The 114,461-nt window shown below is 29.2% G+C and overlaps 14 protein-coding genes and 1 long non-coding RNA gene across 34 annotated transcripts; 6 read left to right on the forward strand and 9 right to left on the reverse strand.

The window, feature by feature from the left end:
* Positions 1-2,248: 2,248 nt before the first annotated feature.
* On the forward strand, positions 2,249-6,500 carry LOC145200989 (nuclear transcription factor Y subunit gamma-like). The gene is made up of 9 exons (XM_080074620.2): positions 2,249-2,405; positions 3,049-3,135; positions 3,231-3,326; positions 3,604-3,702; positions 3,918-4,013; positions 4,097-4,315; positions 4,407-4,526; positions 4,610-4,804; positions 6,007-6,500. Exons 1-9 carry the CDS (start codon positions 2,403-2,405, stop codon positions 6,100-6,102), a joined length of 1,011 nt encoding a protein of 336 aa, XP_079930746.2. The 5' UTR covers positions 2,249-2,402; the 3' UTR covers positions 6,103-6,500.
* A 3,695-nt stretch (positions 6,501-10,195) lies between these two features.
* On the reverse strand, positions 10,196-11,757 carry LOC145201042 (uncharacterized). Its single transcript, XM_090081178.1, has 6 exons — positions 11,575-11,757; positions 11,248-11,362; positions 11,096-11,113; positions 10,782-10,871; positions 10,600-10,689; positions 10,196-10,394 (listed from the first exon to the last, which is right to left on the reverse strand). The coding sequence occupies exons 1-6, from the start codon at positions 11,596-11,598 to the stop codon at positions 10,300-10,302; spliced, it is 432 nt and encodes a 143-aa protein (XP_089937304.1). The 5' UTR covers positions 11,599-11,757; the 3' UTR covers positions 10,196-10,299.
* An 8,001-nt stretch (positions 11,758-19,758) lies between these two features.
* Positions 19,759-22,462, reverse strand: LOC145200906 (inositol hexakisphosphate kinase 3-like). 6 transcript variants are annotated; one of them, XM_080074587.2, is made up of 6 exons: positions 22,015-22,462; positions 21,754-21,877; positions 21,373-21,407; positions 20,757-20,828; positions 20,440-20,615; positions 19,759-20,363 (listed from the first exon to the last, which is right to left on the reverse strand). In XM_080074587.2, exons 1-6 carry the CDS (start codon positions 22,244-22,246, stop codon positions 19,965-19,967), a joined length of 1,038 nt encoding a protein of 345 aa, XP_079930713.2. In that variant the 5' UTR covers positions 22,247-22,462; the 3' UTR covers positions 19,759-19,964. The 6 variants fall into 6 exon arrangements, with proteins under 6 accessions (XP_079930713.2, XP_089937297.1, XP_089937294.1 ...); XM_090081171.1 differs by lacking the exon at positions 22,015-22,462 and adding an exon at positions 21,594-21,663 and having other exon boundaries at positions 21,754-21,776; XM_090081168.1 differs by lacking the exon at positions 21,373-21,407 and having other exon boundaries at positions 22,015-22,256.
* A 351-nt stretch (positions 22,463-22,813) lies between these two features.
* LOC145201645 (diphosphoinositol polyphosphate phosphohydrolase 1-like) lies at positions 22,814-26,148 on the reverse strand. Its single transcript, XM_080074746.2, has 6 exons — positions 26,044-26,148; positions 25,404-25,582; positions 25,082-25,192; positions 24,945-24,989; positions 23,519-23,588; positions 22,814-23,436 (listed from the first exon to the last, which is right to left on the reverse strand). The coding sequence occupies exons 2-6, from the start codon at positions 25,491-25,493 to the stop codon at positions 23,291-23,293; spliced, it is 462 nt and encodes a 153-aa protein (XP_079930872.2). The 5' UTR covers positions 25,494-25,582; positions 26,044-26,148; the 3' UTR covers positions 22,814-23,290.
* Positions 26,149-28,471: 2,323 nt separating this feature from the next.
* Positions 28,472-31,920, forward strand: LOC145201054 (uncharacterized). 5 transcript variants are annotated; one of them, XR_016450546.1, is made up of 4 exons: positions 28,472-28,600; positions 29,271-29,385; positions 29,497-29,652; positions 31,634-31,920. XR_016450546.1 is itself a non-coding variant. In XM_090081182.1 (4 exons), the coding sequence occupies exons 1-3, from the start codon at positions 28,580-28,582 to the stop codon at positions 29,641-29,643; spliced, it is 267 nt and encodes an 88-aa protein (XP_089937308.1). In that variant the 5' UTR covers positions 28,472-28,579; the 3' UTR covers positions 29,644-29,652; positions 31,634-31,920. The 5 variants fall into 5 exon arrangements, 4 of the variants coding, with proteins under 4 accessions (XP_089937308.1, XP_089937310.1, XP_089937311.1 ...); XM_090081182.1 differs by having other exon boundaries at positions 29,513-29,652; XM_090081185.1 differs by lacking the exon at positions 28,472-28,600 and adding an exon at positions 28,636-28,681.
* Positions 31,921-36,756: 4,836 nt separating this feature from the next.
* LOC145201069 (mitochondrial pyruvate carrier 1-like) lies at positions 36,757-41,303 on the forward strand. Of its 2 annotated transcripts, XM_090081180.1 has the most exons (6): positions 36,757-36,952; positions 37,223-37,226; positions 37,720-37,735; positions 37,965-38,045; positions 40,067-40,199; positions 40,837-41,303. In XM_090081180.1, exons 1-6 carry the CDS (start codon positions 36,882-36,884, stop codon positions 40,868-40,870), a joined length of 339 nt encoding a protein of 112 aa, XP_089937306.1. In that variant the 5' UTR covers positions 36,757-36,881; the 3' UTR covers positions 40,871-41,303. The 2 variants fall into 2 exon arrangements, with proteins under 2 accessions (XP_089937306.1, XP_089937305.1); XM_090081179.1 differs by lacking the exons at positions 36,757-36,952; positions 37,223-37,226 and having other exon boundaries at positions 37,618-37,735.
* A 391-nt stretch (positions 41,304-41,694) lies between these two features.
* Positions 41,695-57,508, forward strand: LOC145200721 (PAN2-PAN3 deadenylation complex catalytic subunit PAN2-like). 5 transcript variants are annotated; one of them, XR_016450539.1, is made up of 31 exons: positions 41,695-42,078; positions 42,293-42,459; positions 43,557-43,692; positions 46,842-46,913; positions 47,264-47,382; positions 48,143-48,218; positions 48,376-48,444; positions 48,528-48,666; positions 48,749-48,831; positions 49,033-49,106; positions 49,653-49,703; positions 49,830-49,926; positions 50,399-50,465; positions 50,555-50,712; positions 50,850-50,978; positions 51,084-51,233; positions 51,358-51,506; positions 52,373-52,512; positions 52,653-52,756; positions 52,835-52,933; positions 53,071-53,210; positions 53,482-53,617; positions 53,719-53,847; positions 54,774-54,866; positions 55,466-55,556; positions 55,652-55,809; positions 56,202-56,287; positions 56,383-56,440; positions 56,547-56,726; positions 56,879-56,972; positions 57,160-57,508. XR_016450539.1 is itself a non-coding variant. In XM_080074552.2 (31 exons), exons 1-31 carry the CDS (start codon positions 41,923-41,925, stop codon positions 57,327-57,329), a joined length of 3,537 nt encoding a protein of 1,178 aa, XP_079930678.2. In that variant the 5' UTR covers positions 41,753-41,922; the 3' UTR covers positions 57,330-57,508. The 5 variants fall into 5 exon arrangements, 2 of the variants coding, with proteins under 2 accessions (XP_079930678.2, XP_079930682.2); XR_016450542.1 differs by having other exon boundaries at positions 41,746-42,078; positions 51,358-51,483; positions 54,807-54,866; XM_080074552.2 differs by having other exon boundaries at positions 41,753-42,078; positions 54,807-54,866.
* Positions 57,509-57,638: 130 nt separating this feature from the next.
* On the forward strand, positions 57,639-63,384 carry LOC145200834 (uncharacterized). Its single transcript, XM_090081174.1, has 6 exons — positions 57,639-57,863; positions 58,754-58,989; positions 59,094-59,510; positions 59,736-60,014; positions 62,410-62,789; positions 62,968-63,384. Exons 2-5 carry the CDS (start codon positions 58,832-58,834, stop codon positions 62,591-62,593), a joined length of 1,038 nt encoding a protein of 345 aa, XP_089937300.1. The 5' UTR covers positions 57,639-57,863; positions 58,754-58,831; the 3' UTR covers positions 62,594-62,789; positions 62,968-63,384.
* A 7,476-nt stretch (positions 63,385-70,860) lies between these two features.
* Positions 70,861-73,929, forward strand: LOC145200951 (zinc metalloproteinase nas-13-like). 2 transcript variants are annotated; one of them, XM_090081177.1, is made up of 7 exons: positions 70,861-70,988; positions 71,165-71,293; positions 71,653-71,770; positions 72,698-72,804; positions 72,941-73,012; positions 73,516-73,661; positions 73,806-73,929. In XM_090081177.1, the coding sequence occupies exons 1-7, from the start codon at positions 70,913-70,915 to the stop codon at positions 73,869-73,871; spliced, it is 714 nt and encodes a 237-aa protein (XP_089937303.1). In that variant the 5' UTR covers positions 70,861-70,912; the 3' UTR covers positions 73,872-73,929. The 2 variants fall into 2 exon arrangements, with proteins under 2 accessions (XP_089937303.1, XP_089937302.1); XM_090081176.1 differs by lacking the exon at positions 73,806-73,929 and having other exon boundaries at positions 73,516-73,761.
* Positions 73,930-75,665: 1,736 nt separating this feature from the next.
* LOC145200788 (THO complex subunit 1-like) lies at positions 75,666-79,136 on the reverse strand. Its single transcript, XM_090081158.1, has 4 exons — positions 78,909-79,136; positions 77,499-78,526; positions 76,289-76,844; positions 75,666-76,108 (listed from the first exon to the last, which is right to left on the reverse strand). The coding sequence occupies exons 2-4, from the start codon at positions 78,315-78,317 to the stop codon at positions 75,771-75,773; spliced, it is 1,713 nt and encodes a 570-aa protein (XP_089937284.1). The 5' UTR covers positions 78,318-78,526; positions 78,909-79,136; the 3' UTR covers positions 75,666-75,770.
* A 9,352-nt stretch (positions 79,137-88,488) lies between these two features.
* On the reverse strand, positions 88,489-90,540 carry LOC145200803 (kelch-like protein diablo). The gene is made up of 2 exons (XM_080074573.2): positions 89,192-90,540; positions 88,489-89,051 (listed from the first exon to the last, which is right to left on the reverse strand). The coding sequence occupies exons 1-2, from the start codon at positions 90,382-90,384 to the stop codon at positions 88,793-88,795; spliced, it is 1,452 nt and encodes a 483-aa protein (XP_079930699.2). The 5' UTR covers positions 90,385-90,540; the 3' UTR covers positions 88,489-88,792.
* A 251-nt stretch (positions 90,541-90,791) lies between these two features.
* Positions 90,792-97,073, reverse strand: LOC149890730 (uncharacterized). 4 transcript variants are annotated; one of them, XM_090081166.1, is made up of 6 exons: positions 96,307-97,060; positions 95,668-95,934; positions 95,372-95,511; positions 93,478-93,616; positions 91,760-91,898; positions 90,792-90,994 (listed from the first exon to the last, which is right to left on the reverse strand). In XM_090081166.1, the coding sequence occupies exons 1-6, from the start codon at positions 96,628-96,630 to the stop codon at positions 90,897-90,899; spliced, it is 1,107 nt and encodes a 368-aa protein (XP_089937292.1). In that variant the 5' UTR covers positions 96,631-97,060; the 3' UTR covers positions 90,792-90,896. The 4 variants fall into 4 exon arrangements, 2 of the variants coding, with proteins under 2 accessions (XP_089937292.1, XP_089937293.1); XR_016450543.1 differs by having other exon boundaries at positions 90,975-90,994; positions 91,760-91,901; positions 96,307-97,066; XR_016450544.1 differs by having other exon boundaries at positions 90,976-90,994; positions 91,760-91,901; positions 93,478-93,512; positions 96,307-97,073.
* A 458-nt stretch (positions 97,074-97,531) lies between these two features.
* LOC149890731 (uncharacterized) lies at positions 97,532-98,533 on the reverse strand. Its single transcript, XR_016450548.1, has 3 exons — positions 98,434-98,533; positions 97,900-98,057; positions 97,532-97,660 (listed from the first exon to the last, which is right to left on the reverse strand). It is a non-coding gene; the product is annotated as an uncharacterized LOC149890731 (long non-coding RNA).
* Positions 98,534-98,868: 335 nt separating this feature from the next.
* LOC149890732 (uncharacterized) lies at positions 98,869-108,418 on the reverse strand. 2 transcript variants are annotated; one of them, XM_090081157.1, is made up of 8 exons: positions 106,992-108,418; positions 106,555-106,677; positions 104,228-104,318; positions 103,979-104,080; positions 103,707-103,865; positions 103,306-103,568; positions 100,450-103,150; positions 98,869-100,275 (listed from the first exon to the last, which is right to left on the reverse strand). In XM_090081157.1, the coding sequence occupies exons 2-8, from the start codon at positions 106,666-106,668 to the stop codon at positions 99,923-99,925; spliced, it is 3,783 nt and encodes a 1,260-aa protein (XP_089937283.1). In that variant the 5' UTR covers positions 106,669-106,677; positions 106,992-108,418; the 3' UTR covers positions 98,869-99,922. The 2 variants fall into 2 exon arrangements, with proteins under 2 accessions (XP_089937283.1, XP_089937282.1); XM_090081156.1 differs by having other exon boundaries at positions 106,828-108,418.
* Positions 108,419-108,529: 111 nt separating this feature from the next.
* Positions 108,530-110,705, reverse strand: LOC145200780 (beta-secretase 2-like). Its single transcript, XM_080074569.2, has one exon. It carries the CDS (start codon positions 110,348-110,350, stop codon positions 108,587-108,589), a length of 1,764 nt encoding a protein of 587 aa, XP_079930695.2. The 5' UTR covers positions 110,351-110,705; the 3' UTR covers positions 108,530-108,586.
* Positions 110,706-114,461: the final 3,756 nt, after the last annotated feature.

The raw sequence follows: 114,461 nt of genomic DNA on the forward strand, positions 1-114,461 counted from the left end.
TGATCGTTACTATGGAAACTGAAGTGGGACTAATATGTCCCGTCAGGCCATAAAAGCTTTTTTTTTTTAATTTTTTTAGTTAAATAAAGAAAAAACAAAATGTTTGTAATTAAACACATTTCAATTAAATTTATTTAAATGTTATGATATTTCGAAAAACAATTTGTTTTTTCATTTATGCACAAAGTAACCTTACAAGTAGTGCATTTAAAATGTGGTCTTGACTCAATCTTTTCTTTTGAGCATACTACACATCTTCCACGGTTAGTTTCATAAAAAGGCCAATGAATACCTTAGTTTTATCCTCTAATTGACAAAGGTACTGAATAATTAGACTTTCGGCGTTTTTTTGTTAATAAAGAAGGTGATAACATTGGGCGTCCTATTTTGGGTAGTCTGCCTAGTATTATTAACGATTGTGCAACTGATCTTTTAAACTGCATTAATGTAATTTTTTCACCACTTAAATTTTTATAGACCACATAAGCATTACATAAAGTACGCTCAAGAACCCCAAAAAATATTCGGTGCCACCATTTCTTTGATTTTCGGTCTACGCCATAAATTGAGCAATACATGTCTGCCTTGTCCACTCCCCCCATTCAACTTCACTGGAATCACCAGAAGGAAGGTCTTGTAAAATTATTTCAGCAGCTTCTATAACACTGTATCGAATCTTACGACTCATATTTGATTATAATTTTAGTTTTTTACACTTTACTACTCTCAACAAAAAATATGTTTGGCTTTAAAAATATTAGGCTGTAACGCCTGACGGGACTTATTAGTCCCACTTAAATTTTTATAAAAAAGTAGTGTATAAAAAACTTTAAAACACTTAAACTAAACTTCAAATATTTAGTTACACATTAAAGAAGCTCTAAAAAAATTCCCAACACAAATAAAAGTATGTAAAGTTAAATATACGTTTGCTTTTACAAAATAAATACGCTTGATTTCCTTAAAAACCATCATTAGAGATCACATCTAAATCAAAAAATAATTGATGACAAACAATTAAATGTTATTTTAAAACATCACTAAAAACCAATTGAAAACTTACAAAATGTTTTTACAGCAAAAAAAGAACCGGTTTAAGAGAAAGACAGGAGTTAATGCAGTGGGACAAATAAGTCCCGTCAGTCCACAAAGGGTTAAATACCAAATGAAATGAAAGTTTTAAAATAAAAGCTTAGAATAGTGCCGTAATTGCTGGGGCATAAATAGCTAAGATTTTGCAAGTTTGTTCACTTATTATCTTTAACGTCTTCACTTCTTAATTCTATTCACTTACTAAATAAAGAAAATGTGGATAAACTGTAAAATTTATGTTTTCCTTTTAGAATTTATATCAAGTTCAGCTCCTTCTGGTGATACTATTTTTAACAACCATTACAAAATGATTTTGAGATCTGTATAAAAACTATGATACTGACAAAAAAAAAGTAAAATCTTATGTTAATTTTAAAAGTAACTATCAAGGGACTTTATTATTGGATGAAATTGGCACCGTTAATTTTATTTATAATTTCTTAGTTGTATAGGAAGGTTGTGATAATAGAATAGTTGTAGTTTTAAAAAATTCCGCTTTTCCTTTCTGTAAGAGAATATTGAATATTTTCTATCCCTTTTAACTTTTTGTTATTTACCAACTTTTTGACAGTAATAACGATTGATAACAGGTTTTAAGCATAAAATATTAAGATAATCTACTCAATAACATATTTCTTTTTCTGATTTTTAAACAAATGTGGTTGGCTGATATAGCATCAACTAGCCCCCGCTTATTGCCATTCACATTCGTTTGAAGCTCAAAAAACCTTAACGATTTTTACGGAAACGAGTAAGTAGATAGCATAATAATCTTTCAAGGGAGCAAATCTGCAAGCTTTAAAAAGACTTTGTGGATGTATCAATTAGCCCTGCTGTCTTCTATCTATGACAACACACTAATGCTATTAAGAAAACTCCCTGAAAAAAGTAGACACATTAACGGCCAATTCAGAATTTTAATAGTGCAATTATAAGTTCTAAAATTATTTACAATATTTACTCATACTACTTTTTTCAGAATTAAAAGTTATCAAGTTTAAAGTTTTATCAAAGCCATTTTTAAATTTGGTAGAGGGGTTTTATTCCAATAAAAATAGAAACTCGAGGAAACGCTTTCAGTTAAAAATGGTTTTATTTGTCTGTTCATCTTCACTTCCTAATATTTTATAACTTGTTGATGTATTAAATATTAGAGCCGTTAGGCCATATTCTTTATTACGATTTAAAATGCTAACTTGACCAACCAGAGATTTCAAAAGGTAAAAGGACCAACCAGAGAAGTAACTCAGCGCGACACAAGAACCAACCAGAAAGCTAATTTGTGTCAGTTCTTAGAATTCGTCATAATAATGGTAATATTTACATTTTATCCTAGTTGACTTCTTGCTCTTTCACTTATCCATCACTCGCTTAAATTTCTTACTTTTCACATAAAACAACAAATGTTAAAGCAACCCTTCTATTTACAATTAGTAGTTTCCTTATCAACAATAGGAAACAATTTGTCTGTATTTTTCCTAAATAAGTATTTTTGAATTCTTCCCAATTTTTAAATAGTAACTTTAATCATATAATCTATTTCCTATGCATCTAAATTTTTGTTATGCATCTGAGAGTTTGTGTGTTTTATATGCTTCCAAAAAAAAAAAAAAGGTTTTTGAGTGTCATACAGTAATATTCAAATCACATTTTTATGATAAAACACAGAGTAAGAATAAAATATTTAAAAACTTATTAAATCTTAAATTAAACTTTGTGCTTTCAGCAGGAATAAATGACATTCTGAGAAATAGCTTTAAGAAAATTTTTATACATAGTAGATGAAGTAACTAAGATTCATAATGTGAATACTGTAATCATAAAATAAATAAGAGTAAGTGGTATATGTTACACTTTAGAAAATTGTACTTAAGGATTTCTTTGAATGTATATTTCAAAATGTTAACTTACCTTTTTTCATAGTTAATTTTTTTTTTTTTTTTTAAAAAAAAAAAGACTTCAGATGCTGCACAACTCCTAGCCACATTTTGGCCAAGAATCATGAATGATATCAGGACTAAACCTTTGCAGATGCCTAAATCTGTAAGTTTTTTTAAAAGTGTCTTATTAAACAGGGTATGGATTGTTACATATTAGCCTTATAAGTGGAGATTTTATTGTTTCTTTCATTTATTTAGGGAAGCAAGAAAGATGAACCCATCCAGGAGTTGCCACTTGCCAGAATTAAGAAAATAATGAAGCAAGATGGTGAAGTAAAAATGATCAGTGCTGAGGTTCATTGTAAACATTTAGTAGTTTTTTTGTAATCCTTAGGATTTTATTATAGCTAATTAGTGAAAAATTTAATGAGAATCTTTTATTTTTAGATAATTGTATTTATCTTTTTGAATTATATACTTAACAAGAAATATTCATAATTCACATAAGTGTAAATAAATTATGTAAAAATGTAAAAATTACTTCTACTAATCAGAATATATGTCTTAGAAGTTTTAAAGTTTTAAAAAAATTATTGGTGCCTATAAATTAAATAAGATCTTTAATTTCTAGGCACCAATACTGTTTTCCAAAGCTGCTGAGATATTTATCAGTGAGTTAACATTAAGAGCTTGGATACATACAGAAGATAACAAGAGAAGAACATTACAAGTATTTATTTATTTGATGAGTAGCTTTTTATTTTATTTGATTTATTGTTGCAATTAGAAGCTTTTTTTAACATAAGTTCTTTTACATCATAAGTTTTTAACATAAAATCTTTTCTTCGTTACTTAAAGGCTGAAGCTTTTTTTAAAATATATTCTTATGATAAAATCTTAGCTTATTGAGTCAAAAGTTTAAAAATTTGGTTATACTTTTTTTAGAGAAATGACATAGCCATGGCTATTACTAAATATGATCAGTTTGATTTTCTAATTGATATTGTCCCAAGAGAGGAGTTAAAACCTGTGAAACGCCAGGTAAAAATATCCTAAGCAAAATTTAAAAAAGATATTTTTATTTTTTTGTAAAGGGGTTTATTCTATTTACTTTATAAATTTAGGAGGATACTCTTCGTCACCAGGGTAATGTTATGCCACCAGAACAAGTGCAATATTATTTCCAGCTTTCACAGCTCCAGCAAAATGCTGCTTCTGGTAGCACATCACAAGCGCAAATAGCACATTTGCCACCAGGAGCTCATATCATACAACAAAATGGGCAAGTTATAATTGCAGCTCAACCTCATCAAATTGCTGCTCTAGCTGGTGCAGCAACAAATGTATGTTTTTATATTTAATATACTTCTATTTATGGAGAGTTTTTTTTTATGACTATTTTGTTTTTTACTGAATCAAATTGGTATTTTCCAGATCCATCAAGAAGGGCAACAAGATCAACAGCAACATCTAAATGAATCTGAATCATCTCATCAGCAGCAACACCAATCTGTAGAGCAGCAAATAATCCAACCAGCACAAGGGACCTCTCAGGTTCCTAAATAAACCTTTTTATCTTGATGGTGGCTTTTCAGTTTACCAACTAAATTATTTTTCTATTCATTTGTTTTTGACAGATACACTACATTCGAATTCCTCAAAGTGCTCTTCATCAAGGGGGTCCAACTAACTTAACTCAGATATTACAGTTGCAACAATTGCAACAGCAGCAACAACAACAGCAACAACATTCTTGTGATTCCCAGTCATCTCCTGAAGGTCAAAACAGCTCTGGAAGTAATACTCGCCAACAGGAAGCAGTTTATTCACAAGTAAGTTAAAAAAGATTATTTAAAGTGTGTAAAAAAATTTAATGTGAAATAATTAATACGCTTTTTTCTTTAGTGGTTGTATAAATGAATTTCTAATTATGTTTGTATTTTACAACATACAAACACAACATACAAACAAAATTTGAAATTGTGTTTCTATGTTGTAAACACAATTATTTGTGTTTTCAAAATAATGTTTTAGTTTTCCCATTAATCTAAAGGTCGTTTTAAAAAGAAGAAGATGTAAGAGAAAAAATTATGCAAATAATATGGAAAATCCTAATAGAAGCTACAACTCAATAGCAAAAGAGTTGCAAATATATCCCAGTCATGTTATTCAATGTTTTTCTCAAACAAAATCAATCAAACAAAAATCAGGTCTCTCACTTAGGGAAAGAGCATATATAAAACATGATAAGTTTGATAGGAAAAACCCCTTGATTTTATAAGCTGTTAGCAGTTGTGGCAAAAAATCAACACCTTTTATGCGTGAGTCCACATTAACTGGTGAAATGTTGAAATTTATGTTAAAAAGTGCTTGCAAAAACGACTTTTACTTCTCATTAAATCATATGATAATAGACCTGTGTTCTAGCCTGGCTTGGCTTTATGTAGATCTTGCTTTGGTATGGTATAAACACAATGATGTGAATGTTGTGCCTAAAACAGCTAATCTTCCAAATTCCCCAGAGTTGAGAGCTATTAAAAAGTACTATGCAGTTGTTAAAAGAAAAATTAAAAAAATAAAAACACTTTGCAGAGATATTAAATATTAAAAAATTCTTGGAAAAAATGTATCAAGCAGTTATGATTGTGATGCTGTGTGCAAGCTTATGGAGACCACCAAACGAAAAGCTCAAAATTTTATTAGATGTTTGCAGGAATAAATTAAGTTTTATTAGATGTTTGCAGGAATAAATTAAATTTTATTAGATGTTTGCAGGAATAAATTAAATTTTATTAGATGTTTGTAGGAATAAATTAAATTTTATTAGATGTTTGTAGGAATAAATTAATTTCTTTGAAATATTTTATGATGCAGTAGAATAATTATTTAGTTTTAAATAAAATTTGATGAGTATCTTTTTTAGCAATTCTTTCTACTTTCACATTTATTTTGTTTACACTCTTTAAAAAAAAGAAGGTTTTTAAATGGTTTTGTTCTATTTTGGTGTATTGAGTTTTTTTTTTTTGTATTATAGATATATCAGTCTTTACAAGGTCTTCCTCCTGGAGCTGTATATGTGATGGCGCAGCCAACTAATTCACAAGTTGTAACTGGATTAAATCAGTCATGATTTTTGAATCTAATGTCCATCTTTTTATACTGCTGCACAGTACTGGTTGTAAGGGTATTGGATTGTAATATACTCTAAATTGTCTACAAATGTTTTCAAAGACAATATGACTTTTCAGTTCCCAACTCTGTAATGGCTTTTATTGCTCTAAAAGCAGAACATTGTTACTACTGATTGGAAAATAATCACAAACAGGAAGTTGGATTTTTTTCTATAGAAAGATATTGTTTTATGCTTATACCAAACTCATTTTGTAAAGTACATAAAGAAATGTAAATAACTTTAAGTAGTTTGCATAACTATTTTACTTAAAAATTTACTTAAACTTTACTTAAAATCTGTTTTTAAAGGCTGTAAATTGATGTTCAGATAAAAAATACATTGGCATAATTTATTAATATTGATGTTTAATTTATTCTATTTTTCTTTAGTTTTTTTAAAATTATTTATGTTTTTTTTTTTTTTATTAATAATAATAATGTCATTAAAATATTCCTTGATGTTAATTAAAATTCATAGATTGATCTTTGGTATCTTTGCTATCTATATATTTTATATAATTTTGGTATATGGTCTTAGGTAGATTTTTCCTTGATTCAAACATCAAAGTTAGGAAATTTTAAATCTATTTTAGCCCTGTGAATTGTTATTGGAAATGTTGAACAATTTGTCGAGAAATCCAGGTTTCATTTGCAAAAATTAAATTAATGAATTATTGTTGGATTATTTGTTTTGGGTAGTCACTTACGTAAATGGCTGACATTTTGATAAAGTTACATTTAGATTAATGTAAAATCAACATTTCTCGATTTAAAAAAAAAATCGATCTCTGTAAGATGAGTCTCAAATGAATTTTATATGGAGTTAAAGGTATGATGTTGAAATAAAAATGATGATGAAATAAATTAAATGAAATAAATTAAATGAAGGATGTTTCTTGTAGTGAAGCAGTTTAAAAGGTATATAGGTAAATGAGACAAGGAATCATAAGATGAAATTTTTTTTTGATATTCATTTTGAAACAATCAGTCAGTTATTTTTTTAATTCCATCAATTTCAAAAACAAAGTTCTTAAGTTTAAAAAAATAAACTATAAACTTTTTGAAAACAATTCAGTAGAGAAAAGTAGGCGCTTTTTTTTTCTTTTTTTAAGCTTTTCCAAATTGCCATAAAGTAAAAAATGAAGAAGATATTGACGTATTTTATTTCATTTTTACGTACAGTTACATTTTAAATGTTATCGAACATAATGAAATAATCAATTAAAAAACTGGGATTAATCAAAATTGGTGCAACAACAATAAAAAACAAAAACAGTATTTAACCCTTCCATGCTCCAATTATTTTCCCATAACTAAAAAAAATCCAAACTTTGTTTTTTTGAACCTCATTTATGCCAATATGACATAAAAAAAAAAAAAAAATTAGGAAAAAATTATGTGAAGATGTCATTTGAGTTTGTTGTTATAGAACAACACTTCCCGCCCCCTGGGTATTTTTAATAAACAAACATTTTTGAGTTTTAGCAATATTAGTTCTACACTACATTTGTTAAAACAGTAATAAAATTAAAATAACAAAACAGTCAAAGAGGGATGTTAATAACAGTCAAAGAGGGATGCTGACAAACAACCAAAAATAACTGGTAGTGGATTTTAAACATTAGCATTAAAAACTATTGGTTGACTCCATAAAACTCATTAAAAAAATTTCTTTATTTTAAAAAACACAGGCTTATCTACCATTTTATATATTGAATAAAAGTAAAACCATTTCCACACTGCCTACAGCGACTTTGTTTGTGTAATGTACATGATTACGAAATTTATTTACTGAAGTCATTTTATTATTGATACTTTCATCATCAGAACTTTCATCTACACTAAACTCTGATTTGAGCAAGTAAAATCACTGTACATGCACAAATCCTTTTCTATATTTGTATTCTTGAGATCACTATTATTATTATCACTATCAACATCACTATCGTCAAAATCTATGACAAAAGCTTCTTCAGAAATTAACTTTGTTATAACTTTTTCTGTGTGTTTTGAAGAATAAAAATTTTTTAAAAGTGCCATTATTTATTTTACTTTAAGTTCTGAAAATAAATAAGGTGCATCAAATTACACACACACACACACACACACACACACACACACACACACACACACACACACACACACACACACACACACACACACACACACACACACACACACACACACACACACACACACACACACACACACACACACACACACACACACACACACACACACACACACACACACACACACACACACACACACACACATAATATATATTTATGTGTGTATATAAACATGTGCTAAGCACACCCAGTAAATAATATAGCATTGTACTCAATATAACCATAAGTAACATATAATCACATTCACAGTAATATTATATTTACTAAAAAATAAAAATAAGAACAATGATATAATAAATGATAATGATGATAACAATATTTTAATCTTTAAACTTATTTTAACAATTAAATGATAAAAAAAATATTTTAATTAAAACATCTTATCGCATAAAATAATAATAATAATGAACGGGATTTTATACCGTTGAAGCGCAGTGTTGTTCTACAACAACAAATTAACTTTGTTTATTAGATCAAAAAGGTAGAAATAAACAAAAATGTAAATGAGTAGTAAGAGCAGTACTATGTTAAACTAACATTTTTTTTCACAACAAGATCAGATTTATAAATCCTTTAAAATAGTAGTATTCGTTGTCTGCTCCTAGTACCGAATTCACCCATAAAAAATCATCTACAAAATTTCAGCGGTTCTCTGAAATGTTAAAGTAGACTTTTTCTACAGCCCTTTTCAGCTTTCCTTTATAAAATAATATTGTTTTCAATCGGTTAGGATGCACTATTTGCATTGGGGAAGCTTAGTTTAATTTGTTGTTATACAACAACCCAGCGCATGAAAGGGTTAAAATATCTCCCTCGTGCAACCAATGCATCTCCTTTGTAATGCAAACTTTGCATGCATCTCTTATGTATTGATTTAATAAGGTTGTTGCAAAATTCGGTTGTCTTCTCCAAATGGTATCCAGTTATCATTTTAGGCTAATTATCATAATTAGGCTAATTACCATAATTAGGCCAATTATAGAACTTATTCGAACCTTTACAAAGTCTTTGTATAACCAAGTCCGAATAGTTTAATTGGATTAAAATCTGGCAGTTGAGCTGGGCTTTAAATTTACTTTAGTTTCTTCTATCCAAGAATTGACTGTGAGGGCTGTGTAGGTAGGAACCATCTCTTGTTGAAACTACCAACATTTGTAACTCAATATTGGATTGGCTCTCACTTGACGAAATGTCCTCGAGCTCCGGATCGTAGATAACGTTGAATGCTACAAGCAGTTTTAATTATTCTCATACTATATCAGGCGCTATTCTTTTAAGTGTATAATCTACTTTTTATTTATTTGTTGCTGATCCTTGAGCCACCCATCATACCTAATATCTGCCACTTTGTAGCTTCGCTCACTGCTTTTCGACCCATTTCTATCTTAATTTTCATTTCTTTCATTTCAAAACCTTCAAAAAATGTGACTCAACTCGTCATTTTTAGCAATTTTATACAATCTTTTAAAGAAAATGATTAAACTATCATTAATTAATAAAACAGTTATAAGTAACAGTTTGATAAAAAAGATTTTTTTTTATCAAATAGAAGGTTACAATTGTTTGATGTTTTGAAAAAAGGAATTCACATCTTAATGCGCCTATTTTGAAACCACTCTGTAAGCAAATATTACGTCATAATAATAAATATGAGTTAATTCTTTTTTTTTCATAGCCGGTTGTCGAATTTTTTATTACCTAAGAAAGTTAACTAACAAAAATCTTTTTTTTTAATTTAGAATAAGGTTTAAATAATCCGTAGTGAAGAATTATTGATGTGTTAAAAAAAAAAACTGTTGGTTATGAGGATCCTCTTTGCAATCCTTCCAGACAAATAAATCATTCACTGTGTATACATGAGTATAAGTATGTATACATGGGTGTAAGTATATATATAAATATGCTAGAGAAGATAAAAAGTAACACCAAATGCTCAAATTTATTTGTAATCAAAAAAGTTACATAAATAATGGCATCGTTTTGTGAGTATCGACAATTTTCACATCCATTTTTTGTTAAGGTTTTCAAGGCTTGCTATTACATTTACAAAGTTTGCAACCGTTCTCATCGACAACGTTTCCGTATTCACAGAATATTTGACATAAGTATGGTTTGCACTCTGGAAATAAAAAAAAAAACTATAATAATAATGTGTAATTTTAATATAAAAAAATGTTCCGTAACGAATTTACAGAAAGCATGTGGTCAGTGGGTAAAATCTTTAGATTTGACTCTAGATCTTTAATAAGGGATTAATTATAAACAACAATACATAAATGGGTTTTAACTAGCTTTAAAATCAATTTTATACTCAGATAACTTACTATTGCACTCGCATTTTTGACAACCATTTTTATCTCTAACGAATCCATTTTCGCATGCCATTTTACACTGCTTTAGGTCATTGCATTCCTCTATCAAAGTTATATAAATTTTAATCTAATGGATTAATCTACAACTGTATTATTAACTATTTCCAAAAAAGTTGGCAATTTTAGTTTCTTACGTTTGCAACGGCATTTCTTGCAACCATTTGCATCCTCTTCAAAACCGTTGGGGCAGAGCATTTTGCATTGTTTCAGGTCATCGCAACCTTCTATCAAAGTTAAATAAAATTTAATCTAGTGGATTAATCTACGATTGTATAACTAACTATTTCCGAAATGTTTGACAATTTTAGCTTCTTATTTTTGTAACTGCATTTCTTACAATCATTAGAAATTGTTTGTATTTCAAAGCAAAAACGTTACGTTTATTTTAGATATATAGAAAAGCTTAAATTTAAGATGAAAAAGAAAAAAAACTTTTTCGAAGACTTACTTTTTTCTGATGGTGAAGCTAAAGTAAAATAAAGATAAAAGAAAAAAATAGATGAAAAACGAACAATTAACGCACACAGATACAGAATTGAAGTCAAATAAATTACTTCAGTAATGATATTTTACCCAGTATTAATAACAAATTTTACTTACCGCATTGGCAGATGGTGCAGCCATTTTCGTCTTTCTTAAATCCAAATCGGCAGAACATGCGACATTCTTTTTTATCGCATTCAGCGTTTGCAAATGATAAAACTGCAGCTAATGCCTAAAACAGCGAAAGCAAGTGTTGACATGTTTGTAGCAGTGATTTTTAGCAACAAATAGACAAGATCTTATGTTGTTGAAAAATTCAATTAAATGTTTTCAATCAAAAAATTGACTTAGGCTCCTCAATTTCAGACCTAAACCAACCCTTAAACTAGTATTCCGAAAAATCATGAATAAAAGAATAAAAAAAAACGAAAACAAACATTTTACCAAAGTAACAACGAAAAAGTTCATTTTTGGATTTTCTTCTTGCAAGTTGAAAGATTGCTTCTTGGAGATTGCTTCTTGCTGGTTGCTTAACTGAAAAAAAATTTGTGTCACACTTTTATACTCGTTTTGTGAACGAAATGCAAAAACAACATCTGCAATATTTATTTAATGATGTGCTTAGGTGAACAAACATGATTTTATTAATTATTTCTATTTTTGACTAGATAAAACAATAACGGTAGAGGAAACTGAACTTAGAAATTTAAGACGAAGTCAACTAATCAATGTTTCAAAGCATCAGGTTTTTTTAGCAAACTAAAATGAATACCTTATTTAAAAAAATATTTTGGATATACCTATATGCAAGTATATATATATATATATAGTAATATATATGTATTAATATATAATAATAAATTTATTAGTTATGTTAAAAAATGCCAATATTTGAACAGCTTTTTTCTGTGACGTTCGTTTTATCAGGTGTGTGAGCTTTTCACGTCATTTTGCGTTTGATAAAATTTCAAACAAATATCAAAATTTGCAATCAAAAGAACTTTTTTCATCCATTGTCATATATATGTATTTAGTATAGATACGCCATAATCATGTATTTTAGCAGAGATCTGATACTTTACAATAAACCGTCCGTTTACAGGTAAAAATTTTAGTAAGTGGCATTTTTCGACTCAGAGAAATGTGAGTTCGAGTACTCTTTTGAAAACTAAAAATATAGCAAGTTCCTCCATTCAGATAAAAAAAGCAGCTTGAAAAACCTAAACCTTGTTTAGGAAAATGATTTTTAATATATATATATATTTCGGTCAAAAATACAAAGAATGAATTTTAAATTATAAACCGCTGAAATGATCAACTTTTTTCAATCTAATCAAGCTTTTTCACGATTTGTTTCAAGTAGGAAGAAAATTGCGAATCAATGTAAAGTTTTAGAACTTAAAAAGATTAAAAGAGTTAATGTTTTTTAAAATCAGACAAAATTGACTTCTTTGTTTTTAAAATGATTCCATTTATTTTTCTAAAAACTCTTCCTCCTTTCTTGTTTGTGGAGTTTGTTTTTTTTTTTAACGATTCAAAAAAAAAACAAAACAGCCAGAGCTATCCTAACGTTCATTACGCAGATTTTGTAATCAGATCTTTGAATAAATTCAGTTTTCATTTGAAAAAATTTTACGTTGTTGTTAAAACTTAGTTCAAATAAAATGTTAAGTTGCAACTTGAACTTGAGGTGTGGCTTAAAACTTTTCACAACAGAAAACTGTGCCAATAGACCAAATAAACTCAGATTGGAAATTTATGCTTATTGCAGAAAGTAATCAAAAAAGAAATGTATCCGCTCTAATTCCTTTCATATACAACTTGTTTCTATTCCAACATCTATTTTATTTAATACTAAATGAAATCATTTGATAAGCAAAACTTCGATAATGATTTGTTTATGAGATTAAGCATTATACATAATTTAAAAAATCAATCTCTTTAAACTGATAGTAGGGTCTACCTAGTATTTTATCATATTACTGAATTAAGGTTGTTACGTTGGTTATTTACTTACTTAGTAGGAACAGTTTGACTCGATAATCAAAAGTTGGTGGTTATGTAAAAAGAACAACATTTCAATGTGATATTTGTTCAGCTTTTTATATTAAAAATTAATTTAAAGTGCGAGTTTTTTTCACCCCTTATATAGCTTGATTGTAGGTGAGTACGTAGTGTGTTAAGAAAAACGCTCCCACAACATTCTTATAGTGATGAAATTTTATTTCTACTTTGTTCTTTTTTATAAAACAGCAATTTAGAAATCAAGTTTGATCATTTTTATGTGGGGTATGATGATTTTGTAATTTTAGAAGTCAAGAATCCCTAATAAAGAAAAATATTAAGAAAAGTTGAATCGTTGTTTCTAATTAACAAATGAGAATATTTTTCGATTGACCTTTAAAACTAAAATTGACGATGCAACTCGTCTAGTATCATATAACTTAGATTATGCAAGCTTTCTTTAATTTAAGAAAGAAAAATTATTTTCATAAACGAAGTATAACAAGAAAACTTTTGAATATAAATCTCAACATTGCGCAATAAAAAACAGATCTGTAAAATACAATATTTATCAAAAAACCTACTTTTATAAAATCATTTTAAAGAAATATTTTTAACGTTATAATCTCTGATAACCGAAGAAATATTTTTATCATTTTTATTCAGAAGTGATTTTTTGTTTTTGTGATGCTTTTTGATAGGAAAAAAATCATTTTCTCAAAAAATGCATAAAAAATCTCTACTAAAAGTAGAGAGATGAACAATGGGTGTTTTCTAATGGTGAGATAGTCGACAAAACTATTTCCTAATCTATAGTTTTGTGTAGCACAAACGTTTATGCTTTATATCGCGAATAAAAAGCTCTTCATAGCTCTTAGTTAAAATACGGCTTAACATTAATATTTGGTTAACTAAGCTTACTACTCTAGTGGAGCCATCCATAAATAGCCTTCTGGTTGGTTTAAAATTGCTCTTAACAAAAATTAACATTGAAAAATCAAGAAAAATAGCAATTACACTCCTCAATGCAATAATATTTTTTTATCATATATATATATATATATATATATATATATATATATATATATATATATATATATACACACACACAATTTTTTTCTTTTTTCCTTTTACTTCTCATTACCCATAGGCAGCTGTGGAAGGTGGGATGTTCGACGCTTGCTTACTTTAATGTCTTGGCGACAGATAATCTATCACCCTGACGGATCTGCCTTGAGAAATTCTGGGTTATCTAAAATACCAAGCTTAAACAAAAGCCAAAAAAGATAATAAAAACAAATTAAAACAAGTAAAAACCCAGATCCTCTACCCAGCTTTAGCAGCTAAATAATCGAGTTAGTTCCATCGGCTCACTACATTGGATGCGCTTTAAAAAACTACACTTAATCTTAGCCATTAGGCCGAGAAGCGATACATAATTTTATAAATTTTGCGTACAAAACAAGCAATACAAATATACATAAATTTTGGCTAATAGTTGTAAATTATAATGCACATAGTACATTTCATCAAGAATGCACGTTTTTTATAATAGTATGCGTGTGGTTTCTGTTAACAGAAAAAACAGCAAGACATCTTGTGTTGCCTACGATTGACTGGATAAGATGATCAAACTGTTTTTGTGGACAATATCCACACTCCTCTTCATTATTCCCCAGTCCTCAATTAATTTTGAGCTTTTTAAGCGAAAATGCTGGCAAAAATTGAGCAGCAATGCACCTATAAGCATCAAAGACATTTTTAATCAAACTAAAATCCAGTGAGTAGGTTGGCCAGCTCATTCATTTAATACCTTTTTTCTTCTTTCAAATCATTGTTGTAGCATGCTTTCACGATGTAGACGACCATTTTCTTTCATAAAAGCAAATTTGAGGCCAATTGTAGCAGCATATCTACAAATAATAAGTTACAATTTCTCATCGCACAACCTTCAGGCTGTTAAGGAATTGTGTCTATAAAAAATGGGTGGATGGCCACTAATAATTATTCCAACCCATATTAAGATCCTTTACGAACAATGTCTGAATTGTTTCTTGTGGCACTTTCACATCTATTATCTGGTTGTATACTGAATCTGGATTCGTCGCTAAAAAGCATAGGCAATGAGGATTCGTCACTATAAATATTTTAAACAAAGTGTAAAAAAAACACAATTTAGAAATTAACTTGCATTAGGAACAAAAGTTCTAGTATTGACACAGACCAAATAAATTTTAAGTATTTAAACAATATCATGAAGTATAACTTTTGTATCAATAAAAAATATTATTTTATGCATACGATATTTATCAAATTTATAAATATCCAATAAAAAAAAAAACATTTTCTTTAACTCCTTTGAGCAGTGAATATTGGTAGTAGATCGATCAAGGTTTTAAGCGGTTTTTATTTTTAATGCAAGGAGGTTTTCAATCTGTTTTATAAGCTCAAAATAACTCAAAAGATACCACAAATGCTTTAAAGAATTTTATTGATTAACTTTAAAGAACATCAAAATATACTAGTTTTCATTGTTTCTATAGTTTGTTAATATGAGGTCGTAATATCATTGAAGTATTTTTAGAGGGGCGTTTTAAAACCTTTTTTAAATAATATCCTAACATGTCAAAATCAGCCAAATCACACAAAGAGTGCGTGAGTGACCAAAAATTGTCCGTATCTTATAAAGAGAACATTTCTCATTTGTTAATCTTTAAAGATGGAAGAGTTCCGCTTGCATGCTGTCTACCTGTCATTTTTAAAATTGACAAGCTGGATGAAAGTAAAATAAACCACGAGACAACTTTGAGACGATGGTTCTACAAATCTCTTTCAAATGTGCAAATTCAAAAACGTTTATTGAAATTAGGAAACAATCCACTGAGTTCTTTTAGAGGAGAAGGTAGGTGGAGAAAGAATATCAAAAAACTTTTGAAATGATGTTTATTTGGTATTGTTTGAGTTTCTTGAACACACGCTTGTTTTAAAGCCATCCCACCCATGCAGCTCTTTTTACTACTTGGATATGTAAATCGTTTTTTAAAAACTTCACTGATATTTTATTCAACCTTAGGAAAATAGAGAGAAAATTTATTCTTAAAAAAGGTTTATAGACATTAGTTGAGGGTTTCAAAGTTATTTGTAATGCATACCTATCAGAAATTAATTTTACACCTAAAAAGGATTTTTTGAAGGATGTTTGATTGATATTAGGGCTCTAAACTTACAAACTGTGCATCAATTTGGTTAAAAATATTTTATTAGTTTAAGTTGTATAGACCAGCTTCCTCGTGTGAAATGTAAACAAGATACACGCGTTGTTGCTGCAAAGCAATATTAATGTTTTTATGAAACATATTGTACAAATAATTGTCCACTAGGGATGGCTCTTCAACTTACTTTTTTATAAATGCGCTTTTATCGAGAATGTAATATTTAAGTGTAAAAATGTAAATGTAAGTGTTTATTGAAGTTTATCAACTTTTTCTTAAATTTATAATAGGCAGTTGCATCTAATAACAAATTTTCAAAGTTATGTAAAATAAATCTACATTAAAATGCATTTGTAATAAAATATAGTTTACTTTTTTTTTAAATCAAAGAAAGTAAAAAATCTACTTATAAAACCTCAGGTAAAAAATCCCATTAAATCACATTCAAATGAGATCACCTAAACTAAGAATTAAAAATGGCTGCTTCCTGTCAGTAATTATCAGCAAATTAGTCTATTGAGATTTACAATTTTCAGAAGGGACTTAACGGACGTAATTAACTATCAAAAAGCAATAAAACCCTACAAAATGCTTGTAAAATAGTCTTTTTACTGGTTATTTTTATCACTGCATTTCATAGGATTCCAAGTTTATTTTAGTTTAAGCTGAGTTCACACACTAAGTATTTTTAAACACTATGGGAAAGTTTCTCCTCTAAAAATCTCAATAATTTTTTTTACTTAAGTTCTTTCAAGTTGACAACAAGGGAAAAAGGCAACATGTGCATTGTTTAGGCTCTTTTGAATCTTAAAAAAACATGTCTTAAGTTATTTTGTCGGCTGCCCTTTCTTTCTTTGCTTAAAAGCTAAACAGCTTCAAATTATTGTAAACGTTCCTGTTTTAATTTGGAATCACGGTGATAATCCAAGTCTAACCAATAGTTACAAAACAACGCATAAAGTTGTTTTTTCTTGTTAGAATGAGCCAAAATATTGCTGAAAAATTGCTTTCGATTTATTTATTAATGAATTTTCTATGTATACTTTAAAAACAACTTTTTTATATGCCTTCTACAATTTCTTCATTTAAAATGTGTCGAACTTTGTCGTCTAAAATATAAAATTTTTTAGCAATTTCACGCTTAGTTAAGTGTCTATCTATAGACAGTTTGAAACGAATGAATCAAATTTCTCTATTACTTTTACCATCTTTGAATGAGCATTCGCCGCCGATAAATCTTTAAAAACTCGATTACCCCACAATACTCGCTTTTTCTAAGTTGAAGATTTTGTTGAAACAAAAGTTTTAGCAGTTTAACAATAAAAAATGAATTAACAATTAAAATAAAATTTTGAGCATGTCTTGATTAAAGACGAAAAATTAGAACAACATTGGAATATAGTTTCTTCTACTGCTTCAAAAGTGTAGCTTTTAAAACATTTCAGGTAACTTGTATTAAGAGTCCAATTACAATTAGACTTTTCTCTCTTACGATATTACGTCATTTTATCAACAGATTTTTCATAGATAAAATGTAATATAATTTTACTACATCTTAAGAGTAGTTTTGCAGATGCAAAATAGACATGTTAAGAGTAATTATGCAGATGCAAAATAGTATAAATTGCATTGTTGACTAATTTAAAGTAAGTAAAAATTTAAATTAAACTATCTTTCAGCACACTTCCCAATATATTAATTCTGTTTCTTATTTCTTATATCACTGTACTTGCTAATTTTAATCACTTTAAAAGCTAAAAGAACTCCAAATCTTTCCCGCCAAATAAATATTATGATGCGGAGAAAAAAGTTTAAAAACCAAAAACAACTTAAGTTTTGGAAATCTAAGTTTGTTGAGGATAACTGAGGTTGGAGGAGGGGGGAGGGATGGGGGAGGGATGGGATTTCTAGTTGTGCTTCTGATGAAGTGAAAACGAATCTCAAACTAGTTTGAAAATCTATTGCATTTAGATTGTGAGTTCGGACATTGAGCGTTATCAAACCTTTTAAAAAGAGCTGATTTGGGCTGGTAATACTGATAAGGTTGAATGTCGTCTAGGGCAAAATAAGAATAATTAGAAAACCTTCTTTAATCTATAAACCAAGGTCTTTTGCGATCTTATTTTGAACTTAAAGTATTAACGTTTTGTTTAAGTTATTTATTTCATGTTGCCTTTTTCTCTTTGTTTCCCCTTTTAAAGTCTTTATGAGTTTAAAATTAAATTAGATTTTATAAAAAACTTTCCGTAAGTTTCAGACATTAAACAAATTTCATACGTAAATAAGTTGTATAAATCTCTTAAACTGCATGCAGCGTATTAATTTTTTTTTATTTCTCATACATAAGAGCAGATTTTATAGCTTAACGGATGTTTTAAAGCCAAGTATATATATATATTTTTCTTTCTGAGGAAGATAATATTGAGTAATCATTGATATTAAAAATCAAAATAAACATCACTTAGAGTTTGGACCTAAAATATCTTCTTCCCTCTTCCTCGTTATGGAAATTCTGGTGTGCATGTCAGCACGATCAGAATCAAAGAAAACTGTCGGCTTTTTGTATTAAATGCCAACCTAATTTAATATTAACTGAAAACTAAAACACCTTGTTTCCTGATCACCGTTAAGATGGTTTTCAATTTGTGTACGGCGATAAAAGAAAATAAATTATGTAAATCCCATAGAAGAAAGAAAAAAATAGTTTATAAATATATAATGATAATAAAAATTAGAAATTCAACGTGGAAATCTATATTTAAATTATCAATGTTTTATGCTTATAACACAATAACAAAAATGGAAATTATAAAGCTCACATTCCTTGTATTTTTTATTTTAAAGATGGCTGATTAAATAACAGACGGTGAATAAAAAAGACTCCAGAGGAGGATGTACAATGGTGTACTAGTTTAGCTACACTAAAGAAACATAATTACGTTAAGATAATATGTATTCTCTCACTATTTTTCGTTAACACTCTTAAGTTATAGTTTTACAAAATAACCGCTCGAGTGCGTAGTTTTTATAATTTTTTTTAAGAGTTATTCAGTGATGACTCATTTTAAATTAAAAAACCTAATTTTTAATAACTATTCATGGTTCACCTCACTGATGGTTTGTTACTCTCAATTCCCAGAAACTTATAACTTTTTAAAAAGCCATTTTTTTGCTACAAACGAATATAGACTTGATGTACACGCACTGCTAATAACACACAAATGTACATATATTTTACAGATATTTTGCACGTAGCAGTTTCTCACAACTTTAAATATCTGTATGAAAGTAAGAAGAAAAAAAACTATCATCAATGAAGGATTTTATTGATGATTGCTTTTTTCCTTCTTACTTTCATACTGAAGATATTTAAGATACAATTTTAGGAAAAACAAAAACAAAAAAACGAGCGTTAGGAGCAAAATACTCAGTTTTTCGATATTTACATTTTTCTATTGAATGTTATAAATATAATCACGTTATATTAAAATATATTACACACTTTCTAAAAAGGATTCCTTACTTCTGCTTAATAAAACATAACCACTGACACATGCGTAGAAACATAATTTAGGACAAGAGTATTCTAAGTTATATGAAGTGAGATCAAATAAAACATTAAATTGAAGCTTTTATTTCATCCGAAATTTTAATTAATGTTTTTATGCCTAATATATACCCACGATCAGGTCCTACATGATGATTAGTTGGTTCCTCTTTTACTCGAGTCTGAGCGAAGTCAATCATTTTAACATCAATACGAGGAACGATGCCCTCTACTTCGTGTCCATCATACAATAGCAGCAATGAGCTGCAATAAAATCTGTAACATTCTATTTTCTCAACTTGTTCAAGTAAGACTGCAAGCTGCGTAATCAGAGGGGTTAACAATTCTGCCCGGTACTTTGTTCCGTTGAAAAAAAAGCTTTTAATGGCATAAAAAAATTCATCATTGTTAAAGCGACGCCCTTGATACTTATCTGTAAAAGAATAGGCACCTTTATCAGACTGATAAACCTAAATGTAAGAAAAGAAAGCATTAATTTTTAATATGCAGCAACAGTAGAGGTGATAAAAATGAAAAATATTTTACCATCATTCCACATAACCTGACGCCTAGAGTCGCCGAAGTAGATTCCAATGCACGTTTTTTTTTGCGCTCGTATTTAGCCTTAGTACTACCATCACCAAAGCAACGAGTACCCATTTTTAAATCAAGTACACATGGGTGTTTGAAAGAGAACGTGACATCTTCAAGAAGTATAAATTCTTTTAACACTGTTAAGAAAAATTAAACTAGGCTGCATTTAATACAAACTACATTTGTAAATCCAGCATGGTATTTATAGTATACTTCTAACACCAGGAAAATTCTTGTGTCAGAGAACAGTTTTGTTAAAGAAAGGATACTTTCTGTTTTTTTTAATTTAGCACTTTCCCATTGACGCGTAATCCCGTTTTCTGATATAGACGCAGTCCTTTCTTAAAAAGTAAAAACAATTTTACTACAATGATAAAAACATTTTTTAAAAGAGCGCTATAAAACTTATCATTAAAAATGAGGTCTTTAAAAAAGTAAGTATATCTATGGTTTGGTGCTAAAAGACCCAATGTCCAAAATCTCGATTTGCAGATAGACAGCAGTAAAACGATCTATTAAAGCGATTATTGGGTGATAGAAGTTCTTTTAGTACTAACCCATAGATATATAAATAGTATATACCAGTGTATGAGTCAAGACTTTTAGCTATTTAGAAGGGAAAATATTTCTTAAGAAGATAAAAAGAGTCAATCTGTTGAAGATACACCTCATTTTTAATAAAATATTTAACTACTCTTTCCAGTTACACCAGTATATACTATGCGTGCGTGCGTGTGCGTGGGTGCGTGCGGTGTAGTAAAGAATTTAAAAGCAACCCTTTTATACTTTTACTAAACAAATTTAAATCTTCTAAAACTTATTAACAAAACTTTATTATGTTTATATTTTATCTAATATTTTATAAGAGTTGCAAAATTAAATTACCATCACTATCAGGCATCATACTGATAAATTTGAGCCTGAAGAAAATAAAAAATAATTTCAAGGTAAACTGATACAACAGGAATGCTTGCACATTAAAATACACAACTTATTGTTACCTACTTTTTGACATAGGTTTTAGTTGTTCACCAGCATGAAGTCCACTAAACTCTGAAAGAAGACATCAAAATTTGGCACAACTTAATATCAATACCTTAGATTACCTTTTAATCTTCAGATGTCACGTGCAGCTTCATGCTATTACATTGCTATTTTTGTTATTTCCTTTTGCTCCTGAAACATTAAACCTTAATTTGATTTGTGTATTGTATGCTTATACACCCCATCTGCATTTTTTGATGCGAATGAGAGTCCTATACCTACTTGTTTTTGAGTACGCTTTTCCTTGCCATACAATAACTTTTTGATTCTGTACACGGACAACCTTCAGGTAACGCATAAGCCAGTATATTCCCATTGAACTTTTCGAAATGAACATTTATTATTCCTATAAAAAAAAATTTGTTAAAATTTATGTGTACAAAGATATTTTTATTGACAAGTATCACAATAGTTTAATTTTATTTCTAAAGCAAAATACAAAACCATAGAAAAATATAAGTTTTGTCTTCTTTTAATTTATACCTCTACACCTTGGTATAAAGCTTTTTAGTTCGTTTGGAAAATGTGCATATACATGATGCTCTTGATCAATTAATGGCTTGCATATTGTTTCTTTGTCATACACTAAAATACAATTGTGACCACCAACTTGATATGGGTAAGGTCTCATTTCAATCAATTCACACTGATGAGAATTCAATACTTCTGGTTCATCCTCACTTTTCTCTGTGTTGTCCATTAAATTTTTAACCATTACTGTAATAAATAGGTGTTTAATTATTTTTTGTCAACATTGAAGTGTATTGCAAAAGATTTGAATAAGCAAGAACTTTGTCACCAGCTTCTTGTTTTTATAGTTATTTATATTCACACTAATTTAAAACTTCATTAGAAAAAGAAACTAGATTTGAAAGACACATTTATTCAGCCTAACAAAGCAAAAACTCTAATGCAACTATAAAACTGTTACTAAAACATTTAGAAACAAGTAGTTTTCATTACAATTTAAAAAGGAACAGGAAAATGTCATGCTGAGAATTGTTGCTTTTTACCTTTTCCTAACAAACTTAATGAAAATCAGAGTTAAATCGTTATACATAATGAAATACAAAACAAATACTTGAACCAAGAATAAATATCCTTCATTACATAACATAAGCAAAAAAAAAAAGCAAAAAAAAAAAAAAGGACTACTTAGCAGTTAATGAGCACAGTGTACAAAGTTAATAAACAATTTCCTTATTTTGTGAAATACTTGTAAACTCTGCTTGTGATTAAGTATATGACAAACTTCTCTAAAATTAACGCAACAACTAAAAAATAGGTAAATTCTTACTGCCTTCCAAATAGTTAAAATACAATAGAACTCAACACTTTGATTTAAACCTCAAAAGTGTACTGCTTAAAAAACCACAGATCAAAACACTTTTAAAAAATAAAATAATTCTGTAAATCTTTTTACAAACAAAAATCCCCTTTTACCAATTTCTTATTGCCCAAGCACCGTCAGACTTGTTTTTTCCTAAGCAAAAATAGCTTTTTCATTAAAATAAGATAAAAACGTTTTCAGTGTTGATTCATAGCAGGTATGCATCTTATTGTATTAGATTTAAATTTAAGATATGATCAAGTACTTGGTTATAAAATGGAAAAGCATATGACAACCATAAGAAATAAAGTTATTTAAGTTATCACATAGTATCCAGAACTGGTATCGTTTTTGTTAACATTCTATTGATCCAAATATTAATGATTTGAAGAACAAACAGAACATTAGTAGTGAATCTATACATGAAAACTATCTACTTTGCTTGGAAACTGGCACAGTGACACTGCTTTCTTCTTTAAGTCGCGTTAAATCCTTTGTGATGTAGGAATTTTGTATTGGGTGCATTAGTTTTGAAGAGACATCTTTTACATTAAACCAAGCTCGTCTTCGTTTTTCTATATTCAATAGATTTAAATGTTAACTATTGAAGGTACTAATTACTATGACTTTAAAAGAAACTCAAAAGAAAATTTTTACCTTTCATATGAGTGAAGCTTTGCAACACCATTGTATAAATGTATGTTCTAGTCTTTACTACTTTATCATGCTAAAATGAAATTATTATTATTTTTTTTTTTTTTGTTAAAACAAATAGCAGTTTGCTGAACATCAAACATTTTTTAATTTTTAAAAATCTTTTTATAATTGTTTAAACATTTAAAAAACTATGATTTGAACTTTTTCATACTTTTAGATGCGTTATTTTTAAATGTGTTTATTGTAAATTGATGAGAAATCTTAGAAATCTCATAGCATAATCATAATAGAATACACAAATTGCTTACAAACATAATTTCCAGAAATTATGTTTTCAGACAAGCTTAAACCTAAAATTTGTTACATAAAAATTCAAAAAACCTTAACAAATTTTATAACTGTTTGTTTTTAGTACAATTTATATTAATTGCCACTTGAAAGATGGTTGTACATACATTCAAAATAAGAATTCATGAGGGCTGGTTGTATGTACACCTAAAATGAGAACTCATGAGAATTGGTGGCACATACACACAAAATTTAGAGCAAATAATAAGATTAGTTCTTTAAATAACTAAAATAGAAAGACCTTCAGCATAACAATTCTTTAATTACTAATAGTAATCAAAAACAATCACACAAACAACTTTGTTTTTTTCCTAACATTAAATTACTTTATATAACTGTAATTGTCAGTTGCTAAAGTCACTGCATGATAAGAGCAATAATATAATTTATGAAGTAGGTTTTTTTTTATCAATAGCAATATAATTATTAATAATTTATGAAGTACTCTTTAGGAACATTTTTCTGAATGAAAACAAAAAACAAAAAATTAACATTCATGATAATTTTTTGAAAATAATGTCCTTTTAGAATTTTTTTTTTTAAATCAAACTCTTACAAATTAATCAGTTATGATCTACGTGGAGCAACCAAATAATTAGTAAAAATTAGCATACAACATAAAAAAGATTGAGTTTTTTGAGGTAAAAAAAAGTGTAATAAAATATCTAACAACTATATAATTTGTTTAAAATATGAAAACTTTTGTTGAGATTCAATGACTAAAAAAAGCTTTTACAAAGGTTTAAGAATACATTAAGATATTTAATTCAAAACAATTTATTTGCTTTAATTGGTAATTGAGAAAAGTTTATTCAAAGAATAAACATATAACCCACAGCAAAAGAAAATTTAAAACATAATCTTAAAGATTATATGATGTTTCAAGGCATGATATTAGGACAAGTATATTAAAACTTGATTAGAATTTTACTTAACTAAAAAATAAGTTTATCAGTCTGAAAAATTTGATTTAGCAGAAATATATTATTCTAATATGAAAATACTATATAATAACAAACAGAAAAGTAAAAAATAAAACTGCTTAATACAAATTTAAATGAAAAATAAAAAAATTTACCTGAAAAACCCCTACACAATCACCAACCACTCCTATTACTCCTGCCTAAAATGATATTAAATGCAATATAGTGATTATGCAGTTATCTATTTATGTAATGTACTAAACTAACTTAAAGCAAAATCATTATTTATTACCTCTTCATAGGCTTCTCTAACAGCAGCTTGAATTGGATTCTCTCCTGGATCAATTCCACCAGCTGGAACAACCCAAAGTGAATCATTACTTGAGCTGGTAACCAGTAAAATCTAAATGTCATCGCGAGGAAAAAATTAACATTAAAATCTAAAATTTTAACTAAAACAAAATGTTGTGATAAATAATAGCTGTCTGACAATGAGATTGATTTTTTTAGTTATATTTAAACACTGTATATAATTAAACAACTTAAATAAAGCAAGTCATGCAATTTTTTTATTCTTTCTTCTCATAACAATCATGTTAATTGCTGTAACTCACTTCTTTTTTTGATGCATCCTTATAGCATAAACATCCTGCTCGAAGCTTATAGCCCTCTTTATCATAGGTTCTCTGGACTTGCGCTTTCATTTTCAAAGATTAGACTGTTGATTTGTGACTCAACCACAGAATTAATGCCATATTTTAAGCATATGAAACATTTTGGCTGAAGTACAAATCTACAATAATGACAAATGGGCCTTATACCAAAATAAAAATAAAGCAAAACTTGTTCGGCGAATGTAGCTAGTTATTTCCCCAATTTAAAAAAAAATAAAAAGAAACACGTAGCTATATTTGTGAAAAAAATCAGAATGTAGGAGTAGGTGACTACAGAAAGGCAAGATGTATTATACAAAACTATAGTAAAAGAACATCAATACTGATAAATGTTTACTTTCAAAACTTAATTTCATAACGATGAAACATTTTAAAATTAATGTGAAATACGCAACCTATTAACAGTTAGAACCTAGCCTAAATTCTAACAGACTTGCTCGACTTCATGACTTACTTGCATATAGCTCAGAAAACAGTCATAAAAGTAGCTTTGAAAATATGAAATTGTTATTAATATAATTGGATATAAACAAGAAATAAGCAGTTAAAAACACAAATATGCAAAAAATAAAATTAATACCACTATCGATATACCAGAACACGTTTTCGGTTAATCCTTTTGTTACCTCAACTAACTAAGCACGATTTAATCAAGTTGAGATTTTTCAACTTGCTCGGAACATCTCTAGGGAAATGTTATTACAAAGAGAGTTTTAAGATAATTTGTTTTTACAATTAAATAAAAATACATTATTAAAAAATATAAGTTTTCTTTATATGTAATTTATTTTTAAAAGTGTTTTAGGAAGTGAAAAAAAAATTAAATACAAAATAATTGTAACATACATTGTACTTTTACCCCCTAAAGTATATAAAAGCTCTAATATATCACACATTTAAGAAAACTTTAGCCCAGACTTTTTTTTTAAACATAAATAGAAATCATTAAACATTAACAGTTTTGATTGACCGTTTGAATTAAAAACATTTAAATTTTATTAAACGCGATATTATAATTTAATGGAAAGCAATAGCCAATCAACTTAAATATAAAGTAAAAAGTAAAGCTAAAATTAACATTAAGTATTTAAGCTACTACGCAAGTTCAAAATTAGCAAAATGATAAATTTAAACTTGAACAATTTATTTCCTTTTAAAAAAATAAGGACAGGATGCAACATAAATTTCTTCCCTTTTCTAATTTTTTAAAATTCTTAACATTTTTATTTTGAAAAATCTTTTTGTAAAGATAACTTAATCATCTTTTAGATGATTTGTTAAAAGCGTCAAAATTCATGACCAGTTGATGTTTTTTAAAAAGTAGAAATGGCATCAGCAACTGCTGTTTAAAATTACGATTCAATCATAATGAAGATGTCCCTTTCTTTCATTTTACTATGCATGCGTGTGCTCATGTGCATGCGTGTGTTCGTGAATAGTTTTATAAAAATTTTAGTTTTTCAATTCCTTCCCCCGCCCCCCCCCTCCTTCCCAAATCTTGTCAATAGAGTAGTAAGTTATTGAACTGTGAATTATGTATGTTTAGCCAATTACCCATATAGCCAGCAAGTGTAGGTAACTTGAGTATGAGAAACCAATGTTAAAGAGTAAACAGAATTAACTTTAAGACTTAACTTTGGTTAAAAACACATTATGACATTAGAATGAGATGCTTCATTTAGCATAACATGATCACTTAAAATAATAACACTAAAAGAAAGTTAATTTTTTGCTCGACTTTAACGTACTGTGTGCTCATTTTTGTACTTCCTTTTCGGAGTTTCTGATAAAGTGACACTGATTGTTGGTGTGGGAACAATTTCTCAAAGGATATTTCTCTACGTGTTTGTTGATGTTATTACTTGGCGCAGTGACCACAGTTTTCGAATCAAGGGCTGATCAATAAGAATCACGCGCAGATTTCAATTTTCACCCACCTCCTTCATTACATACACGTGTGTGTATCTGTTCATTATACACGTGTATCTGTTTTCATGATTTTTATGAATTTTAGAGTTCAGTCCGTTTAACAATCAATTAATTGCTACACATAAGAAACTGTTTATAAAGTATTCTATATAAAAAATTTCACCATCTTTTTACTAAGAGAAAAAAAAATCACTTTCACCCTTTTTTTAAATCGCAATTTTAGTCATAAGTTTAAGACAAGAAATAAAATATCAGAAAAGCGCAGTCTGAAAATACTTTTCATTATTCTTTATTATTATGCCGTACACAACATGCACTGCATACAGTATGCACTGCATACAGCATAAATCTAATTTGATAAAGAAACTCATGGAAAGTTTTACAACAACACTTTGTGTGTATATATATATATATATTGAAAAAAATTAAAGTCCTAAATGAATTTATTTGTTCTTTAATTGAAGATCTAACGATTCAAAGTTTAAGTTTGAATTGAAGATCCAACGATTCAAAGTTAAGTTACAGAAGAAAGAGTAAGACATTTCAATCTTCACGTATAAACACAACTGCATAGTTACAAAAAATTCCTTTCAATTTTTTTTTGCCATTAAAGAAATGTGTTAAAAAAAAGTGATGAAAAAGAAATACCTCAAAAAAGTGATGAAAAAAGAATTTGTCGAAAAAAAGTGATGAAAAAGAAAAAAGTAGAATTAAAAAATACAAATCAATAAAAATTAAGTAAAATTAAATAAGAGTTTTTCGAGAGATTTATTTACTATTAAACCAACCTTCAAAATATTTGCTTTGCGTATTTTTTTAAAATGATAAGCCTGTTTTTGTATTAACTACCAAAGAGAAAAACAATTGTTGTATACTCTTTGATCTTTTGTTCTATTTTTTTAAGATTTTTAGGTCCGTGTAAGTTAATTGGAATATTTCATATGTTGCTCATTTTTATAAGCTTTTTTAGGTCCTTGCAAGTTAATTTGAACATTTCATATTGTTTATTTTACATAAATACTCATATATGTTTGACATAAAAATTCTCTTTCTTTATGCACTTTTTGTTTGTTCTTTCTTTTTTTCTTTTATTTGAAGATGAAAAACTTGTGGCTTATTGTAAAATCCATACAAACCATTTACTTTGGTTGAAGGTTTTGAGCAAAAGGCGGCTGTTATGTACGATAATGGGCATTATTTTGTGTTTGGTGAGTAGTTTTTTATTTTCTTGTGTAAACCAATGCTTACTCTTTTTTTTTTCAGCGTAAAAGAGAAGTGGCTGCTAACAGGTAACTAGAGAATTAAATATCCAAAATATCGAACATTTCGTAAAAATTGAAGAAACATTTTTTTTTTTTTAATAAGAAAGCAAGCAGATGGTCTTGTAGTAGAGAGTTTCTTATCTTAAGGGTACATTTTTACAACTCTGGTACTAAATGTTTCTTAAGTTTCAAATTAACAAAAGAGAGAAAAAGTAAGTAAAATGCATTTTGAAAACATGTTAACAAGTAAGATAAAATGTTTTACAGTCAAAACTAAAATTATTTAAATTCCATCAATACCATTCAATGTAATATAAACCTTTGATTCGTCCCTGAACAGAAGACATATTAGGAAACATTGCTCGAACTCTTAACAAAATAAGTTACTTAGTACTAATAGTTTCTTAAAATTTTTAGGCCTTCTAGTACTAGTTTCTTACAAAAACGTTTCTTGTGAAAAAAAAAAAAAAAAAAAAAAAAAATACGTGTAAAATGGTTAAAATGTTCCCATGAAATTAAAAGATTATTTTTAGTGTAAATTTTACTCTTCTTCATAAGAAGTTGATTTTCAACTAATTTTTTAAACACTGCTTTCAAAATTATTTATGTTTTATAGATTTTCGTTGGATATTTGAACGTTATCAATACTGAATGTGAAAAAAATGGATGCCATTTATTTTGCAAATATGGATTTAAGAAAAACGATAGCGACTGTGAATTATGCGAATGTGGTACTTATATACATTCTTAACTTTTTAGTATTTAATATATCTAAAAATTCATGAAAATTATCTTTATATGTATTTATAAATTTATAAATTCATTTATTTTTTTCATGCTAGCTTTTTGCATATCTAGATTGCCCGCCTATTATATGCGATAAAAAGTGCCAGTTTGGTCGTGTCCGTGAGAATGAGTGCGATACCTGCGCATGCAAACAAGATAGTATTTCCCAAAATGAAATTTACTACAATTACTACTGCCATTAATGATAAAAAGTAATTATTAATAATAAAACCATAGTAATTTTGTGAATCCCTGCTGCAAAATATTATGGGGAAAAAAATTATAATAAAAAAATGGGAAAGGGGACAGACAGTTTAGGTCGGTAACGGTTACACCACGTTAATAAACACGCGTTGTAACATCAGTTAAGTTGTAACTCGTTTTACCATAAAAAATCTTTGATGCAATAAGTAACAATTTAATTATCTTCAAAAATAACGTTTTTTAAACAGCTATTGATCTATTTTTTCAACGACAACTTTCAAAGATCAAATCGGGGCTTGTTTGGAGATTTTTTAAATTTTAGATATGTAGTCAAGTATTAGATTTCTATAAGGTACGCATCTGCGGACACCTTTTACTTCTGGAGGCAAAATGTAATATTTAGTCTAAACTTGAAGTAATGCTACTAATTCAGGCTTAATGGCATATTTAAAATTAAAAAGTATATATAAGAAAAGGAGAAATTATATCGGAACCGTTAATCTTGAAACATTTTTTTCATCTTGTATTTTGTACTTTTTCTGTTGTTTTTTTTTTTTTTTTTTTGACAATTAAAGAAGATTTTAATGTTAAAATTTAAAGAAACCATAGCACAAAGACCCATATTAATTTAAAAATGGCAAAAAGTACGAAAAAAAAAGTTTATATCATTTTTAGACTTAAAATGTTAAATTAAACTACCTTCTGATCTAAAATCAACTTTTAAAAAAATCCTGAATTTTATTAATGTGTAATTTTAAAGGGACATGTGTAAAAAGTGAAATTTATCACTATAAAATTATGAAAATTCAAGGTATATTTATCTAGTTAACAACCTTATTTTCCACCTCCTGACGAAAATTTGCTATTACTTTTGTGAAAATACTAAGTGCTTAGATATTAAAAATTAATTTTTTTTTTTTAAAAAATTGAAATTTTAACGCATAATTTTAAAGATATATATACCTGCCAAAAAAAAGTTCCACGCTGTTCCACGTTTAATTTTAGTGAAACAAAACCACTAAACTATAGCCAAATAAACCCTGTAGTATTTGCTATAACCTCCTGTTCCTAAAGGAGATATTTTAAATTGATTCATGCATAGTTTTATCAAATGCATTACATGCCCTTCCCCTTTCAATTTAAAAACAGTTTTCGGACGTTTATGTAATAATACACAATCTAATATTAGTTATTGAGGAAGAGCTTTGCCTCCAGAAGTACTAAACTTCTTAGTAATTTAATTTGTGAAAAAATGTTAGTATTCTATTTTTTTATTTTTGTATTATAAAATGTATTTTTTTGGGCCTTAAAGACCCTTCATACACTTTGTTATCGCGCGAGTTTAACTCGTGCACAAACGTTTTTGTTTTAATAAAATAATGTTAATTTTGAGTCACGAAAGTTCAGTTTTTTACTAAAAATAGTATTTACAAATTTTAAAATTACCTGACGTGCGTTTTAACGCGTACATGTGCGTTATGCGGGTAATTAGTGCTTGTGAAAATAATTTTATGTCCAAAGTTTAATTCCTTGACACCAAAATCCCCTATTCTCGTTTTGCGCCTTTCGCTATATTACTTAATGTTTTACGGGTAAACGCGCAGAAAAGGCAAAAACATGTAACTTAATCCACACGAAAACCTAATTGAAGTGATTACAAATAAATTCACAATTCTACTTTTGAATTATTCATGGTTGATGCTTTAATTCTAAATGTTGCTGTTTATAAAAAGAAAATATAGAAAGGCATGACTTTAATGAGATTGGGTTGTGCGCTATTAACATAGATACATACAGGATAATAAAAAATTCTCGACGCATATAAATCAACAATTTCTCGATAATCTTTTTTAAGTATTTTTGTTCACTATGGAAAAACGTGCAAATTACTATGTAAATAAGACTTAGACTTTATAAAGAAAAACGGCAAAACGAGAAACGCCAAAACGAGAAACGGTTAAACGTGAATAAACGTTTTTATTTCTCTAGATTGCCCAGCCTTAAAATGCAACAACTTTTGCCCTCACGGTCGAATCCAAGAGAATGGGTGTGAAACGTGCAAATTTAAAAAATGCATACTAGATTTTAACACGTTGTAATGAAATACTTGATGCCTGCAAACATTACTTTTATTTATATTTTGTCTTTGTGGTATATCTGTATCTTCGTGATATCTTTGTTATTGGACTTATTTTTCTGATAGTTACTCCCAGTCTCTTCTGTTTGTTTGAATCCTATTCCGTTTGTTTGAATTATAAGTAAAGCGCTATATAATATCAGCTGCCTATATATATATATATATATATATATATATATATATATATATATATATATATATATATATATATATATATATATGTATATATATATATATATATATATATATATTATAATTATTAAAACATCATATACGGTATCATACTATTATTTCTTTTTCTTTTTTACATAAAAAAGAAAAAGAAGTAATAGTATGATACCGTATATGATGTTGTAATAATTATAATACCTTTACACATACTATTAAAGATGTCACTTAAATCTTATATATATATATATATATATATATATATATATATATATATATATATATATATATATATATATATATATATATATATATATATATATATATATATATATATATATATATATATAAAATATGTATTAGAAGAAGTGTGCAAAAGGATTGTTAATGCTTGTGTTATATATTTCAAGTTTTTCTAATTATTTTTATAAATTTTTGTTACTTTCATTCTTTTCTTGCTAGCTTATTTAAGGAAACTTAAAAAATTAAAAGTTTTTTGATTTTCTACTTTTTTTTCCGAAGATTTACATAAACATTTAGCATACATTCAGGCAAGAGTACTTTGAGAATGTGTATAGAGTACTTTGAGTTTTTAAAAAATGTTTGTATTTTACACGTTTTATTAACTTTAAACGACGATTTTTCATATACTTTAAATTTTAACGCTGTAAAAATTTTTTTTGATTAAGATGTATATAAAAAAAATTGGAAATTAAAACTGAAGTCTTAAAATAAAAACTTAAAACTGACCCACCAACATAAGACGTATTTAAGACGTATGTAACTTATCTTTAACTCGTCTAGACGTCTGCAACTAGTTAAAGACGTGTTTTTGACGGCTTTTTCACTAGTCTATAAGACTTCTTCCGAGAAACAGTTTAAGACGTCCTCAAGACATCTTAACAAGACGTCTGTTGGAATAACCAGTTTAAGACGTCTTTAACACATCTTAATAAGACGTCGTTCGGAAAAACCAGTTTAATACCCCATTCACACCAAAAATAAAACTTGTTTTAATCGTGCTTTTTTAAACTAATGACGCCTTTTTCCTTTCACAATGCTTTTTAAAACCATGGGCCAATGCTATAAACAATTCGAAGTTTTTTTCGAGAAAAAAAATATTTCGTAAAAACGCAATTTTTTAAGTGAATTATTTTTACGTAAAAAACTGCGTAAACTCGAAGACTTTGACGCTGTTTGTATTTTTTTCGGCGATTCCATAAAGCATAAAACGTATACGTCACTAAAATTCACATGGTCGTTATATACGAGTGCTTCGAGATGTTATTCAGCTGTGAGATTTATAACTCACACTTTATAGAAAAGAAATCCAACAATCCATTAAGCCAAGACTAGTTTGACCACAAGGATAGCGTCTCGAGAGGCAAGCAGCTAGAAAATGTTTGTGCAATCAGTATTTCATCTGCAAAACATTGAAGAAACACTCAGAAACTAAATGTTCCTTTAATCAAAGCAAGCCATCTAGATAACAATTATATATTCTGGCTTGATCTAGCATTATGTAAAAACTGTAGTGGAGTATTTCAGGCAAAATAACATCAGTTTTGTTGAAAAGGAAGACAACCCTCCCAACATACCTGAATGTAGGCCTGTTGAAGACTTTTGGTCTAAATATACAAGAAGAAATATACAAGAGCAACTGGCAAGTAAAAACTATTGATCAACTTTGCAATAGAATAAAATATCGTTTGAATAAGATTTACTTTACTGCCATTTAGAGTCTTATGGAATCGGTAAAAGGTCGAATCAATAATATTCGTAGAAATGGAGTTATAGAAGATAAATAAGTATGTATTTTTAAAGCTTGATAAATCCTGTACTTACAACTTTTTTAATTTGAAAAAAATTTTTTAAAATATAGGAGATATGCCCATTTAAACGCAGTATCATTCTTTTGTCACCACCAGTTATCTGAAGCTGAATTATTAAATTATACTAAATCAAATTATATTAAATTATATTAAATTATAAACATTGTTTTTTCAAAATTTCGCTTCAATATTCTATAGGTTAAAAGTATAAATTACCTTCTAACATCAACTTCTTTAAATAAATTTCCTAATCAGGATAAGTCAGAGAATTAAAATAAAAAGAAACCTCAGATATAATACCTCAATTTTAAATATACTTGGAAGATTGATTACTTATGACCTAAATAACAAATTCCTGGGGTTAAAAAATAATGATTCCATAATGCCTCTAAAATACAGTAATGTTCCCATATGAGAGCATTTTATTTCCTATTTATAGCATGCATATCAATTGTGAATAATGTACTGTTTTTACAACTGGAAACAATGAATTTTTCCCCGAAAAAATGGTATTCAAATTTTTGGAGTTCAGTTATGAAGACTCACCTTGGTATACACGGTATCAAAACTCCGAGACTTTGTATTTTTTAGAAACTTAAAAAATATGTTGTATGTTTTTTACAAATGTTACTAAGTTTGATATAAATAAGCTATCAACATGCAAATTAAAGACGACAATTCATAATCTTGCAAATATGAAATTTATTTTCAAAATTACGAATGGCTTGTTCATGCATACCTTAGACTTCAGATAATCCCACAGAAAAAGTCTGCAGTTGTTAAATCCGGTGATTGGGTAGACTAATTTAAATCACTATTTGGAGATAAAGCGATCAGTGGTTGATTCCACCATCGTTTTTGAATCCCGTATTCACATATTTTGGAATTAAGAAGTTTTGGAATTAAAAGCGTTCATTCTTGAAAGTACTCTTTTACTAGAATTAAAAATAAATAAAATCAAGCAAAGTGTTAACATTAAGCAGTACTTTTTATTTCGTCTGAATGACTGGAATTTTTACCGTTAAGGTGGTAAAAATTCCAGTCATTCAGACATTGAATCACCTGGTTTACACAGAAGAGAAAATTTGAATGCATAAAAATTCCTGGATTCCATTTTTTTTTTTTTAATTACCTTTTCTTTTGAAGAATATTACTAAATGGAATCCAGAAACTTTTTATATGTTTTTAGTTCGAAAAGTAGAAAACTTTTCAAGAATAAATGCTTTTAATATTTATGTTAAATTTTATATTTTGAATTACCTTTAAATAAAATTATATATTTTTTAAGTGAATAAAAATATGTCGGTGTTTCTAGGTTCCAATTGAGCCTTCATTTGTAAGATTAATTATCAAGGTCAATATGTTTAATGCTCATAGATATACTAAAATATATTGCAATTATTGTATTCTTGAAAAAAATGATTTTTTTTTAAATATAAAATTAGATATAAAGGTTTTACATTCATTGTAAATTCTTTAAATTAGATTTAAAACAAGATTTTTGCGTCTGAAACTGGTGTCCTTCAGGTATTCCCCTGTCTGCGATTTCTGGTGGAGCAAACAAGATTTGCTTCTTATTAAAACATTCTGCTGCAAGGGGAAACATTTGAGAATCTGTGGGGTAAACTCGAGCCACATCTTCACTTTGTTGAGTCTTCTTTCTTGCGCTGTAAATATTATTGCTAAACTTGATAATTGCACAATATAATTAAATCTAAAGTTTTATTTCTTAAAAAGTTCAAGAACTTTGTCATTTATTTCATTGTGTCACAAAGTTTTTAGAGACTTCAATTTAACAAATTGAAATTTGTTCTACTGTTGCTAAACTGTACACAATAAGAACAAGAACAAGAAATGTAAATGAACTTTCAAAAGAATAGACTAATTAAATTTAAAAAAGATATCTCCGTATAAAGAATTGAGAGAAACTAAAAAATGAATAGAAGCCCATGAGTTAAAAAAGAAGTTCGAATCACTGTAACAATGCAAAAGTTGTCCTTTGTGCATTGGTCCAACTTACACAGTAATTTAAATTTTTAAAAGTAACATTACTTTCATTTTGCTAATATTACAGAAAATTTGACCGTAAAGATGAATATTCCTGTAATCCCAAAATATGTAAACACTGGATTCAAAAACGAGGGTGAAATTAAGCCCAGGAAAATCTGTCGCAATGCATCCATTGTTTCTCGAGAAAAATAAGCCGTAGCGCCGTCCTAAATGACACGCTCTAGACATATAATTGAACAATTTATTGTTAAATTATTTGTCCATAGAGTTGCACCATTAACTGTAATTGCGTTACCTCCTGTCATTTTCAAAAAAATAGCGTCTAACGATAATTTGGCCGTAACTCCGCTTCATACATTCATTTTATGCAGATATAAAGGTCTTGAGTGGGTTTGCCATGTATTTGCAACTTCCTTCAAAATTGTTTGAAAAAAGAAAACCATTCTGAAACAAAATCTGAAAATTCACACCCTTTATAACTTATAAGTGGAATAAATTTAGAGGTAGTTTGTATGTTATTAGCACCACGAACTGAATTTTTGGCAATGTGTACGGTACCTTAACGTTTTTTCTTCCTGCAACTTTTAATTTTCAGCTATCTTTAATTTGGTTTGATATTTGACGATTAAAAAACTTGTATTTAATTTTAGTTTGTATCACGCTAAAGAGGTAGTAGATAAAAAGATATGATGACAATTCATTTATATCTTCTCTAGCTGACATTTAGAAACGCTATACGCTACGGCCATCTATTTTCTGAAAAATAATATCCAACATGATTGTATTAATAAACAGTATAATGTATTGCATAAACAATCTGTAAATTGTTGAGTTATTTTTCGTGTTTTAAAAGAAAATCAAAGTGAATTGTATTTTACTACTTGAAATTAAAATATGTTTACTTAAGTTAAGAAAAACAAACTTTGTGGAGTTAAACTCTACACTCACCAAATACTATAAATGATACATACAGGTTCCACTGGTAAAGCAATTATAGTAAAGTTTAATAAAATTTCTAAGAGTCGAACACAAATAAAGATTTTCATTTGTTGACTTTTCAGTAGTATAGTGCATATAGTGTTTCTATATTATGGCTTCTATATTTGGAACTATTGTTAGGCGTGTAAAAAGCAGAGACTTTTGGTGGAATTACATTTGCAGGTAATATTTTTAAATATAATTCCTTTGTGTTCCCCATAAATTTTTTTGAAATCTCACTATATTTAAATAAATTTTGCACTTTCACCTTTCTCTCTCAAGAACTTCTTTATTTGTAACTTAGGGACTTTACAATATTAAAAAAATCTTAATTTTAGAGACATCCTATTTAAGTTTTAAAGTAACAAACTGTAAAAATTTATTAAAAAGTTATCTTTTATAATAGTTTTATAATGTTATACAATTATAATCTCATACTCTTTTTTTTTTTAGTACGGTAAGTGGAAAATTTTGGGAGAAGATTCTACTAGATAATTACTGGTTTTGATTTTGTTATCTGCAATAAGTTTATTTTTTTTTTTTAATTTCTTACTTCATTATTGTAAATTACAATGCTTACTTATCACACAATGAGTTAAATGTAAATTTATCTGGTGTTTATAATATTTAACTTTAGTTATTTCATCATATTTACTAAACATTACATATTTTTATAGATGTATTTATAATTGTAATAATGTTTTAGTGTAAATGTAAAAGTTAAAGTTTGTAATTATAGGTTGTTTTTTTCTTGCAGTCAAATTAATGAGACCTAAAATTTAAAAATTTACTGTAAAATTAGTGTATTTACCCAATCATATTTGATGTTGAGTTTACAGTTCACCATTATAATTTGACTGCAAGATTGCAATATGAGTTCATTAATCAGTCATATATTAAACAATATACTTGTATTAGTTACATTTCTTTTTTTCTTTTATGATTATCAGCACTTCTGGGGACCAGGTAATTGTTTAATTTAAGTTTATATAAATTTTTCAAAGATACAAGTTTAGTGTGAGTTGTGATGAAAAACAGTACTTTTAAAACATTTAAAAATGTTTTATTTAGTTACCCAATAGACTCTCTTTACTTTTGTGCAAACTTTAAATCAAATAAATATCAATAATATTTTTGATTAGTAATTACCATTAATTTATTTTTTACAGTAATATTTTGTTCAAATTGATTTTAGTTGTAAACTGGGGTATTCCTCTTGCTGCTATTGCAGACATGAAGAAAGATCCAGAAATGATTAGTCCTAGAATGACATCTGGTATACACTTGGAATTTTTAAATTTCATAACAGCAAGGATTTTAAAACTTGTTCATTTTTCCCCTTATTCAGTTTAATTGCCTAAATTTCATTAAATGATTAATAAAAATAAAATTGTGTGCCTTGAATTATTATCAAATTTTAATTTCTTTTTTGTAAAGCCAAAAAATTACAGAAATAGTATCTTTTAATTTTATTTTTACATGTTTATATATAATGTAGATACTTAAGCTAACTTATGAACTACAGTATGCAACAAAAGTGTTTACATGTTTTTGAAAAATATTCTTTTTTAAAATAAATGATTGAAATACATGTTTATATATCAATATATATATATACCAAAATAAAGGTAATTCGTTGTAGTTTCATGTTTTGAGCCTGAATTTAAATGAATGAGAAGTGTTTATAGCAAATTATTTATTGAAACAAAATGTCAGATGTAAACAGTTTTGTTGCGATTTATGCTATTATTAATTTTAATGCGAAATTAATACTTTGTGTAGCCTCCACGACTTCTAATGACTGCTGCAATTCTCGCAGGCATGCTACCAATCAACTTCTTGCATTCTTCAACAGTTATCGAACTCCAAACATACTCAACTCGTTCCCATAATTCTTGTCGACTGGCTGCTCTTGTTTCATAATTATAAACTCGATTCTTCACAATAGACCAAAGATTCTCGATTGGGTTAAGATCGGGACTTTGCGCAGGCCACTCTAGAATCTTAAATTTCTTCGAATTTAGGAATTCTAATGTAATTTTTGCCTTGTGCTTTGAATCATTGTCTTGCATAAAAAGTGTGGAACGAATTTGCTTTCGCCATCCTCGTAAACTAGGCAAATAGCCATTGTTTAAAATGTCAATATAATGTTTCGCGTCCATTATTCCATCAATTTTTACGATTTTACCAACACCAGACAAAGAGAAACATCCCCAAAACAACAACTTTCCGCCGCCATATTTTACTGTTGGAATAAAGTCACAATCAGAAATTCCTTCTCCAGCTTTTTTCCATACATATCGAATGCCATCAGAGCCAATCAAGTTAATCTTGCTTTCGTCTGTCCAAATCACCTTACTCCACTCAGCAAAAGTCCAGTTTTCATACTTCTTTGCAAATTCCAATCGTTGTTTACGATGTTTCGGTGTTAGTAGTGGTTTCTTGATCTTCTTTTTTGCCTTGAATCCAATTCTCTTGAGTTCTCTCTGCACTGTTCGAGTACTTACCAATGTACCTTGAGCATTACTTAATTGTTTCTTTACATCGTGTGCTGATTTTGCTTTATTTGTCATGATTAATCTAGAAATTGTTCTCTGATCTCGAGTAGTGAAAATTTTCTTGCGTCCATTTTTGTTGCATTTCTCCTCTATATCGTTTCGCTTCTTAATTTTATAGACTAAACAATAAGATATATTAAGTTCTCGTCCTGTCTCACGAAGAGACAATCCTGATTTAAGCTTCTGAACAGCTAAATTTTCAATTTCTTTCGACACTTTCTTCATTCTTTCAATTATAATTTTTCTGTTGTTTACATTACGAATTTTAAGTTTAAATAAACCGTTTATTACTAATTGAGATATGTTTTATTTAAACAAATTAAAAATATAGCCGCAAAGTATTAATTTCGCATTAAAATTAATAATAGCATAAATCGCGACAAAACTGTTTACATCTGACATTTTGTTTCAATAAATAATTTGCTATAAACACTTCTCATTCATTTAAATTCAGGCTCAAAACATGAAACTACAATGAATTACCTTTATTTTGGTATATATATATTGATATATAAACATGTATTTCAATCATTTATTTTAAAAAAGAATATTTTTCAAAAACATGTAAACACTTTTGTCGCATACTGTATAATGATTTAATAAATATATAAGAATGAGGTAAGTTTTTTTTTATTATAAGTAAAACAAAAAGTTTTTAAATCTTTTATAGTTTTGTTTTGTTTTTATTTTAAAAAAATGTTCTGGTTTTTTCATTAACCCAATTGCTTTGATTTTTTAGCATTGTGTATTTATTCTGCATTATTTATGAGATTTGCATGGAAAGTTCAACCACGGAACTTATTGTTGCTTGCTTGCCATGCAACAAATGAAGGTGCTCAACTTATCCAATTGGGACGTTGCATTAATCACTCGTAAGTTAACTCAAGTTGATTCATGCACTATGCATGCAATTGTATCTTGTGATTATATTTATATTACTATTTTGATATTTTTCATATGTAATTTCAAATAAAATGAATGGAAATTTAAGATTCATGTCTATTGAATTTTTTATCCATGTTAAATTAAACTACTCTTTTCAAAATTTGAAAAAAAAAAAAAATTAAAATGTAACTTTTTTTGACATTTAGTGGTTTTTTGGTTAAACTACAGTTTCCATTCAGTTTTATTTAAAGTTTACAAACTTGTTAAGTTCTTAATGTTATATTTTTAATGTTTACAAGCTTTTTTTTAAATAATGAAAGAAAAGATAAAAATAATAAACAAAAAAAAAATAAATTTTTCTTATTCAATTTCATTGAATTATATGAAACTATTGGTAAAATTTTTATAGAGTAGTTTCTAATTACACAGTAATTTGCTCAATTTGCTTTTGAAATTGGTTTCCTATGCATTTAAGAAAAGTATTTCTCCTAATAGTTTCCAAAATACTCTGGTAACTTTCTTAGAAATGATACTCTAGTAGCTAAGTAATATATGCACACTTGATAAGCTTGGATTCATCAGTTTTGTTTAATTAGTTATATTGTGCCTTTTGTTCCTTTTTAGACTCAAAGATAAAAACAAGCCTGTTTTAAGCTGAGATCTGCCACTACGCATGTTTTCGTCAAATATAAAAAGAAGTCCTTATTTTAAGAAGAGTTTGTTGATTGTTTTAAATTTATACGATGTCAAACATAAGAGTTTTTTCTTTATCTTTTGTTAATGCTGCTTAGTTTTAAGTAGTAAGAGAACTTTTCCATCGAGAAACTAATCAAACAATAAAATGGATGGTTCTTTTTTTTTTAAGTTCTCTTGACAATTTTTTGTCTATTTAAACATATTTTTTAATTCAAGCATTTGATAGGTTTTCTTAAAACTTTACTAGGAATAATTTTTATTGTTTGTTAACTAACATAGTTTTAAAGATTTTCAGAGAATTAACATAATTTTGCAATATGATTTTGTACTTTGTATGAGCACAGGTCTTGAATGAATAAATGTATATAATAGTAGAAAAGAGACAGTTGAATAAATGCAATCTAGCTTTTACACTATAATCTGGCTGATAAATGCTATCGAAATCTAGTCTATATATGATACTAGAATCTAGTTTATATATGATGCAAAAATCTTTGCTATTATATATAATCAGAGCATAAATTAAAGACTGTTTTTAGCAATGCAGTCCAGCTCTTAGGAATGCTGTGTTTTGTAACAAATAATATTATTTAAACAAAACTTTATATCAAATTATTACTAAATCTAAATTGACATATTGGTAAATGATTTCCATCAAAATTGATTCAAGTTGATGAAAGAAGCACTAATAATGAGCATACAAAAATAAGAATAGATTAAATTTGATTAAATCTAAAAAAGAAATATTTAACGAAACTCAATATTTTAATGCCTTTATTTTTACTAAAAGGTAGTTAAATTGATCAGTAGTCTAAAAAAATAATAACTATTTTGAAAGTGTGTTTTAGTTTATGATGCTTATTATTTCCCTATCAACTTAAAACAATAAAGTTATGGTATCGTTTGATTGAGCTTCTAGTTCTTCTTAGAATTTCAATCCATCAAAGATCTTTATTGATTTAGTTAAATTCTATCTTGCTACAATTCTTTCAAAACTTTCTTAGTACAAATATTATGGAAATACCACTTACAAATGAGAGCGAGCATAACCTTGTTGTTGGAGGGTATCAAGAACTGCGTGTTATACACAATGATCCTTTACTTCAATTATATACAACAGCAGTTAAGTTTGATTCCCATGAGCAATTGTTTTGGGCTGGGAGTCAATCGGTAATTAAAGATTAATTTTTAAAATAGTTTTGTTGTTATTTCTGATTTTATTCCTTTTTGTTTTTGTGCATAATTAAAATAAATTTCATAAAATGATGTTACTATTTGAGATAGCAATTAAGGAATTAATCAAGACGATTAAGTAACAATGTTACTAATAATGGTATTGTAAATACATTAAATTTTGTATTTTTAACCTATTTCAAATATCCAGGGACATATGACTTCCTATTATGGATCACAAATGCTTAAGTATACTTCTTTTAAAGCTCACCATACTGAGATTTGTGATATATTGACAGATGCACATGGCGTGTTATCATTAGCACCTAGTGAGGTGCGCTACACAACCAAACAAGGATTGAAAATATTCACAACCAGGTATTTTTCTTTTAAAAGAAAAGTCTTTTTACTCACATTTAAATTTCAGAAACCTTTGAGTTTTATCTCAACTCAAAGTTCCCTAAATTTAGTCAAATGTGCTTTTTCTCCTACTTTTTAAGATAAGTTTAGTGAAATGTGCTATCTTTTTCTCCTACTTTTTAAGATAAATTTAGTAAAATGTACTTTCCTCCTACTTTCTAAGATAAATTGTGAGTGGTTAAGAACTTGTCTGGATTGTCTGGATTAGAAAATCAAAATAATGTCTATCCATATATTGCAAAAGATTAAAAAGTTAAAAAGAAGCATAAAATGTTTTTTTAATTTATTTTTTTTTGCCTTTTTCCTTTGTCATATTTTTAACTTCATTCTGGATTGTAATTTGGAACTTTAAATTTTAAAAAGTAAATTTTTTGAAGTAGGACATTTTTGAAGTTATACTTCTGTTCACATTTATTATTTTAGCATTTGAATGTTTTAGCAAATGTGCTGTATGCAAAGTTTTAAATAGTTATTGAAAGAAAGTACGAAAAATCAACATTTTTGATTGATTAAAGAAAAATATTCAAGATAGGAAAGACTAATTTTCTTATGTTGGGAGCTTATTATTGTGATGTGTTGGTGGTAGAAGTTGGGGAGCTTTAGAGGCACTCACTGTTTTATATTCAATCATCTAACACTTTAAAACCAATTCCAATGACTAATTTATGACAAGATAAGCTCTTGGAATAGAAATCTCTCAAATCATTTTTTAAATCTTAATTTATTACTTAATGAAATGATTACTGATTACTTAATAATCTTAATAACTTGGTAGATTACTTAATTAACAAAGTGTTGCTTTCAACCATTTTGTTATTAATTAAAACTGTGTTTTAAAGCATTTAAGAAAAATATGATTTTTTCTGCATACTTAATTTTAAAAAGCTGTATGAAAATATATTTTTATTTATCATTAACTAATAGTAACTTCTACACTAAGTTTTTTGTTTTTATTGCATTTCCACAACGTTCTACATAAAATAATAAGCTCTTAAAGTTTTACTTTTAGCTAAAAGCTAAAGCTGCAGCATTCTAATATTTATTCTTTTCTCTAGAAATGAAAACATGCACTCAATGCATGCACTTTTACGTGGAACAGGCCCTGCCGATACCTATGTACTTATGGCTGGTGAAAATGAATATTTCTTCGAACTTGATATGACTTCTGGATATGTGTATGAAAAGAGCAAGGTTAAAATTAGATGATGTTCACACCCTAATGTGTCTGTCAAATCATTTAACTCTGAGTTAAATTAAATAACTTTCTGAACAATTAGGTTTCACCTTATGATTTGGAAAATTAATATTTTTATTAAAATTAATAGTACTTGGAAAGTTATTTAACAAAAATGTGACCCATCTGACCAAAACCAGTCACATGTATAAAATTTTAAGTTTTAAGTGTGATACATATTTGAAAAGGTATAATATTCTGCTTTAAAATGATGCAAAAATTATTGCTCTAGCTTGACCCTAGCCAAAGTTATGAGCAAAAATGTAACATCTATATTAAAATTTTAAAATGGAAAAAACCGCGTTTAAAGGTTTGATGTCATATAAAATAGAAAACTCCTTAGCAACCATGCATGGATTTTGTTCTAATTTGTCACACATCTACTGTGATTATTACTGTAGCTTGATTATTTTTAAAATTATAACATTTTTAGTACATTGAGAAAATTAAATTATTATCAATTTTTTAATTTTTAAATCTGTTGACAATATTTAAAGCAAAAAAAATACCTAAATCTTGTTTATAAAAAATTTCATGTGCTGGTTTAAAAGCAAGCATAACAGAGTAAAAAGTGAAGAGTTAAAACAAACATTAAAAGTTTAAAACAAAAATAAAAAAAACAGTTAAAAGTCTAAACCACACCCTCGTGCACCTTGACCCCGACCTCGATCTCTAGGTCGCGTCTTATTGACAGTTTTTTGTTTTTTACCAGATTCACTGTCTTATTTTGATTGTTTTCTTGAATGTCCTCTTGTACTTTGTACCTCTATCAAAACTTTGTAGTCATCGGTATCGTTGTCATGGTCCAGAGGTACAGAAGTCATCAACTGAAAATTGTCATCATGAGGAATTATTGGAGCACCAGAATTTGGTAACGGACAAACAACATTTTGCAATGAATCCTTGACATATTCACGAATTTGATTGTACAAATACCATTGCCGCTGTAATGGAAGTCCTGGTGGTACAAAAGGTTGTGCACCCTGTCTTGGCAAATATGCCACTGGTTTCCGCAAAAGATCAAATTCAACTACTTCAGTGTCTGTTGAAATTTTGGCAAACAATTTGCCAGGGTGCTCAGCATCAATATTTTTCCAAGTAGAACAAGCATTTGATCTCTTGGTGACATGTCATCCATATCCATCCTTCGACGAACCATTTCTTCTGGTGAAAAGATGACATAACATGGTTCACCCTTAAAATGCTTGCAAGAACATCTACAATAAAAGAAAATAAATTATTTTATATTTTTGATACCAAAATTTTCAAAATTGAAAATCATTTACAATTTGCTTCTTCCAAATTTTCTCCATAGTTGATGTTTTATTGAAAATACTCATTTCCAACCTATAGCAGAATAAAGATGAGAAAGGCATCTGGCCACAAAATATTTCTCATTTCAATCAAAAACTTAATCCTATAATCACAAAATATGTAACTCACCATTTTCCTCATTTTCCGACAAACTAGACAACCTCAGTGCTCATGTGGGTACAGTAAATACAGCTGACTACTAAATATCCCTTCCCTACTTTACAAGTTTAAGAACACAACTGGTCACAAACTGAATAATTACTATGTGCTACGTATAGAATCAGACATTTTTTAATAATTTTTAAACACCTGCAACAAAATGCCATTATTTTTTGTGCAATTTTAATATTAAAATTTGTTTACCTGAAAGCTTCAGCTTGACCGAGTTCTTCATTCTTGTCCATAACGATCTCTGGAGTAACTTGAGCATGTTCTATTGCCAGTTCAAAATCATTTTCATATAAACTTCATCCTTCTCATCATCAGAGTCAGAAATTTCGGATTCATGGTCTGCCATGACAACTTCATCAACAGAGCTGTTGAGTTCGTCATCTATTCGATCTGTCCAGAGATATTCTTCCCAAATTGAATTCAGCTTGTCTGTGTCAGACTTTGACGAATTTTGCATCTTAGCTATTGCTATACTATTGTTGGCCATTAAAATAATTAAAATAAAACTGAAAGAATATTATTATTTATTTACTACTGGCTGTACTGCTACACGATCAACAATAACGAAACACGGTTGTTGCGCATGCGCTGAGCTATTTAATATCACTACTGAGCATGCGTGATGGCCAGATTATTAGTTGTTGTCCAATAGAATTGATCAAAACATATGGAAACCACGTGATAGCAACACTTGCCAAGTTTGTTTACACGTGGTGGCAATTTTAAGACAAAAGCCTCACAAAAATCACCAAATTAACCATCAAAAAATTATTTTTTATTAAAAGTTAAGTTTGAATAGCAAAGAAAAGTTAATTATGTAAACAATTATGCAAAAAAATAAATAATGATAAAAATTGAATTTTTGAGATGTTTTGATGGTTTTCTCAATATAACATAACGCAACATCCGTTTTGGGTCAGATGCGTCACAAATATCATATCAAAAAGACTTCAGATAAACAATTATAGTTTGTATAAACAAGTATAAACAAAAATGAGTTCTGCTTTGTATAAAAATTATGCTATAAAAAAGTGAATCAACCACTTTCAAAAGCATTATTTTACATTAATAATGACTTTGATAATGAACATTGCTATTGAAAATAATGTTTTAAGGATATTTGAATATTAGCTCAAAAATCGTTAATAGCTAAAGTTAATTAAAATTTTACATTTAACTTGAACATTCTTTTAATTGTTTAAAATATAGAAACTTAACAATATTTAAAATTATTTGATCAAACATAAAGATTCTTTCAAAAAGGAAAAAATTACTATTTTTTTATTAGAATGCACACTATTCTAGAGTTAATACATAAAGAACAGTTAGAAAACATTCTAGACTATTGGCCAAATGTATACTGAATTGCATAATAGGCTTTTTAATATGATTGGTATGGAAGTTGTAGTAAACTAGATCTTTATTTCTTTGAAATTGATTAAATACTTGATATTTTCTGATTAAGAAGAGACAAAGAAAATTTTTTTTCTTCTTAAAAACATATTAGCATGCTAAAAGTTTGAGTTGCCATAGTTTTATTCCCCTCTCTCATATTGTATTTGAAATTATTCCATAGCTATCCTTATACAATGATAAAAATTGTTTAACTTTTGTTCTACAGATAAACAATGCTAGCACAGTTGTTATGAAACAGTCTTCACATTATATTTGTTGCGGACAGAAAAATGGAAAAGTATGCCAAATTTTCTCTTCTATGTTTTTATGCATTTATGCTTGGTTATATCTTTGTTTTAAATTTTTTGTTTTGTTATACCCTCTACCTATTTTTTTTACCTGTGCTTTATTGTATTTCAAAATGACATTTAACAAGGTATATTAGCAGTTTTAACTATTAAAATATTTTGAAAAAGGAAAAAAATGGACAGAGGTTAGAAAAACTGCTATTGATCAGGGTTAATTATCATTTAGAATGTTAAAACTAAAAATTGTAAGGTTTATAGCTTTGAAAGGTTTATAGGTTTGAAAGAAATTTTCTAAGCAGTCTGATGTACTTTGATGTACTTACTTTCAAATATTTCTTAGGTTGTTCTGTATGATCCAGACAGAATGGAAATTTGCCATACCCTTGATGCTCATTCAGGATCATTGTTGGATTTTGATTTGAGTGGAAATACTTTAGTAACATGTGGCTTCTCATCAAGGTAGTCATAGCTACCTTTAATTAAACTAAGCCACACAATTTTTTGTGTTAAAATGTTAGTTGATTCATTCTCATTTTTGTTGTTCTTGCTTTTGTAATCTAAAATGTTATTTTTTGATAGGTCAAATGTTTTTTAAATATAACTAAAAAAAATCTGAAGTTTATTCATAAAATTACATTTATCTCATGCCTGTGGCAAGGGTGACGACAAAAACATGATGATAAAAAGCAGTTACAATGCAATATTTTAATTTAGTTATTCATAACAGATATCTTTTTGTTTCAAATCATTTCAATTTGTTTTTGATATTTTGGTGTTTATGATACACATATAAAGCAGTTTTACTCTCTGGATTTCTATAAGTGTTTATGCTGTGTAGCAAAGTAAAACTTAATGAAAACTTATTTTATACATTTTTTAGATATTACAAAAATAACTATTACTAAAGGAACTGAAAGCTTCTGTAAAAATTTGTGTTCTAAAAAAGTAGTGTTTCAAAACAACGTATAAAACTCAAAGTGAATTCTTTTTTGGGAATATTTTTATGCTAGTCAATGAAGTAATGTCTTAGAGAACTTAGGTGACTTTTTTATCTATACATAAATATCAGTTAATCTGAAGTAAAATAACTTCAAATGAATTTGCAAAGTGTCTAATAGGGTTTATCAGGGGTCCTCATGTCTTAATTTTAAAACTAAAACTAGTGCTTGATTCTGCACCCATAAGTATCAACAAGTGGTAATATTTTAATGCTTTTTAGGTATGGTCATTTGTCAGCAGACCAATATTTGATGGTTTATGATCTACGAACCTTGCGGTCATTTCCTCCAGTCCATGTAAGTTTTAGCACATACAACATGGGACTTTACTTGATTTTAGTTGTTTTTAGTTAGTAGAAGTAGAGTCCTTTTCAAGAACAAATGCTTTTCATGTTTATGTTAAATTTTATATTTTGAATTTTTCAAGTAAATAAAAATACGCAATTGTTTCTAGGTTCCAATAGAGCCTTCATTTGTGAGGTTTATGCCTACTTATACTCTCAGATGCTTATTAGTTTCACAGGTGAATACAATCAGCAAATTTTATCAATTTAAACAGCGGGAAAAAAAAACTTCTTATTGATTCTAAGAATATTCTTCTTTTAGATTGGTCAGTTCATGTTTTGTCAACCAGATAGTCTGACTTTAGATCAATACTTGTACAATTTGAACAATGATCATGTGCCAGTTATGTCCTGTTGTGTATCAGATACTTATCAAGGGATTGGTTTTGGTGATGCGGCAGGTTGCTTACTGTTATTTTTTTATATGCTCTATGACAAAAAGTATAATATTGTTTGTGTAACAGTGTTTGTGCAATACTTTAGGATATGTTCATTTATGGGCTGACAGAGCTGAAGAGAATGTTATATTCAATCACAGTGAACAGCTATCTGTCTTTCCAGATGAAGTAAATTTAAAATAAATTTTAAGCAAATTTTATTTTGTGCTCGATGGTTTTTGTTACTTAAAATTCATTGTTTTTGTTTATCTAATTTTAAAACATGAGAATATTTGTATTATAACAGCAGGTTAAATAGAATGTTAAATATAATTTTTTTCTGATTGTCTGATTTTTTTTCCACTGTTTTAAAAAGCTCTACTCTCTTAGATTGAACCACTTGATGCTTTTGATATTGATGATTGGTCTGTTCCATTAAGTTCAATTCAAATGCCTGAATGTTTGTGAGTTGACTTTTTTGAAAGTTCAATATACAAAAGTTTTTTTAACTATTTATTCATAGTTTTTGAACATTCTTTTGTAATTTATTTTTTAAATACATTAACTTATGAATTTTCACCCTTCCTCATTGCTAATGTGCATTCTATTGCATAAATCTGAAAAGTGAATTCTTAAGTTTATTTTTAAAACCTTTTTGGAACCAAAAAAATGTGCAAGAGGTTGTTTTTTTCATAGAATTCTTTTAATAATATTGAATGTTAGGTCTAGAGTTAATTCCACTTTTAGTAAGTTAGGCACTGTTTTTTTGCTTGTTGCTAGATTGCTTTATCAAATAAAATTTGAAGGAGAAAGAAATACTTTTTAATGTTGAGTTCAATAACTTGATGTTTCTTTTTCTTTTAAACTTCTGTAGTTCTTAAGTATGTTATGGTATTAATAAAGTATGCATTTGTGAAAAAAATTATAAAAGTTTACATTGTATTTTTAATTTCAACTCTTTTTATATTCTCGTAATTGGAAAATTGCCTAATTTTAAGAATTCCATTTAGGGAGCCTTTGCTTTCTGATTGGCCCGAGCATCTGCTCAAAAGAGTTGATAGGTGTGAATTTGAAATTGATTCATTTAAAATTATCTTGCAGTTGTTTTTTTTTTTGTAATAATTTACAGCTTTTTTAAGTATAAGTATTGTTTTGAGTTACTTTGTAAACAAGTGTTTACATTTTAGACCTACTCCCCCGATAGATCCTGAAATTTTAAAAAATGTTACAATTCGTCAATTTGTTGGCTATGCACCAAATCCTAAAACTAAGCTAAGAAACCAGGTAAAGTATAACATGATTATAAAGTATGATATAAATGTAAAGTAGGATAGGGTTATAAAATATTTGGATAATAGTTTACACTACAATTGAAACTGTATATTTTCAGTTTAAAAGGAAATATTTTTGAAAATATTTAAAAACAATTATATTATCATTTCAACAACTGCTACATTAAACAAAAAGGATTTTTTAAGAGAGAAAAATTGAATGAGGAAATATTTTTTTCACTTCTTTGGTTATTTGATATAGTTTTTAAACATTTAAATTATATTGATGGTACTTACACACACACACACACACACACACACACACACACACACACACACACACACACACACACACACACACACACACACACACACACACACACACACACACACACACACACACACACACACACACACACACACACACACACACACACATAAAAGTTCTGGTTAAAGTTATTGATAAATTTAAACATTTTTAACAGGTTCCTTATAATCTTGATTTGGAAAATAAAGGCAGTTCTAAATATCCGGAGTCACCAATGAGTCGAGGTAGTTTTTAAAATAATTTTTTATGTTAAGTTTACATAATGAATTTTTTGGCACTATTTCCGCAATCAATGAACATTTTAATTTTTTAGATATAGGAGCCTGTGTTATTCCAAAAATATATCAAAAAGTTGATATAAAGTATTCAAAGTATGGTGTTGAAGACTTCAATTTTAGGCATTACAATCAAACACCATTTAGTGGTTTGGAGATACACATACCAAATGCTTACTGCAATTCGATGTTGCAAGTTGGTTTTATTTATATTTTTATAGCTTTTCTTCATTTTTAGGCTTAAAATCTCAAAGAACAAAAATATTTTCAAGAGATCTTGAAACATTTTGCCATAACATTTTTTCATAATAAATTTTTAAAAAAATTTTTCAGGTATTTTACTTCCTTGATGTTTTACGGGTCGCCATGCATAATCATCTATGTCAGAGAGAGTTTTGTATTGCTTGTGAGTTAGGCTTCTTGTTTTATATGCTTGATGTTGCTGATGGTCAAACATGCCAGGTAATGTTTGAATTTGTTTTGGTTTGTTTTACTTTTGGAATATAACTCCTTTTACAACAAATTTTTTACACAAAAATAATTATTTGTGATCTATTACTTATAAAGGCTTCCAATTTTCTTCGAACTTTTCGAACTCTTCCAGAAGCATCAGCATTAGGTTTACTCATCAATGATAATATGTCTGTTTCAAGTAATCGAAGTATCTCACAAACAATACAAAATTGGAACCGATTTGTTCTTCGACAACTTCATCAAGTAATTTGAATAAAAGATTAAATCCTTAGTTATACTAATATAAAATTATAATATGAATTTAGGTTGTTAAAAAATTATATTATAGCCTTTTAAAGACTATTGCTAAAATAAATTTGATCTATAGGATACAAAAGTAACAAAGGAAAATACTGAAGAAAGAACTGAAGAGTCATCTAAAGCTGAAATAACTGAATCATACTTCACTGCTGATGTTTCTTCAGAAACAGATCAAGATGAAGCAAAGCAAAAAGTTAGTGGGGAGAAAGTGTCAAAGTATGTTACTAGATGATGATGATGATGATGATGATGATGATGATGATGATGATGATGATGATGATGATGATGATGATGATGATGATGATGATGATGATGATGATGATGATGATGATGATGATGATGATGATGATGATGATGATGATGATGATGATGATGATGATGATGATGATGATGATGATGATGATGATGATGATGATGATGATGATGATGATGATGATGATGATGATGATGATGATGATGATGATGATGATGATGATGATGATGATGATGATGATGATGATGATGATGATGATGATGATGATGATGATGATGATGATGATGATGATGATGATGATGATGATGATGATGATGATGATGATGATGATGATGATGATGATGATGATGATGATGATGATGATGATGATGATGATGATGATGATGATGATGATGATGATGATGATGATGATGATGATGATGATGATGATGATGATGATGATGATGATGATGATGATGATGATGATGATGATGATGATGATGATGATGATGATGATGATGATGATGATGATGATGATGATGATGATGATGATGATGATGATGATGATGATGATGATGATGATGATGATGATGATGATGATGATGATGATGATGATGATGATGATGATGATGATGATGATGATGATGATGATGATGATGATGATGATGATGATGATGATGATGATGATGATGATGATGATGATGATGATGATGATGATGATGATGATGATGATGATGATGATGATGATGATGATGATGATGATGATGATGATGATGATGATGATTGATGATGATGATGATGATGATTGATGATTGATTGATGATTGATTGATGATTAATGATTGGTTTAGGTTTGAATGCTCCTCAGAAATAAAAGATATGTTTGGGATGGATGTAATATCTTATCGAACCTGTAAATGTGGCATGGGTTCTGAACGAAAAGCAACTCTATTCTCTATTGACCTAAATTATCCAGAATTAAAGGACTCAGGTATAATTAATATTGTCTTTATAATATTGTTAATACTCTAATAATTCTGGTTTAATAAAAAGTCAGAAAAATACCATGTTGACAAATTAGAAACTACTTTTGTTGATATCTTGTCATAAGATTTTTAAAAATAAATTTAGAAAAAGACCATGTTTACCCTTTTGTTCAAATCCTAAATGAAAGTATTGTTCGCAAACAAAGCACACAAGCTTGGTGTGAAAATTGCAAAAAGTTCCAAAATTCTGTGAGTGATTTTTTTAAATTTACTCAGTTTTTGTTGTTTCAAGAATTTTTTTTTTTAAATAAAAAGAAAATATTTTAGACTCAGTTTCGTAAAGTCTTCTCCATTCCACATGTATTGAACATTAATTGTCACTTGGATCATGCAAAGGAAATTTCATTTTGGAAGAAACAACAGGAGGTAATATTTTTGATCTATGCTAAAGTTTGCAAAGTAATTTAAAAAAAAAATGTTGAAAAGAGAAAATTAAACTCTTTTATTTTTGAGTAATGGTTGAGAGCAGTATGTTATTCTGATTTTTTACTTTAAAATTTAAGCTAGCATATCCGACTGTAGATGATAAAAAAGTGTCTTCCCATTCTTCTTCTCAACCAAAGTTGTGTCGGTATGGGAAGTTTTGTAACAGACAAGGCTGCCGATTTGTTCATCAGGGTAGAGAAGGAGAGAAGTTATTATCGTAAGTTAAATTTTGTTCTTTATATTCAAGTAAAACTGATGATTTTATTTTTGTATTTAATGTATTTATTTTTCAGATTTTAAAACTCCCAAATTTTTTATGGAACATAAATAAAAGCTAACCTCATAGTTTTTTAATATAAAAAAAGAACAATATTAGACTTTTTAGAATCAATATTGTAACATCTAATTGATCAATTATTAATATAAATTAGAACTTAGGACGTGATGAACAAGTTTCCTTTCTAAGTTTAAAAATATTGTATTTCTAGACCTCCTGGATCAGATGGGGATGAAATGTTAAATGAAAGATTGAAGCACTGGTTACCAACTGTTATTCGAGTTAAACATAACAAAGAGACACAAGAAGTGATTATTTCCAAACATGATGAAGCAGCTAATTTGTCTGTAAGTTTTTATTAAAAGTATAAAGTAATGCATTCTTACTTGAACTTGATAATCAAGCTATTTCCTATAAACTCATTATTATGTTGTAAATTAAATTTCAGGAAAGTAATGAACAAGAGGGCATACTTTATAGACTTATGTCAAATGTTTGCCACATTTATGATTCATCATTTGGTTCGACTCTGGTGGCCCATATTAAAGTTGGTAAAAAATACCATTTAATTAAAGAGGTCAGTTAATTTTATTTTTATTCTCAAAAGTTTTAGTAAAAATCTTTTTGTTTTGTCCTAACTAAACATCTATTATAAAAGTTTTTATAACAAGATTATTCCTGCTTTAGATTTATAAAAAAATTATTTCTGTTTCAGATAAAAGTAGTATGCCATGTGCCACTTAAGAATTGACTTACACTTATGTAAAATTTTTAGTGGTCAATAATACCATAACAATAAATCATTAAGATTTAAAATAGATTTAATTTGAGAACTTGGAATGCATGCTGAATTAAAAACAACATGAAGTTTCTAAAACCATTTCCAGTTTCCACACTCTGTGTGCTTTGTGAGGACACAAAGTAATTTTTTTGAGTTATGTAACTTTGTGCTACAGTTTTTTTTTTTGTTCTAATTCCTCATAGAGAATGTGAATGTTTATAAAGAGTGCTGAAACAAATCTTAAAAAATAGTTTAATCAATCTGGTCAATTTAGAAAAATCTTTGCTGGGTAATGAGTAGCAACTTTTTCTTTTCTCCAGAAAATGAATGAGATCAAAAATGATCAAAAATGCAAGAGCTATCTGCAAAAAGCTTTACACTTAGCTCTGTTTTATTGCATTTGAAATTTGTCTAGTAATAAAGGATCTTACTTTGTAAAACTTTGTTTATTGAAAATTTAAATTATTTTAAAAAATTGCAGGATTTCCAAAATGGATTTTATCTCAAATAACCTTAATGTAAGTAAAATTAAGAGGACTGTTCTTGTGATCACACAAACTTTATTTCAAGATGTCAATTTACTTTTTTACTTGACATTAGTTTTCAAAGGTAGGCTGAAGAATTCTTTACTAATAAATAGACCTATGATGTAATCATTTTACTTAAAAAAACCCACCCTATCTAGTGAATAATTTTGACACTATCATTTAATATTTTTTTAGTTTCTTCATTTATAAGCCTGATTCTTCTCTCAGGGAGAGGAACGAGATCATTGGTATCTGTTCAATGACTTTGCTATTGCACCAATATCTGAGGTATAAAAGTGGCTATCATAGACAAAAACTGTTGCTATATTTGTGACATTTCTTTAAAATGCGTGTAATTATGCATGTAATTTATAGAAAAAAGATCTATGCTATTTTAAAAAACTTTCATGAGAAAATTGTTTGTAATTCATACCATTCTAATATTCATTGTAACTACAGTAATCTAATGTAAATATGCTCAATCCAGAGTATACCATAAAAGCAAACAAATGACAGAATGCACTACATACTAAAAAGGACGCACTACATTATAAAAAAGACACATTACATACCATAGAATGCATAATATGTTTTATACTATAAAGGGCATACCCCTGTAATTCTAGTAAAAGATTTTAAAAGATTTAAAAAGGTACATGCTTTAATACCTTTAAAATGTATGCAATGAACACAAGCAACTATTTAACATGGTGTGTTATCAAAAGTGTATAAATGTTCCATCTTTGGAAGTAGGCCTGTAAGTTAATTCAAAAGTTGCTTCTAAAAAATTCCACAAACTAATAAAGTAAACTTAACATTTTTAAACATACCTTTATAATAAACATACTTTTTAAAAAAAAAAAAATTGTTTTTTTTTTTTGTTTCAGAGTGAAGCAGTGTCTTTCAACATGAGTTGGAAAGTTCCATGCATTCTTATGTATGTTCGCCAGGATATTGAACTTCTACATAACTTAGAAAGTATGAGAAAGTTTTTAAATTGTTGCAGTTAAAATGAAGGTCAATTATCATAAATTACCTGTTACCAAAGAGTTACGAATATCTTTACTTTTTAGTCAAACCGAAGTTTGATTCTTCACTTCTGTTTGCTGAAAAATCTCTTGCGATGCGTCAAGCTCGTTTCACTCGGAATTTTACGCCTTTAAATCCAACAGAAATCTTAAAAGAAGGGGATATTGTTGGTGTTGATGCAGAATTTGTCACGCTTAACCAGGTGATAATAACTCTTTTAATTTTCAAAGCTCTTGAAAAGTCTAATGAATTGCCATAACTCAAATAAATGCGTAACTTACATAAAGTTTAGTGCACAAGCCTCTGTTAAATTTCAATCTTACCCTTTCATTTTATTATAAAGTGCTAAGGGTAATGTCCCAATTTTAGTCCTAGATAAATAATTCTAGAAGTTCACTGAAAAAGACGCATTTGATTTTTCCACCTATCATGTTTTTTTTTTTACTTGGACCATTTAAGAACTGAATCAAAATATGATTGAAAAATCTCCTTTAACTGTTTTCGAGTGACTTAAATTCATAAAGCGAATAATATTTGGTATGTTGCAGCTTGAAGTCTTTTTATTTTCAAAGGCTTTAAAAAAATTTATTTTAGGAGGAATCAGAGATGCGACGTGATGGTACTTTGTCTACATTACGACCGAGTCAAATGAGCGTTGCTCGAATTACCGTAGTTCGAGGGTAAGGATTGTGTTGCGAATTGTATTCTAGTCAAATAAATGTAACACAACGTTTCAAAAAAATTTTACATTGAAGCTTGTCCCTAATCTATTTAGATGGGGACCATTGACAGGTGTCCCTTTCATTGATGATTACATATCAACGTCGGAACAAGTACGTAAATAAATATTTAATCATAAAATTAAGTAAATTTATTTGAATTAAGTTTTTGTTGAATTAGTTCTGAAACATTTTTTTTTTCTTTTTTTTCTTCTGGAAGGTTGTCGATTACCTGACTAAATTCTCAGGTATAAAGCCCGGTGATCTTGATGCATCTATGTCTTCGAAACATTTGACAACATTAAAGTTAGCCTACCAAAAGTTATGTTATTTGATCAATCAGAAAGTAGTTTTCATTGGACATGGTCTAAAAAAAGATTTTAGAGTTATCAATTTAGTGGTGAGTCTACACTTGACCGAAAAATTATTATGACCTTTTTTTTTTTTTCATAGATAGCATAAACAATGAAATGTGACTTATTTCTTGATGATGTCAGTTGTAATTTTCCAGTTCAACAAGTTATTTTTTAAAGTTGATGTGATTAATTATAGATACCACGTGACCAAGTGGTGGACACAGTCGAATTATTTCATATTCCTAAACAACGTTACGTATCGTTGAAGTTTTTAGCTTGGCATTTTTTAAGTAAGTTTTTAGCTTGGCATTTTTTAAGTTTTCTCCCCGAAAATAAATTTGAAAAAAAAAAATTCTCATCTTTTTCATATTGTAAAAACTATGGTTTTAAAACTTAAAAATTTTTTATTAATTGTGGTTTTTTTAGTTTACTTTTACAAAATTACAACAAAAAATAAAAACGATTGTTTTTTTTTAGATATAAAAATACAGGCGGATTGCCATGATAGTGCCGAAGACGCTTACACAGCGTTGAAACTGTACGAAAAATACCGCGAGTTGTTGCGTGCTGGAGAATGGGTTCTCGGGGAGGAGTTAGAAATTCTATATGATACAGGCAGGCAATATAACTGGCAAGTTCCTGAATGATAAAAGAAATCTGCGATGAAAATGTGATGACTGCACGTCAGTAGATTCGTGTTATTTATGATGGTCGATGGAAGTTTTCTAGAAAAGTATTAACAACTCAATAATTTATTTCGAAATTTAAAACAAAAAAGGAATTGTTAAAAAAACGTTTTTAGTCAGAATAGTTTTTCGGATTTTTTTGTCTCGTGGTATTTTACATGCTATGGCTTCAGCTTATTATCATCTCATCTCTTTAATCTGAAACACCATCAGTTACTATATCATCGTGTTATTTTTTGCTAAGTGGTGTTGCGAAAATGCACGAAGAAAACGCATAAAGTAGAAAAAAAATCATAAGTAATGTTTTAATGTTTTTTCGGAGAAAAAAGAAGCAACTCTTATCTTAAAGAAAGGGTTGAGTAGTTTTTGTTAAGACGAGTTGGTTTGTTCTGTTTTTATTTGCAATGTATTGTGCGATCATCGTACAATACAAAAAGAAGAAAATGACGTCAAATTTACTTACAACTTCGAAGTCGTGACAGGACATGCCTAGAGGTTTGTATTTTATGCAAGATATTTTTAAAATTACTTCACAAAATCTACTTAAAACGTTTTGATTTTCCCTTTAGAATATAAAACTAATTTTAAATATTTGTTTGTATCTTTTAAAGCATATGTGGAATAAAATTTACCACAGAAAGAAAAATGCAAATTTTGGAGTTTAAAATTCAAATAATACATTAAATTTTAAAAACTTAATTTCCTAAAATATCGCGGGATAAATTTTTTGAAATCCGAGTTGTAAAATCCAACAGTAGAGAATACCAATTATTTTCATCAAACAAATTCTTAACTGTAAAAATAAAGTGGGACTCGTTACTTTTAGATAATTTTTCTAAACTTCCGTTGGTTGGAATTATTTTCTATCTGGATGTGCCCAAATACATTCATAACAAACAGTTGGAGTCTAGGCTGGTAGCATTAGGAGCGGTATTAAATCTATGAACTTATAATACTAAGATTTGTTACACTTAGATTGTTATAAATATGTAGCAAAAAAAACGAGAAAATAAACACTTGTATGTCGTGGTTTCTTGTAACTGTAGACAATCGAACCCTTCTTAACTAAGAACATCACATATTTTGTCACTGACTCGGATCTAGAACACATGAGCAGCACTACGCATCAATTACCAGTTGTAAAATCGAGCAGCCATCCAATACTACTTTCAAATAAAGTAAAAATTTTTTAAAAAGATTAGTTTTTCACCTCGATTTCTTTCTAAGGTTTTTCCAAATTTAAAAGAGTTTAAGGAAAATAATGCTTTACATTTTCTGTTCACTATTTCTGTTTCTATTGTAATCTTTTTTTCTTTTTTTTTTCTTCTTTTTTTGACGCAAAAGATTGTCTTACAATAAAAAAAAAAAACTCCACTTTTATGCAGGTTCAAACAAGAGCTCAAAAAATTCTTTCTAAAATAACACCGAACCCTAAAGAAGCTGCAGTACAACGAGCTCAAAAGATGAACCTTAATATCCAGCCTCTAAACAAAGTTCTTCGTTGGCTGACAGATATTGAGAAGCGTAGAACTATTTACTCCGGACCTAAATCTCATGACTTGCTGCCAGTTAAATCCTCTCCGTTGAGAGAATTTTTTATAAAAGTTGAAGACAAGTCAAGGTTTTGTTTGATTTAAATTTTTTTTTTTAACTTTTTTTTAGATGTATTTGTTCATCAATAACAATAAACGAAATTATAGTTTGATTTTTAATTTTTTTATTTAGATTTTTCCGTCCTTTATACAAACAATTTTTATCAATGCCTTCCATAAACTACAACACTTCACTGCAAGAGTCACCTTTCCAAAAAAATCAAGTGCGCACACGTGCTGCTAATAAAAGGCTACTATTGAAATCTCGCACTTCTTCTTTTGACAAACGCTCAAAGTCATCGTTAGGTAGTAAAGGAGGGTATTGTGAGATCTGTAGCATATATTTTACCAATAGAAGGCAACACTTACAGGGAGATTGTCATAAAAGGAACACCACTCCAACAAAGTTTAAAAGACTCGATCAAATTATTGCAAAGAGGAGCTCTTATGAAAAGTTTTTGTCAAAATTAAAACAAAATGCAACAACATCAAGATCAGTGAACCCAGAGATTTCTTTAAAATCTATTTCACCATTCAAACTTCTCTTTAGGTAAATTTTTCTCTTTAGTTAAATTTTTCAAGCAAAAACATTCTTAAGAAAAACTTGCAAAAAAATTTCAAAGAAACTTTAAAAAGATTTCTGTAATTCTAGTTATTATTTGATCTACATATTTCTTCATTGATTTCTGTTGAACTACCTAGTTTCGTCATTTTTGCTAAATGTCGTAACCAGGTAGTTCAATTTTTGCTAAAATTTTTGTTCATTTTTTACCAGCCGATCACATGCAATCAAGCGAAAAACAAAAAAATCATTGTCTTGTAAATCTTCTTTCGAATCGGTTAATGCATCTAATTTTGTGAAGGTCGAAAATGGTAATAAGAGAATAAAATTGGGAGAAACTACTTTCGTCAGTGTGAATTCACTGAAACTGAAAATCAAAAAGACAATGCGCTTGCAGCCGGTAAATTTAGGTTCGAAAAAAATTCCATTCCCAGTTTACGAAAGTTCGAAAGAAAACATTGCAACTCTTACCACGACGTTGTGGAAGCAAAGGTAAATTTAATGACTAAAGTTTCTCAAATGATTTAAAATTTTGCCCTTTATAAACTTTTCATTAAAGCTATATTGCATAGTTAAAGTGAAAAAGAAAGTTAAACTCTAAAATCCCTTATGTTATAAAGGAGTTAAGATTTCTTTATAACGTTAGGAATCTTATCTCCTTTATAACATAAGAGGTTTTAAAATTTACGCTAAATGTTTAAACTTTATAAACAGAGATCGTAATACAAGGCGTTCAAGAGTCATGATATCAGCATCTCCATGTGTTGGGCAGTTACGAAGAAGCCAAAGGTTGATTGCAAAACAAAAGGGTTTACAGTATCTAAAATGTCCGCTACTTGTTCGGGAGCTCGCAAACTAATTCTAATAAAAATATAATGCAATATAACACCAAATCAACAAAAAAAAATATCTGATGAAATGCAGCAATGCGAGCCTCTTTCACTTAAAGTTCTTTTTAACAGCATCCTTCAAAGTTCCTCTTACTTAACTTTGGTTTACTTGTAATACCTTTTAAAACGACAGCTTTTTTTATATATGAAATTGACTTTGAATGCTGTTTTATGAAGAATTAAATTTTATATATGATGCTTCTAGAAAAACATCTAAGAATAATCCTATTAGAACACATCGCTAGTGTTAAAAATAAGAACTTTATGTATACTAAATTCAGACATTTTTTGTCTCCAGAAAAATATTGTTAACATTTGCTTTTAATTAGAAGACGACGTTAAGCAACCATTAGGTTTAACGCCAATTGCACAATAAACCTTCTAGCCCTGATTTTTAATGATTCATTCAAAAACAACATTGTGCTTATGGTGCGTTTCCATGGTTGATAATGAGCGTTTTAAAAATTACCTATGAGAATTAAGTGGTTTTTTTTCGATTTATTTTATATTTGTTCATGACACAGTTGACGCGATGTTGTACTTTTTTATAAAACGATTATAGATGTTACATTCTTATTGTAAGATCTAGAAAAGATTCGGTCTCAATAACCAACCAGATTTTTTATTTATTCAAACTTCTCTCTTTGACTTTTAAGGTTTTTAACTTTGTTGAGGCTGTTCTTATGCATAGAAACGAACTGGAAATCGATGCTAGACTAAGTTTTTAAGAACCACTGTTGTATACGGTCTTATCTCTTACTGAAAAAAACGCTTTATACTACTGTATGTTATATTCTTAGATCAACCAGTCGTTGTAAATGAACGCTTTTTAAGGGGCTGTTTATATGGGAAATATAGTACCGTAAAGTGTTTTTTCAGTAAGAGAAAAGGCCGCATACAACGGTGGTTTTAAAAAATGTATCTATAGTATGTATCTATAGTAACAAAATGTATCTATAGTAACAAAACTTTTGTCTGCATTGTTTTCTTGTTTATGGGAAAATTTTATTTTACCAATAAAAACGCGAGAAAACCACCGTAATTAATAAAAGCACGATGATACGACTGCCTCGTTATTTGTAGCGGTCTTTTTGCGGTGTTATGTTAATAAATCAAGGAAAAGGGAAAGAATGGGAAAACTAATCACGTGAGCATGCGCAGCTTGTAATTTAATTTGAAGATTAATCACTGCGCATGCTCACGTGATTATTTTTCCCATCCCTTTCCCTTTCCCGGAGCTAAAACGGATGAGTGAAAACTCACCATAACACTGATATTGCTGAATGGCTGATATTTTTAACAGCATTGACGTTTTTTTCCCGTTAAAACAATAAAAAATAACAAATTAAGTACACTCTTCAAGATATTTGAAACTGGAAATAATTAACATGTATAAACCTACAAATTTAAAAAAATTTCAGAAAAACATTTTCTATACCTCACATACCTTACATTATTTTGCTTCAACCCTTCAAGAAATTTCAAGACCAGAATTGCTATTCAATTAAATCTGTTAAACTTATTTTTCAAAAGAACAAATTTTGTATGAATATAAACTTTTCATACTAAAGCTTTTGCTGATGTGTAAAGAGTTCTGTTTTAATAAATTTCAAAAAAATTAGATTTATAATAGAATGGTATAGAAATTTGTACTTTATTCCTTATTATTTATAATAAACAAAAAAAACCAAACGCCAATTCTTACTAAACACATATCTTTTATTACTTAAAGCGATTTGTAACAAAAATATTATTTAGCAAATGACATATGCAAGTGAATGCAAAATTTGTTACTTCTATTTTTAGTTTATCGGCCTCAAAGGAAATTAAATATTCCAGCATTTTATTACACACGACATGTCGCATTGACAAATTAGCGGTTTTTCTAATTTATGAATTTAAAGTTGTTAATAATTTTAAGGGTTTTGTGGTTAACTATGTTAATTACTTTCGACCGTATAAAAAGTGATTTTTTTCAAAACTTTTTCACTTCTCAGGACTTTCTTTGAAAATGCTTCTATCAGAGCTTCTGTTAACTCTAGCCATGATTGGTGTGGTGGCTTTACAAAATTCCACGATAGGTACCATACCTACAGAGCGAAAGCTGGGAAAAAGAGAAGTGGACTGGGACAGGTTGGGAGGGATACCGTCCACATTATTGATAGGAAAAAAAGCGTATAACTTAATTGAATCAATTGGAGCAAAGAAAAGCGATAGTCCGTTTCAATGCATTACTAGTGCCAGATTCCAATCCGGAACATCGTCTCCATCAACCATCAAAATGTGCACCAGATCGTGGACTTCAGAATGGCATAGAAATTCTCTTTATGTTGAAAAGTTCAGAAGGGGATTTCAATACAAAGATGATAGTCTTAAAGTATGAATCACTAAATTCTTTTAACTTTTCTTATATCCACTGTGTGCTTCTTCTAATATTTTAAATTTGTGAGTTAAAAAAAGAGAAAATCGTAGTGAACATTTCATTTTAATACCTTTGTAAGATTTTAAAGCTATTTTTGGACTTTTCAAATTTCGTTTCTTTTTGTAACTTTCAGATCAACTATAACCCTCTCAAGTGGCTGTGGTTTGAGTACATGGGCAGCGTCTGTATCCATTATTTAGCTTTCAGCTGTGGACCGTCAACAGTGGATGGGGTTCGTTCAAAGGGAACTAATTTTATTATTGGATCAGATATTTTGGAAAAATGGTATACTTGGAACACTGATAAAAACCTTCGCGGCATTCGACGATGCGGTGAGGGAAACAAAGGAGTGCGCCTGGATAGCGATGTCGAAGTGTCTTTCACAGTAAAACGCGAAGCTTTCTACTGCGGAGAAGACGACCAATTCTGCATTGCTAACAATGCTTTCTTCGATAAAGGGTTTATTAACTGCTACAACTCATAAGCACTTATATATCATCTATAATGTATTCTTCAATAAACCAAAATAAATTTCTTACATAAAACTGTTTTACAATTTTGTAATTTTTGATTTTTGAAAATGTCTTTCCTAAAAACTCTATTTATAATTGACAATTGAAGTCGTGAATTCCAAAACACCTTCCATTAAAAAAGTTCATTTCAAGAAAAACTTTTGTGTAACTCTTTTGCTCGAACTTTTACTACACTAAGATGATGTAAAAAAAAACAAACTTTTTTTTAATTTGATTATCAAATTGAATTTATGATAAACTTGAAATTAGGAAACTCCCAGCTTTTTCCAACTCAAATAAGGAAATTTTCGGCATGTATTTTAATTGATTAATTAAGATAGATTTTGGTGGTGATAAAATTGTCTGCAATCCGGTTTTTGGCATTCAGAGGGCCAAGGCTAATCTTTTTTACTTACACCATGTAACAACATTTTTGTTTATGTTAATTTTTTAATGTTTCTTACATAATTTTTGTATGCTGATTTCAGTGGTACCATTGGTTTTTCTCTATCATCAAGATTTCCTGAGAAAAAGCATAAAGTATATTTCGGAGTTTTCGTATATGTGTAATGCAATTAAAACATTATATATATATGCTGATTTTAACTATATTCGTGTGTTTATTTTCAGTTTAACTAATTACAACTGTTACATGAAGTGGTGAATATGTCTAGTAGATCCTGCAAGCTTTGTCCTGACTCATTCTGTTATGTTTGTGGTTACTATATTAGTCCAACACAAGCTAAACATAAGATTGTCAGTGGTACAAAATTCTTTACTGCATATCATGCTTATTTTGGCATGGCTATGGGAGATCAGGACAAATCGTGGGCACCACACTACAGTTGTGGTAGCTGCAGATCAACTCTGGAAGGATGGCTGCGTGGAATCCGAAAGTCAATGCCCTTTGCGATTCCGAGAATATGGAGAGAACCGACGAACCATCATGATGACTGCTTTTTCTGCATTGTTGACATTTCAAAGTATAAAAAACCGAAAGATAGGCTGACTCTAGTTTATCCAAGTACACCATCTTCTATTGGACCAGTTCCACACAGTGATGAATTGCCTGTTCCTACTCCACCTCAATCCGAAGAAGCAGCTGCATATCATTCTGAAGTAGACTCACCGGATGAACTCAATGATGACTGTGATTTCAGGGAACCGAATGATTCACCTCATTTCCCTATCCAACAAGAACTTGATGACTTAGTACGAGATTTAGGTCTCACTAAATCAAATGCAGAACTTCTGACATCACGTTTGAAAGAATGGAATTTATTAGATCCAAGCTGCAGAACCTCGAAATACCGAAAAAGACATGAAACATTCGCATACTTTTATGTAGTATCAGAATCACTGTGCTATTGTCATGACGTTCGTGGTCTTTTCAATGACATTGGCATTGTTCACAATCCTGAAGAGTGGAGATTATTCATTGACAGCTCAACAAGAAGTCTAAAGGCAGTTTTGCTCCATAACGGAAACCGATTTCCTTCGATTCCAGTAGCTCATTCCGTTCATCTAAAGGAAGACTATAAGAACGTGAAGTTGTTGCTTGAGAAAATCAACTACGACAGTTAAAAGTGGGATGTATGTGGAGACTTTAAGATGCTAGCATTTCTTCTCGGTCTGCAAGGAGGATACACAAAGTACTCGTGTTTTCTTTGTTTATGGGATAGCAGGGCTGCAAACCAGCACTTCACAAGACGTGAGTGGCCAGTGAGAGAACATTTACAGCCTGGTTCGCACAATGTTATTAATCAATCTCTGATACCTGTTGAAAAGATCTTACTACCACCCCTTCACATTAAACTTGGTCTTATCAAACAATTTGTCAAAGCATTAAACCCAGATAGTGCAGCATTCCAGCATATTCGGCAGATGTTTCCAAAGGTGTCAGATGCAAAAATTTCAGCAGGTATATTCGTTGGTCCACAGATTAAAGTTATGTTGGCATGTAAGGAGCTTGAGGACAAAATGTCTGCTGTTGAAAAAGAAGCATGGACTGCATTTAGACATGTTGTTCATAGCTTTTTAGGCAACAATAAGAGTGATAACTACAAAGAGATAGTGGAAAACTTAATTGTACGGTACGCAGATATGAAATGCAGAATGTCAATAAAGCTGCATTACCTGCATTCACACTTGGAATTTTTCAGACCAAATTTGGGTGATGTGAGTGAAGAGCACGGGGAACGTTTCCATCAGGATATTCTTGCAATGGAGAAAAGATACCAGGGCAGATGGGATGCAGCTATGATGGGTGACTACATCTGGTGTTTGATACGCGATGACGAGAAACTTCATAAAAGAAAACCTCGTTCTACTGTTCACTTTTAGTGTTTTTTGAGATTGTGAGAGACTGTTACAATACAATATAATGTAACATGATTGCAAAACGATTTATATTAATTATATGTTTAATTGATTTTTTTTTTTTTTACGACCAAACGATTGATGCAATAAAAAATCCAATGTCATATTCAGACTCAGCATACTCAAATTAATTAAGAAACATCAAAAAACTTTGATAAACAGAAATTTTTTTTTTTTTTGTTACATTGTGTTATAGACACTCATCTTGTGGACAGGACTTCTTATAACGACCTCATTTTTTTTTTTTACTATTCCTTGTGTTAATAACATTTATCATATGAAGGGCTCAGTGGAAAAAGTACTCAAGTCACAAAATTAATGTTTTGAGAAAATTTAGTTTGATCAGAGATATAACACTTCAAAACAAGGATTTAAAATGGCTGATCAAAGTGAAGGGCTTAGTGAAAAAAGTACTTAAGTCACAAAGTAAATGTTTTGAGAAAATCTACTTTGATCAGCCATTTTAAATCCTTGTTTTGAAGTGTATTATCTCTGATCAAACTAAATTTTCTCAAAACATTACTTTTGTGACTTGAGTACTTTTTCCACTGAGCCCTTCATATTTGATTATTTTAGTGCACTTTAGAAAGAAAAAAAAAACAAGAAAAAAAATGCAACGTTTTCAACGTTGTCAACGAAATTGAGATTACTTTATTGTTAAATCCGTAAAAAATGAAGGCGCTCACTATTTGTAAAATTCATCTTAAACTTTAGTAATCTATGTTAAGACAAAAAGCAGTTTTAAAAAAGATTATATAACTTATGTAAAAACTGTTTTGTTTTCTCTAAAAAGTTATATTATTAACATAGATTATTATTTTCACTTGTATATTTATTTATATAGTTATTCATTTATTTCACTATTTAGTTATTCAACTATTGAATTCATCTATTTAATGAGGGTCATGTTTTGAATACTTTCACCGTATCTCTACAGCTGATTTTCAGCTCATTTACGTTTTTGATAAACTGTTTCACTTGGCAACGAAATCTGATTGTTGAGGTGCCTATAAAAAATCAAACTTTACATTTTTTTGTGCTTAGGCAAAAAAAAAAATTTAGCTATCTTATAATTGTTTACACCTTTCGGACTAACTAGGAACAAATATTTTGCAATCAAAAGGTTCAGTTGTAAGCTGAAAGTTTTTTCAGTAATCAACAAATAAAATGAGTTCTTTTGGATTCAGAACCAGTTCCAAACCTTTTCTAAGTATTGGTGATATTCATTTATGTTTTCCATATACTTTCACGTCCGCTGACTTTTTCACGTCCGCTGACTTTTTCATATCTCTATCGATTATGAGCCATTTTCTGAAGTAAGTTTTATTTAGGATTTCAGTACATCGTGGACAACTCTAAATGTTTTTTTCAATAAGTTACATAGGTTCAAAATTACAGTTCAGTAGACCAACTTGTACCTTACGTTTTTTTAAATTGAGATTAAATTAATTAGGTTTATGACCTTTAGCACCTTTTCGTTGTAAATTATAAGTTGCAATAAATCACGGTTTGAAAATTTTGACTTTTTTGCCGACTAAATATCCCAAAATTGTCCTTTTAAGGGTTAATTCTATATATGTTGGGGACTCCAAAACAATAAATTTTAAAATCCTGGATTAAAATCCAAGGGAGATATTTAGCTTTGCATTTTTTTATTTTTTTAGATACTTTACAAATATTTGTCAGCAAAAATAAATTGTTTTTTTACCATACTCTAACAATTGCGACAACTAATTCTCTTTGGACAGTCATTTAGAATATTCTCTTTAAATAATCATTAGTAATTGCTACACAAGTAATTCCCTCCGGACCAATATTTGTCACACTCTCTTCAGACAATCATAATTGGTTGCAAAACTATTTCCTTAGAGACAAAGTCAGCACAAAGAATTTGCACATAGGGGAAGTGGGGGCATAACCGCATATGGAGACATAACCGTTTTTCAACATTTCCCTTTGAAAAATGTTACCTAATATGGCAAAAAGCATACCATGCGTCAGTAAATCAGTTTCCTTCATTTCGATTATGTCAAAAAGAACGCCTGTTGCGTTTCTGGAAAGTTGTACATATAATAATGTCTATTTTGATAAAAAATATTATATTTATATCATATTTTTCCAGACCATTTTTTTGAGAATTAAGCAATATTTGATTTTAGTGTGAAACATATTTGTTATCAGCATTATTTCATCTCACTTAGGGGCACAACCGTTTTTTTCACTAAGTCTAATTTTTGTGTTATAACATTTTCAAAAACCGTTTTATTTTTTTCTTAATTGCGGTAATTTAAAGCTTAATGATGTGTTTATCGAAATACACTGTTAAAAAAAACGCATGCCGTTTTTATTTTCATACTCCATTAATCTAAACGTTACGGGGGCTATTATACCCCCACTTCCCCTAAATGAAATAAAAAGATGTAGCACGAAACTTATGATAGTCATGATGCAAGAAACTATAAGCAGTTAAACAGTATATAATTAATTTTAATAAATTTAATATATAAACGTAAATAAAAGTTACAAATATCAACATGACTTTCTTTCTTTATATTACGCTAAAAAATATTACACTTACAAACCAAATAAAAATAATATTGCATAGGTATTAAAATCATTGCTATTTTTAGCTATTTTTAGAAAAAATAAAAATGCCTACATTTTTCAAAGACCATGATGACTGCCGAAGACAGCGTGTGTTATTTGTATGAAGAAAAGTGACAGAGAAATTTCAAAACATTTCATTTCTGAGATTCATCGCTTGATTTCATCAGATGTGAATTTTCAGGATGAAAGAGTGCCACTCGGAATTTGTGTTACATGCCGTTGCAACCTGAAAAAATTGGGTGATGGAGCTAATTCCTTAAAGGCAATACAACTCTACAGTTTTGATTCCATTGTTGTGAAGCCATTAACAAGACTTACAACATGTTGTGATTGCATTATTTGTCAAATTGCAAAGGTGAAAGGCAAAGAAAAGCATCCATTTGAAAAGGATCTTGCATCAAAATCTTTGCAAGAAGAAAGAAAGTCAGTTGAAAAACAATGCACAAAATGCTTGTTTATAATTGCTTGTGGAATTTCTCACAATTGCAGCGATACAACTCGCCGTGCAAACTTATATCAATTTGCATAGGAAGGTTCTGTGGGCGTAGAACAAGTTGCTTCATCTGTCAAAACATCTCCGAGCAGAACAAATCGTCTTGCTCAAGCTCATGGCAAACCTCTTCCGTTAAAAAAAAGGTTAGTTATTTTATTTTTCTGTGCATTCTGAGCAATACAATTTATATGTGAAGTAACTGATTTAGTTTTCTTTCTTAAGGAACATCTGCAGCTCATTCACTCTTTCAAGGCCCTTTGACAACAAAAAATATGGTTGATATTCAGCAGAGTACTGGCCTTTCAAACAATAAAATAAGAAAGCTTTGAACTTTTCTAAACCAAATTAGTCCAGTTCGCCTTACTGAGCCAAATTTTCAACAGAAATTTGCATCAGCAGGATCTAGTCAAAAAGATTTTTTCATTGCTACCAATGCAAAATTGCCAGATTTAAATGAGGTTCGTGACATTGTACATTGTATCAATTTAAAAACCCTGAAGGAAAACATCACAGTTTCAAAAGATTTGATGAGCTCGTACCCTGTGAAACTTGGCCTTGATGGTGGAGGGTCCTTTTTCAAAGCTAGTTTGAGCTAATTTCTGAAACACCAAAGAGAACAACAAAGTCCAGTTAAAAAGTCAATTAAGTTAGCTTTTCCATTACAGCTGTACCATGGTGTTCACTTCAATGGTAATGATTGCATGAAGTTGCTGAAAAAAATTGACACTCTGAAGCAGATAACCGTGGCTGATAAGGAATTTGAAGCATCATCCATCGGCCATGTTCTACATTTGTTTCTCCAAGTTGTTAATTTTTTGCTAAAGTTCATGCTGTCTTTTACCATATTCCACAGTTTCTAAAGCACCATAAAACTGCTCTTGGAATTTACAGTGAGCAAGTAACAGAGGCACTCCATTCAAATTTCAAGCCTCATTGGCAAAGATTCCAAAACAAAGTATTTGGGTAAGTAAGTGAGAAAATTCGGTAATTTCGATGCTAAATATCTGCCTTGGATTTTAATCCAGGATTTTAAAATTTATTGTTTTGGAGTCCCCAGTATATATAGAATCAACCCTAAAAATGGGCAATTTTGGGATATTTAGTCGGCAAAAAAGTCAAAGTTTTCAAACCGTGAAATGATGATGTCAGAACTTTCTCAAATCAAAGATCAATCTTTCACCTAGCAAAGATAGTTAAATTTAATTAATTATTCTTATTTAGTTAACTAAACACCCTACATTTTCAATTTTTTTTTTTTTTCGTTTTGAGAAAAGATTTTTTTTTAAAGTAATTGACAACAGATTTATAGTGTATTTATAGTGTATAGTGACAACAGATCTTATAATGTATCATTTCGATAAATATTGCTATTCGATATTTTTTACTAACTTGCTGTAAACCTTTTATAGTTAGTTTATAATTCTTTTAATAAAAACCGTCTCGATAACTATTATTAATAAAATAGCTTGAGCTATTTAAATTTATCATCATATTACCAAAACAGATCGCTTCAATGTTTTCACTCAAAATGAAAGGTGCATAATATTGTTTTACTCAACGTAAAACGATTGTAGCACTATGCTACTCGACATGAAATGACCATAGCACTATTTTTTCTCAAGATAAAATAACTGAAGCACTATTTCAGACTCACTTGACTAAACACCATGGCACGTTACGTAAAACTAACTAAGAAAAAAATAGTTAAAAGCTGAAATTTCCAATAATAAAAAATAAATCAACTGGAGAAAAATTTTTAAATTTGAAATTCTCAATTAAGATTTTTTATTCCAAACAAAAGTGTGTACCATTCATTGTAAAAAAACATTATTTAAACATACGATTGAATATATCACTTTAAAAACTTTTCTCTGTAAAAAGCACCTACAAACGAATTGTCTGTACCAAAGATAGCACCAGTCATTCTGCTGTATTTGTTAACTTGAACCAGTTGTTCTGCTGTATTTGTTAACTTGAACCCAAACTAAATTTATTTAAACAGCTTTATTTATTAGTTCTGAACTCAATAGCGAAATATAAATTGAAGATATATAAAATTCTTCTCTTTAGCCTGTTAAAACGCTACCATGCGGTCTGTGATACTGCTATTTTTTACTGGTTTTTTCGAATTTATTTTCTCACAATGGGTTCCGCAAATGGAGAGTAGGAAATATTTTTATAAATAGTGCTTTACTTTTTACATTTGTAAATCAACAGAAAGCATGAACTGCAAGATTATATTATACCGTAAAAAAAAAAATCAAAATTAATAACGAATGTTTGATTTTCATATTTATATTGACTTCAGGATCTTAAAACAAAGATTTTTTAAATTTTAGACAGCAAGTTGTTTGAAGGTGACATTCAGTTGCATCCTAGTGAGAGGCCTAATTTACCAAACTCATACGGAAGCTTGAGAAGAGGACGTTGGCCAAATAACACTGTACCTTACGATCTTAGCAGAATGAGTAAGGAAGATATACAAACCTAAAAAAATTACAAAAACTCTTTAAAAGACAAAGTATTTTTTTTATAAAAGAAAAGTTTAGAAATAAGGTATAATAATAAACTCAATTGATTAATTATGAATTAGTTAAAAAGTAAATAACAAAGTGTAATGGCAAATGGCAATAAAAATGATAACTAATGGCAAATAATAAAAAAAAAAAAAAAAAAACTATGAAAATTGATAAATTATGTACAGTAGTAAATAAATGTAATATTGACTAATAAAATAACTAAATAACAAAATGGTAACTAAGATGGTAGCTAAGAAAATAATTAAAGCATGATAAAAAGTTAACAATATATAATTTTTTTTCGCCAGACTCAAAGTACCACCACTATATATTCAAAGCAATTGAAGAGTACCACAAACATACATGCTTAAAATTTGTGCCAAAAACAAACGAGTTAACTTACATCAGTTTTTATTCTGGAGATGGGTATGTAACTTTTCCTAGTAAATACTATTATATGTATATGTATATATATGTATATATGCATATATATAATATAATACAATGTTGCTGTTTATTGACTTTTGATTTGATGGGAATCAATATTTAAAAAAATTATACATCGAGAAATTATTGCAGAGCAAGCTTGACTAAATTTGTAATTACCTTTTGACACTGCATTTGATGTAGTTATTTCATGTAGCAGCATGATAGAGATTAATAGTATTTAAATCCAGTTACTTTTATTTCAGTCATTGATAAATTTGGATTCTTCAGACATGGCAACTTGTGCTTCAAGAAGCCAATCTAAGTATCCACTTTTTGGTTAGCCAGATGATCTACCTAAAAATCAAATCCCTACCTATTTAGACATGCCATGTGTTACTTGTTTCACCTACATGATGATTTATGTGGATCAAATTATTGAGCAAAAGTTTTTGCTAGCCAAGTGAAAAATATCTATGATAAAGCAAGTGTTCCATCAACTTATATCAACAGCATTGTGGTTTAAGTGAAGAGACTTATCTCTTTATGACAGAAATCAGTGTGGGTGAAAGTTCTCATGTAAAATACCACTCATAAAATCGCGCAAGATAAATATACTTTAACGATATTTTTAACGTAAAAACCATGCTATTAATGTATTGCTTTTGTAAACTAAAAGATCATTAACTTGTTATTCTCAAAATGGCGAATATTAGGGTTTTTAATGGGATTTTTTAAAACTTTGGCTTCGAATTAGAGCACTTTCCGTCGATTTTCAGGTCTAAATTCTTTATCATAATCAATCATTAAAAAAAAAAAAAAAAGGGGGGAGGGGGGGGGGGGAGAAACTGCAGTAGCGCCAGTTAACCTTCTCCTCTTTTTTATATATAACATAATATGTATTTAAAATGTAAAAAATTTATCTAGCTGTTCTTCACCTGTTGGTTATTGGTATCGCAGGATCAATAACATATCATTAAGTCTTGGGTGCTTTCAACTTGGTACTGTAATGCACGAAATCGGACATAGTATAGGTATATTTATCTTCTTTTTGCAGCATCATTACTGTTACATGCTTTATAAAACCGTTTAGTTTATCTTAATCTACTTTATTGACTAAAAAGACCATTTGTATCTAGAAAACTAAAATTAACTTTGAATTTATGTTAGGACTATTTCATGAACAAAGCAGACCGGATCGGGATGATTTTGTTGAAATTCACTGGAATAATGTCCCACTAGGTAAGCGAACTCAGGAATATAATAACCGCAAGACTTGTTGTAATATCAGTTATGATCAATGATATATATTAATTAGATATCTTAGGGACTGTTTATATGGACAAAGGCTAGCCCGTTTGCCAAGATCTCGGCAAAAAGTAATGAGGCTTGCCGGGCTAGCTCTCTTAATGATAAAAACGCAAAATAAAATTAAGTTGAAATAAGGACGACGTCAAGATCTCGGTGAACGGACTAGCCCTGCAAACGAGCTAGCCCGCTTTCATATACACAGCCCCTAAGTCGCGCTTCCGCAGTGAAGCAAATTTTTTGCCAACCCAGGTTTGTTTTGGCGCAATGATAAATCAAAGCAAAGCAAAAAAGTATTATTGTCAGTTTAAACAAACGGCTACCGGCAAACCCTAAAACTTGGTTTACATTTTCTTACGGAATTTTTGTGAAGTTAGACATCTAGTTAACGTATATCATTGGTGACGATTTGCTAAATTTGTATTTTTTAATTTCAGGTGAGCGTTCAAACTTTGATAAATATCCAAGTCTGATTGACAGTTTGGGGACTCCTTATGACTATTTCTCAATGATGCACTATGGAGAAAATGCATTCGGTGGTAATCAAAGAACAATAACAACAAAAGATCCCACAAAACAAAAGGTGATTGGCACAGCAAAAGGTTTCAGTGCTACGGATATTAAGCAAATTAATTTAATGTATAATTGCCCAAGTTAAAATATTAAAGTTATCTTTTAAAATATCTAAACTTAGTTTGCTTTTTTAATTTTTATATCACCGTCATAGCAAAGTAAATCGACTACAGCAGGCAAGGTGGACAAAAACGATTTGTTCGAGGATTGTTACGGATGAATTCATTAAAATTTTGGTGTTTTTTAATGATTAGTTATACACTTTTTGATTAATTTAAAGCTTTGGGAAATTTTTATCTTATAAAACTTAAATACGGAATAAAAAAGTCCCTTTTTAAATTAAGAGAAAATGGATAAAGAATAAAAAACATTCTCAATTTTACACATAAAGCGTAAAATTGAGAAATCGACGAAAATCTTTATTACGGGCTTCTTGAGACTCCACCGAAAGTTACCCGATGGAAGAAACCATGTTTAAATAACTTCCGATCTATGTACAAAATTGTGTGCATTATAATAGGCATGTAGTACGACAGATAACGATTTTTTTTTTCAGAATATCGTTTTTCAAATTCCATAAAATTAAAATAAAAAAAAAGGGTCGAATTTTTTAACGAGATTAGCGTATAATCCCATAATCCCACAACTCCGGCTTCATAAAGATCCTGCGAATTTTAACACGCATATTTTTTCTCTTTTGAATAAAGTGATTAATAAATTTAAAAAGTACCCACCCTCTGCAGAAAAATCCATCACAGCAACAGAATAATTACTTTCCTAAAATCTTGTTTAATGGTATTGAAAGCAATGTAAAATTGCAACTAGACTTTTTCATAAATCAAATTATTTTTTAATATCACTTTAACTGCTTATAACTCATCACCCTGAATGCTTTTCATAATTAGAACCTCCAGTTTTAACCGATGAGAGACTGTTATTTTCAGAAATTCATCAGTTAGTTGATTCTTTGAACTCCTTTTTGTCCATCCAGCTCGTTTAAAGCGATTTATTGTGTAGTGGTGAGAAGTTGCGTTCTCACTTGACCTAGCGTCCACAAACTTGTATTTATAGCAAAATGCTGCAACGTTGTAAAACTTGTAAACAAAAGCTTTAAATAGGAAATGGTGGTGAAAGTAATCAATTATTTAAAAACAAACTGGTGAATTCTGTCGAAGTTTGTTACGTGCAGTTGTTGGTAGCAGAAAATTAGAAATTGAATCTTGTCGAAGCGCGTTAAAAACTGGTTTAGCTTAAGACTTTTGAGCCAGCATAATATCAGTTTTAGTAACATTTTATTTCACATTTACGGGCTCACGATATTAGATATCTTTTATATGTATATATATATATATATATATATATATATATATATATATATATATATATATATATATATATATATAACACAGCAATTGTCAAGAATACCTTAAGTCACAATAAGTCGGAATTGTATAAAATTATTTTCCCCAACCAAAAAGTAATAATTTTCATCAAAATATCTTTTTTTCATCAAATAAGGTTTTTTAACCCATTCATTAAAAAGACCTCTTTCCTAGTTTGAAGAAACACCATGTTATAAGTTTTCGATAACGTAACTCAGCTTTTCTGAAACTTTCGTTTCTGACAAGGATTTTAACGCTACTAAATAAATTTATGCACTAAGAATTCCAAAACCTCTTCTGATTTATGTTATTCGGGCAATTGATGCCGAGTGTAAGTATTTTTTCAAACGCTTAAAAAAAAAACTTAAACTAAATACTTTTAATTTTTTAAGGGGTACACACAAAATAGTAAATGTGAGAAAAGGGGTAGAGGAAGGTGAAAAAGATTTCCCCCGCTTTGAGAATAGTAACAAAGAAAGAGCATAAATAGTTTGACAGAAGTTTTACATTCGTAATTAGAGAGAAGTTAGTGAAAAGATGACAATCGCAAAGAGGAATTTAATCACCAGGCTTACATCATACTCTTTTATAAAAAGAACAACGTAACTGAACAACGTAATAGTAGACAATAATTTACTACCCTTTAAAGGATATCAAAAAGAATGTCTTCTATTTTTAAGCAAAAAAAAAAAAAAGGAAATGTTGAAAACGAAAAGTTAAAAATTTATGCACCAAATTCACTGGTGTATTAAATCGCCATTCTCAAGAGTTTTTGCATCTACCTTTAAATCAGATGCAACTCTATCTTTAGACACATCCTTTGATAAGTTCTCAACCACGCTTGTGAGGTATTCTGGCAATGCTTTAAAAGGAGTAGCACTGGGTGTAAAAAAATGATCGCTGCGTCTGGCAAGCAACCTCAGAGCTCTCCATTGAAAATTTGGTTGTTTGACCAATTTGTATTCATCTTCAATACCTGCATTAGGATCAGCTTGCTCAATTGCTTCATCAAAAAAATCTTTTAAGTTAGGCAGAAATTTAAGACGAGAATCTTCTTTCGCAGAAGCCAAGTTATCTAAATAAAAAAGATTGAAAATAAAGTTTAATCCATTTTTATATACCACATTTGATCATAAATATGCTAAAACATACACAATGACTTCAAACCAATAAAATTTACTTGTTGGTAATATTTATGATTTAAGTTAAAATATCTAATCAAATTTTGAAAAAATATTGAGCAAAAATAAATAACCAGGATTAAGGTTCCATAAACGGGTTAACTCAGAGGTTCCCATATTAAGCTTCTTGTTCTGATTCAACACAAAATCTTCACCAATGGAACGTTTTTTTTTTTTTGACCCCACTTCTGTCTCAGAAATAGAGTTTATCTTAGCAAAGCTCGGACACCCTTCATTCTTCCAATTAATCCAGTTTTCTTCTCTGTTCAAAATATGCTTCACAGTTTCACAAAACCTTTTTCCATCTGGTGGAGTTTCACTAATAGAAGTGTAAGCCATTTCAGTAGCATCATTAACCCAACTTAATTGGGCATCATTGAGCACCTGGGAAGAACTTTTGAATTTACTGGTTCCAGAAAGATATTGAAAAAGAATAAGAACTTGAACTAAAAAATTTCTCCGGAAATTACTATCATTTAGTTGAAAATTGAAAAGTTTTTCATTAGTTAGGTATTTTGCAAAATAGTTGTTTACAGTCTGCTTCACTTGCTCAGCATCAATAGGAGTTTCAATGGGTTTTTTTTTGCGTATATTAAATTCAAGCTTGAAACTTGCAAAAATTTTGAGAATCTAAACAAAAAAAAATCTTTCAGTTATAGCAACAGGCTTTACATCAAACTTTTGTACATATTTCAGAAACTTTGAAAAGTAAAGATTCTTGTTGCAGACATATTAACAAAAAGCCTTATAATTGACAACATATACTCAAGCAGCAAGTTCTTTTTTTTGCAAATGATTTTTTGTCCAGAAATGTTTCAATATATATATATATATATATATATATATATATATATATATATATATATATATATATATATATATATATATATATATATATATATATATATATATATATATATATATATATATCAGGGCTAAGTAAAGTAAAATTCTACTACCTAACATTAATCCTAGTAAAATCCCACAAAAAATTATTTTAAAAATACTTTAGTCGCAATTTCAAATACAAAATACCCTAACAAGAAAGTTAATTTTATAATTTAATTTATTCAGGATTTATTTAGTATTATCTGCATTATGTTTAATTAAAATTAACTTGCACCAACTGTAAAAGTGTGTAAAAAAAAACTATATTTAGAAATGCCATTAAAATAAATTTCTAATGTCTGCGCAGTAATTTTTATTCATGTAAAAATGAAGCATATATTTATTGCATTACTGTTTACTTTAATAATTCATTGAATACTCAAAATTATAACTTACCTCTGAAATATTTCCACTTATTAGACTCCAACCTTCCTTTGTGTAACATTTTGATGGATTAACAAAATATTCTTGTAAAGTCCAAAATTTTATATATAGATTATAGTCAACAGGATTGGCAACTAACTCTCTATCATCAGTTTCCATTGAATCAATCACTTGAATTTCTTCAAAATCTAGTTTATCTTTTTTAAACAATGTAACGTTTTCTAAGTGAAAATTGCTCATTAAATTTAATGCAGACTTTTCTTCCACAGGAAAAAGTTGAGCAAGAAAGAGTTGAATTCTACCACAAAATATTGTATTCTGAGATTTTGACAGTCTACGCAGCATATCATTACACATTCTTAGCAGATGATTCTTTCCAGTACTAAAAAATGGTTCTGAATTCCAGACTGATACATTTTTTTCAATATACTTAAACATTTTTTCACAATCACACAAAGTCAAAGTGTCAAAAATATCACTAAGCAATAAAATAGGCAAATTCTTTGTACAAAACAGCTCTTTAGCATGAATAATAACATAGTCTATAAGTTCTTCATACTGAGATATATTATTTATTTCAACATTTTTCTCAGAAATATCATTAATATCGTGATTTTGAAGATCATTACTTGCAGATAAAAGTTTACATAAGATTACTCGAAAAGCCTGATCAGTAGCAAGTCTGCAATCATTCTCAACACCTTCATATTTCATGAACAACTTCGAAATCGCTTCAGTTGAATAAGGTTTTCTTTCAAGACAAATACAATCAATAACTTCATTTTGCATCGATAAAAAGTCGAATTTTTGACTATCAATATAAACTACCATTTTGTATTTGTCTTCGTAATTCCAGCTCGAAAAAGTAAGAGTTTCCTACATCCTCGAAAAGAATAACAGAGTTTAAAGACAGTTAGAGAATGTTATTAATCAAGGCTTTGATAGAAGGGACGGAATTCTTAACCGGTAGGAATCACTGTACAGTAACCGCAACCGGACGGTACAAATCACTTGAGAAGTGATGCCAGTACTTTTTTCACCTTAATTTTAAAGTAAAATTTATTTTTAAGTTTACAAGGTGTGTGTGTGTGTGTGTGTGTGTGTGTGTGTGTGTGTGTGTGTGTGTGTGTGTGTGTGTGTGTGTGTGTGTGTGTGTGTGTGTGTGTGTGTGTGTGTGTGTGTGTGTGTGAAAGTTGAGGTATGAAGGATTAAGAAATGCTGATAGAGTCATTTCCTTTGAAAAAATGTACGTCATGTTGAATATTTTTTCTCTTTACACTTTTTATTTCTTTATCAATATCATCAAACAACTTATCCCAGTTAATTCGAGCGGGAAAGACCTTTAGTTTGTTTGAGTCGATCCAACATTTTTTGCCTTTGATATTCTAGGTATGTTTAAGACAAGTAGAATAAATCATTTACCTACAAATTGAGAAGCTTGGTACAAGCTAGGAAAATTAAATTCTTCTCCTGATCCAACAGACTTCAATGAGGGTGATTTTTTCTTGCTTTACTTAACCATTGATAAGATTTTATATTGATTCCAAAAGGATTCTAATAAACTTCTAAAAGTGATTCTAAAAGAGATAATATTTCTTGGCTTTTTTCGGAGATCAGACTTTTACAACGCTGCTCAAAAGTTTAGCAGGCAGCTGAATTAAATTAAATTTATTTCTTTAGAGCTTAAAAAATAGAAAAAGAGATAAAGTTTTTTTGTTATTTTAAACACAAGATTTATTTTTTAGAATATTTAGAATAGTTTAAGAGAGAAAAAAAAAAAAAAAGAAAAGCAATGAAAAAAAATATATTAAATTTTTTGGAACAATTAATCATATATAAAATAATAAAAAAAAAAAAAGCTGCTCATAAGTTTAGCACCCTGATTCTCCTTAAAGCTTTTAAAGAGAGCTTTTATTTTTTATTGTGGAGAAAGTTGCATCAGTAAATTAAACTCTCCTTTTTAATGAAATGTTAAAAAATAGTATGTAGTATTTTAAAAGTTCGTTATGAAATTGAAATTTTAAAAGTTCGTTTTAATTTGATTCATCATTTTTGCTTTATTTTTGTCTGAAAATTTGCCATGGAAAAAAAAAAAACAAGTTAAGAAATCAAACAGCGTATTATTGGCCTTAGTATTGGAGGTCATTCTAATATTGAAAAATCTCGAATTTTAAAGTGTGTTTCACCTTTCTATGTTAGTAGAATTATTGCCAAATTTAACGAAACAGGTAGTACGACTGACAAAAAGCGTTCTGGACGAACATGAGTGACAAGTATCACTGATGATAATTCTATTTATAGAATCGCCAGAAAAAATCCTAAATACTCAGTGAAACATCAAATCCTAAATACTCAGTGAAACAGATTGCATAAGAAGTAAAACTGACATTTAAAAATCAAATATCTAATCAAACAGTTAATAGAAGACTGATAGACCGTAAACTGTGGTGCCATGTTGCTGCCAGAAAGCCATTATTAAAACTAACAGATCGTCTAAAACAAATTGGATTTTGTAAAGCACTTTTAAAAACGAGTAATTATGAATTAAAAAGAATTATTTTTAGTGATGAATTAAATTAAATTGTCCTAAATCGTAAGAGCATAGTGATTGTCCGTTGGTAACCAATGAAAAATATAACTGTCGCTTAATTGTACCCAGGCCACAAGGTGGAGGTGGTTCAGTGGGTACTTGGGGCTGCATTATATATGATGGCCAAGGTTTACACATGTTCAACAACGGTCGAATGGACTGAAATATATATATTGACACCCTTGAAAACTATTGATGCCTACCAAGAACATTTTTTTTGGTAATGAGCCAGTAGATGTTTCAACATGACAATGCTCCATGCCATAATGCAAAGTCTGTAACAGAGTGGTTTGAACAAAACAATATTACGATACTTCAGTGGTCAGCTAAATCACCTGATCTCACTCCAATCAAAAATGTTTGAACCGTTTTGGACCGAAAGCTTACCAAAGAACCTATAACGTCAGCTGAAGATCAAAGAGAAAATTTTAAAGAGTTGTTCAACAGCTTAACAGTTGAATATTGTTGTAAACTCTTTAATTCTGTAAAAAGAAGATGAGCATTATGCATAAAAATAGAGGTGGTCAAATTCCTTACAAAGGTTCGGCCTAAAAACCAGTTCAAAACCAAGCTTGGTAAACTTATGAGCAGTTTTTTTTTTCTTATTTATGCCTAATTTCTTCCTTCTCTATCGATGGTTTGAGTCTCCTTATATTTCCTCAATATGTCTCCTTGTATCTCCTCAATATATCTCCTTGTATCTCCTCAATACGTCAAAACTGAAGATTAAGCGACTTTTGACAGTTTTGCAACTTTTGAATGTGAGGTTTAATTTTGAAGAAAAATTTCCAAAACTTATTTTCCGATCATTCAATTGTTTACTCATTTTGGAAAAAAATTTTAGTATTTTTTTTTATTGGTTTTCTTTTTTTTTCTCTTAATAATATTCTAAATATTCTATAAAATAAATTTTATATTTAAAATAATTAAAAACTTTATCTTTTCTTCTATTTTTTAAGTTCTACAGAAAAAAGTAAATTTAATTCTGCTGCGTACTACACTTTTGAGTAACTTGGAGACGTACAACTCATTTACAAACATAGACTATACAAATAATTACTTCAAGTATTCACCAAATGGTGGAGTAATGGTGTCATTTAGATATTAGAGTGTAGTTATGAGTATTATCTATTAATAGTACTATAAAAAACAAATTGAACTAAATGGTCATTTTAGAGGGTAACAAAAAATAACTGGGATAATTTTCAATACTATAATAGAGTTATTAAAAAAATTTCTGTAATAATAAATGATAATTCAATTTTATTATCAGGGTATTTTTTTTTTTTTTTTTTTCAGAGTTTATTAAGATTATGACAAAAGTTCATAATTTTCACTTCATAAGACATGCGAGCGTCAATCGCTAGAACCTATAAGATTGCAAAGCAAACTACATCAAAAACGATTCAGCGATACAAGGAGTTGGATCATGAGGGTAATTACCATGTAGTTTTAAAATTTGCTTCTGAATGAAGATCAAATATAAAATCTTCCAAGGCATCAGATTCTATAGTCACAAAGGGGAGTTATAAGGCTGAGTTTAGATTTATTGAAAATAAAAATCTTTGAGAACTAGTACCAATGAGTTGTAAATAAATCTCTTATTATTCTTATCCGTTGACAATGTAGGTTAATTTGCAGTACTGCTCTTTATAGCATTCAAACCACTAAGAGTTCTCAACTTATATGCATTCAGCCCAATTTATCAAGTATTCATTTACATAAGTATCAGTGGCTTGCATCATTAAAATTTTAATAATGTTTTCATCGGAATAGTTTTGTCAAACTGCATCTTAACCATGGGCAGAATATCCAACACTTTTTACTATATTAACTCCTATACTTAACACACCACTCCTTATGCTACCAGATTTTTTCACTAAGTGAGTGTTATTATCAACATAGTTCTTTGAAGCAGCATCTTGACTGTTAAATGTATATACAGCTATTCACGAAAGTTTAAACGATTGCAGAATTTTCAAATCTAATCTTCGGTTTTTCTTGAATAAAAATCTAACGGCAATAGATATCAAAATAATTCTTTTTCCAATTTGGTAAATAGGCTATTTGTTAATAGAATAAAAAAAAGTAGGTTTTGACTCATTACCGTTTACTCAGAAATTTCATTAAAAGGTAGGTGATACAAATTAAGAGGTTTCAAAAAATTTTAAACGATTTTATTTAGGATCAATTATTTGCTAATTAATTGATAAATCCGCAGCGAAATTTTTTCTCGCAGCGAATTTATCAATTAATTAGCAAATATTTGAGTAGTTTTTCAATCAAAAAATTCATCACAATATCATCAGGCAGCTTTTAATTCATTAAAAATCAACTTAAAATATTGTGAATTTTAAATTAATTTTAATTGCGTGCAAATGGGTCGAAAATCAGTTTCTAGTGACATCAAATGGCAAGTTATTGGTATGGCGCGGACAAAAAATCACACAAACGTTCAAATAGGCAAAATACTTAACATTTCTGAATATTGCGTTAGAAAAACCATCAAAACCTGGGAACTTAGCAAGGACGTCTCCGACATGCCGCGTACTGGGAGACCATCCAAACTCAGCAACCGTGACAAAAATGGTATATTCAGAATGAGCAGAGAAAACCCCAGACTTAGCTACAAGATGCTAAAACAAATCTTCAATGAGTCAAAAAATAATCCAAAAGTTAGCAGAGAGCTCGTGAGACGAACATTGTCGGACAAAGGTATTGGAACGTACATAGCTGCTAAAAAACCTATTCTTTCAATCACGAATAAACGTAAACGACGAGTGTGGTCCAAAGAAAGGCTGGACTGGTCTGTAGAACAGTGGGCAAAAGTTATTTGGAGTGATGAAGCTAACTTTCAAGTTGTAAACTGCAAGGGAAGAATCTATGTCAAAAGATTTGCAACTGAGAAATATTCAGACAGGTTTTTGCAACATCGTCGACAAGGCGGTGGAGGTTCGGTTGGCATCTGGGGATGTTTTTCTCACAAAGGCATAGGCTTCTGTGAGCTGTATGAAGGCCGAATTAATCAATACACCTACAAGAACACATTGGAATTGTGTTTAGTTTCATCAATCAGACACTTGTATGGCAGAAGCAAGCAATTCATCTTTCAACAAGACGGGGCTTCAGCTCATACAGCACACTCAATCAAAGAATATTTTTTGAAAAAAAAGTTCAATGTGATGCCCTGGTGCCCTAGATCACTAGATCTCAACCCAATCGAAAATATTTGGTCTTGGATCGACAATCAACTGACATACCCTGAAATTCAATCAACTCAGCATTTAAAGCAACTTTTGAATGAGTACTGGCTGAAGGTACCTCGCGTGATGTGCATGAAATTAGTTGAATCAATGCATAAAAGAGTTTATCTTTGCTATAAAAACAAAGGAGGACACTTCAAATGTTAATTTCGCTTTTTTTTTTCATTTTTCGTTCGAATGTTGCAATTCGTTTAAACTTTTGTGCTTCTTATTTTTCCTATAAGATTTTTTGTAATAGCTTTTTTCTAACTAAATATTAAAATTTTTATAACATGTTCATATTCATTTTAAAGCTAATTACTTTTTCTTTAATAAATAAAAAAAATTAAGTCGATATCATTTTACAGTTTTTCTTTATTAAACAAAAACCAAACATACTTGATAAAAACTCTGCAATCGTTTAAACTTTCGTGAATAGCTGTATTAACTTGCTATTTTATTACTACCCATGCTCAATACACCAGCCATAGTACTTCTTGTCTTTTTAAAAAACAATCCAGTATTATCAACATAATTCTTATTTGCATAATCTTGTGCGCTAGTTGGATTTTTTACATTTATTATTTTATAATTATTCATGTCAACTCTGCCATCAGTGTTACCATACTTTTTTATTAAGTTTTGTTCAAGTGGTACAAAACTTAAACTTGCTGCGGATGGACTGCTACCAAATTCATCATCAGTCATTTTTTAATTAATAAAAAAATTATAAATCTACTTCTATTAGTAAATTTACCATTCTTTTACCTGGTACCCCAATATGTCTAAAACTTATAATATCACCGACAGTATGATAATTATAATCGAAAATGATAAACTTTTTATCAGTCACTTGGTGATTTTCATCCTTAACTTTAAGTTAAAAAAAACTCTCTTGGCATTTTTATTATCATGTTTAAGACCCATAATTAACATTTTACCAATGCTGCAAACCTATTATTGACTTTGATTATAACCTATTGACTATTTACCCATTTTGGATACACACCAATATGATCTGTATTTTTTGTTGTTAACATTATTTGTACATTCTAGATAGACAGATTCTATCTCATTTTTCTGTTTACATAAAACTTTGTTATATACTGATGTTATTGTTTTATGTTTGATGTTATTGTTTTATTGTTTTAAGTAATTTTTGACATTTTGACATTTTTAAAATTTGACACTAAGTAATTGTTGAACTTGATCTTGTTGAGTTTTATCAACAGAGCTCAAATATTCCATTCTTTTACTCATAACTCTGCGTCCATCAGCAGCTTGCAAGTTTTATCATTACATCTAATATTTGTTGTAAGGACAATATCTCCTCTCTTAGATTTAGTAGATTTCCAATTTGATTAGTTAATTTTATACCTTTTCCATTGATAACATATTGGAAGACTTGAAGAGAAACCAGGTCTGATGAAATTTCAATAATTTTATATCCAGGAGATACCATTTGGGAATAAGGAATAAATAACATTAGATGTTTTAGTATCTACATAAAATCCTGAAATGATGGCCATGTGAACTCGAATACTATTTGATATTACCAGGGTTTTCAAATTCTTGATAAGTTGGTGTGTATTTGATATTGTTAAAGCATAAAACTGATGAAATGGATCTTTTATCTGTGAAATCTGCTTGATAGTTATTCTCCAACTTTAGTATAGATTTTAATGTACTTTGATTTGCTGATATGTTAACAAACTACTGATTGTTTACAGTATTACAGGATGACAAGAAATAACGGAGACTCGCTTTTTTAACATATTTAAACAGAAAAATGCATCTGTAAAAATAAAACAAATCAACAAGATTGTTTTAAGGTCTCCAAATTTTTATGGGGTTTAGAACAACAGTTCTTCTCTAAAATTGACCAGATTAAATAGCTGAGGGGGTTATGATCAGATGAAGATTGGGGGCCATTCTCGAGAGGTGTTGATGTTAGGAAAATTGGCACGACACCAGTCTTATGTACCCCAGACTCTGTGAGCAGGAGCAGAAACTTAAAAAAGCTCCATTGTTTATCACCAAAGTGCTTTTGAGCCCAAGAAAAGATCCACTCTTTTAAAAAATTTGATAGTTCGTTTGATTCAATTTAACCTCCTGGTCGACAAAACAAGAGGAATTTTTCCAGTAGCACAAATTGCATCCTAAACCATGGGTGAGAATGGATTTCCTCGGTATTCAACCTGTTTTCCATCTTCTGGGCGCACTTGAGACCAAACCCTATCTTTTTAAAAATTGTAGAAGTTGTTTCTATGCATAACCACATTTTTTCAATTGCTTTTACACTTTGAGGCTGGTGGAGACTTACTGCAAGACTCTTTCATTCTAGTTCTTTTCGAAGCTTGCTAGATGAAATATGCCAATCGATTGGATTTGCATGTAAACACATTCCAAAATCCTTTAAAACAAGATGGAATTCTTACAATCTGATAATTTAAATTGTCATAGAAGCGATTGAGCAAAATCTGAGCAGCACAAGTTAGATATTACTAATATGTTTGAAAACCTGATCTCAACTGTTGAAGAATTGCATTGTTTTGTACTGTTTGAAAAACAAGTGAATGGCTCTCAAGTGATTGAGTTGTGAAAACAGATTTTGCCCTGGTGAGAATTAAAGCTCTGTTCATCACAATAGAAAAGGAATTGGAAACCCAGAAGCACCAAAAACTTCAAAAAATTTGCAAAGGCACTCCAAAAGGATTTGATTCAAAAATTTCTTAATAATGGTATGTAAAGTTTATCATATTAACAACTACTGCATGTATATACAATATTTTATTTAACATTTGTTAAATGAAATATTGTATATACAAAATTTTATTTGACAAATGTTAGTCTGATGAGGTAATTATTCCTACTTTGTCAAATATTTTAGGTTCTAAATGCCCCTTTTAGCCTTTAACAAATAACATGCGGCAAAAAACTTGTAAAGTAAAATATATTAAAACGCGTACTTTTACATGTGCCCAAACATTTATATAGAGTGTCTTGTATATAAAAACAAAATTTTTCTGATTATTAACAGTGAGCTTCCACAATGAAGTTCAATTTCTATTCTCAATCTTTTCTTTCATTCGGGAACTATTTCATGAAAAAGAAAAGTGGGTGAAAATATAGTGATAAAGCTATATTTCTTCTTAGCTATACCAATTTTCCTTTCATCTTTAATAATCCTTTATTTTTAGATAACGGTAGGACCCTTTATCTACAGGGATAACCTTCTATGGTAAACTAACCTGCTAACTCTGCAAGTATTGTTTCTACTACATATAGTCAGGTAGTTACAATGATTACCCCAAACTCCCATTAAAATTGATGCTTTAAATTCCTTGTGCGCGTAGAGCTAACGTACACTCTAACGTGTACACCAGTTGATGTTATCTTTGTATTCTACTCCATGATAAATTCTATATTTTCTGTTTCCGTAATACAAATTTTTATGATTATAATGATTACCCAAAAACCCATTTAAATTAACGCAAAGTTGACTAACATTGATCATAACTAACTATCGACCTAACACACGTGGATAATATGTGTATAAAAACAAGATGAAGATGAAATAAAATATTGACACGTCTTTGTGACTTTTCATTGGAATGAAAACTTTTGAAAAGTAAGATAGATACAATAATATTTAGATGTGAAATTTTAAAATTTGTATTATTTGTAGGTGGAAAGAAATTGAAAAGAAGCTATCGATTCTTGCAAAGTTGGCAATAGGAGCATTAGCAGTTCTACCAACCTCTGCTCCATCAGAGAGTATTTTCTACTGCTGGCAAAATTGTCACTAAACAAAGACATAATCTAAACCCACAAACAACGGAAGAAAATTGGTATATTAACAAAAACTATGAATAACTGAGATGTCCTTTTGGTGGTAAATGGTACACATCCAAAGACGATTGCCTTGAAGATGATTGCTTAACTGTCATCTATCGACTCTCACAAAGGATCATCTCCCAACCCACAACCGAACAATAGTTAGAGGATACCTAAGTGCAAAAAAATTAAAAGCAGCTCAATAGATGAAGAAGATTCACGAGATAATTTTGAGGACACACAATAGCCACATACAAAATATTGCTTGTTTAAAAAGAACAAGAAAATTGGTTCTTCATCATTTAGAGTTCAAAGTTACTTAACTTCTTATCAAATTTTGGCTTTTAATTTATTTGCGAAGTGATGAATAAATTCTTTTTGCATGGTTAATAAGTCACCCACAGTTAAAAGCCCACAATTTTGTGTCAATGTTTGTATAAATCATTTTGATACTTGTTTTACAATAAGTCAACCCACAAAAGCTAAAGAATTAGTTAGTTTATAGAAACTTAGTATCAAGCAAAATTGTATACTTACATTTGCTTAAATGGTGTGTTGCTTTGCTTAATAAATCAGTGTTCAATTTAATAGAATATAAAAATTTTAACAGTCAAACATTTCCATTGATATTTGTTTTATTCGAAATAAGTTTTCGGTTAAGTTCACAACTTTTCAAAAAACGGTTATAACAAGTAAAAAAACCAAAAATTCTCCCCCCTCACCCTTTACAACTAATTAATAGGAAGCTATAAAAAAACGCGAGTGAATCCCTTCTTTGCTTGTTACATAGCCAAAATGAACTTCATCGCTGAATAAAAATCTGTGATAAAAATGATTATCACTTTTTCTTTTTCAGTCCATTCGATAACTGTACGACAGACTCGAGAGGCACGCAGCTTCGTTTCTTGTTTAAGCTGGATCTCTCCGCAAATTCATCCATTAAGTGAATTGGCACAATAATAACGAGTTCCAGCGGCTGCGAATCATGTTGATTATTAGAGCGCTCGCGGTGCGAAAAAGATCCATGATTATTCGAACTACTTGGACGATTATGCCGATCTTAAAATTTACCTCGGAAATAATTTTGACAAGCGCTGTTCCACCATAAGTCTGTTCATGATGAAATAGCAAATCGAACTGGCCACAAATCAGCTGTCAGCCGTAAAACTTGCTGTCACTAGAAATAGTGTTACAAAAGCGAAACGCATACCTCAAATAAAACACCATTTCTTTTCAGTGCCACTACGATAAAACGCAGAACATTTAACTGTGTTTTCTCTCTGCGTTATATTGTATGTTTCACTATGTTTTACTGTATTAAAAACAATATATATTTGTTGTCGCAATTTTAACATTCAGTGCGCCAAAATAATACAACCCACTCGATAAAAAGCGCCAAAAGAAAGAATTATTGATAAGGTTTCTAATGAAAGTTGCCGTTAAAAAATATACATAAAAAAAGCAATAGAAATTGTTAAAATGTGATTAAAAAAAAAAAAAAAAAAAAAAAAATGAAAAAGTGAACTAAAGTATTTTTAAAATTTTAATTCCAAACCACAATGCTTTGCAGCATGATTTTTATGGTTTCTTTTCGCTATTAGTCATTCAAAATTATAAATCGGAAAATCAGAAAAAATTCAAATTAGTTTTATCCAATGGAGCTGGAGTTCAATAGGAGCTAGTAACACTTGAGTCCGAACAGATGCAAAACTCATTGAGTGCAAATAATACCCCTCCTCTCCTTGTTCGAATATTCCACCTCCATCTCCTCCATATGGTCCGAATGTTTTACCGAAGTTGGTTGTAAACTGTAAACGATCGATTAAAAAACCAGAGCTTATTGTGACTTTTGTAATGACCTCATCATTTTGCAATTTCACTTCGTGACATCCTTCACTAAAAAAAAAAAAAGCAAAAAGAAAAAAAAAAGAAAAAAGTTTTATCTTTTAAAGAAAAAAAAAAGGAAAAAAAAGAAAAAAGAAATGAAAAGATTCGATGGTGCATTCTGCAAAAAGAAACAAGCACAAGGTTCAAACCTAGCACTCGGACGATTTTCTCCTCCAGCAACAACACACCCATCATCATACCCAAGCTCCATACCACCTATTACTATTCTACCATCCCAACTTCGAAGAAAGATTTTAATATAACTCAACTTTCTATAAGTACTTGTTAAGTTCATGGGACAACATTTACTGTATTCCGTATTCCCTACTCTACCTCCATCAGCGAACTTTCTTCCAGATAAAAAATTGTATAAAGAAGGTAAGCGTGAGGTATACCAACTTTTAGGAAATGACTGTTCAGCTGTATTACTAGTGGACTTAAATACTTTAGATTTGTCCACTAACATTTTAATGTCGGGATGATTTCTCACACGTTCATACTTCTTCAGCTGTTTGTTGATGTAGCCCCAATCTATGTTTGGTAGTTTAACTAACTCAAGTAGTTTTAACAACTCTGTTACAGAACTGTCTTCAACGTTAATCAAATTATAATCAACATATTTCAATGCAGCTTTGAGTAAGTATTTTTCTCGTTTCTCAGAAGATATCGGAAACTTATCATCAACCGATTTATACATTCTCAGTTGACAGTCATCAAAGATAATCATTAAATACTTCAATGGTAAATTTAGAAACTCTTTGTGCGATGTAAATGCAACAAAGTTTCTCTGAAAATATTCGCAGCAAACCTCAAACAATGACTTCATTGTGTATATATCACTTAATTGCCAATAGCGAACACAAGTATTCAAGCTCACCAAATCAATAAGGCTGTTTTCACATATGTCTTTTAGAGCAGTAACTCCTAAGTAATCTGCACAAATAACTACATCCTCGATCTTCTCATCATGCTTTTGAAAATGACCAGTGTAGGCAAATGTAAGAATTTCATTAAATACATCACCATCTATTTTATCTAATGTAATCACCTCTTTTTCTTTACCATCAAGTTGTAAATAAGCACGAAAGTAATCAGAGAACATAGCAAGTACAACACGATGAGTGCTAAATGATCTGTTGCTAGCTTTGACTATCACATCACAATAATGTTCTTTTTTGAAGCAGTCATTTAGAAAGTTTAACAAGTTTTTAGCATGCTCATCACTTTTTAAAGTTGATATTTTCTTCATATCAAGAAACTTTTTATAGGATAGCTCATTAGTAGTGATTGGAGGTTCATCAGGAAAATCATCATCGTACATCTCCATTTCATTATCAGACATACCTATAACTTTTTAGCTGTAATACAGTAACAAATGATAAAGTTTAAGTTATCAAGTCATTAACTAAACTTCTCTGTTCTCATAAAGCAAATTGAAAAAAACAAAAGCATGCATACAAAAGCAAAAAACATGCATGCATACATTCATGTGTAAAATAAATACACATTCAAACATACATACATACATACATACATACATACATACATACATACATACATACATACATACATACATACATACATACATACATACATACATACATACATACATACATACATACATACATACATACATACATACATACATACATATATACATACATACATGCATGCATGCATACAATTATGCACATAGTGAAAGCCAGATAAACCATAAATTAAACTTACAAAGATAGAAAAATTAAATCGTAAAGTTAAAAAATTGTCATATGGAATTTGATATAAAAAAACTACAAAAAAATTAAAAAGTCACTAAAAAAATATTGGACTGAGGAGTTTACGCACAAATGATTCTTATTGTTCATCCCATATAAGAGTCGAAGACACTGCTAGCAGCTGTTGCTCTGTGGATGGTTGGTATGAAAGATTCCATTTTTTTGTGACAAAGAAAACTAAAAGTAAAAAAGTAAAAAAAAAAAGAAAAAAAAAACCGCAAAAGGGGCAGTTGTGTCGTCTTGAGAAAATTTTAAAATTGGGCTTTTATTACTTATGGTTATTTCTTTTGAAGTTTTCTTTTAGAATTTTTTTCAGTTGATAATTGATTCAAAACATTTTATTTCATTATCTATTAGACAGGAACGAGAACTATAAACTTTCACAAGTTTGTTTTCTGTGGTCCTCAAATGGTTTCAAATCTTCTTTGCTTCTATTAGGTATTTTAAGTTGTTAATTTTTTTTTTGTTTAGCAGCAATATTTATCAGGATGTTCTTCTTAACAAATGGAAGTTTGAGCACATCTTGACCAGTTTTAAGAACAATATTTTTGTTTGTAATGGTTCAATAAGTGATGAGGGTGTCCAGCAAAAAATGCTATATAAAAAGTTCTCCTAATTTTATCTTGTTTATGTGGATATATGATAAAAATAATAAGGAGAAAAAATGTACAAGCTATAAATCTTTCTGTGTCATAAAATAGAAATGGACTATGCACTTAAATGATTTTATTACCTGGTAAAATTCTTATCTGATATTTTCTAACAACTAGTTCATTCATGAATATTTTTTAGTGTTTTGGGATATCTAATCACCAGTCATTAATTAAAGTAAAACAATTTAATGTGTAACATTACAAACTTTTAAATTTCACAAAGAAACAAACAAAAATAAAAAATATAAAAAATGAAATTTGAACATAGAAAAATAATGTAGGGATTAACCTGTTTCTCTTGCTTCAAGATTAAATTTTCTCTTTGTGCAATCAAAGTGATCAATACAAGCTTTACTAGGTGTCAGCAAGATATTCATATGACCTTCTAAAACTGTCAAAAATGCTCCTTGATTGTCATCTCCTTCAATCTACTTATGATAAGTTAGAAAAAAAATTTAATTTTTTAAATATACAAGATGGAGAACATCTAATTTATACTACTTGCACTGTACTAGCAATGAATACTTGTAAAATGAAACTCGTAAAAAGTTACAATAAAACATTTTTAGACCAAAATAACACATCATTTGATGCAATGGCACTCAAAGGAAAACTTTTTATATAAGAATATTATGAATACAATTATAGAAAGTCTTTCTGAAATTAAAATGAGATGGCATCATATACTTTTAGCTAAAAATACATCCGATAAAGTTAAATAAGAATGGTTTATTTTCTATAAATTCTTAAACTTCAGAAGTACTCATTTTAGCACTGAAAAATATTATAAGTTGTGTCAACAGGTATGTGTTTGTGTGTGTGTTTGTATGTGTGTGTGTGTAGTAAACTTGTTAAACTAATAACTAGTTAAAGAAACCCAAATTTCCCTTTATAAATATGAATTGGATTAGCCCCTGTAACAATCTCATTTCTATAGAACATCAAAATTGTAAACAGATTACTTGTGATAAAGTGTGTTTCTCTCAACTATGAATTCTACATGCTGTTATTGATGGCAACAATTGGCAAGTTGATTCAAGATGGTACATAGTATGAATGAAAACCTAGAAGAACAAACTCAGCTATTTATCTTTCCTGGATATTCAATTAACAACAAATACTATCCATATGTAATTTGCTGGCTGCAGGAGAAATTTATACAGACTTAAGAAGATGGACTTTTCTCATGGTGAATAGGGAGCTTAAATAGCAAGGTATAATTAATAACCTTTACATTAACATTCTCTTCCCATATTTCTTTCAGCACTAGATTTTATTTTAAATATAGTTATAGATAAAAAAAAAAAAAGATAATAAAACATGGAAAATCCATATTCTACTGTGCCATGTACAGCCATAGTTATTTTTGCCAAAAAATTTGGAAAAAGCATTTACGTATTGTACTTTTATTTTTAAATATTTTAAACTTTGTATTATTAGCTGTTTGCCCTATTCAAGGAGTAAACAGATTAAAGAAGACATTTTTTTAAATTTTAATTTATTATATATTAAAACTTAAGCCTTATTTCCATTCGAGTGCCATAATATTAAAACTGGCAGTTATATTGGTCCTGTGTGATTTTTACTAAAAAATTTGTAGACTAAAAAATATTAAATAACCTAATTAAGTTTTAAAAATTCTGATTATTTTCTATAAAATAGCTATTTCTAAAGCTATAACATCTATGATGCACCAATTCCATGTAACAAATATGAATGTTTTTAAGGAAAAAATCAAAAACAATCTTTTTTCCAAGATTATTTTTGATTTTTTAATTGTAAATAAAATATTGGTAAACAGTTTACCGTAAACTGACATTTGACTGAATATTTTTTCAATATCCATAATGGATGTTATAATGATTAAAACAGTAACTATCTATTACATTTGCTGGCAGCTGTGTTTAAAAAATTAAACTATTTTAGAAATAATAGGCAAAAAGTCTCAAAAAACTTCTTACTAATCATAAATACTTCTTCCTATATTAAAAAAAAAAACAAACTTACTGAAAACCACTTCTCTGTTTGTACTCCATGTGCTGCTATAAATGAAAAATAGGGGCTAACTTGAATCATATGAGGTAAGAAATAAGGACGTGGACAGTATTTGCGAAAAACTTTTGATGCTTTTTCTTCACAATTATACCTAAAGCATTTTCAAAATTTATAAAACTTAAATCTTTCTTTGTTATATCTAGTATTTATAAAATATTACAAAAAAATAGATCTGATTTATTTATGTTTAATTTAGTACTTGGCAGAGTTTGCTTAACATAAAAAACTTACTTGGAAAAATGGTTATGAAGACATTTATTATAAGAATGAGAAAATAACAAACTTGAAAAAAATGTGGTTTTTTGTATTTACTAACATGTTTTATGTATAATGAAATAAACAAATAAAACATATTTTCAAACAAGATAAATTAGCTGATCGCTAAATTTGAGTGTTAGAATATATATATATATATATATATATATATATATATATATATATATATATATATTAAACCAATTCAAAAAAGTTTTTTTTTTGAAAAGTAAACTGGCTAGGTGTCTAAATAATGTTATTTGATAAACAAAGTAACTCCTGAAAATTTCATGACCTTATTCCAATATTTAGTGAAGCTCAATTAGCTTTACTTTTCTGCTTTTGTCAACTAATCTATTAAATTTGATAAAATATATTTTCATTTTGATTAAAATATTACACTAGCAAATAAACTGAAACTTTCAAAAGCAAATTGTTCTTTTTATCTAAAAAATATGGCAAAAATATTCATGTTAAAACTGGATGTACATCTTTCAAAACCTATACTTTTTTCTCCAATAGAAAAGATTCCTGAGAATGAAAAATCACAAGTTTAAAAACTACAAGTTTGTGTAAGCGAACTGCATTTGATACATTAACAAACAGTCAACTTTTCCACATGGTCTTGAAGAATTTCATATTTGTAAAAATCTTAGGGAAGTTAGTAAATGTTTTGAAAAGGCATCACCTGATTATATTTAAATCTTCAATACTAACTACATCCAGAAATAATAAATAACAGAAAAATCTGAACTTAACAAAAACAACAACACCTAACTAATTATTTTAATTTTCTCTTTACATGTGAACATTTATGTCAATTGGAGATTGTAAAAAGATGTTACTAAGTTGTATAGAACATGACATACTAAACTTATTGCAACTGATATTTGCAAAACTATTTAAAAGATAAGCTCAGTTACTTGTAGATAAGAACTTATATATCAAATTAGATTAGCCAGTTTACATGATTATGAGCTACATAATTTACATTTAAAGTGTGTCATAATCAGATTTAATACTTGTATTATATATAGTCCTAGGCAATATGATGTTTGAATACCATTGCATTTGGGCTAATATTTTTCATACTACTTTTACACTTTAGAAGCTAATGTACCTATGCTAAAATACTTAATTATGTTGACTGCAAATATGTGATAACTGTTTCTTACAAAATATGAAAATTGTAATCTTTTTTACATTTTGATGCATCTGTGATTCAAATAGTTAAATGAATGTTGTAAATAAGCTGGATTTGTTAAAAAATGGTCAGACCTCTTGCATTGGATCCTATATTTATACAAAATTTACACAAAATTTACCCAATATCTTATATATACTGGGTAAGCTTGTAAATAAATTGGCTGATTAAGTAAATACACAGAAGCAGCAAAAAGGCTGTTTTAACTAAAAACAATGAATAAGTTTATAGAAACTTAATACTAAATAATTAATATTAAACACACAAAAACAATAAAAAAGTCAAATGAAAGAAAACTTACAAAATGTACAAAGTTAATACTGATAGAAAACAATTTCAAGCTAAACAAAATACAAATTTCGTTAAGAAAAAAAATCTTCCACTTACCATTGAGCATGCCAGTTCTTTGGCAATTCTTTATTAACAAATGCACCAATGAAATTGTAGAAGGATTGATTAGTAAAGCTATTTACTTCATAAGGACAACTGGTCATTAATGTTGACAAAATTGAATTATGTTGGTAAAGCTTATAAAAAAAAAATAACACAAATATGCAAAAGCTAAGAATTTAAGTAAGGGTATGTTGCCTGACTAAAAAATTCTTTTTTATATGTTGTTGATATGAATTACTACTGATAAGATATTTTTTGAATCATTAAAATAATTAACTATACTGTAAAACCTTTCCTATCTGCTCCATAGTTAACTTGTTTTCCCAGTCCTTTGTGACGTCTGTAACAATGACAGGTTCAGCCCTACTTATAAAGGATTCAAAGTCAGCACCACTGGAAAAAATAAGTTTTTGCAATTGAACGGACTCATTTTTCGAATTAAAGCAGTATTGACAAAACTTCTTATCAATAGTCTCTGCTTCCTCAACTATAAACGGGTTGTCAATGAGGCATGTTTCATGATACAAACTAGCCCAATCCCAATAAGGTAGAAGAAACTATGGAGTTTAAACAAAATTATCTTAACAACTATTATATATATATATATATATATATATATATATATATATATATATATATATATATATATATATATATATATATAAAGCAAAAGAAAAAAATCGATATTTATACAAAGATATAATGATATAAAATGTTTGATAGTAAGGAATTAAAGAAAATTAACGATATGTATTAATAAACATTAAAGAAAATTTTATAAAAAAATTAGAGTTTGGTGCATACAAAAATGAAGTTATTGTGCCTGAAAGCAAATATGCTGTCTCTAAAAATTGTTGAAAAATTGAAAAGACAGAATAAGAAGAAAAATTTTAAAAATACACTATTTAGCTGGTTAACTGCATAATTACCATAATTGAAAACAATCTTGCATGTATAATAATCTGTTCTGAAATGATTGGGTGGTTGTAACAAACATAAGATACTGCAACTAACAGAATTAGATAAAATACTAATTTTTTTGAATAATCAAAAAAAAATTTTGACACATTTTTTGGACCACGAAACTTTTCAATGCATGCAGATAATTGCTCCTTTGTAAATCTTTTCTGAATACAAAATGCATATAAATTTTCAGCCTCATCAGTAATCTTTGAAAGCCGAGCACAGTAATTTAATTGATGATCAGCATCAGTGATATTTTTAACTTTAGGTAGCTTTTGAATTTCAACCATAATCCACCACCTGTTTAATTTTAAAAAGTTTAAGATAAAGTTTTGTAATTTACTGAGGATAGCCAATTTAAATTTTCGTATAATTTTTTACGTTTTAGGTTGCTGTTTTTTTTTCAATTCTATCTAAAAGCCATTTATAAGCCAAAAAGCAACAAAATTCAAAACATTAACAAATCGGTGAATATAATGATGCGTAAAATGTAATATTAGAGCTTGTATAAACTCTACGGTGGTGGAAATGAAAACAATCTGAAAGTGATGTTATAAAACCTAAAAGAAAACTAAATTCGAAATGAATAAAAATGAAAAGAAAAAAAAAGGAAAACAAAAGCTTGATACGAAAGATAAGTTAAATTAAATATTGTTAAATCTTTTTATTTTTTTACTTATTTTATACGTAAACTTCGATAGCAGTTTGGTACACATGAAGACTTGTTTATGTCGCATATTTACGAATCTTGACGTCACGAATACTTGGCGTCACGAATACATGATTTCACAAATACTTGACGTCAAAAATTGGCCATTATGGGGGGCAAATTTAAAAAATCTTAAGCTTCGTATTTGTTTTAATTTGATAAATAGCGTAAATATTTTGCCTCCATAATGGCCGATTTTTGCTTCCCTTTTTCTCATGCCGATTTACGGCAGTTAGACATCTAGTTATTCTTAATATATCATTGGTCGTAAGTATCTTCTGCAGTTGACAAATAAAACGGCTATTTCCACTTATCTTTATAAACATATTAGCTAGAACAATAGTTGTAGTAGCCTATTTTTTATAATTATATTAAGCAATTAGTATAAAACAAAAATTGTACAACCTTGAAACATAAAGTTTATATATTTTTATATAAATAACAATATATAAAAATAAATTTAAATTTTATTCCTTTAATCACGAGTTTGGTTTAAAAACTAAGAGATTCCACCAGATTCCATGGTAGTTTTAACATTATCCCATTGATAGGTATGAAAGCAGGAGAAAAAAAAATCAGTTGCCCGAACTTGCCCCAATTCATTACACGACCTAAAAAAGTCAAATGTAAAATTTCATGTTAATTATTTTTCACGTATTTTTCACACGACATTAGCACTACAGAGGTGGTTTGTCATAAATCAAAAGCCGACATTTAAAAACTCATGCTCAAACAAATCGTTTTAAATCTCAAACCTCAAAAACTAAAAGTTGCATGATCTGGCTGCCTGAATTAAACATTTAAAGATAAAACTTTTATACAAAATAACAAATAATAGTTAATTGCTTACATTCATTATGAAAATACATTTAGTTTCTATCATTCAAGAGCGAGGAAAGGATCATGATAAATTACTTGAGACTCTTCTACTTGAGTTTTGTAGATTGGAGGGTGTATACCAAGGAAGTATTGTTGAATTTGAAATGATAAACCTCGAGAAAAATCTATCTATATGTAATTGAAAATACAAATCTAATTGCTGATACATTCCGAAACCTTCTCAAGACATCTGGGACATGAACAAACCAGGGGCCAATCCTATAAAGCTGAAAATGCGTTACTTACGCAAAAAAAAAAAAAAAAAAAAACAGATTGCAGTTTAAAAAAATTTACTTTGCGTAAGAAAAACCCTGTTTTTTGGCGTAAATTATGCATTTTTCAGCTTTAAAGGATTGGCCCCAAGTTAAATAAAAAAAAAAAACTAATAGAAAAGACGTTGCTGTAGGTCCAGGTAGAAGGAACAAGGACTGAGTGAGAAAAGAAAAAGATTTATGTTCGTAGTAAATTAATTAAATTAAACTAATACAAAAAGAAATTTACTCACTTAAATATTAAATACTATCTTGTTTAAGGTTACCATGTTGGCAAAACATCCTGCTGAGGAATTGCCATTAGCTTTAGTAAGAAAAGCCTCTAGATATCCTATCAAGAAAGATTTTGTTTTCGTCATAAAAAATGCTATAAATCCTGGTAAAGTTAAAAGCATGGAGGTTAGTTTTCCAATAAAAAAGAAGATTGAAGATGCCTTAAGCTTTAAATTCAGTGTGATCTTTCCAATGAACAGTATCGAATGATCAGAAGTTCATCCGTAATACAGAATGCAGATATTTATCCATTACTTTATGAAGTTAAGAGTGAATGAACAGAAATGTTATCCTGAGGTGTAATTCTGATAGAAATATCTGCTTCAACTCCTCTACAGAGTATGTTTAACCATACTCTGTAGAGGAGTTGAAGCAGAAGTTGAAGAAGTTGAAGCTGAAGAAGTTGAAGCTGAAGAAGTTGAAGCTGAAGAAGTTGAAACTGAAGAAGTTGAACTTTTACTGAATGCCAAAACTCTATGAGAATATTTACTGAGAGTGGGGAAAAGTCTGAAGGTGTACTTCACTTTAAAGGGGGGCTTTGATGGTGTCTTCAAAATGTGTACCCAGCAAGCACACAACGTTGAAGCAACGTTGAAGTAACGTTGATCAAGGTCGATCAACGTTATTTCAACGTTGTTTCAACGTTGTGTGTTTGCTGGGTATAAACAAAAATATACTGATACAAATATTGGCGAGGCCTAAGTTAACGAGCAAAGTCTTTTTTAGACAGCTATTGTTTCACTTAAATTAGCCATCATGAACGAAACAGTATGGTTGAACAAGAAGCCCTCTAGTGCATATAATTGTAGATCTCTACATCTTCGATATCAAAAAGAAAAGAAAGAGTTGATCAGAAATGAAGATGAACATCTAAAACCAGAATTAAATTGACTGGTCGAGTTTGAGGTAAAGTTAGAAGTAGCCGAAGGCAACCCCTGAAAATATTAGTTTTATTAACCGCATCAGTTTCAACAACTACAAAAGCTGAAAATAGAAAACCACTTCTACCTGATGTTTCGTCTTTTTTAATGACCTAATTACAAAATAAAACTGTTTTTGCTAACAAAAAAAAAAAAAACTGCAATAAGCAACAACGAGAACTTAAACAGATTCTCTAATTAAATGCTCTTTGAAGAAAGAACTGTCTGTTTTTTACAAAATCTGCGGCAAAAAACCTGTCAAATACAAGCTATGCAAGAATACGTCTAATGAAGAACCTATCAGGAAAAGAAAAATAATCGTGTGACGTGTTTTTATAAACTTTTGCATAAAAGATTTCTATTGAGAAAAAACATTTTTTTAAATTTCTGTTTTTTGCTTTTTTTTTGAAAAATAACATCTTTTATTGCTGTTATTTAAAGAAAGAAGTGAAAAGTGTCGGATTACACTTAACTTTTCTCAAAATATACACAAATAAATGATTTCGATAGATTTTGTTATTAAAGTTTTTCAAGCCGTTAACCCGAGTTTCCGCCTAAATCTTTCTGCACTAAATAATCTTCGTTTTGGGGCATGTCTCATTTTATTGGCTGTTTTCTCGTTTTTCGTTATACAATTTGTCGTGGGTAGTGAAGGTAAAATTGAATTCTCTTTTGTTAAAAGGTTCCTTTGTTCAAACAAACTCTTTGCCGATTGCGAGGGTTCAGACGTCATCTCATATTTTTGTCTTGACTCTATGCTCATCTCATACTTGTCTATGCAGTCATAAACTCTATGCAGTTTTTTAAGCTCTCTGTTTTGAAGGCTGATTTGAAGTTTCAAAAAAAGTTCACGGTTCTTTTGTAATATTTCGTTACGCAGATCTATCAATGTAATGTATGAAAATACTACAGAAAAATTATAGCTAAAGACAATAATAAGCCAATCAATGATAAGCTTTGCATTTTTTTAGAGACACTTTTCACTAAATATAAACAACAATATTAAGGTTGTCAACACGCTTATAATAAATGGCATTTTTTTTATGGTTAAAATACCTTTCGAAGTATCTTGTATCCATGAATAATTTAGGGGATATGGTTTTCTAGGCTTGTTTAACATTTTTCTCCAATATTTCATTTCTTTTTCTTCTTTTTTCTTTTTCATTCTTGCTTGAAATAAGTTGAAAAACTTCTCTTTCATTAACTTTACTTCAATGTCAGAAATTATCGAGTCTGGAGTTTGAGCTCGATTTTCATATGATTCGCAAGTTTCTGAAGTTAGTTCACTTTCTGTGTCACTACTTCGTTCGTATATTGACTCGCTGCTGTTTGGCTTAAGTGATTTTAGAATTTCCATCTCGTTTTTTTGATTAATTTTAGAAAAAACGTCATCTCTAAAGCACTTCAGCAAGCTTTCTTCTTCATTTTTTAATTGCTTCATTTCGTCATTCGTGAACTTATGATTCAGTGTTTTTCCTTTTAAAATGCGCATGATTTCGCAGTGTTCTTCTTTTTCTTTCATCTTTATGAAATAAAATCTTTCTTGTTCATCGTCGAAAATCGTTTTTTTATTTTTTTCCGAAATAAAATTTAATTTTCTTTGATGTGGCATTTCATCATTTGAAAGTGAATTGAGGCCAGCATTAGGCTTACTGATAAGACTTTTAACTAATGATGATCTCCCAGTGTAGCACGAGCTTGAATATTCAGATTTAATGGATTTTGAAGAAATAACTCTTCCGTTCTGAAATTCATTATTATAAAAATCAGGTACAGTTACAGGTACTGTTTCACTACCCTTTCGGGGTAAATAAGGTCTTTTGCGACTCGATTTGTTCACTTTTGTTTGTAAGTTTTTGATTGGTGGTGATGGACATTTATGGAAATTTCCAAATGTATTTGACACCCATTCTTCCGTAATTTTAACACAATCGGCGTTTGGAATAGACTTTAACGTGTTATCGTTTTCTTGTATAAAAGGTTCAAAGTTGCTCACATCATCAAAGGAATTCCTAGATTCAAAAATTTTCATTTTTGGGAGTTCAGAAAGATTACAATAATTATTGTTATCAACAAATGCTTTTTTAGAGTTTTCGTTTTTCGGCTTTTCAAACTTTATTCGCTTTTTAACGATATTGATTTTTTGTGGTAAGGTCTTTGTTCTAAATGCCTTTTTTACTTGTTCCTCAATAGAAGGCAGATCAAATTGGTCTTCTTCAAGTAGGTTATTATCTTCATCTGAGGTGTTTTTAGTTCTATAATTATCGTCATCAAATTTGCTTTTAGACCTAAAAGCGTGTCCTGCATTTAATTCTTCTTCTTCACTGGACTTTTCGATGGCATCAGTTAACTTAAATAGTAAAAGGTGTCTTCTTTTTGAAACTAAGTTCAACTTTCTGCTTTCTTTCGTCCACTTGTCCAACACTCCCAACCTTAAAGTTGAATGGTGTAAATGCTCCTTAATGTCCTCTGATGACTTCAGTTTATGTAAAGTTCTAGCGCAATTTTTATACCCGATTTCTTCTTCTGTTAAATCCTCATCAAACTCCAAAGTTAATTTTTCCTCGTTATCTTCGAGAGTGTCCTCTTTTTTGCATTCATTTTCATTAGATACTGTTATATTTTTGATTAAAAATATTGCTTTGTTAATTATGCTACTAAGAATTGTTTTGATAAACGTTCTGGTCTTTTTTTTCCGCTTCCAATCTCGGAAATTATCTTGCGGAGGAGATTTTGCTGTTTTTTTTTTCTCAGTTAACGTGTGGCTTCTTAATTCATTCCTAATTCGTCGATTTTTTAAAGTTTTGTGTTTATTTGGAAACTTGCCTCGATTTGATAGATGAAAAGAATAGTCATAGAACAGGGCGTTTATTTCTTTGTCAATTTTTTTAATGGGAAACTTAAATTGTTCAAGAATTGCGATTAACGAATCTCGAACCAATAGAGCACTTACTATGTCCTCTTTAACTATGCGAATAGATAAATCTAAAACCTTTTCCACTATCTGTTCAGATATTTTATCCAATATACGGTTCAATGCTATTTTTTCTTTCGTATATATCACTTCTTCCCACCTATCAAGCAAAATTTCAATACTAAAAGCCACAGCATCATCCATTTGTCTTTTTTTATTTAGCTCATAGTTTTCTTTATAGCTTATTATGTGAATTGTTTGATCAATTATTAGACTTATTGCTAAATCAATAAGTTCATTTCTGAGTTTTTTATTTGTATATTTTGCTTTGTAAGACGGAATATCTTCGTCTGGGCTATCATCAGTAAGTTCAGAAGCATTTACATGGCGGTGTAAATGTGAATTAATTGTGTTGCGTTTTTTTTTTGCAACGAACATCTTTTTTATTCTCGTTTTAGTTTTTTTCCTTTTTTCTTTGCTGAGATTGTTTGGTTCTTTGTAATTTTTTTTAACATGCTGTATGACGTTCCTGGGATGCTTATTATCAAACATAATGGATTGAAAATCTTTTTTTCTATACAAAATGGTTGATTGAACGACAGGTTTTTTTGTTTTATCTTGTATTTCTGATTCTTCTTTCAACGTTTTCTTCTTTATTTTGGGTAAATTGGGGGATAATGATTTTAATGGTTCTTCTCTGATATCTGATTTTTTAGCGAATGCATGATCGTTCTTGTATGCATTAGTTTCAAAACAAGGAGTGTTATCTGAGTAGCTTTCGTCATACTGGTTATCGCAGGAAAATGAATCTGTGGAGACGCACTGACCATTAAAGGTGGAAAACTAAAAGTTTAAAAAAAGAAAAAATTTTTATTATATAAAAGGAACAAGGAAAATGTGTTAAGCTCTTTAAATATGTAGGTAACTAATTTCAGTGTCTGTAATTAAATGTTGATTGTTCTGGAAGTTTCAAAAAAGATTCTGACGAAAATACCTACTAAGTCATTTTCGTATTCCTCAATACATTGCATTTCTTCATAATATTCAAAAGTTTCATCTATAAGTTGCTGATATGATAAATTTTCTTCTTCTTTTTCGAAGCTTTCTATGCAATCTTCTTTCCCAGATTCCACAGTTTCGTATTCTGAGGGATCTGAATCATCACTGTCTTTTGGGAGTCTTTTGCGTATTTTATTATGAACATCTTTAGCAGTAACTTCAGGTTCAAACTCCCAAATTTCGGTGTAAGGAGGGTAAACACCTAGTTATAAACATGAAATGTTTCGGTCATGAAAACGTCATGACGTCACTTATGACGTGAACCCTTCTTCTTCTTTTTTTTTTTTTCTTTTTTTTTTTATAGATTATTACCTTCACATATATGAAAAAAACTAATAACCGTTAAAATCTTTCTCAAGCCCTTGAATTTCCAATTCTTCATCAGTGTTAATCTCATCCAAAGATGATAGCAGATCTTCGTCCTCGTACTCTTCTTTGGATTCAACTCTGTTACTTTCTAGCTCTCCAAAATCTTCTCCGTCTTTGATTTCTTCTATCTCTATTATTTACAAAAGCAGATTTTATTAGCACTTTATTTAAAGCTAATTTTGTTGGGACATTTACATAAGCATTAACATGCATATACAGAAAACAAATGAGGTGAATTCTTACCCGATGATTCGGACGATTCTTTCTTTGATTCCGAACCAATGCTGTCAGTGTAAAACTCATCATTATCACTATGATTGTCACTTTGATTAGTTATGCTGCTTTCTATTAAAAAATGATTACTTTTTATAAAAATTTTAAAAAATGTTTTGCAAAATTTTAATCGCAAATTTATTAAATAAATGATTATTGTTAAATCTATTTTTTATTTATTTATTTATTTTTTTGTTCCTTTTTTCTGGCACTTTTTACCTGAAGAATTTTCAAACTGTGTGACGTCATTGAGATAAATTTTTTGAGTTGTTGTCACATTTTTTTCGTCAATTTCCTGGCTCAACTCAGTCTAAAATGTATAAATAGAGCTACTTTTTAATAATAATAACAAAAAAAAAAAAAAAAAAAAAAAAAAAAAACGAACTGTTGATAATCTAATAACAATGACGATTATAACTTTCTGAAGTTGATTCTCGGGGACCTTTCTCGTGTCTTTAAATTAAAACTTTCAATTTCTAACGATAACGTGGCAGACCGCAATAAAAGTGTCGATTTTAATTTGAGATTAAATTTTAAGTTGAGTCGCATTAAATTAAAGATAAAAATCTAAAAATAACGATAAAATGAATCCTTAAAATTGACGGCTGAATGATAAACGTTTGATGAGCCAAAGTTTTATTATGAATTCGAAATAAGACAATTTGTTTCTTTAAATATATAGCAAATATACAAATAGCATAGTAGAAAAATTTGTATATTTCTCCTCATTCGACAAATGCTCCAGTTAGATTTAAAGTGACAGATAGTTTTATTATATCTGCAGGTTATTGCAACAATCTCCAAATGTAAATAATACTATAACGCTTTTTTACATAGAAAATTGAAAAAGAAAAACAATGAAAAAAAATTAATTTTTTTTTGGAAGAAATTGATCATACATAAGATAAGAAAAAAAAAAGCTACTCATGAGTTAAGTACCTTCAACTTCGAAGTGGTTTTTAGGCCGAACCTTTATAAGGAATATGACCACCTCTATTTTTAATGCATAATGTACATTTTCTTCTTACGTAATTGAAAAGTTTACCACAATATTCAACTGTTTAGCCGTTTAACGACTGTTCAAAAATCTTTTTTAGATCTTCAGCTTAAGTTACAAGTTCTTTGGTAAGTTTTCGGTCCAACACGGCCCAAACATTTTCAATTGGGTGATGTCACCTGACTACTGAAGTATCTTGATAATGTTTTGCTCAAACCATTCTGTTACAGACTTTGCATTATGGGATGGAGCGTTGTCTTGTAGAAACATCCACTCTGGCTCGTTACCAAAACAAATGTTCTTGGTAAGCATTAATAGTTTTCAAAGGTGTCAATATATCTATGTCGGTCAATTCGACCGTTATATAACATGGGTAGATCTGGGTCATTATATGTGATGCAGCCCCAAATACCAATTGAACCACCTCCACCTTGTGTGACTATTATACTTTTTATTGTGGTGCCTACGGACAATCACTTTGTTCTTTTGACTTAGGACGGTGTAGCAACAAAAAATGAAATATCGAGACAAATAGTGGAATTCTTTTTAGTGATGAATCACTAAAAAGAATTCCACTATTTGTCTCGATATTTCATTTTTTGTTGCTAGTTTTACTTCATATGCAGTCTGCTTCAGTGAGTATTTAGGATTTTTTCCGGCGATTCTATAAATAGAATTATCATTAGTGATACTTTTCACTCTTGGTCGTCCAGAACGCTTTTTGTCAGCAGCACTACCATTTTCGTTACCAGTTTCATTACCCGTTTCGTTACCTGTTTCGTTAAATTTGGCAATAGTTCTTTTAACAGATGAAGGTGATACACACTTTAAGATCCGAGATATTTCAATATTAGAGTGACCTCTAATACTAAGATCAATAATACGCTGTTTGATTTCTTAACTTACTACTTTTTGCAAATTTTCGGACAGAAATTAAGCAATAATGATGAATAAAATTAAACCGAATTTTTAAAATCTCAATATCATAACGAACTTTTAAATTACTATTTTTTAACATTTCATTAAAAAGGAGAGTTTAATTTACTGATGCAACTTTCTCCGCAATCAAAAATAAAAACTCTCCTTAATAGCTTTAATGAGAGTCAACGTGTTAAACTTTTGAGCAGCTAATTTTTTCTTATTCTATATATGATTAATATATATATATGTATGTATGTATGTATGTATGTATGTATGTATGTATGTATGTATGTATGTATGTATGTATGTATGTATGTATGTATGTATGTATGTATGTATGTATGTATGTATGTATGTATGTATGTATGTATGTATGTATGTATGTATGTATGTATGTATGTATGTATGTATGTATGTATGTATGTATGTATGTATGTATGTATGTATGTATGTATGTATGTATGTATGTATGTATGTATGTATGTATGTATGTATGTATGTATGTATGTATGTATGTATGTATGTATGTATGTATGTATGTATGTATGTATGTATGTATATGGGTTTACATCCACGTTGTATAAATTTAAATTAAATAGAAGTTTTTCATTGAAAAAGTAACATTTACATCGTCATTAGAACCATTAGTTGAAATTTCAAATTCTTCCTCAGCTTCGCTCTTCTTTTTCAAATCGCGATCATCTTTTGTGATAGATAATGCTCTGTAATTTCTTTTGGTCATAATAATCTTCTATAGGAACAATAATGTTTGTTGAATGGATTGTAAAGTATATGGTTAACAATTACGATTACAAAATGTCCCGGTTCACTGAGACTTTGGTCCCTTTTTTTATATTTAAACATTTAAATAGAGATAAATTCAAAGTGGACTTTCATTTACCCAGAGTGTACTTAAGGTCACTTAAAATCCATTTTGAAATCTTTTTTTATATTCAAAGTTTAAATGTAGAGAGGGTGATCAAACCATCCAGCAAACCAAGACGTACAGAAGCTCCATACTTTACTCAAGAAATTTTTTCTAGAGATTTAACTAAACTGACTCACCTGCTTATAAGACGCGTTGAAGATGCTATAAAATCAAACAATCGAAATGATTTAAAAAAAAAATTTATATCAAAGCTAAAAAATTTAATCCAATATCATTTCAATTGCATGTAAACTCAGCATATGTGTTGTCCGCATACAAAACATATATAAAAGCTTCATATAAATTTCATCAAAGTAAACTTATATAAAATACAAGTTATATTTAAATTGCGTTCTATATATAAAATTTTATATACAGAACACAACTAAAACAACACAGTGATAAAATGAAGGCTGAAATTTATTTGATGCGTACAAAATAATCCCCTTTAATAATTTCAATGAAAAGATGGTCGATGAAGCAAGATTTTCCTTGTATATCACAAAAGCTAATTGGTATAAATTTTATATGCCTGTCTTGCTGTTTACTTTGCATCAAGTATTTAAGGTTATAAATTTTACATGGTTAAAAACTGATTAATAAGAATATGTAATTTAGAAAACGCAATAATTTGACAGAAAACCTAAAATATTAAATAAAATGTTTTTGATTTAACGTGAACAGTTTCCTTGCCACATTTCAAATTATGACAGCAGTAAGAAATAACAAGCTCACTTTAAAATTAGTGACATGCGCTTGATTGTTTTCATAGTTGCATAGTTGCAAGATCAAAGTATAAGAAAAAATTTACGGTAGTTTCAAAAATAAGGGTGCGCTAAGCTTCTTTTGGTTTTATTTTTTTCCCAAATCATAAAACGGTAACCAAACTTGACAATAGACAGTTGAGAACAGTCGACACGTGCTTACAAGAAATCCCGGCAAAAGTAAGAAAATCATCATCATCATCATCATCATCATCATCATCATCATCATCATACTAAAAAAAACATTCCTTTTCATCTTCAGGGATACCTTTACGAAAACCGTAAAAAACATTATTTTCCAAACACAGTTATAAACATTCTATTAAGGAAGGTATTGGAACATATACAACCGCTACAAAACCAATTCTGATTCCAAGAGGTAGGCTCAAAAGATTGGAAGGAGAGTATTGCTCTGATTAAGTCATCCAAAGATTACATCAGTATTTTATACGTAAACAAGCTCGATTTCTTTAAACCGTTTTTTATTTTTTGACTTGAACTAAAGTTGCGATATACAGCATTAACTTCTTTACCACAGTTACATTCTGGTTTAATGTGTCGTCTTAATCAAAAAAGTTTCTTCTGACTAAATATTTGCACCGTTTCAAATTGATTGAAAATCGTGTTATTAATAGTTTAAATAATGCAATTTAATTAATGGCTTTTGTAAAAACAGCTTTCGTAATAGTACGAATAATCATATATAATAATGAATGTAGTTCAAAGTGTTAAGGTTAGTGGTTTACTTAAAGAAATCTTCATAGAGAATTAAGCTTAAATTAAGATGATTTCATATCATGCATTTTTTTTTTTCTTTTTTTATCTTATTTTCGTCTCTAATAAAACAATTATAATTTAAATAAATTATTCTTGTAAGTTTTTTAACATTTATACTATTTATAAGAAAAGTAATTGAAAATATAAATAAGGAACTATGTAAATACATTTAAAATTTAATTTACGAATGGTTAGCGAAAGGTACGATCTCGAAAAGCATTGTAGACTGGAAACTGCTCCCTCTGATGAATATTATTATAAATAGGATATTGTTCTCTTGAATCTACTTCGTAAACTCTTCTGCAACAGAGACAAAGGCATAAAATAGATGCCGTAAAAATTGTAACCATAACTATAGCAAAAAGCCATTCTCCTCTTAATACGCATTGTTTGTACATAGGCAGCATTGAAAAACATTCTAGCTCAAATTCCACACTGCCATGACCGTCTAAATACGTTTGATAGCGCGTTGATTCTAGACTGTATAAGTTACCTAGCCAGCAAAAACCTGATGATCCATCTAAAGTAGACTTAACCCCGTTAATCCACAAGTAAATGCGACCTCTTGGACACCATGCACCGTTCTGTGCAATGCAGTTATCACAAGTACGATGGCAACTAAGATGAGGCATAAAATGTGCCGTGCAAAAGTCTTGCAATGTACCAGAAGCTGTTGTATTTATATTTACAGGATTCCCACAAACGGCACCACTTTCTGGATCAGTTAAATTACTCGGAGCAAATCCAACACGATGGTTCGCCCGATCAAAAATAACAACATTTCCCTCTAGAGTTACTTCACCTAAAACAGCTCCAAACTGTTTTGCACCAATACTTAGGCAATAAAACTGATCTTGCTTACGAACATAATGTTTTCCAAGTACAGTTAATGCAAACGAGCCTCCTCGCATGTCTTTTAAGTAAATTGTAATGTAAGGCCATTTAAATGGATCTGTTATGACGCAATAGTTGTTCCAAAACCTCTGATCAACTAGCGGTCCTTTTTTCTTTAACATGGCAATAACAGCAATATAAATTTCGGGTTCTAAAAGGATGTCAGTAGTTCCGCTATCAACAATAGCAGGTGGGTAACTGTAAGGAGAAAGACCTAAGCTTTCTCCAGCCACATCAATACCGGTCATACGTACTGTATACCATGCTCTGTGAATAACTCTAGTCCAATATATGGGGTGATGATACTCGTTTGATTTAGGATAATCTAACCAAAATCGTCCATTCCCATTACATAATGATAACGAAAATACGTCAGGAGCTTTTTTTTCAATTACCAATTGATCGTATAATGGCTCAATTTGATTGGATGACAGCGATTTATAAGCCAAACCTAATATTCCTTCGTTTACTGAGTTTTTAATGAAAAATTGCTTCTCGTTTTTAATGACAGCAAACTCTGCAACAAGACTCGGACCACCAGGAAAACTTACTACATCTCTATAAACGTCACCTGACCAAGAACCTTTTCCGTATTCTGTTTCAACAGGATGACCGATTCTTTGAGACGAGGTCGATTTGTCGGGAAAATAAAAGTTCTCAATCTTGCAACGTACTCCGTGTTCGTCTCGACATTCAGGACCCGCAATTGCCATATTAGCCGAGCCAGTATCAATTAAAAATTCTAATTTTTGACCGGGCGTTCCTATTTCCATTTCCATGACGTAAGCGTAAGATGTGCTTCTCAGCGAATAACTATGATCATTTAAGTTGATCTGGTCCCTGTTTTTTGTTTCTCGTGAAATCGTTGAAAAATTAAGTTCGTTTAAATGATGAGTTGCGTGGGTGTGCTGTTTAGTTTTTCTTTTTAAGTGGTACGAACGTCCACCGAGTTCGTCATAAACTTTAGCCAAATCTCCTGACGCATTACAAAAGCTTATAAGATGTAGCACAACAAATGCTAGTAAAATATATCGCTTCAGGAACAACGGACTTATTTTCATCTCTATGTTTAAAATCTTTTTCGATATTCAAATCCATGATTTTAGAGGAATGCATCGGAAATGGGATATGCTCCTTTTTAGCTCATCTAACGCAGCAACCATTATATTTTTCTCTCTTGTTTAAACGCTGCAAATGAGCATAAACGCGGTTTTCAAAAAATATATATTTCAGTTTGCTAATATCGTTTACATCTGAAAATTTCAACGCTATGTATACAACTTATTTGAATCAGTTCTCAGCTGTGCACATAATAGATACAGCGGCATACGAAAGAATGTTAAAATTATAAAAACCAAACACCAACATTTGAATTAACGTCTGTTGCTACGAAGTGAACTTAGATTTTCCTAAACGCTGCTAATTTGTTTATTATTTGAGGCATTGCTAAAACTGTAAACTAAATCAGATATTGATTAAAGTGCAGTTGTTATCGTTTTCATTTGTGTGTTTTTACACCGCAAGCGAATTACAAACAAGATCTTTTAGAAGATCTAGAAAAATTAATATCCCATAAATTTATATCATAAAACAAAGCTGAGTTTGAAGATTTTCTTTTTAACTTTTGTTTTTTATTGAAAAATGTGTTCAAACAATAAACCGTCGCCCAGTGACTAAAAGCGAAAGAAAAGCAGCAAAAAATGATCTTCAAAAATAAACCATGTTATAGATGGCTTTAAACATTAATCGTATTATAGAAGGATTCAAATATGAATAGAGTTATGGAAGAGGTTTTAAGGGTCAGAGAATAAAAAATGATAATACTGTTGCACGCGTACGCGCTGTAGGGGTACATTAATAATGGTTAACGGAGCATAACGAAACAAGACCTAAATATCTCACTCTAGATTGGTCTTTTAGGTCCGGACCGTAAGGTCATTTTATCTTTTTGATTCAAACTCAAACTTTTCATAAAAGCTTTTCTGTTTTTAAAGTTTAGTTTTTCCTTTCGAAATAAATTTAAAATATTTTTGATTCTTCCATTATTCGATTTTTTTCCATTATTGATGTAAATTTCTTCCATCATTCGGTTGTTTTTTCGGTTCATGAAAGTCACTGTTTTTGCTTAATGATTTTCATAGAGAATAGCGTGACGTGGGTTTTCGGTAGCTATTTGAGATTTAAAGTCTGCATTTAATCTGTAAATCTGTTTAATTATTTTAGGCCTATCGACAATAAAATCGTTATACTTTTTTCTGTTTTTTGTTATTGGCATTTTCAACATGATATTTACCTTTGACGAGTAATTCAAGTAGTATAAAATGAATACAATGAGATAGTATAATCTTCATGCTACCCATAAGTGCTGGCTATTCTACATTTTTACTACCTGATTTCTGTTGTGCCCAGTCTCTTTTGATGTAGTAAATTTCTTTCTCACGGTATTTAGAAACCAGTATAAGAACCAGCGATATTTAAAATATCCACCTTGAAGACCATTAATTGCGCTTTTACACTCGTCTTAAAATTACTAATGAACAACTTAGAAGTATAGTGATACATAGAAGTATAATGATCAATTTGCAAACGGATATTATTTATAAAAAAAGACGCCGTTTATAACTTGACATTCTCTATATAGTTCACCGAAATCACACTATTTTTTGTATATAATAATAAATTAACGAAATAGCCTTTTCTTTGTCATCTGTAATTGCATTACTGAAATTCAGTATCATCTGTAATTGCATCATTGTACATCAGTGCCCAGATTACTACTAAAAAAATATACTATACTCTTCTAAAAAAATACAGATAAATAATGAAAATTGGAACATAAATATCTTATCGGAACAAATTATTACAAAAGTGTTTCAATAAAACTTCAAAAGATAATTTTATTCTTATAAAGTTTTTTTTTTTGAAATCTCATTATGATTAAGTTTCCTTCCTTTACAATAACAACGATATTTTTTTTATTAGTTATTTTTTTAAGTAGCTTGCTGTATATATATATATATATATATATATATATATATATATATATATATATATATATATATATATATATATATATATATATATATATATACACAAACAAGAATTGAGAGCAGGTAAGCAATAAAAAAAAAAAAGATAAAAGTTTGCATCCAATTTGCACACTTTACTATGTTGTCTATGGACTAATATATCCCTTTATAATATTAAAATGTTCTAAAATCGTCTTTCTGGCCTCATTTTTCTTTATTATATGGTTTTTTCATTTTGAAAGTTAACATATTGACATTTCCGTGTATTACAGAACATCACAAGTCCAAAATATTGAAATAAAAATATTGCCAGATGGCTTTTAAAATGAATGCCATTTAATTTTAAATTTCGTCATTTTTTTGTTAAATAAAATGTCACATTTTTTTTTTTAGTTCCTTCGACTGAAATTTATTTGAATATAAAACATTAAGTGACGAAACTTAATGAGATTATTTACTGGGGAATAAAAAAAGCGTGGGAGTAAAATCTAATGCTACACCGGTATGATTAAAGACTCACTGGTGTTAAAACTTAAAAGTAAGCCATTTTTTTGAAAAGCGTCTCTAGAGAAGGGATTTCGTATTCATTAAAATTTGAGTAATAAGCAATCGTTTCTTTTGTTAGTTCTTTTTTTTTAAACCTTTTTTTACGGGGGGTTTAACTTACGGGGGTTTCACTTAAAATTAAATGGCATTCATTTTAAAAGCCATCTGGCAATATTTTTATTTCAATATTTTGGACTTGTGATGTTCTGTAATACACGGAAATGTCAATATGTTAACTTTCAAAATGAAAAAACCATATAATAAAGAAAAATGAGGCCAGAAAGACGATTTTAGAACATTTTAATATTATAAAGGGATATATTAGTCCATAGACAACATACATAGACAACTTTTAAAATAGTAAAACAAGATAAGAAGATTGCTACTGCTCGTTAAAGTTCAAAATTTTTTTTATTAGTTTGTTTAATAATCCGTTAAAGCTCGTTTGCGATCGAAATCGTTCGAAAAAGATTTTGACGTCAAAAGTATCCGTTCGCGATCGTTTGGAATGAAATTTCTGAAACGAAAAATATGATCGGAAGAAATTGAAAAAAAAAAACATTTTCACTTTTAGTGAAAGTTGATAACAAAAGTGTATAAGTGTCGTAAGATTTAAAAGATTTTAATAAAAAAGCTTTTTTTTTGTTGTTTTCTTAGTAAAACCTAATTTGTTTGAACCTATTACTTTGCGGACCACATGTGATATGCCTGCCAAAAGCATGAGCAAAAAGTTTATAAAAAAAAAGACAAACGAAGAAAATCACGGATATTGACACACTTATATTCAAATCACAATTTTTAAAACGTTTCAAGGTTTTAGATATATGTAAATTAATTGTCTTTTAATTCACAAATTTCTTTTATTTATTATTTTGAAATTTTTTTTTTAGTTAATAAAAGTGATTGCTACACTTTAGGTAAGTTCTCATAACCAACCTACCAACTTCTCACCTGGAAAGTTGAAATGTTGAGTTATTAAATTAAGTCCCATTTTTCTGACCCGACAATGATCTAAAACGCTAGAAAAATCATAAAATGCAAAGTATTGTGCTTAAAAAGCGTAAAAAAGAAAAAATTTTATGACTTTCAATGAAAAATTGATCTATTAAACTCTGTTTTGGAGTGGAATTGCGCAAGTCCGTAACTTTTTGAAAAAATAACAAAAAAATTTTTTTTCGCTGGCAAAAAAAATAATACATAAATTATACTATATTAAGAACATATTAAGAGAATGATAAGATAAGTTTCGTCTTATGGTTTCAAAGGGTTTTTTTTTCTTTTTTTTCATTTTCTTTCTCCACCTACACTTAAGATATCGATTATTTTGAATAATTCTTTGTGCATGTTCTTTTTTTGTTACTTACCTTTAGCACTTACCTTTTAGTTTGTAGTGTCCAATAGCCAAGGTGTGAATGCCATCTTCCAAGATGAATCTTTTGTCGTCGTTAGCGCTGAGTGCGACCTTGTTGATTTCTTCGGTGTATACGTCATGATCATGGGATTGTATAACATTCATGGTTGCGAGCTTTTCTGTCTTGTTTGTTTTTTTTCTACTAATTTAATCAAAAGTTGGAAAAAATAATACAATTGCATAAAC

Source organism: Hydra viridissima, unplaced genomic scaffold (assembly GCF_058129835.1).
Source record: "Hydra viridissima isolate aposymbiotic clone 2 unplaced genomic scaffold, HvirCarnegie_v1 scaffold_3, whole genome shotgun sequence".
NCBI lineage: Eukaryota > Metazoa > Cnidaria > Hydrozoa > Anthoathecata > Hydridae > Hydra > Hydra viridissima.

Excerpts from the sequence above, each read along its gene's own strand:
- LOC145200951 (XM_090081176.1), top strand. The coding sequence starts at position 70,913 with ATGCGGTCTGTGATACTGCTATTTTTTACTGGTTTTTTCGAATTTATT. Across the intron at positions 70,989-71,164 it reads ATGGGTTCCGCAAATGGAGA|ACAGCAAGTTGTTTGAAGGT; the intron begins GTAGGAAATATT and ends TTTAAATTTTAG. Across the intron at positions 72,805-72,940 it reads CGAAATCGGACATAGTATAG|GACTATTTCATGAACAAAGC; the intron begins GTATATTTATCT and ends AATTTATGTTAG.
- LOC145201645 (XM_080074746.2), bottom strand. The coding sequence starts at position 25,493 with ATGAAAGCGCAAGTCCAGAGAACCTATGATAAAGAGGGCTATAAGCTT. Across the intron at positions 24,990-25,081 it reads TTAGAGAAGCCTATGAAGAG|GCAGGAGTAATAGGAGTGGT; the intron begins GTAATAAATAAT and ends ATATCATTTTAG. Across the intron at positions 23,589-24,944 it reads ATTGTGTAGGGGTTTTTCAG|CATGATAAAGTAGTAAAGAC; the intron begins GTAAATTTTTTT and ends ATTTCATTTTAG.
- LOC145200906 (XM_080074587.2), bottom strand. The coding sequence starts at position 22,246 with ATGGTTAAAAATTTAATGGACAACACAGAGAAAAGTGAGGATGAACCA. Across the intron at positions 20,829-21,372 it reads TATGATGCCTGATAGTGATG|AAAGGACTGCGTCTATATCA; the intron begins GTAATTTAATTT and ends TTACTTTTTAAG. Across the intron at positions 20,364-20,439 it reads TCAGGTTATGTGGAATGATG|GTTTATCAGTCTGATAAAGG; the intron begins GTAAAATATTTT and ends TCTTACATTTAG.
- LOC145201054 (XM_090081181.1), top strand. The coding sequence starts at position 29,317 with ATGGATGCCATTTATTTTGCAAATATGGATTTAAGAAAAACGATAGCG. Across the intron at positions 29,386-29,512 it reads CTGTGAATTATGCGAATGTG|ATTGCCCGCCTATTATATGC; the intron begins GTACTTATATAC and ends TTGCATATCTAG. Across the intron at positions 29,653-31,633 it reads ACTGCCATTAATGATAAAAA|ATTGCCCAGCCTTAAAATGC; the intron begins GTAATTATTAAT and ends TTATTTCTCTAG.
- LOC145200989 (XM_080074620.2), top strand. Across the intron at positions 3,136-3,230 it reads CTTTGCAGATGCCTAAATCT|GGAAGCAAGAAAGATGAACC; the intron begins GTAAGTTTTTTT and ends TCATTTATTTAG. Across the intron at positions 3,703-3,917 it reads ACAAGAGAAGAACATTACAA|AGAAATGACATAGCCATGGC; the intron begins GTATTTATTTAT and ends TACTTTTTTTAG.
- LOC145201042 (XM_090081178.1), bottom strand. The coding sequence starts at position 11,598 with ATGAACTTTTTCGTTGTTACTTTG. Across the intron at positions 10,690-10,781 it reads CAAGAAATGCCGTTGCAAAC|AGGAATGCAATGACCTAAAG; the intron begins GTAAGAAACTAA and ends TAACTTTGATAG. Across the intron at positions 10,395-10,599 it reads TCAAAAATGCGAGTGCAATA|AGTGCAAACCATACTTATGT; the intron begins GTAAGTTATCTG and ends TTTTATTTCCAG.
- LOC149890732 (XM_090081157.1), bottom strand. The coding sequence starts at position 106,668 with ATGACCAAAAGAAATTACAGAGCATTATCTATCACAAAAGATGATCGC. Across the intron at positions 104,319-106,554 it reads CTAATGGTTCTAATGACGAT|ACTGAGTTGAGCCAGGAAAT; the intron begins GTAAATGTTACT and ends TATACATTTTAG. Across the intron at positions 103,569-103,706 it reads GCTTGAGAAAGATTTTAACG|GTGTTTACCCTCCTTACACC; the intron begins GTTATTAGTTTT and ends GTTTATAACTAG.
- LOC145200834 (XM_090081174.1), top strand. The coding sequence starts at position 58,832 with ATGAACCTTAATATCCAGCCTCTAAACAAAGTTCTTCGTTGGCTGACA. Across the intron at positions 58,990-59,093 it reads AAAGTTGAAGACAAGTCAAG|ATTTTTCCGTCCTTTATACA; the intron begins GTTTTGTTTGAT and ends TTTTTTATTTAG. Across the intron at positions 60,015-62,409 it reads ACGACGTTGTGGAAGCAAAG|GACTTTCTTTGAAAATGCTT; the intron begins GTAAATTTAATG and ends TTCACTTCTCAG.
- LOC145200721 (XM_080074552.2), top strand. The coding sequence starts at position 41,923 with ATGGAAATACCACTTACAAATGAGAGCGAGCATAACCTTGTTGTTGGA. Across the intron at positions 42,460-43,556 it reads TTGAAAATATTCACAACCAG|AAATGAAAACATGCACTCAA; the intron begins GTATTTTTCTTT and ends TCTTTTCTCTAG. Across the intron at positions 48,832-49,032 it reads TATCTGTCTTTCCAGATGAA|ATTGAACCACTTGATGCTTT; the intron begins GTAAATTTAAAA and ends CTACTCTCTTAG.
- LOC145201069 (XM_090081179.1), top strand. The coding sequence starts at position 37,642 with ATGAGTTCATTAATCAGTCATATATTAAACAATATACTTGTATTAGTT. Across the intron at positions 38,046-40,066 it reads TAGTCCTAGAATGACATCTG|CATTGTGTATTTATTCTGCA; the intron begins GTATACACTTGG and ends TTGATTTTTTAG. Across the intron at positions 40,200-40,836 it reads GGACGTTGCATTAATCACTC|ACTCAAAGATAAAAACAAGC; the intron begins GTAAGTTAACTC and ends GTTCCTTTTTAG.
- LOC145200780 (XM_080074569.2), bottom strand. The coding sequence starts at position 110,350 with ATGAAAATAAGTCCGTTGTTCCTGAAGCGATATATTTTACTAGCATTT.
- LOC145200803 (XM_080074573.2), bottom strand. The coding sequence starts at position 90,384 with ATGTCTGATAATGAAATGGAGATGTACGATGATGATTTTCCTGATGAA. Across the intron at positions 89,052-89,191 it reads GAAAATCGTCCGAGTGCTAG|TGAAGGATGTCACGAAGTGA; the intron begins GTTTGAACCTTG and ends TTTTTTTTTTAG.
- LOC145200788 (XM_090081158.1), bottom strand. The coding sequence starts at position 78,317 with ATGGTAGTTTATATTGATAGTCAAAAATTCGACTTTTTATCGATGCAA. Across the intron at positions 76,845-77,498 it reads TAAGTGGAAATATTTCAGAG|ATTCTCAAAATTTTTGCAAG; the intron begins GTAAGTTATAAT and ends TTTTTTGTTTAG. Across the intron at positions 76,109-76,288 it reads TTTATGGAACCTTAATCCTG|ATAACTTGGCTTCTGCGAAA; the intron begins GTTATTTATTTT and ends TTTTTTATTTAG.
- LOC149890730 (XM_090081166.1), bottom strand. The coding sequence starts at position 96,630 with ATGGTTGAAATTCAAAAGCTACCTAAAGTTAAAAATATCACTGATGCT. Across the intron at positions 95,935-96,306 it reads CAAGATTGTTTTCAATTATG|TTTCTTCTACCTTATTGGGA; the intron begins GTAATTATGCAG and ends TAAACTCCATAG. Across the intron at positions 93,617-95,371 it reads AAGAACTGGCATGCTCAATG|GTATAATTGTGAAGAAAAAG; the intron begins GTAAGTGGAAGA and ends AAAATGCTTTAG.